The sequence below is a fragment of the Jaculus jaculus genome, chromosome 2 (genome assembly GCF_020740685.1).
Source record: "Jaculus jaculus isolate mJacJac1 chromosome 2, mJacJac1.mat.Y.cur, whole genome shotgun sequence".
Lineage (NCBI taxonomy): Eukaryota > Metazoa > Chordata > Mammalia > Rodentia > Dipodidae > Jaculus > Jaculus jaculus.
Window position 1 is genome coordinate 100,856,200 of NC_059103.1, and position 105,329 is coordinate 100,961,528.

The 105,329-nt window shown below is 40.8% G+C and overlaps 2 protein-coding genes and 1 long non-coding RNA gene across 3 annotated transcripts; all 3 read left to right on the forward strand.

Moving 5' to 3' along the window:
- Positions 1 to 1,755: 1,755 nt before the first annotated feature.
- On the forward strand, positions 1,756 to 69,882 carry LOC101597324 (centromere-associated protein E). Its single transcript, XM_045143527.1, has 44 exons — positions 1,756 to 1,823; positions 3,263 to 3,351; positions 3,901 to 3,990; positions 4,126 to 4,244; positions 5,307 to 5,426; positions 6,308 to 6,389; positions 6,516 to 6,583; positions 6,663 to 6,728; positions 9,720 to 9,771; positions 11,505 to 11,592; positions 12,068 to 12,197; positions 13,608 to 13,727; positions 14,824 to 14,982; positions 18,180 to 18,327; positions 19,300 to 19,388; positions 20,546 to 20,713; positions 22,734 to 22,818; positions 22,986 to 23,095; positions 24,745 to 24,867; positions 25,246 to 25,411; positions 26,153 to 26,307; positions 33,929 to 34,234; positions 34,337 to 34,609; positions 35,136 to 35,266; positions 36,965 to 37,073; positions 38,855 to 39,013; positions 39,184 to 39,465; positions 42,179 to 42,433; positions 42,572 to 42,730; positions 43,458 to 43,646; positions 44,165 to 44,323; positions 44,494 to 44,748; positions 46,888 to 47,148; positions 47,922 to 48,080; positions 48,437 to 48,721; positions 51,413 to 51,508; positions 55,953 to 56,171; positions 57,813 to 58,013; positions 58,911 to 59,114; positions 64,380 to 64,595; positions 64,686 to 64,871; positions 66,648 to 66,760; positions 67,382 to 67,479; positions 69,788 to 69,882. Exons 1-44 carry the CDS (start codon positions 1,756 to 1,758, stop codon positions 69,880 to 69,882), a joined length of 6,705 nt encoding a protein of 2,234 aa, XP_044999462.1.
- A 9,301-nt stretch (positions 69,883 to 79,183) lies between these two features.
- Positions 79,184 to 81,815, forward strand: LOC123458789. The gene is made up of 3 exons (XR_006635784.1): positions 79,184 to 79,274; positions 80,345 to 80,423; positions 81,783 to 81,815. It is a non-coding gene; the product is annotated as an uncharacterized LOC123458789 (long non-coding RNA).
- A 950-nt stretch (positions 81,816 to 82,765) lies between these two features.
- On the forward strand, positions 82,766 to 97,463 carry LOC101597032 (3-hydroxybutyrate dehydrogenase 2). Its single transcript, XM_045143528.1, has 5 exons — positions 82,766 to 82,864; positions 89,750 to 89,810; positions 90,609 to 90,722; positions 96,872 to 96,930; positions 97,392 to 97,463. The coding sequence occupies exons 1-5, from the start codon at positions 82,811 to 82,813 to the stop codon at positions 97,461 to 97,463; spliced, it is 360 nt and encodes a 119-aa protein (XP_044999463.1). The 5' UTR covers positions 82,766 to 82,810.
- Positions 97,464 to 105,329: the final 7,866 nt, after the last annotated feature.

The window sequence follows — 105,329 nt, forward strand, 5'->3', positions numbered from 1 at the left end:
ACTTCATATTGATGCAGAAAATATTGGCTTATGGCGATCAAGTCCATAAGTACAAAGCCAAGTTCTGGAAATGCAGAATGGTATTTTATATTTTATTAATTCTTTTTGTATCACTGTTTTCCACTCTTTCTGTGGACAAATAACAGCTGCTTTACCAAGATGTTTTCTCATCCATTTTGATTGCCCCATGCCCTCCCACTCACAAAAGCTGCACCACAGGGTGAGCCCACCCACCAGAATGTTGGTGGTGATGGGTGAAGGCTTTAGGTTCCTCTTTGTGGAATGTTACTTCCTGCACCAGTGGGCATTTGTGGCATGGGCCAGTAGTGATTAAGAGTAGGGAAAGCTGTCAGAAACTGTTTCTAAAGGTGCAGAACTCCTAGGATTTCTTGAGTCAAATGACTCTTAATTGATTTCGAAATTGGTTTTGTATTTAAGATCAAAATTAGGAGACAAAACAGAAGCACTTGTTCAGATCCATTTTAGTGCTTGACAGAAAAACATCAGGTCTGGGCTCTGCAGCATAGCACTCCATACGGGGGATGCAGTGTGCTTAAGTAAATTTAAAATAGAGTTTTACGTGTGTTAAAAAAAAATGCTTTATTGGGCTGGAGGGATGGCTTAGTGGTTAAGATTAAGGCTAAGGCCTGCAAAGCCAAAAGGACCCAGGTTCACTTCCCCAGGACCCACATAAGCCATATGCCCAAAGTGGCTCATGTGTCTGGAGTTTGTTTGTGGTGGCTGGAGGCCCAGGTGCACTCATTCTCTCTCTCTCTCTCTCTCTCTCACCGTCTATCTGCTCTTTCCCTCTCTCAAATAAATAATTAAATAAATAAAATTTTAAACTGTTTGGTTTATTTATTTATTTGCAAGCAGAAAGAGAGAGTGTGTGTGACAGAAAGAGAGGGGGCGAGCACGTGTGCCAGGACCTCCACCCTTTGCAAATGAACTTCAGATGCATGTGCTACTGTGCATCTGACTTTACGTGGGTAGTGCGGAATTGAACCTTGGTCGTTACGCTTTGTAGGCAAGCAATTTAGCCAGTAACCACCTCTCTATACCTAGTCATAACTCTTTGTATTTTTTTTTTTATTTATTTGAGAGAGAGAGAGAGAGAGAGAGAGGGAGGGAGGGAGAGAATGGGCACCCACTGCAAACCAAATCCAGATGCATGTGCCACCTCGTGCATCTGGATTACATGGGTAATGGGGAATTGAGCCTTGAACCAGGATCCTTAGTGTTCAAGCACAAGTACTTAACTGCTAAGCCATCTCTCCATAATATTTTTAAAAGTATTTTAATATATTTATTTGATAGAGGAAGAAGCTAAGAGAGAGAGAGGGAGAGGGAGAGGGAGAGGGAGAGGGAGAGGGAGAGGGAGAGGGAGAGAGAGAGAGAGAAAGAAAGAAAGAAAGAAAGAAAGAAAGAAAGAAAGAAAGAAAGAAAGAAAGAAAGAAAGGGCATGCCAGGGTCTTTAACAGTTGCAAAGGAACTCCAGACACATGCCCACCTTGTTCGTGTGCCTTACATGGGTCCTGGGGATATCGGACCCGGGTCCTTTGGCTTTGCAGTCTAGTGCCTTAAGCCATGTCTCGAGCCCCCTCCACCGTCGTGACGTCACAATACCACTGCTGAACCAGAGTGGCGTTAGGCAAATTTTAAACTTCCACTCGGGTCGGTGAAAGCCCAGCCGTGCGGAGGCAGCTACGGATTTCATTTTCCTTGTTCACTGGGTCTCGGCCGGGGCCAGGCCGGATGGCGGAGGAGGTGGCGGTGGCCGTGGCCGTGGCCGTGTGCGTGCGGGTGAGGCCCGTCTGTAACAGGTAGGGGCGCCGGGCCTGGCCGCGGGGTCCGCGTTGGGTTGGCGGTTGTCAGCGCCTCCCCGCATCCCCACTCCGGTTCTGGTTCGCGGGGTGGGCGCTCCACACAGCGCCTTCCCGATCCTGTGGACCTGTGGACCTGTGGACGGGAACGGAAAGGAAGCCAGCCCCATCCCGCAGGTTTGAAAAGCCAGAAGGAAAAGGAGGGGAGGAGAATAAGAGGAAGTCTTGGCTGTGCTGGCCTCTGGCTTTAAGTCCAAGTGCTAAAAGGGTGTGGGAAGTGGACATTGGCACACTACTACTGTGTGACTCACAGAATCGGGAATGTCCTAAGTTTAATAAGCTCACTGTAATTTGGGGGAAAATTGTCTCCATAAGGCAAACATGGTGACAGACAGGATGGTTGGAAAAGTAAGTCATTAGACCTGTGGAGAGATGACAGTTTGGGAGGGGCAGGATGGGTGTCAGGAAAATCCTGACACTTTATGAATGGAAGAATAGGTTAGTTGGTTAGTTAATGGAAAGGGAGACCCTAATCAGATTGGTTGGTCAATGTGATTCTTGGCATGTGTGTACGAATTTAGGAGAAAGTGAGATCGAAGAGAGAAGGGAGGAGACTCATGTATCTTGTGGCATATCAGGTATTTCAGAAATTTCAAGAAGGTTTTTGTTGTTTGTTTGCTTGTTTCTTGGTGTTTCGAGGTAGGTCTCGCTCTAGCCCAGGCTGATCCGGAATTTACTATGTAGTCTCGGGGTGGTCTTGAACTCATGGCAATCTTCCTTCTGCCTTGCGAGTGCTGGGAATAAAGGTTTACGCCACTACCCCTGGCTCCAGAAGGCTTTTTTTTTTTTTTTTTTTTTGGTTTTTCAAGGTAGAGTCTCACTCTAGCTCAGGCTGACCTGGAATTAACTATGTAGTCTCAGGGTGGCCTCGAACTCATGGCGATCCTCCTACCTCTGCCTCCCGAGTGCTGGGATTAAAGGCATGCACCACCCACGCCCGGCTCCAGAAGGCTTTTAAGGGTTTAAAGCAAGAAGAACTTAATCAGCCTTGCATTTTGTATCTATTCCTTGCAATTTGGCTGGGAGTGTACACTTCATTCAGAAACTCCTTTGAGAAAGAGGTCACTAAATCCCATGTTAGCAGAGAAGCCTTCCGAAGGACATAATCAGAGTTTCAGTCTGTATCTGTTCCTTCCATTGCAGGTACTTGGGTGGGAGTGAAGCACTTCATTTAGGAACTCCAATGAAAATAGTCAATAAACCCTACTTCAGCACTCAAGCCTTCCAAAGCAGTCTTTCCATCGTTCTCTTATGTATTTTCCCATTGGTTAAAATATCCTCCACCACATGAAATATTTTCACTGAGCTTTACTGTCACGTGATTTCTGTGATCAATTATATTGCCCTAAAGTACAGGTTTTTTTATTATTATATTTTAGGGAAGGACTGGAAGAAGCTACTCATGTTTATTGGAAAAGTGACAATAATGCTATTTATCAGATTGATGGGAGTAAATCCTTCAGTTTTGGTAAGCTTACAACAACATTAAAGTTAGCTTTGAAAAGTCCTAGTAGCCTTTAATCCCTGTAGTAAAGCGGGAACATCAGGAGTTCAAGGTCAACCTCGGCTACAAAAAGCAGTATTGGTACCCAGACAGCTCTGAACCCCATATACAATCACTGCACTCTACTGCCTGTTGAAAATGATAGAGTCGCCAGGCATGGTGGCGCTCGCCTTTAATCTCAGCACTCGGGAGGCAGAGGTAGGAGGATCACCAAGGGGTCAAGGCCACCCTGAGTTTACATAGTTAATTCCAGGTCAGCCTGGACCAGAATGAGATCCTACCTTGAAAAACAAAGCAAACAAACAAAAAAAAGAGGTAGAGTTGAGTAGTTTTTGTTCATGAGAATCAATACATTCAACCTTTGAGAAGGGTATTTTCAGAATAGAAAAGAACTTGATAAAAATACTGTCTTAAATATGACACCATTCAAGATCCTGACAATGTTATATCTTTGGGAAATTAGTCATTCAGTGAGAACACAGTTGATTTGTTTAACTTCTGACTTCTTTTTAGATCGTGTCTTTCATAGTAATGAAACGACTAAAACCGTATATGATGAAATCGCAGTACCCATCATCGATTCTGCCATCCAAGGCTACAATGGTTTGTATTCACCTTGTGCTGCAAAAGCATTTTAAGTCTTTGGGTCCATCCCGCAGCATTGGTAGTCTTACTCACTACAGGCTTATTTCAAACGTACGTTTCTATGCTTTGAGCTCATTTGTTTGTTTGTTACAGGTACTGTATTTGCCTATGGGCAGACAGCATCAGGAAAAACACATACCATGATGGGTTCAGAAAATTGTTTAGGAGTCATCCCGAGAGCTATACACGACATTTTTCAAAAAATTACGAAGGTAATAATTTCGCTGACTTCTTACAAAGATAGGTAAACAGATAATAACTGGATAGAAATTAGTGTCTTCCTCTTATAATCATGGATAAAACAGGCTTGAAACTTCCTCTTGATTTCTGTGCGAAAAGAAGAAAGGGATAGCACTGATTCACTTTTATCACACATACTTTATAAAGCTTAAACTTGTTTCATTCTTCCCATGGAGTCATGCGACAGGAATATTCTCAACAAAAAGTCAACTGAGTTAACTACTAAAGAATTCTTGTCCAAATGGTTAGTTCAGCATTTCCACCAGTGATGACTAAGTAACAGTATCAGCGTAGGTAAAAATAGGAAGGAGCCAGAAGACCAGACTCCCCACGCTCATTAGGTAAGGCCTGGTTTTTGTTTTTTTTTTTTTTTTTTTTTTTTTTTTTTGGTTTTTCGAGGTAGGATCTCACTCTGGTCCAGATTGACCTGGAATTAACTCTGTAGTCTCAGGGTGGCCTTGAACTCTCGGCAATCCTCCTACCTCTGCCTCCCGAGTGCTGGGATTAAAGGCGTGCGCCACCATGCCCAGCTTAAGACCTGGTTTTAAATGAGCATTTTTGTTAAGGTAAAATATTAGGATTTTATTTTGGGCCTACACAGTTGGATTGAGTTCTCTGTTCTTCATGATAGCATACTTTTATTATTTCTGCAATAGCCCTTTTGTATTTTGAGTGTTATTATTAACATATAAACATGGGTTTTGCTTATTTTATAAAAATAACTTTCTTTTCCTCTTTAACATTAGAAAACAGGGCTTGGGAGGGATTGCTTAGTTGTTAAGGCATTTGCCTGCAAAGTCAAAGGACTCATGTTTGCTTCCCCAGGACCCATGTAAGCCAGATGCACAAGGGGGCGCATGCGTCTGGAGTTCATTTGAAGTGGTTGGAGGCCTTAGCACGCCCATTCTCTCTCTCTCTCTTTCTCTGTCAAATAAATAACTAATATATATACGTATAATATTAGAAAACAGACATGCAAGATTATGTTGTATAATTGGGTGCAGTCTAATGTGTTAAACTATTATTTGTCTTAGCTTCCTGAGAGAGAGTTCCTCTTACGGGTATCATACATGGAAATATATAATGAAACCATTACAGATTTACTTTGTAACACTCAGAAAGTGAAACCACTGATAATTCGGGAAGACATCAATGTGAGTAAAAGAATTAAGGTGACTCCAACACATGTGCTTTCGCATTGTTTGGAATCATATAAAAATTTTCCAAATGGGGGGAGGGAGGCATTGCCATGGGATACTTTTTTATAATCATGGAAAATGCTAATAAAATTTAAAAAAATAAGAAAAAATAAAAAATTTCCAATTTCTGGTTTTTTTCTTTCTTTTTCATATTCTAAGTATTTGTGGAGATCCATCTTTGAATCAGTGTGTGTAGTTTCAATGTATTAGCTGGAATATTTGGTTTAAGTGCTGACAATAGTAAAATTGAATCAGGGCTGGAGGTATGGCTTAGCCGTTAAGGCATTTGCCTGCAAAGCCAAAGGACCCCGGATTGATTCCCCAAGTCCTATGTAAGCTAGATGCACACGGTGGCACATGCATCTGGAGTTTGTTTGCAGTGGCTGGAGGTCCTGGCACACCCATTCCCTCTCTGTGTCTCTCTCTCTCTCAAATAAATAAATGAAGTATATTTAAAAAAAACTTTAATCAGTATAGAATCTGGTGTACTGTAACATATGCAGTTTTGTGAATTTTATGGATACATTGCTATTTTCTACAAAACAGTGCTTCCTTTTTATTTATTTGAAGGAGAAAGAGAATCAGCACGCCAGGTTCTCTAGGCATTTTACATGAACTCCAGATGCATGAGCACCTTGTGCATTTGGTTTTATATAGATAATGGGGAATCAAACTCCTTAGGCTTTGCAAACCAGCACCTTAACCACTGAGATATCTTTCTAGCACCTGCTTCCATTTTTTAACACTCACAGATGAATTCTACAATAAGTTGCAACTTCTTTTTGAAAAGCAAACTGACTGTTTCTCTCATCTTTCCATGATTAAACCATTTTAAGAGGAATGTGTATGTTGCTGATCTCACAGAGGAAGTGGTTTCTACATCAGAAATGGCTCTGCAATGGCTCTCCAAGGGAGAAAGTAAGACCATTAAGCTAAAATACAATACACTTGGACTACACTTGTTATCAATAGACTAGGAAAGAGAGTGATGGGTTTTTTTTTAGTTTAATATATATGCAGCAGAAATATAATTCATTTTTACAGAAAACAGACATTGTGGAATAACAAAAATGAATCAAAGAAGCAGTCATTCACATACCATTTTCAGACTGGTAGGTAATTCTTTCTTCTATATGTGATCTTTCTAAATAAGAATTAACTCATTTTTGACAAGTTCCCTTTTCTGTTTAGATTTTAGAAAGTAGAGAAAAAGGTGAATCTTCAAATTGTGATGGCTCTATTAAAGTGTCACATTTGGTGAGTATTAATATACCATAATAAGTTTCATACAGGCTGAAACAAGACAGTTCAGCTGCTGGATGTTTGCTTTAATAAGAGTTGTTAGCTAAATAAATGAGGGAGAAAGACTAGGAAGTTGGCAGCTTAAGTGGCCTTATCAATAGCCTCCAATAACTAGACAAAATGTTTCAGTGAGAATTTAGGAACCTGGGAAAATGGCTCAGTTGATATAGTGCTTACCATACAGGGTGAGGACCAGAGTTCAGGTGCTCAGCACCCATTTATATTATACCAGATGGGATGGTGCCCGAGCTGTAATCCCAGCATGCAGGAGGCAGAGATAAGGAAGTCTCTGGGGCAAGTTGGCTACACTAGGCAGCTTTGGATTCAAGTAGGAGGCTGTACCTCAGTAAATAAAGTGGAGAACAATTGAGGAAAATGACCAATATCAGCCTCCAGCCTCCCTGTGTATATGTATCCACACACACAAGGAATTTTAGTAGAAATGCTTTGGTATGTCAGACTTCTGTGTCCTAATTTAGATGTGAAGTTACCAGTGTTAAGTTTCCTTTTTTTCTCCCCCCCCCCCATCTACTAATGTAATTATTTAATCTTCATAAAGAAACTTTTAAAATATTTATTTGAGAGAGAGAGATAGAGAATGGGTGAGTCAGGGCCTGTTACCACTGAATACAAACTCCAGGTACACACATCATTTTGTGCATCTAGTTGGCTTTGCATGGATACTGGGGGTGGGGCTGCACCCCAAGCTGTCAAGCTTTGCAAATAAACATCGTCAACTACTGAGCCATCTCTCCAGCCCTGTAATGTTCTTTTCTATAAGTATCAGATAGTTCTAGGAATCTTAGAATTAGGAGTTTTTGTTTGCTTTACTTTCAGCTAATAATAATTTAGATTTGTGCAAACAAGAAAAAACTAGGTAGAATGCTTAAGACACATTCTTTTTTTTCTTGGAAACAGAATGGTTATATTATAAATGGTGAGAATTTGGGAGGCTGTTGTTTTGCTCTCTAGGGATCAAGTTTAGAGCCTTGGACATGCTAGGCAAGTGCTTTACCCCTCAGCTAGACCTCACCACACACACACACACACACACACACACACACACACGCTCACCCCCCCACACAATTATGATGAGCATTATACACTATAAATCCCTTCAACTGAAGAGTAGCAGTATCCCATTCATATTTATTAATATCAAAAAAAAAATGGATAGAACCTTTCCTGTTTTATTTCTAACTCTAACTTGTAGTAGTTCACTGTAATTTTGACATTTCTCTTAATTTAGTTTTAATATTCTTAACACATTTGGTTCTCTCCCTTATTCCTCTGACATATCATCTGTGCTTAGATTTTGTCTGGGCCAATCTGGGAGACTTCCTGTAAAAGTTTTCTGGGGAAGAAGTCTTCCCCTCAGAGTGAGCTTTAGCCCTTGGGGGTAGTCTAATTTCTAATTGTGTCCCAGCCCCAGGAAGATGGCAAGATACAAGCTCCCTTAGCTCTGCTCATTCTCCCTGACTGTCTGTATCTTTTCTCCTACTCTCTTATCAAAGTCTTTGGACTTTCTTCAGGTTCTTCCTCTCGTGATTCTGTCAACATTTCTGTGTCATTGGCTGCCCAGTCCTTATCTGGTCTAAAATGTCTGACTTCTAATTCATATCATCGGAAAGACTACTACAATTTGGTATCCATTATCTGAAACTTCAGTGTATCTAGAACTAAATGAATTTCTTCCCACCTTAGTCACTGTTCTTTTTTCCCATTAAAAACAACATTCTGGCCAAGCATGGTGGTGCACATCTTTAATCCCAGCACTCTGGAGGCTGAGGTAGGAGGATCACTGTGAGTTCAAGGCCACCCTGAGACTACATAGTGAATTCCCGGTCAGCGTAACCTAAAGTGAGACCATACCTCGAAAAACCAAAAAAGAAAAACAAAACCAAAAAAAAAAAAAAAATTGTGCACATAAGTAGGAAACTTTTAGTCAAGTTTAACTGATTTTTTTCTGCCTTTCCTTTGTCTGTTGGTCACATGTCTTCATTATTTCATCTTGGTACATTCCTGTGGGTGCTACACTATTTAAGTGATATGTCTCTTGAATCTGACCTTCATGATTCAGTTTTCCTTTCTTCAGTCCGTCAGTCCAACTTCTGAAGCTACTAAATACTGCTTTGTTAGGTCCCAAATCTTAGGAACGATTTGGCCACTTTTATTCACTCTCAGTTTACTTCCTTCCATTACTTTCTCTCTCAAAGCATCTCTGCTTATGACTTCTTGTTTCCTCTCTAATTGCTTCTTTCACTCATGATGCCTTTGTTGCTGCTTTTCTTGTGTTTGCATATCTGAATTGCCTATGGTGCATACTTTGTAAGATCGATAGTTTAGAGGAGAGAGTATATAATTACTCACAAGTTCCTTGAAAATCTCCACAGAGAAATAAAACTCTGACTTATGTAAGACATTCAGAATATATACTGAGCCTTTCTCACATCAAGAGTAGAGTGCTAGACCCGGGCGTGGTGGCGCACGCCTTTAATCCCAGCACTTGGGAGGCAGAGGTAGGAAGATCGCTGTGAGTTCAAGGCCAGCCTGAGACTACAGAGTGAATTCCAGATCAGCCTGGGCTAGAGTGAGACCCTACCTCAGAAAAGGAAAAAAATTTTTAAAATAAAACTAAAACAAAAAGAGTAGAGTGCTAGGCTTTGAGATGAAAAGAAAGACAAGAGCCCTCTCTTAAAGAGAGGTGGGTTCCGCCGCTGCCGGCCTAGGCCGTGCTGCCTCCAGCTGCCTGTGTCCTCTGCTGTGTGCTTCTACTGGCTTTCCTGCTGCCACTCTCGCTCCTCCGTTAAGAAAGCTGAATAACTCAGGCATAAATCTTTCAGTGTCTTGGTGTCCTAAGCCATGTTTTTTAAGTGTTCCTTCAGTAATGTGGATTTTATGACTTCAATTTCCCCTCCTAAAAATTCATTTTCATCTGTCTTACAGAATTTGGTGGATCTTGCAGGCAGTGAAAGAGCTACTCAAACAGGGGGTGAAGGTAAATGAGAACCACTAGGTGTCTTCCTATTCTTTTATGAGTTCATAGTGCTCCTTGACACATTTATAAGCTGATAAAAGTGGCAACAATTTGTATGTTAAGTCTTCAAATGGGCCGAACGTGGTGGCACACACCTTTAATCCCAGCACTCGGGAGGCGGGGGTAGGAGGATGGCCATGAGTTTGAGGCCACCCTGAGACTACATAGTGAATTCCAGGTCAGGTTCGCATCACCTGACCAAGAGCAGCTTGTGGGAAAAAGAGATTTGTTTTGGTTTACAGGCTCTAGGGGAAGCTCCATGATGGCTGGGGAAATAATGGCATGAGCAGAGGGTGGATATTACCCCCTGGCCAACATAAGGTGGACAACAGCAATAGGAGAGTGTGCCAAACACTGGCCAGGGGAAACTGGCTATAACACCCATAAGCCTACCCCCAACAATACACTTCCTCCTGGAAGCATTAATTCCCAATTCTCCATCCGCTGGGAATGTAGCATTCAGAACACCTAAGTTTATGGGCGACACCTGAATCAAACCACCACACTTAGTGTTTAAGGTATTTTCCTGCAAAGCAAAAGGGCCTAGGTTCGATTATCCAGGACCCACGTAAGCCAGATGCACAAGGGGATGCATCCCTCTGGAGTTTGTTTTCAATGGCGAGAGGCCGTGGCAACAACCATTCTCTGTCTCTGTCTCTGAAATAAATAAATACATAAATGAAAAGTCTCTGGAAGAGCAAGAAAAGAAATGGTAGTGGTTTCTTTGTGAAGATCAAAAGCTGTTTAAATGGGAGATGAAGTAGGAGGGAGCTTTCTCACAGGGCACATGTTTTCTTTCTTATAACTTCTTGAATCATGTAAGCATATTAAGTTAAAAACTTAAAAATTCGTGGTTGCAGTTAAGGCACTTAGTGCCTTTAAAGCTGAAGAACCCAGGTTCGATTTCCCAGAACCCACATAAGCCAGATGCACATGGTGGTACATGTGTCTGGAGTTCCTTTGCAGTGGCTAGAGACCCTGGCATGCCCATTCTCTCTGTGCCCCACCCCAGTGAATAAGTCAATAACAATAAATTAAAAATTGAGCTGAGGATATGGCTCAAGGATCCACATAAAACCGGAAACAGTGGCATGCATCTATAGTCCCAGTACTCCTTACCCCAACATTGGGAGGCAGAGACAGATGAATCCCTGGACTCTCATGGGCTAGCTGGCCAGGTGTACACTGGAGCAAACAATGCCTCAAACAAGGTAGAAGGTGAGGATGGATGCCGGAAGCTCGCCTCTGACCTCCACACACATGACACGGCATGCATGCATCCACACACACATAGGCACATCATACACATACACTAAAAAAACAAACAAACAAACAAAAACTAAAATAAAAATGACTAAATTTGTTGGGAGTTCATGATTGCTTTTATTTAAGGTTTATTTAAAAATCAGATTAGAACTGAGGATATAGAGGAGCTCTTTTAGGACATGGGTTTTCCCTAACTCTTTTCTGTCTTCCTTCTCTTTGTCACAGGTGATGATATTTCTGATTGATATATTAGGTGGGCAGAATAGCAAAAGAATGTCTCTCAGCTTTACTAATTTTGGACTTGTGTCCAACTCAGAGCATAAACCAACCTCATGACATTTCATGTCTGATTTCTCACATAACTTCCATAAAAGTCAGTTCATCATTTAGTACAGGGGTTAATTTTTATATTTGTGTAATAAATTCAGGTGTGCGACTCAAGGAAGGCTGCAATATAAATCGAAGTTTATTTATTTTGGGACAAGTGATCAAGAAACTTAGTGATGGGAAAATTGGGTAAGTTTGTCCCATTGTGAACTTATTGGTTGTGTTTTATATTCAATAGAAAAATGCAAAGCCAGGTGTGGTGACACACACCTTCAATCCCAGCACTAGGGAGGCTGAACTAGGAGGATCTGTGAATTCAAGGTCAGCCTGGGGCTACCTAGTGAGCTCCAACCTGGGCTAGAATTAGAACCTCCCTTAAAAAAAAATAGTAATAATACTTCAGTAATAATCACGTATATTGATTTCATCTATATATTCAAAACCTTTGGGGATTCTATGAGAATAGGTTCTTATTCATAGGACTATAACCTATTGAGTTGACCTGCTACTTTAAGTAGTTGTGATTAGTATTTTGATCTGCTGTATACAACCTATAAAAACATTTTTTAATGATTAGTAGATTAAGTGTTTAAAGAAATCTTAAAGAAATGTTACTATATGCATTTTATCAATCTTTTTCTTTCCAAACTTGTTTCTGGTGAAGTGGTTTCATACATTATGGAGATAGCAAATTAACACGAATTCTTCAGAATTCCTTGGGAGGAAATGCTCAAACACGTATTATTTGCACAATTACTCCAATTTCTTTTGATGAAACACTTTCTACTCTCCAGGTGAGCTTGATTTTTATCTAACCTTAATATAAGAAAAGCAGTCAGATTAGCTAGTTTTTCTTTCTGGACATAATTCCTGTTGTAATAATCTCTTTAATAATATCTTCCTGGGTATTACTAATTTAAATCCCTTCTCCATGATTTTTTGATAGATCCAACTTAAATCACTTGGTATTTTGTTTAAATAATTCATTTTTTGTACTTAAAATAGGAGCATAGGAAATGTTATGGAACTAATATAGTTCCACAAATAAAAACTAACTTATGTATGTATATATATGTATATATTAGTATTGAAGTTCCACTACCTAACTATTGCCTGCCTTGATAGAGCTGCAAACTTTCACATTCTATTTAAAAAGATGTAAAGCGGAACATGGTGGTGCATACGTTTAATTCCAGCACTTGGGCGGCAGAGGTAGGAGTTCAAGGCCTCCCTGAGACTACATAGTGATTTCCAGGTCAGCCTGGGCTAGAGTGAAACCCGGGCTCAAAAAAGTAAAAAAATAAAAGTTATTTTTAAACTTTAAAAACAAAACAGAGGAAAACAGAAAGGAAGGGGAAGAAATGAAAAGATTAATAGAATTGTTTTCTTAATGATAGATTCAGTGGTCGTCTTATCTACCCACTTAAGGTTACTTCGAGGATTCATACTCAAGAACCATGGTATTAAGTAGCTGCCAAAGGGGCTGGGGCCATACCTCAATGGTAGAGTGCTTGCACAACATGCACAGGCCCTGGGTTTGATCCCCTCCACAGGCAAAAAGAAAAAGGATGCTTTAAAGTTGGGCATGGTGGTACATGCCATTAATCCCAGCATTTGGGAGGGTGAATCCCTTGAGATCAGCCTGTCATTCCGGTCTTGGAAGGCAGAGGCAGGAAAACTGCCAAGTTCAAGTCCAGTCTGGTCTACATAGGAAATTTCAGTCCAATCTAGGCAACAAATAAAAAAAAAAAAAAATGAAGGGGGGATAAAGCCTTATTTAGCTCTGAGTCAAACTACTGCCAAAATTCATAAAATTTATAGAATAGATAAGACTTGTCTTCCAACATTTTTGCCATGGATTGCTAGTTAAGTAGCCAATAAGTAGAATGGAGTCCAAAGCAAGGGCAGAAAAACTTATGGGGCAGAAATGGAGCTTCAGAATAGAGGAAGCATTCTGCAGGGTAAGTGGGATTCCAAGAAACCAGTGCCTGGAGATTCTATTGGCATCTGTCTTTAGGGTATACTTCCACCTCTCCTTTACCTGACCGAGTTACAAAACTTTAAAAGGCCATGGAATGCTTCCTGTAGTCAGAAGTGTTAAGCCAACTGGAAAGAGTTTATTCCAAAAAAGTTGATGTAAGGAAATAAGATATTCTATCAACTGTTAGAATTAACATTGAACATTTTATACTACTTTGTTGCAGTTTGCCAGCACTGCTAAATATATGAAGAACACTCCTTTTGTGAATGAGGTATCAAGTGATGAAGCACTGCTAAAACGATACAGAAAAGAAATAGTGGATCTGAGTAAACAATTAGAAGAAGTATGTATGAATCATTTACTTTAGTCAATGCAAACCTATTAGAACAATGGAGAATCTGCCCAGAAGACTAAATTCCTGAATATCTCATTGACTCTAACTTAAGTTTCAAACAAAACCGTTTTTAACTAAAATGAACTCATAAAAACTTAAGGAATAAGGTTGAAGCTCATGGTAAACTGCTTCCCTAGCACAGACAAGGTACTGAGTTGTATTCCTGGGACCACTACAAAATGGAAAGAAAAAAAAATAATGTACTATAAAACTGAAAGAAAAAAATTCATATACTATAAATTTAAAGATAACAGTTTCTTGAATTTCTCTTCCTTCTTGAGTATAAGTAGTCCTCTAATAACATAGCACAGACAACCTGTCATTCTAATTGTTCATTTTAGTCATCATGGTCTCATAGTTCACAAAACTCTTCCATTTTAGTGATCTTTTAAGAAATGAGTTGACCTAAAGTAGGCTCATAACACACCCACCAAGGGTCAGGAAACATTGAAGAAGAGGGGGTGGAAAGATTGTAAAAGCCACAAGGTGGGAAGGGTTATCTTGAGGAATTGCTTACCCCATACACACTCAGTGACTGCTGCTTTGTTAACACATACCCCTGAATAACAGCAATCCCACGGAGGAGGGCCCTTATGGGAGAGGAGGGGATATAAAAGAACAGTATGAGAGGAATGGGACCAACATATACTTTGCCCAGATAACAAAGTTCTTAATAAAATTTTTAAATAAAAGGGATGAAATATGTCTGTTGGTGTTTAAATATCAGCTGTTATGATACTTAATATATGTTATACATATATTCACAGGCAAATGTTAGAATTGTTTTCACAATATTATATTTTGCATTATATACATAGTATGATAAGAAGTTAATATGTTATATTTAAGTTTCGTATGTTGGAGAAGTTACTGGTTATGGTAACTGCCTGCTGAAGTTCTACATGTAGGAAATGCCTTATTTCAAAAAATATAAATGCTCATAGAAATTTGATACATTAAATACAAATTAATATTGTTGAAACACTGTTTGAGGATTTAAGATTTTGCTACATGTATGGTTACATAACCTAATATCACATTTTAGGTAAGCGTAAAGACTCGGGTACAAGAAATGGAAAAAGACCAATTGGCCCAACTTTTAGACGAAAAAGACTTGCTTCAAAAAGTACAGGACAAGAAAATTCAGAACTTAAAGTGGATGCTGGTCACCTCGTCTTCTATTGCCTTGCAACAGGAACTAAAGGTACACTGAAAGATGGCCAGGATTATGTCAGTAAAAAATAGAATACACATTTCTGTGTGTTTACTCTAAGGTTATGTGCTAGTTATTCAGTACTACAATATATTTAAGAAACCTAAAATATGGGCTGGAGAGATGGCTTAGCGGTTAAGCGCTCGCCTGTGAAGCCTATGGACCTCGGTTCGAGGCTCAGTTCCCCAGGTCCCATGTTAGCCAGATGCACAAGGGGGCGCACGCGTCTGGAGTTCATTTGCAGTGGCTGGAAGCCCTGGCGCGCCCATTCTCTCTCTCTCTCTCTCTCTCTCTCTCTTTCTCTCTCTCTGTCTTTCTCTCTGTGTCTGTTGCTCTCAAATAAATAAATAAATACTAAAAAAAAGTATATAAAAAAGAAAAGAGAAAAAAAAAAAGAAACCTAAAATAGGCACGGCGTGATAGTGCACACCTTTAATCCCAGCACTTGGGAAGCAGAGGTAGGTAGATCACTGTGAGAGACTACATAGTTAATTCCAGGTCAGCCTGAGATAGAGTGAGACCCTACCTTGAACAACCAAATTTGTGTTTGCCTGTATATCTACTTTAGAAGTATTTCATTAGGAGTTCCTTTCCCCTAGGCTGGAGATATGCCTGAGTGGCTAAGGTACTTGCCTGCAAAGCCTGAGGACCCAGGTCCTACATAAGCCAGACTTACAAGGTGGCACATTCTTCTGGAGTTCAGTTTGCAGTGGCTCGAGGCCCTGGCATGCCCATTACCCCTCCTTCTCTCTCTCTAGTGAATAAATTAAAATAAAAAAAAAACTTTTTAAAAAAGTACCTCTCCCCAATTCTCCCTCAGAGAGAGCCTAATTCAAGAACGCTAGAATACTGTCAAAAGGATCTATGTGAATGATGCTTCTTAATAAATTTGAATGAAATTTATTGCATGATTGGGAACTGTAGGACAGTAGGGTAATGCTGTGTTCAAAATTCTACTTTCTAGTTCATGTCCTTTTTGTTTTAACTGGAGTAGGGCTTTCTTCATCCACAAGATACTTTGAGGGACAGAAGGATGGACTGTAGAGCTATACCAATTTGATCTTAATTCAGTTATCTTGATTACTGACTCTTGCCCTTATTGTTAAGGTAAATTGATATCCCACCTTATGAGATTTCAGTAATACATAGAACATGCTTAACATAATAGTTCAGCACAGCAAATCTTCTGTAAGTGTAAGCCGTAAATATGATTGTTATTATTATTAGACATACTGTATCAGTCAGTGTACTCAGTGTTTCTAAGGTAAAAGTATTGGGTAGCAAGTAGGAAATAGCCTAGTGGAAGGTACAGGAAGAGTGTTTCAGGAAAACCTACATAAACAAAAGCCTGGATTTGTGAACGTGCATGACACATTCTTTGGACTTAAAAAATGTTCTGATGACCAGGGCATATCCAGTCACATTGAGGAATTTGAATGTGATGTGCTAAAGACAAGAAAGAGCTTTATATCAGAATTGCTGTTTAGAAAGATGTGGCTACTGGGTATATCCGATTAGTTGAGCCTATGCAAAAATTATCATTCTGGGAGAAGAGAGGTAGATTCAGCAGCATTTTGTGAATGTTTGGAGGTAGAGATACCCAAAAAGACCTGCAGGCATTGCTTTGCTTGCTGGGGACCTAGAATTAATTAGCGCAATGAGAAACTGAAGAGGTACTTGGAACATCTATATTAAAAAAAGAACACAGGGCTAGAGAGGTGGCTCGGTGGTTAAAGGAACTTGCTTGTAAAGCCTGGCAGCCTGGGTTTTATTCCCCAGCACCCATGTAAAGTCAGATGCACAAAGTGGCCCATACCTCTGGAGTTTGCAGCAGTCCTCGGCCCTATTGTGCCTATGCTTTCCCTGCTCTCCTCTCTCTCCTCTCTGTACTTACAAATAAATAAGTGAAATTTTTAAAAAAAAGGAAAAGAGCACAAAGGAGCAACATGCGACCCACCACAAACCTTAAAGGCAGAGACAAGACGTGAAGAAGCTAGAAAGGAGCTTAAATTCTGCTCTATAGTTAAGAAGAACTAAGGTGACTGTCACAACTGAGAAGAGATTTCAAGTAAGGAATGGATCACATTCTGAAAGAAACTAACTGAAGATAAATGAAATCCCCTTGCATTTAGGAAAAGGGAACTCATATCCAAAAGTAAGTTTGGTTATGTGGTGAAGGTAAAAAGCTGCCTTGCTGTGAGCTAGAATGAACTCCTGAATCTAATAAACGGAGCTGGTCCTAGGTGAAAGAGTGAGACTCTCTTTTGGAAGGACTCGTGGAGGAAAACCATTGCTTTTCTAAATCCAGGCTACTTGTGTGCTGTGGTGGCAGGTAAAGGCCGAATCACAGGTTTCCCAGATAGTCCAAGAATTTGAATATTCTTGTTTTTGTTAGAAGTGGGAAAGAAATCTGACAAGCTAAAAAAGTATTGCCAGGCAGCATTAAAGACTTTAAATGTTGGCACGTGCTTGTCCAGCTATGTGACTCTGGCAGTGTGCAGGAAGCTGGTAGAAACTTAAAGGCAGTGTGATCTAGCCATAAATGTGCTTCATGAGGTAGCTGAGGGACAGAGAAGGAGCCAAATTGTTTGAGGATACTAACCTGAAGTAACAAACATGGTGAAATTGATAATCTATGGAATATGGAATGACTACTGAGAACCAAGAGGAGTTAGCAGGAAGAACATGCTGCAGCAAGGAGCAGACTGTGTTAAGGAAGTAGCCATCATGGGGCTAATAGAACAGATAAACTGAAAGGATAACAACTACATAAGATGAGTAAGTCTAGGTGTATAACTTTCCAATAACGGTTGTCGTCTGGAAAACTAAAAAAAATTTTTTACCAATTGCATTATGTGATTACTGAAATTTTGATTATATTTTCTTTAATGTAGAGGGACCTAAAGTAGAACCAAGAAGAATTCTATGAAATCAGTGGCTTTTTTTCTGGGGGGGTGGGGCGGGGCCTGGTTATGTGCACACAGCGAAGGAAAGAAAGAAAGAAAGAACGCACACAACACACAGGTGGAGGTCAGAGGACAGCTTTCAGGTACAGATCCTCACTTTCATTTCCTTCGCTTTGAACATGGTGTCACACTGCTGCTTTTACATCCAGGAATTAGTTCTTTTGTTCTATTAATGTCTGAGCCCTGATCTGTATGAAGTAATTTTGATTTCTTTCTTTATAGTCCAAAAAGAAGCGAAGAGTTACTTGGTGCTTAGGCAAAGTTACCAAAATGAGTGATTCAACTGATGTAAATGAATTTGAAGTGCCAGCAAATGTAACAACCAGAAGACACAAATCTTCCATAACTGTATCAGGAGAAAGCGATGAATGTGAGTGCCTTAAGTGGAACTGCATTGAATTATAAAAGCTTCTCCATAGATACACACTTACTCAGTCAATATGTTAAACATGGTTAAATACAATGCATTTATGGTAGATCTGATCACAAGATATTTATAAAAGTAATTTTAAGGAAGCAAACAGTTGTAAAATATTCTCTCTTAATTCCAGAACTCTTAATAATCTGGGTATGGTGGCTCAGGCCTATTATCCCAGCACTTGGGAGGCTGAGGTAGGAGGATTACCATGAGGTGAAGACCAGCATGAGCTTGTACTTTCAAGCCAGTCAGGGTTGCACTGTGAGACCCTGTCTCAAAAAGAAAGAAAAGATAACAGAATGTGGAATCATGAGTCATTTGTTTTCTTGCTATTATGTTACTCATTTGGAATGGAACATCTGCCTTAAGCCTTTCCAGTTTTTAAAGAGTGGTATTTATATAGAAATTTGTTTCAGAATTATGTCTCCAGCATTATATTAGAGAGATGTTTAAAGATCTACTGATAATGATCAAATGTTAAATTCAAAAATCTACACTCGGTCAAGGAGATAAAAATATTTATGTGGGGAGGGATGATTGAAGTAGGGTCTCATTCTAGCTCAGGGTGCCATCACTCTACTGTCAGGCTGGCTTCAGACTCACAGCCATCTTTCTATCTTTGCCTCCTGAGTGCTGGGATTAAAGGCCTGTACCACCACACCCGGCTTTCTAGGATATATGTCATCACTGTACTGGTCCCATCCAGCTGTCTAATTCAGTGTTGTAGTTAAGCACCTCTTTTGTTAGTGTATGCTCAGTGTTTATGTTCAGAGTCCCTGGGTTTCTATGGCCTTACCTCTGCTCAGAATGGTTTTCAGTAATCATGCATTTGAATTGGAGCAAAATTATTTATAAATATGTATGCATCTAAATTATATATGTACATGTATAAATGCCTATAGACATGTCTTTTTCTAATTCTAGCTGTGTGTGTTGAGACTGATACCTTTAGTAATACTCTCGAATCACTAACTGAGACAGAATGGAGCTCAGCAACAACGCTACTAAGTCAGGTAACTTAAAATATTTTACAAAATAATTGTCTTTAAATTTGTTACTGGATTTTATTGTTGTAGCATGTTGCTAACTTTGAGAATATCTTAGAAAATTTTGACTGTAATGAAGATTTCTGTCATTTTATACGTCTTTGGTTAATAACTACGAGACATCTAGAGGTAGGCTAAACATTCCATGCAACAGGTGTGTGCTAAGAAGTTACAAATTTACCAGCAAATCTTCCTATATGTGATAGTTTTAGTTTTAAGTTTGATTTTGGAAATGCCAAGAGGATAGAAGGCTGATTTAAAAGTGATAAAATATTCAAACATACAGAATACTTCTATAAATTTTAAAGAAATTGTTATTTTAATTTTGGAATATAATTTAAGTACTTTCTGCATTTATGATTACCATTACTGATGACTATAAGATATTAAAGACAAAGTGTTTTTGTATCCCTAAGACATTAGAAATTAGAGTTTGTTATTTAAAAACAATACAGCAAAGCCAGGCATGTTGGTGCACACCTTTAATCCCAGCACTTGCGAGGCAGTGGTAGGAGGATCAGTGTTAGTTTGAGGCCATCCTGAGACTACATAGTAAATTCCAGGTCAGCCTGAGCTAGAGTGAGACCCTACCTCAGAAAACCAAATAAATAAATAAATAAATAAATGAAAACGATACAGAATATTCTCAAATCCTCAGTTTAACCTTTTTTGCCTCATCATAGCTTTTCTCAAGAAAACATAGAAACAGGCTTCTCTAAGGATATATCATAAAACATAATAACCATTAGAGAATTAGAGGTCAACCAAATATCTCTGTTCTTCCTGAATTCAGAGTCATCTGAGAAATGAGTCAGACAGATGCGCAGCTGAATAATCAGCTTAATTACTGAGTTTAACTTGTACTTAGGTGGGCTTATTTTCTCTGCTTTTGCAATTGGACTTTCCCGTTCTGGCACAGGCAGTGTTATGATTTATTTGTACAATTGTTAGTTTATTATGCTCCTTCCAAAATAAGCTATTCAGAGTTAGCAAATTTGCCCGAGTATTAGAAAGGTTGAAGAAGAGAATGCCCTAGGCCTTCAACTCGTCTAAATATTATTTAAGGAAATAAAAAATTTGTGATTTGAAAAATCTCTTACAAAATTTGGTTTTGTTTATAATAGGAGAACTTAGAAGGCGAGCTGAATTCCCTTCATGCTAAATATGATAATTTGGTATTAGACAATGAACAGCTAAGAAGACAAAATGAATACCTGGAATTGAAATTAACAGAAAAAGATGGTGTAGGTGAATTTGAGACTCTAGAAAGAGAAGGTAAAAAAGATCAAGAGGTAAGAGGAAGAGAAATGGTAGGCTGAAATACAAACCACACTTAGCAGAAGTATCATTCTCTTAAAAGATTCAGAAGTAAGCAGATACACACAACTGGAGGATTTAAGGATGAATGTATTTACCTTGTTTTAACATGGTAACACATATTTGTTTTCATCATGATTACAGGAACATCTTGGGGAAGTGTGGGGCTGTGTCTCTTGGTTATTTGTGTTAAGTAGTTACTGAAGGCACACTAGATGCTGCCCAGAGCACCTCATTTCCTGCTGTGACCAATAGGAATTTTACTATGTGGTTAACTGTTATATATGTTGATGCTTCGTATTAATGATTTTTCACTTTAAAAAGTATATTCGTAAGCTGGGCATGATGGTGCACACCTTTAATTCCAGCACTGGGGAGGCAGAGGTAGGAGGATTACCATGATTTCGAGGCCACCCTGAGACTACACAGTGAATTCCAGGTCAGCCTGGGCTAGAGTCAGACCCTACCTCAAAAAAAAAAAATAAAAATAAAAATAAAGTATGTTCATAAGTAGTTAAAGTAGTCTTAAAAGATATAGAAAGACTTATTATAAAGGAGTTCTTTAGAAATGAACCATGTCACATAAATTTTCTAGCTGCTTAATATTGTGTTACATGTTAAGATGAACTAATCCAGAACATAATTAGACTATTAGCATTCAGAAATAGTGCTAAAATGTTTTTCAGGGGTTCTTTCTTACATTTTTATTGGATAGGACTTAAATAGGAATGTCAGTTATAGCACTAGTCTGGTCTAAAATTCACCAGACTGAGTTAGGCCTCCAAAACCTGTCCTAAGCAGACACCATTGTAGTAAATCCCTTACATTTCCTTAGAATATGCTCTTTCCATTGATACATACTTTTCCATTGAGGAGGTGGCTCAGTTGGTAAAGCACTTTGCCTCATGAACATAAGGACCAAATGGTATGGTGATGCGCACCTATGAATGTGCAAAAACAAGTGGATCCTCAGGGCAAACTGACTAGCTAGAGTAACTAAATGGGTGATCACTGGATTCAGTCAGAAACCCTGTCTTAATCAGTAGGTTGAGAACAATTGAGAAAAAATCTTGACATTGAAATTTGACTTCCACAAGCTCACCACACACACACATGCCAGTGTATGCACATGTACCCAGAAACTTTGCTTTTAGACTTTAAGTGTTCGTCTGAATGTTATTATTAAATGTTTCTTAGGGAAAATTTATTTTTCTTTGATCACTTGTGGCTTACTAGTTTTGAGTACAAGATTTTCCGGTACTCAAAAATTAAGCTACAGATATTTTGATGGAAACAAAACTAAAGATAAACACTTTCATCTCTATTCTCTTAAATAGATAAACAATATAAAGCAATAGCATCATTTTCCCAATATTTCCTATGTAACTCACAGTGTAATAATTAATAATCCCAAACTTGTGCAGCTTGGCTGGGTGAAAATGATATCATAAAGTTCCTATATGAAATGGCACTACTTCAGACATTGATTCCAGATCACACCTATGCAAAAGCATGTTAATATAGAGCCAAGTAAATGGTTACTGGGAAGACCAAAAAAAAAAAAATCATATAGAATGAACATACTCTAAACAAAATCCATTAATGTATATTTTCAAAATTGTGATTACACTGTACTGTCTCCTCTGGTTGGTGATTACTAATTTGCTACTGACATTATTGTAGCTCTATAGGGTCATGGCCAAGGTCTTCTGTGGTTTTTTTTTTTTTTTTTTTTTTTGTCGCATTTCCTTATTTTGTAGGTTTTGTTTTCCTTAGGTGGTGGTGTTTCTTCGAGTGTAAATCACGAGGTGCTCTGTTGCAGTAGGTTTAAGAAGTGATCTCTCAGTCCCACCTGTGTGGGAGATTCTGAAGCTGGGAAAGAATGCCTTCTCTGGTTTTCTTCCCCATACCCTTTGTAAAAAATTGTTATTCATTTATTTATTTTGCTTCACTAACTATTCACTTGCTTTGTTTCCTGTTCACGTGCTCTTACAGGTGGAACTAATTCATGAAATTTCCAACTTAAAGGATTTAGTTAAGTATGCAAAAGCATATAATCAGGATCTGGAGGTAAACGCTAATGTTCTTTCTGTTGATAAGTAACTGCAGCTATGAAATGCGTACTATGCAATTACCCGGGTTTATAGAAAATAAAGGGGATTACATTGTAAATATTACCAACTGAGTTCTGACCAATTCAAATTTTATGTATGTTATTCTTAATCCTTTTAAATTCAAGTTATATACTAAGTTCAAAAGTTGAACTTCTTAAAGATAAAGAAGCCCAGATTAAGAATTTACAGAAACACATATACATACCAAACTCTACTATAAAAATGGACTTGTCATATTCATCGGTAAAATTTGGCTTTTTTAAATGTGATTGCTTTGGCATTTTTAATATGCCATCATAATCATCATGAGAGCAGATGCTTGTATTGAACCAACTATATTCTGGGCTTGATTCTATTCTCTATATATTTAATCTGTCAATCACTCTTTGAAAAATATACTGTCAGTGTCATTACCACTTCATAGAATTTAGAAATAAATTTATGGGCTGGGGAGATGGCTCAGGGGCTAAAAGCACTTACTTTTAAAGCCTGCTAGGCCAGGTTCAACTTCCCAGTACCCACATATAGTCGGATACATAGTCATGTGTCTGGAGAATTTTTTGTAGTGGCAAGAGGCCCTGATCCATCTGTGTTCTCTATCTATCTGTATGTCTGTCTCTGTCTCCCCCTCCCTCCCTCTCAAATAAATAAGTTGAGGGTGTTTTTCATTTGATTAATAGAGATCAACATATTATAATTCAAAATAACTGCTTCCATAGTTTATTAATTAAGTCATTTATTCAGCAGTAACAGATGTCTTAAATTATAATACTTGTAGGATCAAGGAGATGGCTGAGCAATTAAAAGCACTTGTCACTTAAGCATTAGGACCAGAAACTAAACTTCACAGAGCCTACATCAAAAGGCTGGGCATTGCTATACACATGTATGAATCCCAGTCTGCAGGGGCCAGAAACTATAGAATTACTGGGGCTCACTGATGGACAGCATCTCTGGGATGAGGGAGGGAGAGACCATGACTCAAGAAGATATTCAGATGAGCTGTAGAGAGGAACACCACATTGTCCTCTGTCTTCTGCATCCACAAGGTGCACACACGTGCATGCCCTATACATCACACACATACTGTGATCACAAACACACACACAAAAAAATCTCCTTGCATATTACTTTTTTTTGATATGGAACAGTATGGCTAGAATCTCTTAAATGTTTTCATTGTGAAAAACATTTCTTTTCAAGCCAGGCGTGGTGGCGCATACCTTTAATCCCAGCACTTGGGAGGCAGAGGTAGGAGGGTTGCCAGGGATTCAAGGCCACCCTGGGAATACAGAGTGAATTCCAGGTCAGCCTGAGCTAGAATGAGACCCTACCTCAAAAAACCAGGAGAAAAAAAAATCTTTTCATATTGCATAGCATATGTTTCACATTTAAAAATTTTTTATGTATTATTTATTTGAGAGAGTGAGACTTGGCAGACCAGGTCCTCCAGCCTCTGCAAAAGAATTCTAGACACATGCACCACCTTGTGCATGTGGCTTAAATGGGTACTCGGGCATTCAAACATGGGTCCTTAGGCTTGCCAGGCAAACACCTTAACTGCCAAGTCATCTCTTTAGCCCCAAGTTTCACACTTTTTGATTAGCTAGAATCAACATCATTTTTTGTTTTGTTTGACTTGTTGAGACAGAGTCTCTTGTTCTCATGTAGCCAGTGTTGGTCTCCTATTACACATTTGCTGCCACCATAACTGCATTTATGTTGTGCTGAGGATTGAACTCAGACCTTTGTGCATGCTAGGCAAACTGTCTACCAATCGAGCTACGTCCCCAGGAAATCAATATGTACATGTACTATGTACGTGTTTTCCAGAATAATTTCCAAGTCTACCAGAATTGGATCTAACTGAATCCTATGTGTCTTTTCATCAGGAAACCACTGAAGACCTAAAACAAATGAAACAAGATTTGGTTGATACAGAAGCTGTAGTCCTTTATGCCAAGAGAAAATCAACCTTCCTTACACGTGAAAACCTGGAGCTGAAAGAGAAAATAGTGAGTAATTATTCAAAAGTTTTCATGGCTGGGGAGATGGCTCAAGGGATAAAGTACTTGTCATGCAAGTGTGAGGATCTGACCTCAGAACTCACATAAAATTGGAATAGTAGTAGCACAAGTGTCTGTAACCCCAGAGCTCCTACAGTGGGTGGAGGCAGAGTCAGGAGAATCCCCAGAAGCTTGGGAGCTAGCTAGCGTGGTGAGCACAGTAGTGAGCAGCAAGAGACTGTGCCTCAGAATGGAAGGCAAGGATTGTCACCAGGGGCTGCCCTTGGACCTACACACATGCATCATGGTGCACCCACACACACATTTATAATAAGGCAGTTATCATGGTCACTCCTTTTTTGTGAATTTTCAATCTTTCTGCAATAGAAAAAACTTTTAAACTCCTGCAAGGAAATGGAAAATGATATTCAGCTATATCAACGCCAGTTGGAGACGGAAAAGAAAAAGCAAGCTGATCTGGATAAAGAATTGCAATCTTCTTTTAATGAAATAAGAAAACTCAATTCCCTCTTAGATGGCAAAGTTCCAAACGGTATTTTACAATATCAGAAATCTTTTTGCAAATTGGCTTTCTATAGAAATATACCTAAATAATTTGACTATATTCCCATAATTGAAATGTTCTGATTTTTTTTATTTATTTATTTATTTATTTATTTTTGAGGTAGGTTCACACTCTGGCTCAGGCTGACCTGGAATTCACTATGTAGTCTCAGGGTGGCCTCGAACTCTCGGCGATCCTCCAACCTCTGCCTCCCGAGAGCTGGGATTAAAGGCGTGCGCCACCATGCCCAGCTCGAAATGTTCTGACTGTTGTTTTGGTTGTTGTTGGTTTATTTTGTTGTTGTTGTTGTTCACTTATTTATTTGAGAGTGATACAGAGAAAGAAAAAGAGACAGAGAGAAAGAGAGATTGAGAATGGGCGCGCCAGGGCTTCCAGCCACTGCAAATGAACTCCAGATGCGTGCGCCCCCTTGTGCATCTGGCTAACGTGGGTCCTGGGGAACTGAGCCTCGAACCGGTGTCCTTTGGCTTCACAGGCAAGCGCTTACCCACTAAACCATCTCTCCAGCCCATGTTCTGACTTTTAATAACAATATGTGCTTGCAATATCATTCCGTTGCTGGTGCTTATTTTAAAGTTTCCACAGGCTACGGGGTTTAACAATTAGTTTTCAAATACAAGGATCATGTTTTGAGATAAGTGGTTCAGAATCTATTAAAAATTAAAATAAGATTTTTCAACATTGGCTAACTTATCTAAAACTTCCTAGACTTGCTCTGTAATTTGGAATTGGAAAGAAAGATTGATGATCTCCAAAGTGAACTTAATAAAGAAACTAATGAGAATGAAACTTTGCGCAAAGAAGTGAAATTGCTCTCAGAATTAAAACCTTTATCTTTGGAAGTGCAAATACTAAGGACAGAGGTAAGCAGACTTAGGAAAGAGACACTAAACATTTGACTCAACCTGAAAAGAAAATAAATACATCTTCTAGTCTGTGTTTATGCTACTGAATAGAAAGTCTTGTGTGTGTGTGTGTGTGTGTGTGTGTTAGATATATTTGCCAATACAGTAATAGCATAATTCATGTTCCAGCCATTTCAGTAGTCATGTATGTGAAGAGTTCTATTATCTACCCTTGGTATTTACCTTTTTGTTGTCGTCGTTATTGGGTGTGGGGAGAGGGGTGTTACTAATCATATAACTATGTTCAAGAAAAAATTCAAAAAGTAGCTATGCATGATAATTCATGCCTGATGTCCCCAGTATTTGGGAGGCTGAAGCAACCCTTTTGGTGGAAGTTGTGCAGGCCAGCTTGTGCTACCATCCAAAAGAAAAGGAGGAGAAAGTTAGCACCAGTAGTTTTTAGAGTCACTATGAAACTCCAGGCTAATAAATGAGCCTGTAAATCCCTGGCTTGTCAGCGTCTCCTTTCTCTGTATCTTTCCCTGTATAAAAATGAAGAGGGCTGGAGAGATGGCTTAGCGATTAAGCACTTGCCTGTGAAGCCTAAGGACCCCGGTCTGAGGCTCGGTTCCCCAGGTCCCACGTTAGCCAGATGCACAAGGGGGCGCACGCGTCTGGAGTTCGTTTGCAGAGGCTGGAAGCCCTGGCGCGCCCATTCTCTCTCTCCCCCTCTATCTGCCTTTCTCTCTGTGTCTGTCACTCTCAAATAAAAAAAAAAAAAAAATGAAGAGAGAATGGTAGTGCCTACTCTGTGGCAGAGATCTTACTAGTCTCAGGACCATTCAATTCAGCTGTCCTATAAACATAAAATGTAAGTTCTTCAGCTGGGGAGGTGGTTCAGTGGTTAAAAGCACTTGCTTGTGAAGCCTGCTGGCCTGGGTTTGATTCCCCACCACCTATGTTAAACTGGACACACCAATTGGAACATGTATCTGGAGTTCATTTGCAGTAGCAGTAAGCCTTTGGTATTCCTGTACACTGCACTTCCTCTCTCTCTCTCTCTCTCTCAATGACAGCAGCAAAATTTTTAATCTAAATTTTTTACTTCTCAACACTTGAGATGTATGAAAGTCGGTATTGATTTTAGTCTTCCTTCCAAAGGAAAAATACATGTAATAGTTGATTCACCCTGATGTGCCTGTGAAGCTGGTAATTATACCTTCTTCTGTAATATACTCTTTTTTTTTTTTTTTTTGTCTCTTGTTTGCTCTCTCTCTTTGAAATATTTTGTTTATTTGAGAGAGAAAATAGGCAGAGAGAAAATGGGTGTACCAGAGCCTCTAGCCACTGCAAATTAACTCCAGATTCATGTGCCCCCTTGTGTATCTGTCTTTACATGGCTACTGGGGAATAGAACCTGGGTCTTTGGGCATTGAAGGCAAGTGCCTTAACCACTGAAACATCTTTTCAGTCCTGCTTTCTTTTTTGCTCATTTTCCTCCATGTTACTCTTTCACAGTGATGAACTATTCATCAACTATATATGGATTATTTGATTTTTTGCATAATAATTTAAAATATTTTATTTACTTATTTATTTGACAGAGAGAGAGAGAATGGCATGCCAGGGCTTCCAGCCACTGCAAATGAACTCCAGACACGTGTGCCCCCTGTACATCTGGCTAAAGTGGGTCCTGGGGAATAAAACCTGGGTCCTTTGGTTTTGCAGGCAAATGCCTTAAATGCTAAGCCATCCTTCCAGCCCTAAATAATTTAAAGAATTTTTTTTGTTTATTCTTATTTATTTATTTGAAAATTTATGAGAAAGATCAGAGGGAGAGAGAGAGTAGGCGCGCCAGGACCTCCAGCCATTGAAAATGAACTCCAGACGCATGCGCCCCCTTGTGCATCTGACTAATGTAGGTCCTAGGGAATCGAGCCTCAAACTGAGGTCCTTAGGCTTCACAAGCAAGTGCTTAACAGCTAAGCCATCTCTTCAGCCCCATAATGTTTCTTTTTTTTTTTTTTGAGTTTTAAGTCTACTTTATTTTTTTGTTTGTTTGTTTTTAATTTTTATTAACATTTTCCATGATTATAAAATATATCCCATGGTAATTCCCTCACTCCCCACCCCCACACTTTCCCATTTGAAATTCCATTCTCCATCATATTACCTCCCCTTTACAATCATTGTAATTACATATATACAATATCAACCTATTAAGTATCCTCCTCCCTTCCTTTCTCCACCCTTTATGTCTCCTTTTCAAAAAACTGGCCTCTGCTACTAAGTATTTTCATTCTCACGCAGAAGCCCAGTCATCTGTAGCTAGGATCCACATATGAGAGAGAACATGTGGCGCTTGGCTTTCTGGGCCTGGGTTACCTCACTTAGTATAATACTTTCCAGGTCCATCCATTTTTCTGCAAATTTCATAACTTCATTTTTCATTACCGCTGAGTAGAACTCCATTGTATAAATGTGCTACATCTTCATTATCCACTCATCTGTTGAGGGACATCTAGGCTGGTTCCATTTCTCAGCTATTATAAATTGAGCAGCAATAAACATGGTTGAGTATGTACTTCTAAGGAAATGAGATGAGTCCTTTGGATATATGCCTAGGAGTGCTATAGCTGGGTAGATCAATCTCTAGCTGTTTTAGGAACCTCCACACTGTTTTCCACAATGGCTGGACCAGATTGCATTCCCACCAGCAGTGCAGAAGGGTTCCTTTTTTTCCACATCCCTGCCAACATTTATGATCATTTGTTTTCATGATGGTGGCCAATCTGACAGGAGTGAGATGGAATCTCAATGTAGTTTTAATCTGCATTTCCCTGATGACTAGTGACATAGAACATTCTTTTGGATGCTTATATGCCATTCGTATTTCTTCCTTTGAGAACTCTTTATTTAGCTCCATAGCCCATTTTTTGATTGGCTTGTTTGATTCCTTATTATTTAACTTTTTGAGTTCTTTGTATATCTTAGATATTAATCCTCTATCAGATATATAGCTGGCGAAGATTTTTTCCCATTCTGTAGGTTGCCTCTTTGCTTTTTTCACTGTGTCCTTTGCAGTGTAAAACCTTTGTAATTTCATTAGGTCCCAGTGGTTAATCTGTGGTTTTATTGCCTGAGCAATTGGGGTTGTATTCAGAAAGTCTTTGCCAAGACCAATATGTTGAAGGGTTTCCCCTACTTTTTCCTCTAGCAGTTTCAAAGTTTCCGGTCTGATGTTAAGGTCTTTAATCCATTTGGACTTAATTCTTGTGCATGGCAAGAGAGAAGAATCTATTTTCATCCTTCTGCAGATATATATCCAGTTTTCAAAACACCATTTGCTGAAGAGGCTGTCTCTTCTCCAATGAGTATTTTTGGCATTTTTATCGAATATCAGGTTTCTATAGCTACTTGGGCTTACATCTGGGTCCTCTATTCTGTTCCACTGATCTACATGTCTGTTTTTGTGCCAGTACCATGCTGTTTTTGTTACTATGGCTCTGTAGTATAGGTTAAAATCAGGTATGGTGATACCATCAGCCTCTTTTTTGTTGCTCAGTATTATTTTAGATATTCGAGGTTTTTTTGTGATTTCAAATGAATTTTTGGATTGTTTTTTCTATTTCCATGAAGAAAGCCTTTAGAATTTTGAGAGGGATTGCATTAAATGTGTAGATTGCTTTAGGTAAGATTGCCATTTTCATGATATTGATTCTTCCAATCCAGTAACAAGGGATGTTTCTCCACTTTCTTGTGTCTTCTGCAATTTCTCACTTGAGTGTTTTAAAGCATTAGGTCGTTTACTTGCGACCTTTCTAATTTCTTAATATAGGCACTTAAGGCTATAAATTTACCTCTTAGAACTGCCTTCATTGTGTCCCAGAGATTTTGGTATGTTGTGTTCTCATTATCATTTGACTCTATAAATTTTTTGATTTCCTTTTTGATTTCTTCATTGACCCACTCATCATTTAGTAGTGTATTGTTTAGTTTCCATGATTTTGTGTATGCTCTATAGCCTTTCTTGCTACTAATTTGTAGTTTAATTCCATTGTGGTCAGATAGAATGCAAGGAATTATTTCAATTTTCCTGAATTTGTTAAGATTTGCTTTGTGTCCTAATATATGGTCTATTTTAGAGAATGTTCCATGTGCTGCTGAAAAGAATGTATATTCTGCAGCCTTTGGATGAAATGTCCTGTATATATTGGTTAGGTCCATTCCTTCTATGACCTCATTTAGTCCAGATGCCTCTCTGTTTATTCTTTCCCTGGATGACCTGTCAATTGATGAGAGTGGGGTGTTAAAGTCACCCACCACCACTGTGTTTGGTGTTATCTGTGACCTTAGTTCTAATAGTGTTTGTTTGACGAATTTGGGAGCCCCCATGTTAGGTGCATATATGTTTAGGATTGTAATGTCCTCCTGTTGGAGTGTGCCCTTAATCAATATAAAGTGACCTTCCTTATCTTTCTTGACTAACGTCGGACTAAAGTCTACCCTGTCTGATATTAGATTAGCAACCCCTGCTTGTTTTCTAGGCCCATTTGCTTGAAACACCGTCTTCCAACCTTTCACCCTAAGATAATGTCTATCCTTTGTAGAAAGGTGAGTTTCTTGGAGACAACAAATTGTAGGATCCTGCTTTTTAACCCAGTCTGCAAATCTATGTCTTTTCGTTGGGGCATTGAGACCGTTGATATTAAGAGATATTATTGAAAGGTGTGTATTTATGTTTGCCATTTGTGTGTGTGTGTGTGTGTGTTATTTGTTCTACCTGTGCTCTCTTCTGTTAACTGGTATTTGAGTATAGCTGGTTTTTTCTAGGTTCCTTATATGTGTGCTTTTCCTTTTGTTCAGCATGGAGGATTCTATCATGTATTTTCTGTAGAGCTGGTTTTGTCTTCAAATACTCCTTTAACCTGCTTTTGTCATGGAATGTCTTTATTTCTCCATCTATTTGAATGGATAACTTTGCAGGATAAAGTAACCTTGGTTGACAGTTGTTATCTTTCAGAACTTGGAATATATCACTCCAAGCCCTTCTGGCTTTAAAAGTTTGTGTTGAATAATCTGCTGTAATCCTGATGGGCTTGCTTTTGTAGGTAACTTGATTTTTCTCTCTAACTGCTTTCAATATTTTTTCTTTGGTGTGTGTGTTTGGAAGTTTGATTACAATATGGGGAGGAGAGATTCTTTCTGGGTTTTGTCTGGCTGGGGTTCTAAAGGCTTCCTGTATCTGTATTGGTAGCTCTTTCCCAATTTGGGGGAAATTTTCCTCTATGATCCTGTTGAAGATGCCTACTATGCCTCTGGAGTGGAGTTCTTCTCCTTCTACTATGCCCTGAATTCTTATATTGGATCTTTTCATAGTGTCCCGAATATCTTGAAATTCCCACTCATACTTTTCTATAAGTTTGTCTTTCTCTTTGTTGGACTCCATTAGGTCTGCCTCCTGGTCTTCTAGCTTAGATATTCTGTCCTCTCCCTCATCCATCCTACTGGTGAGATTTTCTACAGAGTTTTTTATTTCATTAACTGTGTTCTTCATTGCTAGTAATTCTGACTGGTTTTTCTTTATTATTTCTACTTCCCTATTTATGTCTTGTATTGCCTTCTTTATTTCATTAAATTGGTATCCTGCCTCTTCTTTGATTCCTTTGATTTCCTCTTTGATTTCTTCTTTGATTGTTTTCATGTGTTCTTTGACCTCTTTGAACATATTTATAATTATTCTTTTGAACTCTTTCTCAGGCATTTCCTCTAACTCTTTCTCACTGGAGGACATTTCTGATGCATTAATACTTTTAGGTGGATTTATATCGTCTTGTTTTTTAGTGTTTCTTGTGTTATAATGTATATATTTTTGCATCTTGGATTAAGTTAATGCTTGGATTTTCTAGCTAGCTGTGTATTCTTAGCTGTATCAATTGATTTGATCTAATATATTTTCAGAGTAGGACCTTAAGGTGTTAGGTGTGGCTCTTAAGACTCTCAAGAGTATCTACAAAGATGTTCTTAGGGGTTGAGTTTCCCTGCTATGGGAGTATTCAAGCAGGCTGAGTGGAATAAAATACAGGTAGATTCTAAAATTTAAACACTGTACACATTCAATCAAAAACAGCCCCGATTATGTATGCAAGAGTAGTTATTATAATGACCAGATCCTCTATCAACAAAGAGGTTTAGATTTCTGGTCTGTTGAGGGATCCAAGTCAGCTTGTGACCAAGTGAGACCCTTCCCTGGTGCAATCCCAGTTACCTTGGGTGATTTTGGTCTCAGTCAAGTTGCTGCCTGGGTCATTGGGCTGCTGTTCTGATTTCTGGAGCTGGGCACTTGCTTTTCCTACGGGGCAAACTGAGCCGCTGCTGCTGCCTCTGCTGCTGCTGTAGCTGCCACTGCAGGAGCCACCACTGCTGCTGAAGCTGCTGCTGCCGAGTCTGCCGCTGTTGGGGCCGCTGTTACCGGTGCTGGAGCCGCTGATGTTGCTGCCGTACTCTGCTCCTGCTTGGGTCCCATTGTCAGCCCAAGTTGGCGTGGCTGGGTCCCGGGCCGCTGCTCTGTTTGCTGGAGCTGGGCTCAGGCGGTGGGGGAGGGGAGGGAGCCACGGCTGCTCTGGTTCTCTCGCTGCTCCACGTGTTCTTCTACCTCGTGGTCTGCTCCTCCGCTGCTCGCTGCTGCTCTCCCCTCACGTTTCCCGAGTTGCGGAGAGCGCGCTGTGAGGGGAAAATCCCGCACCTGGCTTTTCCTGCGGCTGGAGCCGAGTCTGGTGGCTTTCTGCTGTGCCGCGGCTGCGGCAGTTGGCCGAGCTGCCGGAGCTGCTTTTCCCGCCTGTGCAGGCTCTGGATGCTCTATAACTCTTCTACTTCTCTTCTGCTGCTTCAATTTCCTATACACCTCACTTTTTAGTAAATGTGTATTTTTCTGAGTTTTTTTGGTCTTTTTCCCCGCTAGGCTGCTTTGGCGTGGTACCTATGCTGCCATCTTAACTGGAAGTCCCCCCCATAATGTTTCTTAAAGAACAATTTTATACAAACATTTATCCATAGATTTTTTTTTTTTTTTTTGTAGTCTATGGCCATACCATCCTAAACATACCCAGTCTCCTTTGATCTTAGAAGCTAAGCAGGGTCAGTCCTGATTACTACTTGGGAGATTAATTTTTTTTAACTCTTGAGCAGCTGCATTCAGTAGATTTAATTTAAAGGAAAAAGAGAGAGAGAGAGAGAGAGAGATTAATTTTGAGGGAAACCACAAAATTCTTGCCATGTGATCGTATTATAAATCCAAAATGATTGCTAAGGAAACCAAGACAGAACTCATTTAAGTGTTTCCACTGGCTCTTTTTTCTCTGTACTCCTCCTTACTAGAGCCCAAAGAGAATAGAAAGACAGCATTGAAGATGAAGTTCAATAGCCCCAGTTAGAGGAGTAGTGGCAAGAATGTGGCCTGAGCTGAGAATGAAGCTGAGTAGGAGAGATGGCCTACTATGCCCGGTGTGCTCGGCTCCAGCAGTGCAAAACTAGTAGTAATTGTCTTTCCTTAATTTAAACAGCTTTTTTTCCTTGAAACTTCTTTCAGGATAGCTGTCATGTGTTGCAAACATTTTTAAATCTTACATCTTTTCCACAGATACATAAGAAGTCTAAAGAGCTCACTATAATAACTTCAGAAAAAGAAAAATTATTTTCTGAAGTAGTTCATAAAGACAATAAAATTCAAAGTTTACTTGAAGAAATGGGGAAAACTAAAAGTGACCTTGCAGCTTCCCAGCTGGATTGCAGGAACATTGATGAAGAATTTCAAAATTTCAAAACTCTTCATATGGAATTTGAGCAAAAATACAAAAATATCCTGGAAGAGAATGAGAAAATGAAACAAGAGGTAGGAAATCTCTCTAAAGATGCAGAAAGCATTAGTGTAAGTTTGACAAGTGAAGTTGGTAGAAAATGTTTTCTAAAAAATAATTGAGTTTTTGTTTTCTTCATTTGTTTGTGTGTGTGTGTTTACTGTATCCCATTACTTTTTGTTACTTTAAAGCTTTCTGGAAAGACTCAGGGGCTCCAGGAGGAAACAGCCAAGGGTCAGGACAGGTTAGATGAGGTGGAACAACTGAAGGAAGAGCTAGAAAACAAGGATTCTGCGCTGCGATCTGTGGAAAAGGAGAACAGCCTGCTAACTGAGATGCTACCACAAATATTCGAAGAAGTAAAAACTTTGACTCAAGAAAAAGATGACCTACAGCAACTCCAAGAGAGCCTGCAAATTGAGAGAGACCAACTTAGAAATGACATTCAGGACACAGTAAATATGGTAAGGTTTGGGCTGATTAAGCATTGAAAAGTCAGAACCTCTCTAATGCTTTTTTTCTTTCCTGAACACTTTTTTGTTGTTGTTTGTTTTTCGAGGTTGGTCTCACTGTTAGCCCAGGCTGACCTGAAATTCACTATGTAGTATCAGGGTAGTCTCGAACTTACAGTGATCCTCCTACCTCTGCCTCCCAAGTGCTGGGATAAAAGGCATGCACCACTACACCTGGCCCTAAGCACTTTTTACTATTATTGGCAAGCAAGGTGAAAGAGAGAATGGTTGCACCAGGGCCTCTAGCCACTGCAGACAAACTCCAGATCCATGTACTCTTTGTGCATCTGGCTTTATGTGGGTACTAGGGGAATAGAACCCAGGTCATTAGGCTGTGCAGGCAAGTGCTTAAACCGCTGAGCCATCTTGCCAGCCCTTCTGAACACTTTTATAGGCATCATTTTTCTGATTAAATAAAAGCTATAAAACCATTGTGCATCACATTGTAATGGAAATTGTTTTATGTTCTCTGACAAAGAACATAGACACTCAAGAACAATTGCGCACTGCACTCAAATCTTTGAAGCACCACAAAGAAACCATTAACACACTGAAAAGGAATACTTCTGAGGACTCTTCTGAGACGCTGCATACAGTGGATGCTAAAGGGTGAACTTCAGCAAGAGGAAAAGGATGAGTTTCACTCTTCCATGTTCTCTTACCGAAGCTTTCTCTGCAGCAGCACATGCTTCATATGTAGTGGTGGTCACACTTTTAGCTGTTATTTAAAGTGGGACTAGCTCACAATTTAATGAGCCCAACTTGAATATCTTTGAAGTGACATGGAGTTAAACTGCTAGCAGGCAGCATAAAAGGAAAGCCAAAAAATGTATTAAACATCGAAGATCAGATGTTTTCTGACACTTGATGTAGTTTAGATATCTTTAAATAGCCATCAAACACAAACTGTTTCTTCTCAGACCTGACAGCCACTCAACTGTGCTGTCTCTGTAACTTAACTACTCTGGTGGAGTCTTTGGCAAAATGGAATAATGCACTGTTTATCTTATTTGGTGGTTTTTCTCCAATTACCATAATGTCCTCAAAGCCTCAATATGTTTTTCCTTCCTTTACATGGCATAATAACATTTGTGTGTGGGTTTGTGTATACACTACACTTACGCCTTCATCATTTCAGGACATAAAGGGTGCTTGTACATTTGACTACCGTGAGTAGTCAAAGTTAACACTGCTGTGAATATGGGTGTGCAAATATCAAGACTTCACTTGCAGTTTGTTGGTGTGCATATCTTTCCGGGTCATATGGCAATTCTGTTTCTAAGCTTTTGAAGAAATACAGCAATATCGTTCATGGTGGCTGTCCCCTTTTGTGTAATTACCAGCTGCGGACATAGTTCCAGCTTCTGCGTCGGGTGTGTTCCTCCGTGTGAACACTGCCTGCCATGAACAGAGCCCTGGGTTTGATGTTAGAACCACACAATGAAGAACAGTTTCTTTTTCTAGATCTTTGCTATTTGATATCTTATTTGCAGGATGCCTGAGTGTTGTTGCTATTGTTTGTTGAGCTTTAATTTTTTAATAAATTCTTAATTATTAATTTTTTTATATTATTAACAAGATGTTTCGTATGGATACATCCTGTGCTGGTACCCTGTTTTCCCTTGTCCCTGCCCCATTCCGTTGGGGATGCTCCTCAGTGTGGTTGCAGATATTCCACATGGGGTTATAGTTTTTGCATTGAAAGAGTAGCAGTCAGTTATCTTTTGGGGGAGGAAATGTCTCTGGACATGATGTCTAAACCTGTGGCTCTTAAAGTCATTCTACCCCCTCTTCTGCAAAATTCCCTGAGCCGTGGTGGGTGAGTTTTAAGTCTACTTCAGTGATGAGCTCTTAGGAGCTTCTGGATCTCTGCTTTGGTAGGTGTTGAGTGTCCTGACCTCCGCGTCTGTTCCTTCACCCTGGTGCTGGTTATCGGGACCAGCATGGAAGCAGCAGTCTTACTCATCTCCCCATTCCTGTGTGGATTCTGCTATGGTTTGGCTCAAGTGCACAGGGTAGTTTATCTCCTCCAGTCTTGCTGCCTTTCTGTGTCTGCTGCACGCACCCTCCAGTGCAGGGCCAGTTATGATTTTTTTTTTTTTTTCGGTTTTTTAAGTTAGGGTCTCACTCTGGTCCAGGCTGACCTGGAATTAACTCTGTCATCTCAGGGTGGCCTTGAACTCATGGCAATCCTCGTACCTCTGCCTCCCGTGTGCTGGGATTAAAGGTGTGTGCCACCAGGCCCGGCAAATTTTTTTTTATGTAGTATTCATTATATAATTCATAGGTACTTTTCCCATTCCGCAGGTTACTTTTATACTTTGATGATGCTGTTTTGTCATGTTCTACTGAGCATCAGACCGAGACCTTCTACATATTAGACAAGTGCTCCACCAGTGACCTCCATCCCTCACTTGTCTTTTAAGATACAAAAGTTTTTTTTCTGTTTTCTCTCATCTCTCAGTACATAGTATATTTCACTTTTGCTGTACAATGTGTAATGATCTGATCAGGGAGTTGGCCTGTCTGTGCCTTCAGTGTAGTCCCTACTCCTGTCCTGTAGAATCTTAGGTTTGGTGTTTGGATTATATAAGAAAGTTCTTGGGCTGGAGAGACGGCTTAGCGGTTAAGGCACTTGCCCACAAAGCCAAAGGTTTGATTCTCCAGGACCCACGTAAATTACACAAAGTGGCACATGTGTTTGGACTTTGTCTACAGCAACTGAAAGCCCTGATGTGCATATTTTCTCTCTCTGTCTCTCCCTTCATCTGGTTCTTTGAAAAAGAAAGCAGTTCTTGCATGCTGTTGTTAAGCTCATTGATATACATACATTTAAACTGAAGGATGCCTCCCAGGTGTGTTGAGAGTCTGGGGGCACCCACAGCACTGAAAAGAGTTCAGAACCTGCGTCCATACTTATGCAGCCTCCTAAATGTTAATTGGCCTGCTGGAGAAATTCAGCTATAATTATGATGTACACCCCAGGACTTCAAAATATTCAGACTCTACGATAGCGTTGCTTCCAGAATCTGTTTCACCCTCTGGCCTCAAGCTCAGTTATTAAATTCTAGGGTAAATCTCACTTGATATGTCCCTCCCCCCCAACACACACACACATGCTTTGCTTCCATACTTTATACTCTGAGCCAGACCGCTCCTGACGTCTAAGCACTGCCCATACCCTGTCCAGCCCTCTTATTCTCCACAGATGCCTGTCTGGACTCTCCCTCACCCCGTAACTGTAGCAGGCCAAACTGAAACCCCCAACCTGTAGATGTTCTTTGGTCTTAGACTGCCAGTGTAGTTCAGTTTTGTTTTGACTTGTTTTGTTTGAATATGTTATTTATTTGAGAGAAAGAGGTGGGGCATGGGGGCACTCCAGAGCTTCTAGCCACTGCAAAGGAACTCCAGCTGTGTGTACCACACTGTAGTCAAGTTCTTATTAATAGATCCTTCTCAAGATAACACTGTCCTTTATGTCTGTAACAAGATGGGATTTTTCTCTGCCACTGCCCACTCAAGACATTACTAAAGTGAGTTGGTTTGTCTTTCCTTAAAAGATCAGAGCCGGGCTGGAGAGATGGCTTAGCGGTTAAGGCTTGCCTGTGAAGCCTAAGGACCCTGGTTCGAGGCTCGGTTCCCCAGGTCCCACGTTAGCCAGATGCACAAGGGGGCGCACACGTCTGGAGTTCGTTTGCAGAGGCTGGAAGCCCTGGCGCACCCATTCTCTCTCTCTCCCTCTATCTGACTTTCTCTCTGTGTCTGTCGCTCTCAAATAAATAAATTAAAAAAAAAAAAAAAGATCAGAGCCACAGAATGACTGGAAGTATAAAATCAGCTCCAGAGAGTCTAGTTGTGGCTAGTTGTACTACACCCATTGCATGATTATGCACAGGTATTTGTAGAAGGATATTCACATGATAAGATGAATAGGAGTCAGTTCAGTGAGTATGTTCAGATCATGGAGTGCTACACCTTGGATAACAAGCGAAGTGGAACCATAATGCGGCATTCTTAAGTATTCTGTTAGGGAAAATGTTAAGTGGGTAGCAGTATATCTAGAATACATGTTCACATGCAAATGTAACTTGGAGGGTAAGGACTAAAAGGCCTCGGGAGGATAAGGAGACCACATGCATTCTTGAGCTATTGGAATAGTATTCCTCTCAGTGTAGTCTTTCTTTCTCTAATGTAAAGGACCTGGAAAAAGAAGATGGACTAAGAATTGCTTATGTGCACCTGAAAGAGCAGCAAGACACTATCGACAAGCTCAGGAGGGCTGTTACCGACAAGACAGATGAACTAGCAGCTGTGCAGAGGGACTTAGGACATGCAAATGCTGCTGCAAAAGCACAGGTATGCATTTTAAACTTACCTAAGTAACTAGGAGACTGAACCAGCTAGCTCTTCTGTGTAGTGAAACAGAATGTGAATTAACCTAAAACTGAAGGCACGTAAAAATTTCTATAGTAAACCTATTTGGCTTTTTGTATTTGTGCCCGAAATTATTTTATGATTATCTTTAGATCCAGGAACTTAAAGAAAAAGAAGATCGACTTAGAAAAGCAAATGATGATCTTGTGGGACTCATGGATCAAAAGGAAGAATTGAAGAAGCGACTCGAAACCCAGAATTCAGTTCTGGAATCCGCAGAAATGGAGAAGTTAAGGCTGACTAAGGAACTTCATGAAAACCTTGAAGAAATAAGATTTCTTACTGATGAAAATGATAGCCTAAAACTTGAGGAGGAAACCCTCAGAGCAGAGCGAGACCAACTGAGGGAAAGCCTTACAAGAGCAGAAGCCAATGTAAGTTATGTACAACCAGAGAGATGTTGTTTTCTGGCAATAATGCATCCTTCTTTGCAACAAGTGATATTGTTGGCAAAGAGCCAATAATACATTCTGTCAGTATCTTTGAACTTTTAAAATTCTGTAACCAGTGTTTCTTATGAATTTTTTCCCTACATATATATTGACTCAGATGTCAATACACACTCAATCAAATAAAGAAGATGTCAAATAATCATAAATGCTGTGTAGAAACGGACAGATTCTAATAAAACCTCTGTGTGCTAAGCATTGAGTCTATGCTATAAGGAAAAGTGTCCTTTTCCCCAGTGCACACATATTTTTTGAATCCCTCAATTTCTATGCAAAAATAGGTATGCAAAATGACATGGTCCCACTAAGTTCAGGAGAAAAGGGGATTCAGTTTGTCCCAATAAAACATGGGAAGTAGGGCTGGAGAGATGGCTTAGTGGCTCAAGGCTGCACATGTGCACATGTCGGGAATTCCTTTGCAGTGGCTCGAAGCCTTGGTGCACTCATTCTCTTCTCCCTCCTTCCCCCCCTTTTCTCCCTCTCTCCCCCCCCCCATCTGCCTCTCTCTCTCTCTCTGTCACTCTCAAATAAATAAATAATAATGAACAAAAAAAAATTTTAAGGGAGGAGTTTGGGAACTAGTCTCAAACACTAACAGAATTAAGACATTGATGATAGAATATAAGGGTTGCTTTTCTTTGTATCTAAGCGGGAGTGAAGTAAGTTATAGCAGAAAGGCACTCAGAGAAAAGCATCAGTGGGAATTAAAGAAAATTAGTAAACAAATGTTTATGATCTAAGGTAGACCCTGAAGGTCACTTTATTGCTGTTAAATTCCCTGATATTTTCTTTTTAATCTTTTCTTTTTAATCTCTACATAGTAGCCTGGGTACTTCATTAATATCAGAAGATTATAGTGCCTTGATGGTAACCTTTATACTTTTAATAATTATAAGATCCTAGTGCCAAGATACTAACCATTGTACTTTATTAATATTACAAGATCCCAGTGCTACTTCCTAATGTGAAAGAAGTCAGTGAATGTCCAGAAACAGTGAATAAAATAGAGCCACTGGAAGAACAATCCAAACCCACTGATTCAACATCAGTAGAAAACTTAGCTATGGAAAAGCTTAGGCTAACGGAGAAACTTCAAGGAGGAAAGAAAGAGATGAAATATCTAACTAAACAAAGCGATGACTGGCAAATCTTAGAGGCATTTCAACGTGTACATACCCACTTCAAAGAAGACCATAAAGAAATTTTTGCTAAAGTGAAGGTTTGGGATTTTTGTTTTGTTTTTGGTTGGTTGGTTGGTCAGTGGGTCTGTTGGTTGGCTGGTTGGTTTTTGTTTGATGTGGTTTTTTTTTTTTTTTTTTTTGAGACATGGTTTCATGTATCCAACGCTGGTCTTGAGCCCCTTGATCCTCCCATCTCCACCTCCCTAGTGCTGAGATTTCAGGCATGCACATTGTTCTCAGCTGAAGTGAGCTCCTTGTTCTTCCAGAATTAAGTCTTTATAAAAAGTCTGTTCTGTTTTACTAAAAATCACACTGCCAGCCAATATTCTTCAAATGTTTCTTAATCATTAAGTGACGGGAACTGGAAAATTACTACAAACTGCTCATGAGTGTTAAGAAACTCTTGAACTTGAAAAAGAATTGGTTCAGAAGCAACTGTTTCTTAAATACTCAAAACTGATTTAGAAGAAGCAGTGGTGAACTAAAGTAAAGGATAAAGCCAACAATAAATTATTTGCTCTGGTATGTTGGCAGAGAACTATACTCCTAGCTCCTGGAAGGCTGACAGGGAATTGCAAGTTCCAGGCCATCCTGAGACATATAAGTGACATATTTCCCATTCTGATCCCAAGGACACTTTTCTTCACTGATTGGTTGCTATCTTACTGTCACACTTGAAATAAAGACCAGAATCTTACTTGTAGCCTAGGAACCTTGCTGCTACTGGGCCTCGCGACAGCCCTGCAGTGCTCTCCTACAAACCTCTTCTTGGGATTTTGGGGTGTTCTGGTATCATCTCACTGCCCACACTATTCACACACACTCTCTCCATTGTGGAACTTGTGCTTCCTTCCTACAGCTTTCAGCTTTTAGTTTTCTATGACCCAGGGAACCTCCCCCAACCCTCCCCACCACCACCAGGAAACCCTGTCTATTCACCCATAAGTGGGTTTGATATTAATGCCCTGCTTTAGGAGCGCAGCACCTCTGTGTACTGATGTTTAGGGTAATATCTGTCTTTTTCCTTAACGTTCATGATAGAAATAATATGAAATCTTGTATTTTTTAATTTCCAGTCTCTTAATAAGATACCTGACAATACAGTTAGTCCTTTGAAAAGACATGAACTACTTGAATAATGGAAGAATAGGGGGAAAGAAAGATCATTCTGGCTGGGCATGGTGGCACACACCTTTAATCACAGCACTTGGAGGCAGAGGTTGGAATACTCCTCTGAGTTCAAGGCTACCCTGAGACTACATAGTGAACTCCAGGTCAGCCTGGACTAGAGCCAGATCCTACCTTGAAAAACCAAAGAAAAAGAAAAAGAAAAAAGAAAGAAAGATTGTATAATGAGCCACTGGATACTGCTTTAGTTGTTCAAAAAATTTCTGGATTTCTTTCTCCCTAAATTAAAATATTTCTGAGTAACAACTGTATTCTATGATTCTCTTAAGATCCAAGAAGCTCAAGGCGGAGAATGTTCCTTTACTGTGGGGGAAAAGGATGGTGATACTACGAAGATAAGTAAGAAAGGACCACTGAAGAGGCGGTTCAAAGCCAGTTATTCAGCACCACCAAGAATAGACATAGAAAAGTTGCCTGGGAGCCTTGAAGGCCATGGGAAAGTGGGTGCCCTACACCAACTACAGCGGAGTCTTCCCTCACAGCAGGACCGCTTCACAGGCCACATAAGAGAAGTCACAGCCAAAGTAGGTTTCATCTTTGCACAGAGAATTTCGTAAAATATTTTGTAAGCAAATGTTGTAAAGCTGCTTGGCAAAAGAAGTTGGTTATATTGTAATGGTTATGTTTCTATAAATTTCTTGGAATTGTCTCTAATACTCCAGCTTCTGGAAGCCGAGGAAGAACTTAAAATTGCTCGTTGTTGTCTGAAAGAGCAACACGAAAAGATTAATAGATTGACAGTGAACCTATCAGAGAAGGAGTATGAAATATCTACCTTTCAGATGCAGCTGGAATCAGCCAAGCATGAATTACAGAGAAAGGTAAATTGAGGGTGAGGAACAGAGGGAGGAGCCTTGAGAAGGCGACAGCTGTCTGTAATACTACTGTTTATAAACAAAGTATTTTGGAACTTATCTTTTATTTTTCCTTAAAATAAACGTATGTATACACATGCATGAATATTTTGGGGCAGTAACTTCTTTTATTGTTATTTTGAAGATCCAGGAGCTTTAAGAGAAACAGGAAGAACTTAATGGAATGGAAGCTCAGAAATCTCATGAAAATATGTATGAAGTTAAACAAGTTAAGGAGCTGCTTGTAACAAGAGATCTTAATTATTACCCAGAAATCATAGTGCAAGGAATATTTTAAGAAAGAGATTAAGTAGCAAATATTCTAAGGGATATGGGAAACTCAGATGCAGGGTTACAGGAAAACACAGGTCTTGTTTTGTTTTATTCAGTTAGAAAATGACATCTCCACTTGGGAGACAGAGGTAGGAGGATCACGGTGAGTTCAAGGCCACCTTGAGACTACATAGTGAATTCCAGGTCAGCCTGAGCTAGAGTGAGACTCTACCTTGAAAAACCAAAAAAAAAAAAAAAAGGAAAGAAAATGACATCTCATTATTGTCTTCATGTCCCTGATCAAAGACAGCTGCATACATTAGACTAAAATGTAAGGTTTTTTGTGTTAATTTAAAATGCATCATCCTTTTTCTTAATAACAAAATGTTCTGCTTGTGTCCTTCTCTTGCTCTCTGAGCAGCAAGAGCTTGAGGAGAAAGAGAAAAACTTTCTTAAGACAGATTCTATTGATGGCACCGCAGAAAATGCATGTCTAACAGAACACTTGAAAGAGCAACTTGAGGCCAAGAGGTCAGCTCTGGAAAATGTGGAAATGCAGAATGTGAACTTGACTCAAAGACTAAATGAGAAAATTGAAGCAATGAGATGTGTAATAAAAGAAAGGGATGTCCTGGAGAGTGTAAAGAAGACTCAAAACTGAGAGAGACCAGCTCAAGGGAAACCTTCAGCTAACTATTGCTAAAATGAGTTGATCTGTCTTCCTTAAAAGATCAGTGCGACAGGATGACTGGAAGTATAAAATCAGCTCCAGAGTCTAGTTGTGGCTAGTTGTACCACACCCATTGCATGATTATGCACAGATATTTGTAGAAGGATATTCATATGATAAAATGAATAGGAGTCAGTTCAGTAAGTATGTTCAGATCATGGAGTACTGCACCTTGGATAACAAGTGAATTGGAACCATAATGCAGCATTCTTAAGTATTCTGTTAGGGAAAATGTTAAGTGGGTAGCAGTATATCTAGAATACATGTTCACATGCAAAAGTAACTTGGAGGGTTAAAAGTAACTTGAAGGCCTCAGGGAGGATAAGGAGACCACATGCATTCCTGTGCTACTGGAATAGTATTCCTCTCAGTGTAGTCTTTCTTTCTCTAATATAAAGGACCTGGAAAAAGAAGATGAACTAAGAATTGCTCACATGCACCTGAAAGAGCAGCAAGACACTATCGACAAGCTCAGGAGGGCTGTTACCGACAAGACAGATGAACTAGCAGCTGTGCAGAGGGACTTAGGACATGCAAATGCTGCTGCAAAAGCACAGGTATGCATTTTAAACTTACCTAAGTAACTAGGAGACTGAACCAGCTAGCTCTTCTGTGTAGTGAAACAGAATGTGAATTAACCTAAAACTGAAGGCATGTAAAAATTTCCATAGTAATCCTATTTGGCTTTTTGTGTGCATGCCCAAATTTATTGTATGATTATCTTAAGGTCCAGGACCTTAAAGAAAAAGAAGATCAACTTATTAAAGCAAAAGATGGTCTGGTGGAATTCATGTGTCAAATGGAAGAATTGAAGAAGCGACTCGAAACCCAGAATTCAGTTCTGGAATGTGCAGAAACAGAGAAGTTCAGGGTGACTAAGAAACTTCATGAAAACCTTGAAGTAATAGGATTCATTACTGAGGAAAATGCTAACCTAAAACGGGAGGAGAAAACCCTCAGAGCAGAGCAAGACCAACTGAGGGTAAGCCTTACAAAAGCAGAAGCCAATGTAAGTTATGCACATCCCATTGGCAACAAGGGAAATGTTGTTTTCTGGCAATAATGAATCCTTCTTTGCAACAAGTGATACTGTTGGCAAGTGAGAAATAATACAATCTGTCAGTATGCTTGCACTTTTTTAAATTCTATAACCAATATTTTTTTATGAAATTTGTTCTACACCTATATATTGACTCAGTTGTCAAAATAAAGAAATGTGTATTTATGTGCATATATATGTATATATGTGTATGTGTATAAACATGCACCCAAATATATATATATATTTATACACCATAAATATATATATATATATATATATATATATATATATATATATATATATATACCATAAAGTTGTTTATTGGGGTGGCTTGTAATTAGCATGGGAAACAATCTTAGTGTACCTTACAAAGAAACTTAGTAATGTGGAAAAATCTTATATAAGCCTGAAAAAAAGAAACCAACTTGAAAATCTTATTGGAAGCTCAAAAACTGAACCACTAACAGTGAAGCATGCTGTTAAATTTTACATATGTGTGTGTGTGTGTGTGTGTATGTCTTTGTTTCCTTTTATGTTTTTGTTATGCTGCATTAATTATGTATAATAGTGAGTTTCACAATGACATGTTCTTTATTTTTTGCTTGTATGCACGTTTGTATAGTGTATGTGTGTACGTGGTTTGTGTGCTGTAGGCATGATTATGTGCCCTTGCAGCACCCCATTTGCTCACCTGGTTGTGATGGCCACAGTGGAACATTGGATGTCCTGCTCCATCAGTTTTCCCCCTGGTCTTCTTTGGGCAGGAGTCTTTACTGATTCCGGAGCTTGCAGGGCTCTGAAGATTCTCAAGTCTCTGCTCCCCTGTAAGACTGAGTTGACAGTGGCCACACCCAGCTGTTTTTCATGTGACCTGGAGATTTGAAGTCTTAACAGTCTCAGGCTCTCACACTGGCACAGGAAGCATACTTTACTCCTGAGTCTTCTCTCCAGTGCTTGTGATGTTTTCAAACATGTGTTTTAATTCACCCCTAATTTTTTTCCTTTTGTCCCCCTCCTTCTTTCCTCTTCCCAACTTTTTTGCCCCCTTTTCTACTTTTTGTTTTTCTTTCTGGTAAGGTTGTTTCCAGGAGCAGGTGTGAGAATTTGTTTACAAGACCATTGTGTACCTTACCAGTGCTGGGATTAAAGGCCTGCACCACCATGCAGGGAAGAGTTTTCTAACAATAGAGAAGTATAAGCAGGCTGGCAGTGTTGCTCTTGCCTAGCCTTCACTGGCTTCAGGTTCAAGCTCTAGTTTCGCAGTAATGAGCAAGTTAAAACGTAATTAATTTAATTGTGTAATAATCAGATGAGTCGCTGTTCTCTTAAGGGTCTCTTAACGCAAGAGGAACTAAGAATTGCTTGTGTGGCTCAGAAAGAGCACCAAGAAACTATCAACATGCTCGGGGGGGATTGTTTCTAAGAATCCACATGAAAGTGGATTTAGAATATTCAGAGACTAACTTTCAAAAGAGAAAAAAAAGTATTTTGGGAAAGGAAAGGGCACTCCCTTGATCTGGCATCTGGTTTGTTCATGTCTAAAACCTTTGGGGATATAAACAGTTCAGCCATGCTGAGAAACAACTTGGCACTTTCCTGCTGGTGAATATACCCCTACAGTAAGGCCTAGCATTTCCACTCATTGGGTATGTACCTAAAAAACCTACAAGAATGTTCATAGCAACTTTATTCAAAATAATGGGAAAATGAAACCAATCAAAGTATTTATCAATGAGTAAATAGATAATATATTATCATCCATACATTCAAAAGTAAACAACAGACCCAAATTGATAAAAATGGAATAGGGTTACTTCTAGGAAGGGGAAGATAGAAGTGCTAGAGATGTCCTTTAGTTTGATCTGGGTTATACTGTTATACATGCATGCATACATCAAGGGCAATTGAGCTACACACTGAAGATGAGTAGACTTTCTATTATACCTCTAAAGAAAAGGGTGTGAATTTATGTAGCATGGGAATAACATGGAAAACCTAACATCTGAAGATGTTTAGAAAGTATTCTTTAGCCTTTCTTTTAAACATCTGTGTTTTAACAGAGTTACATGGTATTTTCAGATTCAAGAACTGAAGGAAAATGAACTTGAACTTCTTAAATTAGAAGGAGAACTCAGTGAAGCACAGAAACAACTCAAGGAACAAGGCATGACTCTGAGTAAGATAGAGATGGAGAATTTAACTTTGGCTCAGAAACTTCATGAAAACTTTGAAGAAATAAAGACTCTTGTAACAGAAAGAGATAACCTAAGGAATGCAGAGGAGATACTCAAACTGGAAAGAGACCAACTTAAGGAGAAATTAGAGAAAATCACAGCTAAAGTGAGCGGCGTGCTTCCTACCCAGTGCACACTATTCTTTTTTGTGGGGGGTGGGAAGTTCAAGGTAGGGTCTCACTCTAGCCCAGGCTGACCTGGAACTCACTATGGAGTCTTAGGGTATCCTCGAACTCAAGACAGTTCTCCTATCTCTGCCTCCCGAGTGCTGGGATAAAAGGCGTGTACCACCATGTCCCGCAGTACACACTATTCTTAATGCAAAATTATTCTTCCTAGAAAACAAGATATATTAGAGGTAGAAAGGTAAATGTTATAACCTTTTAAGAGGCAGCTCAGCAATGCCTTTTCTTTTTAATTATAAGTACATGTATTTGGTGACATGGAAGTACCACTTCTAAGAATTTATCCTACCAATATGTTCTTTAGTCATCGCACAAAAATATAACATTCTTCAGTAAGTTGTGATTTGTGGTGATGAAAATCTAGAAGTAACCTAGGTATCTACCCACAGGGCACTAGGTTGGTGAAGTTTCTCCTATAAAGGAATTCTGAGCCTAGGAATAGGGTGCTTTTTTTCAAAAGATGGGTGTAGGAAAGGAAAAGAGCGGGTGACAGAGTTCATCAGGGAGCAGGGCTGGAAGGAAAGACTAGGGGTGGGAGTTTGTACCTCATATCCTGCAGCCCTTTTCTAATCTGTGACCTGAGATAGGACTTGTTTCTAGCTGAGCATACACTTTTCTTAAATTATGCTGAAAGCCATTAATCATTACAAACAATAATGTTCCTTTATATTATCACGTTTTTCTTCTAATAAAGGATCTAGACACAAAACAAGAACTAACAATTGCTCACATGCATTTGAAAGAACAAGAAGAAAATATTAATAAACTAAGAGAGGAACTTGGTGAAAAGACAACTCAAATTTCAGACATCCAGAAGGATTTAGATAAATCAAAAGATGAATTACCAAAGAAGGTATATATCTTGTTGTTTTTAAGATAGTAACTATGTCCATAATCATTTGTAGAATGAGAAAGGATATTGCTATGTCTAAGTAAAGACAAGTTGAGCACTCCTAATCTGATAACTGAAGTGGAAGGTTTCTGAGTACCTGTGAAACTCAAAACCTTGGTCTTGAAAGCATTTCAGATCAAGGGTGTTGAACCTGTGATGTTAGCACAGACACTCTAAAATCTGAAGTACTTGTGCTATCAAGCATTTCAGATAAGGAAGCTCAGTTTTTTATATATGCATAGATAAGAAATAAATACTATTTTCCTCCCTTGAAGAAATTATATTTGCATTCTAATTTATTTTATAATTAACTCAAGATCCAAGAACTTCTGATGAAAGAGCTTCAGCTTTTTAAAGAAGATTTCAGTAAAACTTATGCCAAAGTGAATGAAATAGAACAATTGAAGAAAAAATATGAGGCCCAACATACATCTGTGCATAGTATGGCTACAAACAATTTTCACTTTATTAAAAGCATTTATGAAAACCTTGAAGAAATAAAAAATGTAGCTAAGGAATGCAGTGAGCTGAGGAAGATAAAAGAGTCTCTCAAAATGGAAAGAGACCAATTCCAAGAATCCATAAGAAAAACAAAAACTAGAGTGAGTTCAGAATCTTTCCCTATTTATAAGAATTTAGTTTGTTTTTTAAAAATAGGTTATTTAAGTTTTATTTTCTTCTGCTTTTGATCTTATTTTTCTGGAAACTTCTGAGAACAGTAAAGGTGGGTAAGAAAACAACATAATTTTTAGATGAAAAGGAAGTATAGAAGCATTTTATTTAAATGTTGGTATCTTTAATAATTTAAAACATATATTATATATATATACACACACACACACACACACACACACAATTTTTGTTTTTGAGGTAGGTTCTCATTCTAGCTCAGGCTGACCTAGAATTCACTATGTAGTCTCAGGGTGGCCTCGGATTCTTGGCAGTCCTCCTAACTCTGCCTCCCAAGTGTTGGGACTAAAGAAATGCACCATCTCCAGTAAGTTAAAAAGGAGACATAAAGGGTAGAGAAAGGAAGGGGGGGAGGATACTTAATAGGTTGATATTGTATATATGTAATTACAATGATTGTAATGGGGAGGTAATATGATGGAGAATGGAATTTCAAATGGGAAAGTGTGGGGGTGGGGAGGGAGGGAATTACCATGGGATATATTTTATAATCATGGAAAATGTTAATAAAAATTAAAAAAAAAAGAAATGTGCCATCATGCCCAGCAAATCTGTGTATATTTTGATCATATTTACTCCCACATTGCTGTCTTAGTCCCTTCCCACTGAACCATTTTCTTCCCAACTAGTCCCTTTCCTACTTTCAGTGTCTTTTTGTGGTTATTGTTGTTTGCCACCCACTGAACGTCATGAAAGTGATTGTATGAGCATGGGTTGGGGTTATTCATGTGTGTGGGCAACTGATTACTACACCACTAAAGAAAGTAATTGTCAGCCAGTTGTGGTGGTGCATGCCTTTAATCCCAGCACTCAGGAGGCAGAGGTAGGAGGATTGCCATACAACAAGTTCAAGGCCATACTGAGACTACATAGTGAATTCCAGGTCAGCTAGAGTGAAACCCTCACTCCAAAAAATAAAAATCATATAAAAGAAGTGATTGTTGGGCTGGAGAGATGGCTTAGTGGTTAAGGCAGTTTCCTGCAAAGACGAAGGATCCAGGTTCATTTACTTAGTACCCACATAAGCCAAATGCCCAATGTAGCACATGAGTCTGGAGTTCATTTGCAGTAGCTAGAGGCCCTGGCATGCCCATTCTCTCTGTGTCTGTCTCTTTTCTCTCTCTCTCTCTGCTTGCAAATAAATAAATAATTTTTTTAAAAGAAAGTGATTGTCCCTCCCTAACAAAGAGTCTCATTTTTAAAGAGGCTGAATATTTGTTAGAAAACGCTATTTAATTCTTCATTTTTAAGAAAAGATTTGGGCTAAAGAGATGGCTGAGCAGTTAAGGCATTTGCCAGCAAAGCCTAAGGAGTTCCAGTTAGACTCTCCAGTACCCATGTAAGCCAGATGCGCAAGGTGGTGCATGTATCTGGAGTTTGCAGTGGCTAGAGGCCCTGATGTACCCATTTTCTCTTTCACTCTCCTCTCTCTCTCTCAAATCAATAAATTAAATATATTTTAAAAAGATTGATTGGGGAAAGGAAATGACTCCTCCCTGGGTAAAATTTTTTCATGTAAACATGAGAACCTGTGTTTGGGTCCCCAGAACCCTTGTAAAGGCCAGGTGTGGTGGCATGTATCTACAATCCCAGCACTGGGGCATCAGAGACAGGAGGATTCCTCAAGCTGGCTGGCTGGCCAGCTGGTCTCACTGAATTGGTGAGGTGAAGTTTCATTGAGACCATGTCTCAAAGAATCAAATGAAGAGTGATTGAAGAAGAGACACAATGTCATCTTTTAGCTTCCACATATGTACACGCATACACACGCACTCACACATGTACACACCCATACGAATACTCACACAGGTGCAGTCAGGGAAACAACAAAGATTTCATTTTCTGAAGCAAATAACATTCTACATGGAAAAATACTGGAAGGATTAAATTTGAAAAAGTCTATCCATTTCTCTACCTCTATGATAGAATTCTAGATATGGCTTTTTATTGGTAAAGTTAGAAGGAAAAAAGTAAGATAAGAGTTTTGTTTTGTTTTTTAAAAGGAGGGAGGTTCTTGACTTTTTATATTTGAAACATTTATTTTTTTATTTTTATTTTTTAATTTGACAGGGAGAAAGAGACAGAAGGTCATGCCAGGGCCTCCAGCCACTGCAAATAAACACCAGATGCCTGTGCCCCCTTGTGCAACTGGCTAATGTGGGTCCTGGGGAATTGAACCTGGGTCCTTTGGCTTTGTAGGCAACTGCCTTAGCTGCTAAGCCATCCCTCCAGCCCTGAAACATTTCTTTTTAAGCCCAGTCAGATCCTCTTAGAAACAACAAAGTTCAGACAAAAACTTGAATGAAATGAATCTAAATGTTGTCTTTTCATATTTGAAGATTAATGTGGGAAATATCATATCAGTATCAACAAAAACACTAGGTGCTTAGTAAATTGTCTTTATATGGGTCCTAAGTAAATTCATAGACAGGTTTATCCATTGGACCAGCCTAATTAGCAAACATTCTTCTAGGCACTAAGGTGACCAAGTCACACATATTGGAGAAGCTGTGGAAAAGGGGAGGGATTCTTATTTTATTTCCTACTTTATGAAATGTAAAATACAAATATATCATTGTGGCATTTTTTTTTCTTTGTATCAGAACCACAAAGGGGAGGAAAAACACAAAAGAAAATTGCTATATGATGCAGAACAACACCCTACAGAAAGCCTGAAAGAAAAATGCCTGAAGATAAAAGTAAGTGTCCTCTATAAATACTCATGTGCATGTTACTCCTATTCCAAAGGCATCCCAAAGCCTCCGTTGAGTAAAGGGAGCCTCTGTGAAGTGAACAGGTAATTACCAGGGTTGTTCTAAGTCTTGTTATCAGGTACAGTATACATGAGTATACTTATACATAGGTGCACAGAAAGCTTCCACTTTGGGTATCAGATTAGGAGTGCTCAACCCATTTACATGTCAAATGTGTTCTTTTGCATTCCCCCTACATCCTGTTCCTTATCATGTTACTACCCTGTCTTGGTCATTTTAACCTAAGATTCTGGAAAGGCAAGTTTGTGATTGTTTTTAGGCCTCACTGATGCTTAGCAATCCTTGAAACCACTAGAGGGTTTAGCCAGTCAGACATGGAGTTGAGGGAAGAGCTGTCTAGATGGAAGACACAATGGTACTGGGCTCCTGGGGCACAGGCCTGCCCAGTGTCCAAGGGGCATCAAGACTAAGAAGGGTTAATGAGGAGGAGAGTCAGTGCTAATGGAAAGGAGCAGACCAAGAGGCCACAAAAGGTCTCTGAGTTCACGCTGGAGAGTTTGGACCATCTGAGAGATAACCTAGTGTGACTTTGTTTGTTTGTTTGTTTTTGTGTTTTTCAAGGTAGGGTCTAACTGTAGCTTAGAGTGACCTGGAATTCACTATTTACTCTCAGGGTGGCCTCAAACTCTCAGCAGTCCTCCCCCCTTGCCTCCTGAGTGCTAGGATTAAAGGTGGCCTCAAACACTCATGAATCTTCCTACCTGTGCCTCCTGAGTACTGGGATTAAAGGCGTGCACCACACCTGGCTTCTGATTTACATTTTGAAGGATAAATTCTGAATGCTGTCTTGAAAACTGTGTGAAAGCCCAAAGACTCATTTCAGTAATCTAGCCAGAGGTGGTAGAGTGGTAGCAAATTTGCTGGTAAGAAGTGTTTCTATTCTGAACACATAATTGAAATAGTGCTTTAAGAACTTTTCTGTTATTTGTGTAGGCTATCTCGTTCGTGGCTGATGTATTTCATGTGTTGTTCCATATGGTTAGGTAGTTCATCATGACACAAAGGCTGGAATCCCCTCTCAAACCTCCCAGATTGAGGAACAGATGGTGAGAAGCTGTGCTCTTTTCCCCTCCTTTTCCCTTGTTTCGTCCTTCCCCTGTGCTCTGGCCAGTTTGTCACCTGCCTAGTATTTAGTTACCTGAGCATATGAGCTCAGGCTTATTACATGTATCCCCTGCACCAGGTACCGTACTAGGTCCTTGACCTTAGGAAATAGGTTTTATTACTCCACTTATTAAAAAGGAAGTTAAGGGAAGAAGTTTAGCATTTGCTCAGTGTTACACAAAAAGTAAATTAGTAAAGTCAGAATTTGATTCTGCCAGGCCCAAGTTTAAATCCTGGATGTAGAAATACTTTGCAGTTTTGGGTTTTTTGTTGTTGTTGTTGTTGTTGCTTTTACAAAGGTTATTGTATAATGTGCACCAGAACCCACGACAACACGTCATTCTGGTTATAGGTGGCAAAATATGTTATGACAGGAAATGTAGATGTTTAAGTAAGAATGGGTAAGGGCCACGATCTTCTCAGGTCTGTGGAAGAGCTTCCTTTTTGTCAGATTTCTTTCTCTTTCATTCTTTCTTTCTTACTTTCTTTCCTTCTTTTTTCATTTTTTTTTTGTTTCTTTGGTTATGTATTGCTAATTTTTTTATTGACAACTTCCATAACTGTAAACAATGTTCCTTGACAACCTCCATAATTATAAACAATATCCCATGGTAATTCCCTCCTTACCCACCCCCCCCCCCGACTTTAACCTTTGAAACTCTACTCTCCAGCAATTCCCTCCCCGTCTCTTTTTAAAAGTATTTTTATTTATTTATTTGACAGAGAAAGATGGAGAGAGAGAGAGAGAATTTGCATGCCAGGACCTCCAACCACTGCAAACTCCAGACGCATGCACCCCCTTGTATACCTGGCTAATGTGGGTTCTGGGAAATTGAACCTGGGTCATTTGGCTTTGTGCAAATGCCTTAACCACTAAGCAATCCCTCCACCCCTTCCCTCTATTTTATTTTGATGTCATCATCTTTTCCTCCTATTATGTTGGTCTTGTGTAGGTAGTATCACGCATTGTGAGGTCATGGATATCTAGGCCATTTTGTGTCTGGGGCAGCACATTGTAAGGAGTCCTACCTTCCTTTCGCTCTTACATTCTTTCCGCCACCTCTTCTGCAATTGACCCTGCATCTTGGGAGGTGTGATAGAGATATTTCACTGCTGAGAATTCCTCTATTACTTCTTCTCAGCACCATGGTGCCTTCTGAATCATCCCAAGGTCACTGCCATCTGAAAAGACATGCTTCTCTAACCAAAAGTGAGAATAGTTTTAATATATGGGTATGGACATTAAGAGAAGTGGTTACTGGGCAGTTTGGTGAGCATAGTAGATACATTTAGCCAGACAGCAGCAGACATTTTACCCCTAGGGCTCATGACTACCCCTGATGTAGGTTTTTAGTATCAGGGATGTTTTCTCTCCCATGGAGCAGGCCTCCAGTCCCATTAGAGGGCAGCTGGTTTCCCCCATAGTAGACATGTCACTATTGCACCTGTTGGCTCATTTGGCTTGGTGGCCAAATATAAGGCTTGCAGTGTCCACTGTTGAGTATCTTCATTGGTGATTTCTCTCTCCCATTGAGCTGTATGCAGTGGGGTTTTCCAGCTTTCTGTCAGCTGGTCTACATGGAAGAGGTTTTCAGCTCAGTTCTAGCAGGATTTCTCAGTGACCTTATAGCCCAAGTATGTGGAGTCTTCAGCAATAGGGTCTTACCATGCATCTATTCCTGGTGGGAAACCAAGGGCCTCGGCAATGGCCTGTAATGTTTTGGGGGCATCAGGGACTCCTGGGCCAACAACTCCCTGGAAGGTATCCTATCCCTGGCACTGAAAATTTTCTAGTAACAATCTATGGCTCCTGAGTGTTCCATTGTCCAAAAAAGTAGGTTTTGATATGATTTATTTATAGCCTCTTAGATTTTGATTAGCCCTTCCTCCACCTTTCCTTTACTCAATCTCTTCCCCTGACCTCATTTGGGCCTATTCAGCCCCACTAATCTGTTCTACACACACACACACACACACACACACACACACACACACACACACACACACGTACCATCCTATGAAGTATCCTCCTCCCTTTCTTTCTCTTCCCTTTACATCTCTGTTCTAGCTTATTGGCCTCTGCTACTGAGTTTTCTTTCTACTCACATAGAAGTCCAATCATTTGTAGCTATGACTTACATATGAGAAACATGTAACATTTGGCTTTCTGGGCCTGGGTTACCTCACTTAGTATAGTCCTTTTCAGAGCCATCCATATTACTACAAATTTCATAACTTCATTTTTCTTTACTGCTGAGTAGAACTTCATTGTGTAAATGTGCCCCAATTTCATTATCCACTCATCAGTTGAGGGACATCTAGGCTGGTTCCATGTTCTAGCTATTGTGAATCGAGCAGCAATAGACATAGTTGAACAAGTATCTCTAAAGTAGTGAGACAAGTCCTTAGGAAATATGCCTAGGAGTGGCAGAAATATTTTTAAATTTTTTATTTTATTTCCTTCAAGATATGTTTGTATCTATTCCATGCCTTATACATGTGTGTGTACATGTTCGTACCTGTATTTTACTTGACCCCCAGGAAAACTTTCCGACAATTGTGGATATCATAGTTTGTTGAAAAATGACTCAATGACTTCCCCAATTCAACCGGAGTCTGAACTCCAACGATGATACAGGCTTAGAAAGCAGTGCCGGCAAGTCATAAAATGTGTGAACTGGCTATGCCAACCTGGCTTTACCTGCAAACACTTATGTTTTATAAACATAAGCCAACATTCATCCTGAATGTGATGCACTCTGAAGTGAATTCACATTTTTCTTCATACTTTACCACTGCTTGTTCAAATTATGCATGATTAATAAAACTTAGAAAATACTTCCAAATGATAATATTTTCTGCTTTTGTTGTATTTGCCAATATCCGTTTTAATTTCCATGTGATATGTCATTTGTATAATCCACAACTGGGGCAATTGCTTACAGACCCTCACAGCAGAATTGGCCCATTTCTCCGAGTTCTAACTCAGCATAATTTTTTTCTTTCTCTTTTCCTTTTTCCCTTACGTTTTCTTCTTTGGATACCAGCTGAAAGCCTAGGTATGTTTGTCCTGATACACTGGGACTTTTTCACCACTTATCAATAAATCTCCTTTGCCTCACTCAAAAATTAATCAATATTAATTTCTTTCACATACAGAAATCTTAATTTCCTTCCAAAAGAAAGTTTTAAAGTATGAGGTTTGTTTAAATTCTAACTTTGGATCTACATTGTGTTAAGTGGGATGAATTCTGGTTTCCTTTAGGAGCTTCTGAAGAAGTACTCAGAAATGGATGCTGATTATGAGTGTTTGGATAGATTGTCTCTTGATTTGGAGAAAGAAATTGAAACCCAAAAAGAGCTTTCACTTAGAGTAAAAGGAAACCTGTACCTTCCATACTCACAAACCAAACAGATTGAAAAACTTCTTGCAGAAAACCAAAGGTGTTCCATAGAATCCTACAGAGTCATGAAGAAACTTAAGGTACCACCTGTTTTAATATCACGTGAAATTTTAGCTACACATTTCATTGTACTTAAGCACTTCTTTAGAAGGTAACATATGCACTATTTATATCACCAAATTAAAGATTATTTCATTCTGAAAATAGAATTCATTAAACAAAACCTGAACTCTGTCTAAGGGTTTGAACAGTGTAAGGGTGCTCAGGAGACAGATATGAGTCACATCTCAAACATGTCATAATCTGGCAGGGCAGATGTATCACAGGTAATGAGTGCAGTGATGGAGAGGTGCACGCATCCCATGTGTAAGAAGTTGCAGAAAAGGAGGCTGTAGTAGAAACCAGACTCAAGCAATAAAGCTTGGAGTTCATTTTGTAAGTGACACAGCGCCTATGGACAGTCATTTTAAGTAGTGGTAGGAACACGCTGAGATTACCATTCCAATGGCCAGGGGGGATACAAGAAGAGATAAGAGGGAGTTACAGTGGTCCAGATGGGGTATGGTTTGTAACTAACTGTACATCTAGGTAAAGTTCTTTAGGGGTGAAGTGAACACAGGGATTAAAGGAAATGCTTAGCATCTGCAAGTGTAGTCAGTAGTAGAAGTAAGGGGGAGAAGTTTGAATGGAGTCCCAACATGACTTCTTAGCTAGATTTGTAGATAGAAATGGGGGTGGCATCAGGAGTTTGATTTGAACTAGTTGGAATTGCAGCACCCTTGTGGTTCCATTCAAGAAGAGAATCGAGAAAGCACTTAGTATGTGCCTAGGCTTTGTCAGGAGAAGAGTCAAGGCTAAAATTTGGAAATCATCACCATGTAGGTAATAGATAATATAACACGAGTAAGATCATCTAGAAAGCATAAGAAGACAACAGCAAAGAATATAAATCTCTAGGATAGTACCCCCCAAAAAGGAACAAAACATGGGATAAAAGCTAGATAAATTCAAGAGACAAAAGAGAACTAAGCAGAAGCACTGTCACTCAGATACATGAGTGAGAGGATGTCAGAGATGAAGTTACCTAGGGCGGAAATGCTTCAGAGAGCAGGACGATGGTGTGGAGATATTACCTTGGTTTCTGATCATAGATGCAGTGAAAGTTGTTGTCTGGTCAGATTATAAGAAGTTAAGGAATGGTTGAGGAAATGAGTACCTGACCTACCTTGATTCCTTAGATTCTGTTGATCATTCTGCAAACCCTGACAGTCAGATATCCAGTACTTACATCTGACTGTGCTGGCAACAAAAACTAGAAGCATATGACACTGTTTTGGTTATCCAGTCAAAGTTGGTAGGACACTGCATTGGATATTTCAAATGCTTGATCCAGGTGGCTGCCAATTTAACAAAAAGTGAAATAACATGAAAGGGAGAAAGGACCATGTAGTACTTGAAACGTACTGAATATGAGATCCTGCTAAGACATCCAGGAGGTATATCCAATAGGAAGTCATGTATGGAAGTAGTAGATGGCAAGGGGAGACATTTAAGGATGAAGAGTAGCTGCTTCCTTCTTCCCCACTTGGTTCCTTACCATTTCAAGGGCACAAAGTACTCTAAATGCAGTAAGAGTTTCATTTTCCAGCTTGCAGTCAAATGCTCTACCCCTGAGCTATACCCCCAATCATTTTCCAGCTTGTTTATTCTTTCTCTTCAAGTATGTGTTAAGCCATGTTACAAGGATAAAGGAAGAACAGCATGATACCATCAATAAATTTGAATTGGCTTTTGTTGAAGAAGTAGAGAAGCAAAATGAATTGCAAAATACAATTCAGTGTATTGATATGGCTTACAATGCGCCAGCATCCAGAGAATTAAAGGATCTCAAATTGAACACAAATATCGACCTACATATTGAGGTATATTTGATTTCAAATGGATTTAATGCTTTTAGCCTTTATCACACAAAAAAGTACCTTTCCATATGTCTAAATCAATTTTAGTTTGAGCAAGACTTCCTCAAAAAAGACAAAATAAATACATGTTAAAAGTAAGGGCTGGAGAAAACACTTAATGGTTAAGGTGCTTGTCTGCAAAGCCTAGGGGCCAAGGCTCGATTCCCCATTACCCACATAAGCCAGATGGAAAAATTGGTGCATGCATTTGGAGTTTGTTTGCAGTGGCTAGAGGCCCTGGCACCCATAATCTTTCTCTCTGTCTCTCATAAATAATTTTTTTAATTAAAAATAGCTTGCTGAGGGACATTTGACCAGACATAGGGTTACCAAGTGATGTCTTAGACTCCTGTCATAGACACAGGAATTGACAACATCAGCAAATGAGGAGTCATAGGCCACTGCAATAGGTTTTCTAATGCCTCCGGAAATCCCTACATTTGTGACTAAAAGAAGTCTTATCACTGTCACAGCCCCACAAAGACTCCTCTCTCCCCAGCAGTACAATGCTGACAGCCAATTCCTAACATGCATAATAGGCCTGCTGGAGACAAAAAAAAAAAAAAAGCAGCTTCTAGAAGCACTGTATGAATTGGGATATTGAGGCCCAAATTAGAATTTATAGATGTCCCTCTGTCACATTAGACTATATTGCCACATTAGACTATATTGCCACATTTTGTAATGCCAATAACTAGAATAAAGTTTAAGTTAGAATTATAATTCTAATTTGCGTTGCAATATGAAGGATTAGCGTGCACTAGGTATTTTCTCCTTTTTATGGCAATTTTATTTCTCGTATGACGTTTGAGTCTCAACTTTGCTAATCTTCAAGCAATTTGATACTTACTTTTCACACAGGAAATTCTCAAAGATTTCTCAGAATATGACTTCCAAAGTATAAGGACTGAATTTCAACAACTATTAAATGATCAAAAAGAAAGGCGTCAGTTCTTGGAAGAATGGTTGAGTGCTCCTTTTGATGTAGAAAAACTTAAACTTGCTATCCAGAGAGAAAACAGTAGCTTATTCCAAGTGAATAATTTCTATAATGATAAGATAACTGTAAGTACAATGTTCCATTATTCTACCTCATTCTTTCTGTTGTTGGCTTTTGTTTTTCTACTGCATTCCTAAAAGGGCTTAGATTGACTTGATTTTGAGTACATTTTCTTAATATATTTACATAGGCTTTATAAAACGTTTTGATTTTGAACAGCTTCTAATGTATTCTGCTTCCTTAACTGTGTCTGTACTTGTTATACTAGCAACTGCTGTGTGTGATACTCAGTTTCCACTTATGGAATCCTGAATTTGCTGGCTACTTACTTTCCCTTTTCCTTCTCTTTCCTGAAGAATGGAGCTTTACCCTCAGGTCATTTCAGATGAGGTGAGAGTTGAGTCTGTGTCAGCAGGCTCTGAGCAGGAGCTACTTGGGGGAAAGCCATAAGCATTGCTGGCGTTCTCTGGCAGCCCTCATGCCTTTTACCTCAGCATTCTCACTACCATATGTGCTAATCCTGGACTTCGTGGGGTTAGTATTAGTTGTTGGTTTTTTTTTTTCCAAAGTGACATGCTTATTTTTTTTTTAATTTAATTTATTAGTTTTCTTTTCAGCAAACACAGGCAGTTTGGTACCATTGTTTAGGCTCATCTATGATCTACCCCCTCCCATTGGACCCTCCTTGTTGATGTAAATGGGTCGTGCATTGTGGAGTTAGCCCACAGTTATTGGTACGATAAATGTCTCTGCATATCATGACCCCACATGTGACTCTGACATTCTTTCCGCCCCCTCTTCCGCAAAATTTCCCTGAGCCATGTTGGGTTCATTTTTGGTCTGCTTCAGTGCTGAGGTGTTGGGGGCCTCTGAGGCTCTGGCTCTCTGATTTGGTAGGAGTTGATTTCTCTCTGGGTTGGTCTCCTTCCCCTTTGTGCTGGTATCCGGTTCACGGAAAAACATCACCCTTGCTTGTTTCGCCAATTGCCCTTAGTTTCAGTCGGGCCCCTCTTGAGGTATGTTGGGGCGGCTCTCTCCTTAGGATCTGCAGCGCAGCTAGGCGGTCGCCATCTTGGCCGGAAGTTGACGTACTTATTTTTTAAAATATTTTATTTATTCACTTGCAGACAGAGAGGCACAGAGAATGCATGCCAGGTACTCTAGCTACTGCAAACAAACTCCAGGCACATGCAGCACTCTGTGATCCAGTTTTATGTGGGCACTGGGGAAATCATCCCAGGTCATTAGGCTTTTGAGACAAGCTCCTTAACTGCTGTGCCATCTCTCCAGACCAACATACTTATTTCTAAGTAGACAGAAAAGACATTCCCCTACCTATGTGCACAGCATGCCTGTCCTACTCACAGCAAGCGGGAGAAAGCAACATAAATCTGTCAGAGCACATCCCTCTGCTTGGGGATCACCCAGCAAAAAGAAAAGAAAAAAAAATTACCCCTAAATTTCTAAAACACAATGTAAGTAATCACTTTCTTTTTTATTTCTTAAAAAAAAAAAAAAAAAAAGCTTATTTTTATTTGAGAGAGGGGGGAGGGAGGGAGGGGAGGGGAGGGAGGGAGGAAGAGAATGGGCACACTAGGGCCTTTAGCCTCTCTCCAGATGCATGTGCCACCTTGTTCTTCTGACTTATGTAGGTCCTGGGGAATAGAACCTGAGTCCTTTGGCTTTGCAGGCCAAGCACCTTAACTGCTAAGCCATCTCTCCACCCCATCATTTTCTTTTCTATCCATGTGAACAGGTTTGGACACAAACTCACTTCCTGTAACAAAACTGATCACCAAGCTTATATTATGACACTTATCTGGTTGTTTACAAAAATAAATTCAAGGGGCTGGAGAGATGGTTTAGTGGTTAAGTGTTTGCTTGTGAAGCCTAAGGACCTTGGTTCAAGGCTCAATTCCCCAGTACCCATGTAAGCCAGATACACAAGGTGGCTTATGCATCTGGAGTTCGTTTCCAGTGGATGGAGGCCGTGGTGAGCCCATTCTGTCTGTCTCTCTGCTTCTTTCTCTGTCACTCTCAAATAAATAAAAATAAACAAGAAAAATTTAAAAAAAAAAATAAATTCAAGCTGTCCCAGGTCTGCTTGCACATTTATTTTCCAAAGAATGTTTTGTTAATATTTTTATTTATTTGAGAGAGAAATACAGAAATAGGTAGGGGGTGGGGTAGAGGGAGAGAGAATGGGCGCATCAGGGCCTCTAGCCACTGCAAACGATTCCAGATGCATGTGCCCCTTGTGCATCTGGCTTACGTGGTTCCTGGGGAGTCAAACCTAGGTCCTTTGGCTTTGTAGGCAAGCACCTTAACAGCTAAGCCATTTATCCAGCCTATGTTTTATTTTATTATTTTTTAAAAAGAGTTTAGCCAAGCATGCCTTTAATCCAAGTACTGTGAGTCTGAGGCCAGCCTGGAGCTATATAGTTCCAGGTTAGCCTGTTTTAGAGTGAGACCCATCTCCAAGCAAACAAAAAGAGTTGGGCAAAGATCTGGAGATAGAGAACATTGACAGAAAATAGACTGTGAACCTACTACAGAAGTCATTAGACACCAAGAAAGATTAGACATTTTATTTTAATATCAGAAAATGGTATGTTCCAACATTTAAAAAGTAGGCTCCAACAGGGTCCTCACCCAGATTGTGCCAATGATAAATTGTTTAAATACAGAAAATGAGACTGGAGAGATGGCTCAACGGTTAAGGTGTTTGCCTGCAATGCCTAAGAACCCGGGTTTGATTTCCCCAGTATCCACATATGCCAGATGCATAAAGTGGCACAAATGTCTAGAGCTCATTTTCAGGGCCTAGAGGCCCTGGTGCATCACATTCACATTCTCTCTCTCTCTCTCTCTCTCTGGCTCTTTCTCTTTCAAATAAATAAAAAATTTAAATATGGATCAACTTTGTACCTACAGAACATCAGTGAATTGCTGGGCACGGTGGTACATGACATTAACCCCAGCACTCAGGAGGCAGAGGTAGGAGGATCCCTGTGCGTTCAAGGCCAGTCTGAGACTACATAATGAATTCCAGGTCAGCCAGGGCTAGAATAAGACCCTACCTCAAGAAACAAAAAAAAGAAAACCAGTGATTTGCATCTTTTCTATGTTTTTATCACTCTACAATTTATTTCCACATTGTGATTTTTTTAAAGAGGAATGAGACAAAGAGGAAAAGAGAACACAAGGGGTAAAGTTGTGACAGTAGAGAAGAATATAAAAACCAGGCCAAGTTGTCAGTCTTACTAACCTGCAGAGTGTAGTGCTTGAACTCTCTCTAGATACTCATTTATTTTTTCTTGGATATGTTCGAGGTTTGATCCTGCCATTTCAGCATAAATTAAGGCTTGTGCAGCTTCCTTGTAGTAAAACACAGCCTCGCAGTAGCGGCCTTCGTGGTCGCGCTGCACCGCCAGCCACGCGAACTGCACTGCGTCCCTCTCCAGCGCCGAGGCATCCATGGCAGGACAGAGCCCAGTCCTGATGCGAGGACGCGAGACCGCACGCCCTGCGGAGCGGCCGGCGGAGGGGAATGGAGGGCGACACAGAGCTCCGCGGCCGAGCCCTACCCCGACGCCCACCCTAAGTCCCCAGCGGGTTCGCCCAGACAGCGTCCCACCTCGCTCAGCCCTCCCCCACCCCCGTAGTATTAGTTTTAAAACAGAGAAATAGAGTGATTTTAGGTTCACAGCAAAACAGCTAAAACTCGAGGATTCTCACATACCCATCCTCCTTCAGAAACTTGCTTTCTCTCATTACCAACATTCTGCACCAAAATCGCAACAGTCTGTGAGCCTAGACTAATACTTCATTCTCACCCAAAGGCCATAGTTTACATTAGAGTTTCACTTGGTACTGAACATCCTGTTTCATAATGTGTAATGACATCACCTATCATCCCATTATCATGAAGGGTCATTTTAATGCCATAAAAAGTCCCTGTGTTCCTGGGCTGGAGAGAAGGCTTAGTGGTTAAGGTGCTTGCCTGCAAAATCAAAGGACCTCAGTTTGGTTCCCCAGTACCCATGTAAGCCAGATGCACTACATGGCACATGCATCTGGAGTTTGTTTGCAGTGGCTGAAAGCCCTAGCGCACCCATTCTGTCTCTCTGTCTCTCTCTCTCTCTCTTTCCCTCTCTCCCTCCCTCCCCTTCTCCCTCTGTCAAATCAATAAATTAATATTAAATTTTAAAAAAACCTATGTTCTTATTTTCCTTTACGTATTCATCCACCAATTGGAAGTCTTATGTTTGCTTGTCTATAATTCTTTACCAGATGTTGTGTCTTATAACACTGCTTCATAAAAGCCAGTATTGCTTGAATCAGTTTTAACAGTGATGAGTGTATTCATTCTGCTTTCTGATATATTTCCTTTCTTGCATAGTTAATAAAATATGCATTGTCAAAGTGTTTGTTATTTATGAAATCAGCAAAACTAGATTCATACTATAGTTTCCAAGTTTGTTTTATATTTTATATTTGAAATGCTTATAGAAAACAGTTTTCTCATGGACAGTTCATCAAATATGTTAAGTAATCATAAATAGTAAGTAAATGGCTGTTGTCCACACATAAGTCTACAGTCCACAGAGAAGAAAGGCTATAACTTCTGGATAAGCAGTAATTTAATTATAATATTGAGGGCACATTTGTGATTCAACTAGGAAATAGGAGTTTCTCCTGTGTGGATCTGCCCACCAGGAGTAAGAATTGTGTGAAGTAAGAAGTCTAAAGATAGTCCAAGAAGCCAGCAGGAGCACAACTAACTTAGATGCAGACCTGGAGAATGACGATAAAACCACACAGATATGGATGAGACAAGTAAAACATTCATGGTGAGAGTGAAAAGTGCATTCCTTAGGAATTAGGAAGTAAAAAGGTATGGCAGGTTCATAGCCATCAGTGTAAAAGAGAAACTGATAGTTGATCTCTGCACAGAAGCCAAGATTTATAGACGAATTCCAAGTGAGTTAGATCTATGTGAGCACTGACGTTTGGAGTGAGGCAGGAAAAAGAGCTAGCTCTTGTCCACTAGGAGTGCTCTGCTCTCAGATACAGCTAGTATTTCCTTATCAGGCATGACAGAGATGATGACTCTAACTGCACAGGTCTGCCATCTCTTTGCATACAAAGTGAGATTGTCCTACAGATCAATTTGAATCCTTTCCAGCCATCATGTCCTAAGCACTGTTCCAAAATGTCCTAAATAATAAGTTTCAATGTATACTCTGTTCTGGGAGCCTATTGTTCTTCCTCATGTTTCTAGATTTTTAAAATATTTTAGAGCCTCAGTGACCTTTCACTGTTCACAGGCCATAATAAATGAATCCACAGAGTTTGAGGAAAGAAGTGCTATCAGATCAAAAGACTGGAAATGCGACCTAAACGTCATGAAAGAAAAAACTAAAAAACTAGTTGAAGACTACCAATCTTTGACAGCTTCTCAATCTACTGTCCAGATTTGTTCTACGACACCAAGCAGGAAGACTCAGCATGTTGCCTCAGGACGCATACAGACGACTGCAGAAGTATGTACTAACAATACCAAAATGCCGTTTGTCTCAAATAAATGTACTGTCTTTAAGATACACATCAGGGATATATGTTTTCTCTAACAGAAAATTCAGGAGCTAGAAACTTCCCTACATGAAGCTAAAGAAAGTGCTGTACGTAAAGAAGACAAGATTGTAAAGTTGCAGGAAGAATTAAAAGTGACTAATGACATAATAGCAAAACTTGAGAACAAAGTTAATGAATCAAACAAATGTCTTGAAAAAGCAAAAGAAACCATTCAGTTACTTCAGGTAAGCTAAAATCAAAAATAAAAGTTTTGAGCCAGGCATGGTGGTGCATGCCTTTAATCCTAGCACTCGGGAGGCAGAGGTAGGAGGATCAGTGTGAGTTCGAGGCTTCCCAGAGAATACACAGTGAAATTCAGGTTAGCCTGAGCTAGCTTGAGACCTTACCTCGAAAAAGCAAACCAAAAAACATGCAGATAATATTTTTATGACTGAACCGTCTTTTGATACAAAAGGACTCCCAGTAATGTTTTGTGATGTGCAGCCACTGCTGCTCATACTGTCTTATAGTCAGTTCCATGTTGCTAGAATTGCATGTGTTAGTTTTCTCTTTAAAAAATAACTTACTGGGCTTGAGAGATAGCTTAGCAATTTAAGCACTTGCCTACAAAACCTAACAACCTTGGTTCAATTCCCCAGTACCCACATAAAGCCAGATGCACAAAGTGGTATGTGTCTGAAGTTTGTTTGCAACACCTGGAGGTCCTGGCACTCCTATTCTCTCTGTGTGTGTTCTCTCCCTCCCTCTCCCCCCCCCCTTTCCTCTTACAGATAAATTAATCACTTAAAAGTAACTGGGCTGGAGAGATATCTAAGTGGTTAAGGTGCTTGTCTGCAAAACCTCAGGAGCCAATTTTGATTCCCTAGTACCCACTTAAAGCCAGATGTACAAGGTGGCTTATACATCTGGAGTTTGTTTCCAGTGGCTGGAGACCTTGATGTACCCATTTTCTCTCCTCCTCCCTCCTTCCCTCCCTCTCTTCTTTCCTCCCTTTCTTCTTTCCTCCCTCTCTTCCTTCCTCCCTCCCTTTCTCTCATTCACAAGGAAATATTTTTTTAAAACATACTTCTGAGGCTATGGGGCCCTACATTCACATTCAAACTACCACACATTGCTTTGTAGCCTGAAGTGACTGCTCACCCTCCTTTGTGGCATGCAAGTCAGGGCTGCTCATACTGCTTTGTGGTGTGAAGTCACTGATGTTCACACTGCTTTGTTGTGGGAAGTGTCACTACTGCTATTTTTCCTTTTCCGTATCTGCCTGTGTCCACTCATAATTTTTATCCTGTTTCATTTTGTAAATTATAATACTATTTTCCTTGGGAAAAAAATGTACATGTTATAGGGATTGGAGAGATGGCTCAGCAGTTAAGGGTACTTCCTTATACAGCACAATCTTCGGGATCGGATTCCCCAGTACCCATGCCAAGCCAGATGCACAGAGTGGTACATGGATCTGGAGTTCATTTGCAGTGACAAGAGGCCCTGGCATGCCCATATTTATTCATTCTCATCCTCTGTCTCTCTGTTTCTATCTCTGGCTTCTTAAAAGTAAAAAACTAGAAAAGAAGTAAAAATCAAATATTGACTTATTACCTTCAGATATACTTTATATCAGATACTTAGCTGTCCAATTAAAGTTAGTGACTACCATTATGTTTCATATATTGAAAATTACTGGATATTCCTAACAAAGGTAGCTAAACGCTCTTCAAAACTGGAGAAATTAGGGGCTGAAGAGATGGCTGAGTGGTGAAGAGCTTGCCTATGAAACCTAAGGACTCCAGTTCGAGGTTCAATTCCCCAGGAGCCTTGTAAGCCAGATACACCAGGTGGCTCTTGCATCTGGAGTTCATTTGCAGTGGCTAGAGGCCCTGATTTACCCATTTTTTCTCTCGCTCTCACTCTCTCTCTTTCTTCTCTCAAATAAATTTTTAAAAAAATACTGGAGAAATTAAAACTAATCATTATTTTTCTTTCCTTTTTCCTATAACAATTAGGACGAAGTTGCTGTAAGAGCTAAACTTCATAAAGAAGAAATTGAATACCTAGATACAAAACTGGTGAAAGCATACCTAGAAAAGATGAAAAATGGCAGAGAACATGAAAAAGAGTATGTCTTTGCCTCTCTTGAACATGGCTTTAGTCATACAACATTTCTTTCTTAACTACATGAATATCTTAGCATTAGTTTGCTCTTGCTCTTTTTTTTTTTTTTTTGCTCTTACTCTTTAAAAAGCAACTTATGAAAATAATTGTTACTGCTGTATGAAAATTCAAATGCCCACAGACTTTAAACTCATTCAGTTGTCACCTGATATGTACAATTTTGAACTGGGGTGAAGCTAGTCGTAGAGTACTTGCCTAGCAAGCACAAGGCCTCCCTGGTTTCAACAGCCAGTCTGAAAAGGAAAATAATAGTGAGCCCAGCTCTGGTCACTGTGTCTCTGAATGTCTTCCTGAATCATCTATCAATAAAAACTTAAAAGTTGTCTTGTATACTTCAAAGTGAACATTAAGGACTTTTGCATGCCTTAGTTTCCGTGTGGCTGGCTTTTATTGTCAAGGGCATCATGATAGCAGTGTGCTGTCTAGGAGGCTGACTACTACTGCTACTTGTGGAGACTGTGTCAGTATGGTATATCGATTAGAAAATCCATAACAATAGCTCTACTTACTCTTCCACATAACATTATATACTGGGTTTTGACATTTTGGTTATTGTTCTCATTAGAATGAATTCTATAAAAGCTACTATTGAATATCAAAAAGAAACGATAAGGGCACTAAGAGAAAATCTCAGAAGAAATCAACAGCCCCAAGATACTTCACGTAAGTAGAAAACTTCAGGTATTTTCCAATCCTTTTCATTTAACTTTTCCACACATAGACTCTTTTTGCAAATGTATGCAAGCAAGTAATAAATAACAACTGCTACCGAGTAGAGGTTAATGTTAGCTTGCTTGCTCTTAAAAACTGAAACCATTGGTAATTTCTTAAAAACCTGAAATTTATCTTAAACACAGTTTTAAGGTTGAATGATCAATTCTGCAGATACATTCCTCATACTGCCTTTGATGTGTTTCTTGTTTTGTGTTTCCTTTGAGAAAATATTGACTGCACTGACTAGTATTGGTGCACCACTGAGCTAAGCTCAGAACAAGTCTACAGGCTGCCAATTCTGCCCTCAAAGACTATGGCACACCATAGGTGGAGTTCAGAACCATATCAGTCACACACACACTTGTTAGAATCACATCAAAAGATATGTGAAAGCACAATGAGAATTCTAAAGGCCAAACAAGCTAGTCATGGTGGCGCACACCTTTAATCCTAGCACTTGGGATGCAGAGGTAGGATGGTGACTGTGAGCTCAAGGCCACCCTGAGACTACATAGTGGATTCCAGCTCAGCCTGGGCTAGAGCAAGACATGCCTTGAAAAACCAAAATAGAAAAAAGTGGTACTAAATGCCAAACAAAATATAGAATTGTATGTATTATTACTTAGTTTTTAAAAACAAAATAGAGAAAGCCATGTAAAAGATGTTGCCTGATACCTACTCTTGCTTGAACTTCCTGAGTATCTATTACAAAATGATTCCTGTATGCTTCTTAGACACGTAAATGCAAAGCCTGAAGGTAATTTGATACAGTGTTTCTAACAGGTTTTTGCATGAAACGAAAATGTTTTTACACCAAACCATTAGAAAGTAAATTTGTCACTTTCTCAGCGACCGTTGGAACAGTGTAAATTTCCTCCTGAAGTATCATTTTAATGTTTAAATTTATTATATTTTATTTTTGTTTATTTATTCGAGACAGAGGGAGGAAGAGAGAATAGGTGCACCAGGGCCTCTAGCCACTGCATTTGAATTCCAGGTGGATGCAGCCCCTTGTAAATCTGAATGCTCAAATTTTTTTTGTTGTTGTTTTTAATTAGTTATGGACACAGTGTATACAGTCATGTCCTCCACCCTCTACAGGGACCCTCCACATTAGGGAATATGGGTCATACATGGTAGGTGGTAGCCATCAATTATGGGTAAGAGGCAATGTCTCTGTGCATAATGACCCAATGTGTGGCTGTAACATTCTTTCTACCCTGTTCCGCAGATCTCCCTGAGCCATGTTGGGTTCATTTTAGGTCTGCTTCAGTGATGAGGTCTTGGGAGCCTGTCTCTGGATATGTGATTTTGTAGGAGTTGAGTATTCTGTGTGTCTACCTCCTTCACCCTTGTGCTGGTACCAGGTTCACCAAAGCAGCCGCACTCTTGCTCATTTCCCCAATTATTCTTTATTTCAGCTGGGGCCCTTGTGAGGTGTAATGGGGTGGTTTACAGCTTCTTTGGCATTTCCACACCTCAGGCCTCATTACTCTTATGCTTTAGGGGATTATCACTGTAAGGATTCCTTTGACAACAGGCACCACCATCAGTGACAGTCCATCTGATCACTGGGATGATTGCTGATGGATGGGCACACACAGTGGATACTGTGGAATGGACACATGACTGATATCCAGGATGAGAGGGACAGCATGAGATTTCATTACTGCCCAGAATAGCTCACAGTTGACTTTTTTTTTTTTTTCACTATGTGTCCAGGCAGCACATTTCTAACTCACAGCCATATTCCTGGCTGCCTGCCTCAACCTCCCAAGTGCTAGGATTATAGACATGCACCACCATGCCCAGAATACAACTGAAAGATGTGTGACATGCTTCTTTTTCAGTTTTCCATTTCATTTTGTGGAATGAGGTTGACCACAGGTATGTGAAACCAGGCAGAGCTAACTGTGGACAAGGAAAGACTACTTCATTTGATTCGCATTCCTTTTTTTAACTAGATTTTTTTAAAAGACAACTAGTTCATATTTGATACACTTTAGATATCCAGCTAATTAATTCTAAATAAAATTTTATCACTTCTTTGATATGTAATACCATTTCCTAGCAGTTCATCTTCTGACTGAGCGTGAATTAAGTTCCTAACAGGGTGACAGATCTTCCTTGTTACCAAACACATGAACCACACTGCTGTTTTTCATTCCTTAAATATTCTGTTTTAACACCCTTTCTGCTTCCTGCTGTTCTGGGTTTAAGTAGTAGGATTAATTTTGACTTGTATTTTCTTTCTCAGAGGAACGAATAATGGAAACAAATAGTCTGGATGCTACGCCAGATCTGTGGCCCTCCTCCTCAAGAAAAGAAACAGATGACTGCAAAGTGCAGTAGACTTCCCACACTAACCTGGAATGTTTGCAATAACTTTCTTCATGCATATACCCATTAATGTTATAGTCCAACTTAATTTCAGTTTAATTTTTACTTTGTCTTTAAACTGAGACAATGAAGGAACGAGAAATTCCTTTTCCAATAACTTAAAATAACAGTATAACAGTACTCTGTGCTCATGTTTAACATTTAAAAAATTGGACTATTTTTTATATTGTAAAGTATAAACTTATTAAAAAAACATTTCCAGTCTTTCTATATAGACACAAATGGTATACATTTTTGTTTGTTATGGTTTTGGTTTTTCAAGTTAGGATCTTTCTCTAGCCCAGGCTGACCTGGAATTCACTCTATATTCTTGACTGGTCTTGAACTCACAGCAATCCTCCTACCTCTGCCTCCCAAGTACTGGGATTAAAGGTGTGTGCCACTATGTCCAGCAAAATTTGTGCAATTCTATTTGTTAAGGTTATTCACATATGACTTACATGACAGTTGTAAAGCACTGTATATAAGTTAACAAAAACCTTGCATTAACAAAATGATGAGCTTTCTTTAAAACTTGAGTTCAAGGCTACCCTGAGAATACAGAGTGAGTTCCAGGTCAGCCTGTACTAGATGAGACTCTACCTCAAAACAACAAAAATAAATAAAATCAGACTAGGCTAGAGGGAGACCCTACTTCAAAAAAGCCCAGTGTGGTGGTGTATGCCTTTAATCTCAGTACTCAGGAGGCAGACATAAGAGGATCACCATGATGAGTTCAAGGCCACCCTGAGACTACATAATGAACTTCAGGTCAGCCTGGGCTAGAGTACAACCCTACCTCAGAAACAAAACAAAAACCTTTGGTTTTAGAAATTAGCTAACATTACTTTTATGTTATAGTGCCTTGAAAATCCATTTAAAAGAACATGTTGCAGAAGGTTATAGATCAGAGTTGACATGATTCCCCTTACACATTGCCTTTGCTAGCTAGGCCTTACAGACAATGAAGCCTGTTTGTCTCTTCTCCTGAGTCCTGTCCCTTGGTAGACTGGCTTCCCTTTCTACCTTGGCCAACACAACATGTTAACTACTGTAGACCTGATGTTCCTCCACTGAACAAAAGTAACCTGGAGTTAACCTGCATAGTAGAACTCCTTTAATGCCATTAAAAATGTAATGAAATGTCAATATCCAGGCCAGTAGAATGTTGCAGAATTCTTGAATTAAGATGCCCATTTCCTTCCTCAGATTTAGGGAACTTGAGGCTGCTGCTCCCAGTGCAGCCTGCACTGTTCTCTTCCTTCTGTTGGAGTTTCCCATAATGCGTATATCCTGATGCCTGAGACAGTGCGTGTTACTCCCTTGCTCTGTTTGCACATTCACAAGCTCTTACTTGCTCTTTGCTTGTCAGATTCAGTAGTTTCAAATTAGTGCTTTCAAATTTACTAATTTTCCTACTTGATCAACTCTACTCATTAACCCATTAAACATTTCATTTCCTTTACTTGGTTGAAAAATTTGTTTGATTCTCTTAATATAGCCTTTCTAGGTTGATCTTACTTTGTGTATTGGTCCCTGAATATATATTTAATATGTTTTCTTACAGACTGCTATGTTTATATAAGGTGATTATCTTGATTTCTTTTTTAGATAATTCAAAAATACCCATTTATTTGGGATTATTTTCTGATAAATTATTTTTATCCTTTGTACAGTGTTACCCTGGTTCTTCATGAACTTTCTCTGTGTTTTTGTTTTGTTTTGTCTTTTGTTTTTGCTTTTTCTCTCCGAGTTTTATGAACTGCAACCATTAATCCTAGCACAGTGACATACATCTATAGTACCACCTTCTTGGGAAGCTGTTACGTTCATCAGGACAATTAGATATTATGGGGGCTTTGAAACCAGTTTGGATCATACAACTACTATAGGCTTATACTGGTATTTCCCAGTTAGAGAAGTTCACTTGTCTCCCTAAGGCTATAGATTGTTGCTATAGGTTCTTTGTTTCTATAACCACAGCGCTCCTCAGGCTCCTTCATCTAGAGAATCACAGCGCTCCTCACTCTCCTCCACCTTAGTGAATCATGATGCTCCTCACTCTCCTCTGTTTTCAGTGAGCCCCAGTGCTTCTCACTCTCAGAGAATTCCTGGTCAACCTGGGTTAGTGTGAGACCCTACCACAAGAAAAAATATTTCAGCAAAGGATTCTCTTACCATCCTGTCAGTGTGGAAGGGTTAAGGGCTTCATGTTATGTACAATGTCTCAAGCCAAGTCTGTAGTTCTTAGATCTATCCAGGTATCTCATTCCCTCCATTCTCTGTAACCATTATTCTAATTATGTTCTGTCCATGTCCTTGACCATCCAGCCAAAGCATTGTCCACAGCCTATGAAAAAGTGTATGATAGGACTATTATTCCTACTCCCAATGTGCACACAGATTCCCTGACCTAAGTTCCACCCACAGAGTTTACACCACTGTCTAGGAATAGTGCTATAAGCTTGTACTGGTCCACTTTGGGGTGGTGCCTACAAATCATGCATAGCTGGCTGTACACAGGGTGCAGCCTTGTCTTCCTCTGTCAGGTGACAACAGGGTGCTTCTCATTAGCCATACGTACAGACAAGGATGTAGAAAGTGATACAGCAGGGTTCAAATCATGCCTATTGAGGCCATTTCTTCATATAAGTGTACTGGTGCCTTCAGAACCTGCTCAGGCCCAATCATGTAGATAGTACTTCCATTTGATAAGGGACTACTGCTTGCATACCGAACTTCATGGTCTATGCCACACAATTTATGGTACACATACACTTCTCACCCAGTTCATGTCAGGCAGCTCAGGTCACATGGTAACTTGGTGGCTCATAGTCAAGTATTCAGTCTAGATAAACGTCAAGAGCTATTTTGCTGCAAATGATGGCATGATCTTATCCAGAAGTCTTAAAGCTCTTGCCTACAGGAGCCTGTCAATGGCTCCACAAAGGTGCCTGCTCTGCTACAGACACTTCAGGTACTATTGGATCTGCTGAGTCATATGACCCAAGTGGCAGAGAAACGTACACAGTAGACTGGAACTACTGCAGAGCCACCTTTTGTTCTGGACCATAACCAACACTAGCAGCTTTTCTAATCACTCGTGAATGGGGTGGAGAAACAGGTCTAAGTGAAAACTGCTTGTTTCCAAAATCCAAAGGGGTAGTGTTCCTCTTTGAAAAAAGAACTGTCCTAGGGGCCAGGTGTAACCACTTAACCTTCAACCAGAAGAAATATCTGCATGTACTTCATACCACTAGACCCCTAGCAATTGCACTGAGGTAGAAAATATGAATTTTAGTTGGATTCACTTCCTACCCTTTATGCCACAATGTCATCAAAAAAGTCTAGAGTATGCTACTTCTTGTACATCGGGTCCATTCAACATGATATCATCAATGTAATAAATGGCCCAGTATAATGTGTTGTGGAAGAGAAAAGTAATCAAGATTCCTGCAAACTAAATGACAAGTTGTTGGAGAGTTGATACATTCTCAGGGTAAGACAGTAAAAGTGTATGGTTCACAACTACTGCCAAATTCTTGCTGGGGGAAGGAAAAGCTACATTGAATTTCACTCTTAATTCGTCTGTCTTGAATTTGCCCATTAAGGATAAAGTGCTTGCCTGGAAAGCCTAATGGCCCAGGTTTGATTCCTCCGTATTTACCTTCAGCCAGATGCATAGTGGCGCATGCATCCATCTGGTGTTTTTCTGCAGTGGCTAGAGGCACTGCTGTGCCCATTTCTCTCTCTCTCCCTCCCTTTCTCTCTCTCTCTCTTTCTCTCTCTCCGTGTGTGTGTTTTATCTGCTTGCAAATATTTTTTTAATTTTTTGTTTATATTTATTTGAGAACGACAGACAGAGAAAGAGGCAGAAGAGAATGGGCACGCCAGGGCCTCCAGCCACTGGAAATGAACTCCAAACCCATGCACCCCCTTGTGCATCTGACTAACGTGGGTCCTGGGGAATCAAGCTCGATCCAGGGTCCTTAGGCTTCACAGGCTAGCGCTTAACCGGTAAGCCATCTCTCCAGCCCACAAATAAATATTTTTAAGGGCCCAAACTCTTGAGTCTAACAATGCTGGTTACACTTTTAGTAAAATGTGTTTCTCTTCCAAAGGCCTCCAAAGTCAAAGGTAGGTATGTTTAAGTATGCAGCTGGATGTGACTGCAGATCACAGGAAGCTTCAGTAAAGCAGGGACAAGTGATGTCAGAGAAGACCTCACAGGACACATGCAGAAACTACAGGGATTGAAAAGGGCAGCTTTATTACCAATTATAATAAAACTCCGCTGACAATGTTTGAGGGCTGAAATGACTTGCTCACTCAGCTAGTGAGGAAAACTCTTGGCATTTGCCCTAGGGAATTAGTCTTTAATTAGCCTTCCTTCTCCAGATCTAGCCTCTTGTAGCCCAGATTGGCCTCAAACTCAATATGTAGCTGAAGATAACCTTGAATCTCTGACCTTCCTGCCTCCACCTCCTAAATGCTAGGATTACAGGCACCTATAATCTCACCACACTCAGAACCCAGAGCCTTGTAACAATAATGACAACAAATAAAACAGAAACAGTGATCAGAAGTTTATACAACCCACTAAGGAGAGAGTCACCCTGAACTGTCTTCATGGGACCAGGCGGCTTTTTCCTGCTCTGCTCTGTCCTTGTGCATCAGATCCTGGGAGCAGCACCACAGTGGTTGTGCTCATATCAAAAGCCTCATAACCTCATCACAGAGAAAAGAAGGGGAGGGACAAGAGCCTGTAGACAGGCATCACATTTCTCTTTCAGAAAGAAGCCCTCAGAAAATTCAGCCTACATTTCAATAGCTAGATCTGGGTGGCATGGCAACAAAAAAGACTGGGAATTTGATCGCTTTGTTTTCTTGCCTTCAAAAGGAAAAAGCAATGGGAAAGTGAGGTGAACTGAGAAGTTTATGTAGGACATTTACAGATGACCTACATAATTACTCAGCTTCCTCACAACAATTTGATAAAGCATCGCTAGCCTCATCCTTTCTGTATCTATTGTGTTCTTCAGCCACACTTGTCTTTTTGCTGTTAACCAAGATGTTCTTCCTTTCAGATCTTCACACTTCCACTGGAGCTTGGTGTGCTTCACTCCCTCACCCCAGAGTGACCCAGCTGTCTGCCCCTATGCATGCCTTAGTATAAGAATACAGTACAGTATGCATGGCTGCTTGACAACCCAAAGTGTACTTGAACCTCAGGGAAGGTTCCTTCTCCCTCACAACAATCTAGAGTAAAGCTCTAAGAATGACCAGAAATCTTCAGTGAGCTGAATTCTTTTTATGTGTGTGTACACTCATATGTACATGGGTACATGTGTATGTAAATGTGCACATGTGTTGCATGTGGGCGCGGAGGCCAGAGGTTGGCATTAAGTGTCTTCCTCAAAGTGTCTTCCTCAATCACTTCCCACCTTATTATTTTGGGTCAGGTTTGCCCTTTGGACCTGAAGCTCACAGATTCAGCTTGTGAGGAATGTGAGAAATAGACATGCTGTCTTTTCTGTCAAAGGGTTAAGGACATCTTGACTGTGAGGAAGAACAGCTTTCTGGAAGTTCCTGCTGAGTCATAAGTCTTTGGGGACCTAAGAAGTAAGCAAACCTCAGTACCCAGACAGTCAGGCAGGAGAAATGGTTTACCTGTTAAGGGACATGCCTGCAAAGCCTAAGGACCCAGGTCCCATTCCACAGAACCCACCTAAATCAGATGCACAAGGTGGCTCTTACCTCTGGAGTTTACTTGCAATGGCTGAAAGCCCTGGTGTACTCATTCTCTCTGTATCTGCCTGTTCTTTTTTTATTTTTGAGAGAGAGGAAGACCCACAGAAATAAAGAACGGCATGCCAGGGCCTTTCAGCCACTGTGAACAAACTCCAGTCCTGTGCGCCCCCTTGTGCGCATATGTGACATTGCACACTTAGTCACTTTTGCGTTTGGAGTTCTTAGGCTTCTCAGGCAAGCACCTTTACTGCTAAGCCAGCTCTCCAGCTCTCCTCTGTCTCTCTAATAAAAAATAAAACCTTTTTTTAAAACCCAAAGTCTGCAGTCTCTGAAACCAAAAATGATCAACAATACCCCCCCCCCAAAGAGACTTCTCCTTAGATTTCCCCCAGCAACACTTGCCATTTCATATTTTAGACAATTGGGTAAGAGTGTGAGGCCAACCTTTGACCAATAAATTAAAATGAGGCTCAGGGACTCTAGCAAACTGCCTGGGGTGTGGTTGCTTGCCTAAACCCTTTCTGACAGCACACTCTTCTGCAGAAGTAAATTAACTAGCATCCAACGTCTGGAATCCTCCTGTCTCTATCTCCCCTGGGCAGGGTTTACAGCCTACATCACCATGCCCAGCTACTCATGTGACTGCTAGGACTCAAAACTCACCCCTTTCACTAGTGGGGCCAGCACTTTAACCAATGGGTCATCTCCTCAGTCCCACATTTTTTTTACTGCTCCAGATAAGTGCATACTAACACAAACTAAATAGAGATTTAACAAAAGCTAGAGATTTAAGAAGTGAAGGAAAAAAGGATTCATTCAACTTAAATAATCTGTAACGTGGCCTGGAGAGATGGCTCAGCGGTTAAGGTGCTTGCTTGTAAGGCCAAAGGACTCAGGTTGGATCCCCTAGGATCCACTTAAGCCAGATGCACAAGGTGGCGCATACATGTAGAGTTTGTTTGTTTTGGCTGGAGGTCATGGTGCACCCTCCCCCCCCTTCTCATAAATAAATAGATAATAAAATCAGCAACATGACTTTCTAAGGTTCACCTGCTTAGAGTTAACAGTTCCATGTATTTTCCACTAGATGGAAGCACATAGTCATATAAGGTACATATTTGTTGCAACTCATTTTAAACAGTAACTGCACTGGCTAGTGCTCCACAAAGAATTGGAACTACATATCCCAGCACACATTCCTGAGCATGTGATTCAGCTCTGCACGAACTTCTCAGCTTGTGGAGCGGAGGTCTGCATCAACTCACTACACTATTCTAAAGTAAGATTTTCTAAAAGTTTTAAAAGAAAACATTAGGGGATTTAATTTTTAGATGTTATTTATTTTGTACACGCCTATTTCAAGATGAATGCTAGAAGTTGGAAGGATAAAGATTTTAAAAGGTCAGAATTTGCCAGATCTTTCAAAATAACCAAAAAAGAACAGCTTTCACGTTATCGATCCTAAGTCAACTTTTTTTTTTTTTCTGGTTTATGAAGATAGAAGGAATTCCTGAAAATGTTCTGAGCCCCCGCTAATCAAAAGTTAATGATGGGCTGGAGAGATGGCTTAGCGGTTAAGCGCTTGCCTGTGAAGCCTAAGGACCCCAGTTTGAGGCTCGGTTCCCCAGGTCCCACGTTAGCCAGATGCACAAGGGGGCGCACGCGTCTGGAGTTCGTTTGCAGAGGCTGGAAGCCCTGGCGCGCCCATTCTCTCTCTCTCTCCCTCTATCTGTCTTTCTGTGTCTGTCTCTAAAATAAAATAAAGTTAATGATGTTGTTTACAATAAAAGTGCTCAACTTTCACATTGGATTTGTTAAGAATTGGCTTGTCTTATGATTTCCAGTTAAATTTGCTCTGTTTTTCCAAAAGAAATCCATTTTAGTAAGAACACAGCTTATCTATTGTTAGGGTTCCAGTACCAAAATCTAGTCCCAGAACAACCTGGAGACCAGCTGGAGGGAGGCTCACAAAGTGAGCAGACAGGGAGCGGCTGCCTCTGGTGCTTCTGGGGGCAGAGAGACCCCTAAGGAAACATTGGCATGTCTTATCACAAGGCCTTGTGCCTAGCATCACCAATGACCATGCTGGGAAGTAAGTTTTGTGCGAGAAGAAAAAGAAAAGGCATTGTATCAGAGTAGGTGAGGCATGGGGGGGAAAAGTTTCTGTCCCCTAACACTTGTAAACATACCTGGAGCACAGCCAGAAGCTAGTTGTTATAAAATGATTGTGCTGGGCTGGTTCTCCAAAAATTAACCTCCAAGATGGACTTACCCAGACATGCATCTTGTTAGAGGTAATGAGGAAGGAGTTAGGTAAGACTGGGAGAATGTTCTACCATAGTGCCAGAGAGGGAGGGAGCAAAGCAGGTGGTGTGGACGAGCCCTGACCGCTGTGCCATCGTGATGGCCTTCAGCAAGGTGGTAGATGGGGTGGGAGATGTGGAGAAGGAGATCCGGGCAGCAGGGAAATCAGGGCTGCCTTCATGTGGAGAATGGCCTCTGGCGAGGGGACCTCATGACCACTTCTCTACCAAAGTCCCTGGTATACAAAGCTCGGGTTCCTGGCCCAGCCCTGGAGACTTAGAAGCCTACTGGAGACAGGAGAACCAGGAGGCCTTTTCTTCACCCTGTAATTGGAAGGCAAAACGTGTAATCCTCAATTTACCAGGCCTTGTACTGACCCAGGAATATTTCTAAAATGTGAATTTGAAAAAAATTAACTGTCTTCTCATGAATTCCCCAATGCCAGCTGCCTACAAGCACTTGAACTTATATAGCTTAGACCAAACTGTAGAGGATTGGAAAAAAAGAGTACATGGGTAAAACATCAAAGAATAAATAAATAAAAAGCAAAGCTTAGCTGGCTCAAGTGAAAAGTTCCAAAGACAGGAGGAAATGTGAGCGTTCAAGGCTTCCTGTACTTTATCAAGCCAGCAGCTGAGCAGAGGAATATGAAGGTTATTTTGACCAGTTTCATTCAACACCCACCAAGTGCAGTTCTCCCTCCTGCTTTTCACTGATGGCTAGACAAACTGCTCCAATGCTCTCCTTTCTCATCACCTCTGCAAGCTTGCACACATGTGGTCAATGAAACAAAGGTGGGCATCCCTGAGGACTTCCTAACTGCAGAAAAGATAAGGCCTCTGAAAGCCATTGGCTTGTTCTCCCTTTCTCCCCCCTTGTAAATTAGAGTACAGAAAACAGATTAGGTTCAGCAATGGATGTATGTCAGCAAAGAGCTGCTTGAGGATAGGTTGTCTTCACAGAAACAATGAGAAAACCTCGATGTTCAGGGCATACATAGTTAGAGTTTTGGTCAGGATCCAAAGAAGAGATAGAAAAGGGAAGAAGGGAAAGTTACGCCTTTCGAGTCGGACCTGAGAAAAGCAGGTACGCATGGCTGGGGAGGCTTGCAGCAGCTGTGCTCATGTGCGTCACAAAGCATGCCGAAGACTGACTCCGGGTGTTTCTGCCTGCACGACGCCTTTGCTGCAGTGAAAGCATTATCTGCTCGTGTCGCTAGGTTCCACTGCAGGCTCCTAATGGGATGACTTGAAGGGAAAGTCATTGTCCTGACAGCCGCTGCCCAGGGGATCGGCCGGGCTTCTGCCCTAGTGAGTTGATACTGTTTTTGTTTACGTTCTCACTTTTACTAAGTACTGAGTTGTATGGACCAATGCCATGGTTATTTGATTCTTCTGTACTATTTTCTTTTTCTTTGCCCAGTTCTTTTCAGTTTTCTTCTCTCTGGTGGGGAAGGGGCTGGGTATTGAACCCCAGGCCGAGCAGGTTAAGTATAAACTCTTGCCATTGAGCTTCATTCCCGGACACTTTCCATTTTCTAACTTTTATGCTTCTACTTAAGTTAGAAGAAAAATTAAAGTTCATGGAGCAGTGAGGCAAAAGGAAGTGGGAAAGGGTGGAGCTCAGAAAAAATCCCTAATCCTGACATGGATGAAGGAATGAGTATGCTCTGCTTGTTATGTGACATCTCTGATAATCTTTGACTTGGAAATTTTCTGCAGGTGTCCCACAGGGGTACATAGCTTCCAGAACTCCAGAGTTATAAAACTCCCATCCAAATACCACAGGGGTGGGGGAAGGAGGCAACACTGCTTAGCATCGGGATCAAATGAAATCTGACAAATCCAAGACCCAGGACCATGTGGCCATAGTCCAGATATGACACCCTAAGGTCCATTTTGATATTTCTCCTCAACTTCTCCCTCACTGTACTGCCTTCCCCCAGCTAGTAATGCACTGGAAGTATAGTGCTGGGTGTGGGTTGACGTTATGCATGGACTCCTGTACTCCTGGGAGGGAAAATCACTTGTGCTTCTCTCATTCAGAGTTTAGTCATCACTCGGAAATGGCATAAAGGCTCTTGTCACAGTAATAACATTATAAACAAAAGTAGAGCTTAAAAACTCCACTATTTTGTTTGATAATAAAGAGACAAATGAAGATGACAAGCATAGTGTATATCATGTTGGACCAATAAATGAAAAAGAATAAATAATAATTACAACAGGGAGAAGGGGAAGATGAGGCAAGACTTACATTCCACATATTTTATATGAAAAACAACAAAAATGTGATAGGCATAAAAAAGAGTAAATGACTTCTCTTTAAAGAGCAATTTAGTCAAGTAAACATGGATCGGTTCATACTTTGTGTCCACCAGGCTTTTGCAAGAGAAGGTGCTAAGGTCATAGCCACGGATATCAATGAGTATAAACTTCAAGACCTGGAAGAGTACCCAGGTGAGCTACTCAGCAGCTGGGCCGTGGCACTCAGTCAGCCAGGCATTAGAGAACAAGGGTACTCACATGTTGGAAGAAAACTCTATGTCTCAGCCTGACTCTTTGATACCATGTCTATAGTCTGTGAACCAACAAACAAGATCTGAGTCCTTAAGGAGAAATCTGAAGGTGTATACTTAAGATGTTATATCATGCATCATGTTAAGGGCTTTAGTTCCCAGTTACACAATTGTGTATGAAAATTAACAGCGTTAACCATAAATGGTAATGTTTCGCTTCTGCTCCTGCCCAATAGTAACATGGCAAGACCCCCACATAATTGCAAATTCAGGTTTGAAAAAAGTAGAAAATAATTTAATAAACAGGAGAATATTATACTCTCCTTCTGAAGACAAAGTTCTACCATATAGGCCAGGCTGGCCTTCAACTTGCAATCTCCCTGCCTCAGCCTCCTGAGTGCTGGGATGTTACTGGTCACAGGCATACATCTTCACACTCGCCTCCATCTTTTGTTGGTGTTATTGCTGGGTGTTTTTGTTTGTTTGTTTTTTTAAAAAAATATTTATTTATTTATTTGAGAGTGAAAGGGAGAGAAAGAGAGAGAGAGAGAGAGAGAGAGAACGGGCACACCAGGGCCTCCAGCCACTGCAAATGGACTCCAGATGTGTGCACCCCCTTGTGGATCTGGCTTACTGGGTCCTGGGGAATCAAGCCTTGAAACAGGGTCCTTAGGCTTCATAGGCAAGTGTTTAATCGCTAAGCCATCTCTCCAGCTCCTGTGTTTTAGTGTTTTGAAATAGGGTCTAGCTCTAGCTCAGGCCGACCTGGAATTCACTATGCAGTCTCATGGTGGCCAAGAACTCAGAAGTGGTCCTCCTACCTCTGCCTCCCAAGTGCTAGGATTAAAGGTGTGCACCACCACACCTGGCAGAAAGAGTGAGAAAATGGATGTGGCGGAGTTTCTAGCTGCTGCAAACAAGCTCCAGATGCATGTGCCACTTTATGTATCCGGTTCTGTGTGGGTACTGAGAAATCAAACTAGGGTCAATTAGGTTTTGCAAGTAAGTGCCTTAACCACTAAGCCATCTCTCCAGCCCTGTTGTTATTTTTTATTTGGTCTTTACCTAGATACAATTGACAACTAAAAACTAAGCACACTAAAGGTGTAGAAAATGATGGTGTGAGGTTTTGTTGTTCTGAGACGGGGACTCACTAGTTGGTCCAGGCTGACCTGTAACTGGCTATATCCTGGCTGGACTACATTCCCCACACCACAAAACAGAAAAACCATCAAGACTGTACATTTTTTCACAGATACAGATAGTTTTATAGCTAAATGCCTTTTACTTTATCCTTCAGGTATTCAAACATGAGTCCTTGATGTCACAAAGACATCAAATTGATCAGTTTGCCAAAGTTGAGAGTCAATGTTCTCTTTAACATTGCTGGGTAATTTAAACCATTTAATTTCAGTTTCAGAACGTTTTTTATGAATTTATTAGATGCATATTGGTAATATGAAAACATGATTCACTATGGGCCTTGAAATTCCTTGAGAAGTCTGGCCACATTTCAGAAAGCATTGGCATTACAAGTAAGATACAGCAAGTGAAATAGAAATGGTGCCTTATGGGGACTTGTGGCCTGGAAGATGGTTAAAGTCTATGGAAGACACTTGATGCAAAGTGTGTCTCAGCTCTATGTCTTAGACTATAGAAGTTTAAGCAAAGCAGTGGATCCTGGTTACCTATTTTATGATTAGTCTGCTTATCCTTCTATATCTTGAGATACAGCAAATTTGCAGCTGGTTTTTCAGCATCTGGTCAATTTGAACTGTTGCTGCAGGAAGCTGACAGAGTAGCTAAACTGGAAGTCCTGCTTTCCATGGAAACCACATGCTCTATAGTTAACATGTAATCATGGACCAGAGGACCAAATCAGTAAGGATGCCAGTGTTAAAAGCTTCCTTGGGGGAAGTGAGGCTTACAAAGGAGAGGGGGTTATTTTAAGGACTTTCTCTTGTTCTGTTTTCATGACTAGCAGCAACAGAACCAGTGTTATTTTGCTATCCTGAGAAATTAAAAGACTTTTTTTTCCTTCAAATGTAGACTTCCCTGAAGAATGTTATACCTCTGCCACCTGAGGGCACTGCTGCTCTTGAAATGGGAGTCAAACAGGACAGACTTCCTGTTCTGTTCATCTCTTGTTTGGTCATCTGGTGCTAAAGATTGAGTCCTTGAGCCTCAAACATGCTAAGCAAGTGCTATACCACAGAGCCTAATTTACAGACCTTTAACAGTGTATTTTTCCCTCTGTTTAATTACTCCTTTAGTTTTATCTACCATGGAACCATCCTAGACTGTGAAGAAAAAGACTGGGACTTCTCAATGAATCTTAATGTCCGCAGCATGTACCTGATGATCAAGGCATTTCTTCCCAAAGTAAGAGGACTGCCACGATAAGAAATGAGCAAAGTCTCCTCCTGGGATTCAGGATGGAAACACAAATGTACTAGAGTGATGATAGCTAACAGAATGGCAAATATTCTCTGGACATTTCATATAAATTGATTCATTTACCTTTCCAGATCTTCCATTCAAGAAGTATATTTTAGCCACATTCTACTCACCAGACTCCATTCTACACAAAGGAACTGCAGTAACAAGCTTAAGTTCTTCACAAGATAGTTTCCATTATGAATTAGTGACACAGGTTAACAAGTAATCCAAATGACATATAAAATGTGGAGTATTTGTGAGTCTGATGGAGCCAAAGGAGCCAGGATACCAGTGAGAGCCTCCAGTACATCACTGACAAGGTGGGATGCTCAGAGCCATGGAAATGAAGGGAGGGAGTGAATGTCGTAAGTATCTGGGGAGAGGTCTCCAGACAGAAGAGCCAACAAGAAGGCATGCAGGACCTGAAGGGTCATGTGAAGCATGTGGTATTTTATCATATCTACTGATTATAGAGAAGGTGAAACTTGAGGAGATAGGGAATTTGCTTTGAGTTACATGACCAGCAAATGATTGGGGGCAAAATATGAAGCCTGGTAGCTCATCCCTTCACAATTCCAGCTTCTGGTGCACACTGTCAAGGTGCATGAGCCCCAGTGCTATTCTCCACTCTGAAGTCTCCTGCTTCTATTTTGAATTGAGCCACAAGGGATTGGAGAGGAGAGAGTGAGTGGAGTGTTGTTGTAGTTACCTTCTTATTGCTGGGACACAGGACCCGACCAAAAGCAGTTGATGGAAGGAAAGATTTTTATTCTGGTTGCTTACAATCTTAATGGGAAAGCTTCATGATGGCAGGGGAAAGCACAGCATGAGCAGATGGGCATCTCCTTTGCCACAGCAGGACACTGAACAGAGCTCTAGCAAGAGGGAACTGGCTATAACACCCCTAAGCCCACCCCCAACAACACTCCTTCAGCAAAGCTCCACTTCCCAAATTACCACCAGCTGGGGACCAAGCATTCAGAACACATAGGTTTATGGAGGACATCTGATTCAAACTACCACAGGCCTCTAAGTTCAGTCTCCCCTGAATTCTCTAGTCTTCACCCACCTCATCAGGATTTTAAGTTTCACTTTCAAGCAACACTGACACATCTCTGAGTACAAAGTACTGTTCTGGATGCTCTGTGTGGTGTCAATGTGGGATGTGCACAGCCCTGGCTTTGAATGAGCACCTGAACCAGTAGCAGACAATGTGGAAGAGACTGAGCCAGAGCCAGCCTGGCTCCAGGTTGTCAGATAACGGGTGAAATATACAGGAGCCACATTCCCTTTGCCTCAGCTGCACTGGATGATTGACCAAAGATCCTGAATGGATGCTGCCCAACCCATGGCAGGCACACAGCTTTGCTAGTGGAAAGATGAGGCTGCCACTTTGCTCTGGATAGTCAAACAAATGTTAAGAAAAATCCATGTGAACACTGACAGGATAGTTAGTCACTGACTTGGTAATAAAGGATTTTTAAAGTCCTTATTTGGTGCCTAAAAGGACATTGGGTAGGCTCACAAAATATTGAATAAGCCAGTGTGTGACTCACACTTTTCATCCCAGCACTCAGGAGGCTGAGTTAAGAGGATTGTTCTTAGTTTGAGGCCAGCCTAGACTACAGTGAGACCATGCATATATACATGCATACATACATTTATTATATCCTTTAAAATATGTTCCCTTCTTGTCTATTTAGAGTTTATGAGAATCTGTGCTTTTTGGGATTTCAAAGTATTTTTGAAAACAAAAATAGGTCACTCAGGGAGAGAAAAGTAGGTCTCAGAGGGCAAGACATGAGCACAACACATTTTCCAATCCAGCCTTCTATAAGCTTGAAGTCCTGCAAAAGCAGTGGCTCGGAGAGACATTAGGAGCACAGCTGAGTAAGAACAAAACCAGTCATCCACGTTAACTTTTAAAATATACTTAAGCCACCTCATAAATTAGTGAGTTTGCCCACAATAAAGCATCCTAACAATGATCTAGGTGAGGCAGACTCACTCTTTTTTTTAACAGAAAAATATATTGGCTGGGTTATGGAATTAGAGGGATTCCTTGTCACTTGCTTGAAGTGACTGAGCCAGGTGCACTGCACACATCAGTAATATTTGCATTCTGGAGGCTGAGGCAGGGGGATTAGAAGTTTGAAACCAGTCCAGGCTGTGCAAGATCTAGTCATGTGGGGGAAATGACCCTGAGAAGCTTGACTCTTGGTCTCACACACTGATGTCGGAAGTCCCTGGGCACACTCTGACCTCCTAGGCTTTGTGCTGTAGAAGATGCACTTGTGTCCTGCCAGCGTCTGCCTGTCACCCACACTGCACGTCGTTTCCAGTCCTAACTAAGATTTTTTCTCTCACTGGCTCTGGCACACAAACACCAGAGTAGAAATTTCCACAGAATGTCAGAATTTGGAACCCACATATATATAAAAGTTACTTGGTCAGCACATGGTGATACCTGTGGACAACATCTGTTCATGGAAAGATGTACAACAAACCATCATAGATGGGAGGATCAGTCAAGGGCCAAGACCAGGATGAAGGTTCTATTAGGAGAGGTAAACATGGGCTCAAGGTCCAGTATAAGAGAACAGCCACTAAGGCACAGGCTTGGGGATGTCTTTGTTCTTTGGGTTTGTTCATTTCTTTGTGTTGTTTTCTTCTTGTTTTATTTCAGGGGAGTCGCTAGCACATAGAGTTAGTCAGCCAGCATTTATTGAATGAATAAATCAATCAAAGTTGTTAGTCCAGATGGGGGTCAGCTCTGAACTCAGAGACTTAAGTGGCCAAGACTTGCCAATGATAGGAGCTGAGGTCTTTCCAATGGGGACAGAAGGACTGGGTCTGAGAAGACTAACTTGATACAGACAAAAGGACCCTTCAGAGGGCTCTGTAGGCTGCACTGGAGTTTCTTGGAGGTGAATTGTGCTTCACTTTCCATACCCATAAGAGTGCTGTCACATGGGGAGCTGGGTGATTGAATTATGTCATAGCAGCAGCAACTGAGCTGGCATTGGGACCATCGGGATGGAGACAAGGACAAGAACTGCAGATGAACCTGGGCGGAATGGACAGTACAAGTGTTAAGGGCATCATGAGCATCTCCAAGGTGACTGAATTCTAAGAGTTTTGTCCAGGGAGTTACTTCATTTCAAAAGAATGGAAACTGAGCCAATCTTTACTTGTAAAAATGAACTGTGCATATTCTCTATGTATTAAAAGCAGGGGGCAAGGGTGATGGTTCATGGATAAATTGCTTGCTGCTCAAGCCTGAGGACCCAAATTTGATCCTCAGACGTCATGTACAAAGCACGAAGCTGCATCTAGGCTTCTGTATTCATAGCACGCTGATGTGATGGTAAGATGACAGGTGGAAACAGGAGCCTGTCCCAGAAGCTCTTGGTGGTGAGCTAAGCAAAGAAACATGGAGCAAGATTCAGAGAGGGAAGCCTTCCCTCAAATGAGGTGGAAAGGTGGGGACTGACCTAGAAATTGTCCTGTGACCTCTACGCACATGGTGTGTGTGTACTCACACACACACACACACACACACACACACACACACACACACACACACAAAGATGCACACACCAAAGGTAGGTCATGTCAGTTAAAATGGACAAGAAAGAACAATTGTAAGACTTGGTTTTCACCATATTTATATCCTACTAACATCCCAGGTCTTTTGATGAAAAAGGACACTGTTTGGTTACAATTTCCAATATCAGGTAGAAAGCACACTGAAGTTCATTGCTGCATTTCCTGTGCTGTGTTCCTTGACCTGGCCTGATCACCTCTGCCTCTCCTTGCATCCTGTTAGTCCTTGCCATGCAAAGCCTTGGAGTTACTTTACATGACTTAACCCTGGGTACAACTAGCTAGGAATATAATAGAACATAAGAAAAATACCATACAGAAGTATATCATCATGTCCTCCTCAGCCCTGTGTCCATCTGTCACCACACATCTCCTCTCCTCCAGTTCTGTTCCTGAATGCTGGTGTGTGCTCCCAAGAGGACAGATCCTTTCCAGCACCTGTAGAGATCGTTCATTGCATGGAGACATCACTTGTTCAGTGTGACACAAGTTGGGTCTCACATTCTTAACTTTGTGACCTGCATTCCCCAGCAGTTATTTGAACACTTTCTCTCTCTCTCGTGTCCTCCACCATCTTGGCCTTGTTTTCTGGTAGTCTGCCTCATCAATGACTTCACAGAAAATTTGGGACCAAATAACTGGTAATTCCACTAACTTCCCACTTCTCTCCCAGAATAATCATGGATGCCTATGCCCTTGCCTGTCTGTTGTCTTAAAAACATACATTGGAGTTGTGGATAATAAAGGAGAAATTAATTTTAAAACTTTATTTATTTATTTATTTATTTGAGAGAGAGAAAGCAAAAGAGAGAATGGGCTTACCAGGGCCCCCAGCCCCTGCAAACAAACTCCAGACTCATGCATCTGACTTATGTGGGTCCTGGGGAATTGAACCTGGATCCTTTAGCTTTGCAGGCAAGTGCCTAAGCCACTAAGCCATCTCTCTAGCCCACATTTTTAAAATTTATAGCAACTTTTTTTGAAGCTTTTATTTTATTTTATTTTTCTCAATTTTTATTAACATTTTCCATGATTATAAAAAGTATCCCATGGTGATACCCTCCCTCCCCCCCCCCCACTTTCCCCTTTGAAATTCCATTCTCTATCATATCCCCTCCTCATCTCAATCAGTCTCTCTTTTATTTTAATGTCATGGTCTTTTCCTCCTCTTATGGTCTTGTTTAGGTCGTGTCAGGCACTATGAGGTCATGGATATCCGGGCCATTTTGTGTCTGGAGGGAGCACGTTGTAAGGAGTCCTGCCCTTCCTTTGGCTCTTACATTCTTTCTGCCACCTCTTCCGCATTAGACCCTGAGCCTTGGAAGGTGTGATCGAGATGTTACTCAGTACTCCAGTCACTTCTTTCCAGCACTATGATACTTTCTGAGTCATCCCAAAGTCACTGCCATCTAAAAAGAGAAGATTCTCTACCCAAAGTGAGAGTAACATTAATATAAGGGTATAAATATTAAGAGAAGTGCTTACTGGGCAACTTTGTTAATTATACATTTCTTTAGATCTAGGACAGGGTGTAGCATCTGCAGTTTGGGGTAGCAGCAGGAGAACCTGACTCACCCAAATATGTTGACTGCCTACAGGGTACACTATAAGGAAGACAAAGACCTCTCTTGATAATGTCACATCCTAGTGAGGAAATTCTCAAAGAGGCATCTTAGGAATCACAGTCCCGAGTGGGCGGCACCTGCTTTCACGGGGATAGCCCTTTACCAAGGCCTGCCCATCCCACTTCAGCACTCCCACTCTGTCCTAAGTAATTTTGCAACTCTGCTTTACCATGCTGTCCCAAGTCCCTGCACATGATTCCACTACTTTCTGCTTGGCTCCAGAGTCATCCTAATAACCCCCAAATCTGGATGTGCCACCATACTTCCGCTGTAAGCCCTTCAGTATTACTGCACTGCTTCCAAGGTCAGCATGGGCTCCTCTCTGCAGCCTTGCTCCTCCCTGGGCCTGCATTCAACCAGCCCCATCGCTCCTCCCCTCTCTCTCTTTTGAGCCTTTATACCTGTGGTAGCCTCCCCATGGTGCACCTCTGCTTTTGTCTGTTATTTTTTTCTGATTCAGTCTAGTTTTCAAGATTCAGTGCTGATCCCCCCTCCTCCTCAGGAGTTCCTCTCTGAATGCCCTGAGCCCAGAGCAGCCTCCTACCCTCTTCTGTCACCACTGAGGCTAATTATGTCAGCCTCTTCAGTTAGGCTGGCTGCCCACCAAGGGAGGAACCATGTCCATTTATCTTTGAACCCCTGTGTAGTACCTGAGCAGAGTAGATATTTGCTAAATACATGCCAAATAGAGTAAAAGTCTGACAATATCAGGAATGCTTTATTCATATTCTGTTTAACTCAGAATTCATTCTTGGTCTTGCTGCTAATGCTCTGGTACCACAAGAAGGTAGTAACATCCTTCAGAAATGTCAGTAAGTGTTTACCAGTTCCCATCATGTGCTAAGTGTTTCAGTTTTACTTGTAAAAGTGTTTCATAGTTGGGCTGGACAGATGGCTTAAGTTAAGTGGTTAAGCACTTGCCTGTGAAGCCTAAGGACCCTGGTTTGAGGCTGGATTCCCCATGACCCACGTTAGCCAGATGCACAAGGGGACACACGCGTCTGGAGTTTGTTTGCAGTGGCTGGAGGCCCTGGCGCAACCATTCTCTCTCTCTCTTTCTCTCTCTCTCTGCCTCTTTCTCTCTCTGTTGTTCTCAAATAAGTAAATGAGCTTAAGGTTAAGTTGAGCTGACAGAGTACTACATGATGCAATCTTAGTTCTCTTAGGCTACAGTAGAAATATTTTGAGTTCTAGACCAGTTCAGGCTACAATATGAGACCATGTCTCAAAAACAAAAGAAAGGCTGGAGAGATGGCTTAGCAGTTAAGACACTTGCCTGAAAAGCCAAAGGACCCAGGTTTGACTCCCCATAACCCACATAAAGCCAAATGCACAAGGTAACAGATGTGTCTGTAGTTTGTTTGCAGTGGCTGGAGGCTGCGATACACTTATTCTCTCTCTGTCTGTCTCTCTCTGTCTTTCATAAATGAATAAATAAAATTCAAAAACTACAAAGGGATGGAAGGAAAGAGGGAAGGAAGCAGGAAAATGAAAAAAGTCAAATTGGTTACATAAAAAAGTAAGTGGATTTTTTTTTTTTTTTTTAACAGTAGTGTTTTGGGCCTGCAGAGTAGAGCTCCTTGTTTTGTCTTGGCAGATGCTTGCTCAGAAATCTGGCAACATTACCAACATGTCCTCTGTGGCCTCCAGCATCAAAGGTAGGGATGCCTTTCTCTAGGGTTTGTAATGCCCGCACACATACACATTTCTCAGCTTAGGACTTTGGAAATAAGCATAGAGGAAGTCATAAAACATGTATATAAGTTCAAATGTCCTTTTAATTTTTAGTTATTTTACAATGACTATTATTGTCTTTTTAAAACTTTTTAAAATTTATTTGCAAAGAGAAAGAGAGAACTGGGTGTGCCAGGGCCTCCAGCCACTGCAAACAAACTCCAGATGCATGTGCTTGTTTGTGTATCTGGCTTTACATGGGTACTGGGGTCATTGGGCTTTGCAGACAAGCCCACTAACCACTGAGCCATCTCTCTAGCCCCTATTATAACCCACAACCCCATGGTGAATAACAGCAATACCACTGAGGATCATACTCCATGGAATGGGGGTGGGGAGGAGGGAAATGATGGTGCCAACACATGGTGTGTTGCCCATGCAGTCCTGAACTCACTATGTAGACCAGGTTGGCCTTAAAACTCATGTCAGCCTGCCTGCCTCAGCCTCCCATATTCTGGGATTATAGACATGAGTCTCATGTGTATCCCTGGGACCAGAGTGAGGAGAGGCAGAGCAAGGGGATGCTGGGAGAGAGAGAAAGAGAGGGACAAGGCTGGGAACAGCTTTTTTAGATGATTGAAAATGTGTTCTTTTGTCAGAGTCAGGTCTGCACGGGGAAGACCCGATTGGTTTATAGATTTGAAGGGCAGGCTCCAGGGCCAGCCCACCTGGGCATACTGCCTATACTTCCTCCAAATATTGACCTTGGCCTTCTCCCCCAGGAGTGGAGAATAGATGTGTGTACAGCGCCACCAAGGCAGCTGTGATAGGCCTCACAAAGTCCGTGGCTGCAGATTTCATCCAGCAGGGAATCAGGTGCAACTGTGTGTGCCCAGGTAAGTCAGGAGAACACAGCCTTTGGGACATCCTATCTCCATGTGAGCAACATCTCATATGCTGGTTTACCATGTGCCGTCTGGGGAGATGTGTGGCCTTGCTAAGGTACCATCCCAGCTCTATGCTGAGAAGCAGATCCCATGCCTCCTGTGAGAAGCAGCAGATGTGAAGGAGTTAACACCTTGTCCCACCCCTCCCCACAGGACCCCTTAGAATCAAGTGGCAGAGGCTGCCAGAGCCTTGTGTTGTGGAAGCACACCAGGGGAGCTCGGCAGCACAGAGATGCAGAGTGGACCATTCCCACCGGACAGGAGGGAGAGTCCAGGAGCCTCTCTGAATACATGAGTCACCAGAGCCATGAACTCACTTGGCTCATATGGAAGGAAGACTTAACCTTAGCTTCTGCTGAGAAAAAGGGACCAGCAATCTCCAGCCCGTTTTCTAACTGCAGTTTTACTGCTGCACATTCTCACCTCACTTGCTCATACTTTGGAGGTGGATGATTCCCACCACAAAGGCAGAGTTAGAAGGTTACAACAGGCTGGGTGTGATGGCGCACGGCTTTAATCCCAGCCCTTGGGAAGCAGAGGTAGGAGGATTGCTATTAGTTCGAGGCCACCCTGAGACTAAATAGTGAGTTCCAGGTCAGCCTGGGCTAGAGTGAAGCCCTACCTCAAAAAACAAAACAAAACAAAACAAAACAAAACAAAAAGCTGCAACAGCTCAACAACTCGCAAAGCCAAAAATATGCTATCTTTATACTTTACAAAAAGGTGAAGACCCCTCTAGAAGGAAAAGTAGAACCCTGCCTTTTTTTTTTTTTTTTTTCTGAGGTAGAGTCTCACTCTAGCCCAGGCTGACCTGGAATTCACACTGTAGTCTCAGGGTGGCCTGAATTTACAGTGATCCTCCTACCTCTGCCTCCTGAGTGCTGGGATTAAAGGCATGCACCACCACACCCGGTGTCTTTTTTTTTTTTTTAAAGCAAGGTCTCACTCTAACCCATGCTGGCCTTGAACTTACAGTGATCCTCCTACCTCAGCTTCCCAAGTACAGGGGTTAAAGGTTTGCACCACCACATTCATCTCAGAACTTTTCTTAATAACTGTGATTATGTTTTTCAGTAACTGTGAGTGGCCTTTAACCTGGTTCTACCAATCCAAACTGAATGAAGTGTGGCAAAGAAGAATTATGGCTAGGGAGGGAGCTGGAGAGATGGCTTAGTGGTTAACACATTAGAGTGCAAAGCCAAAGGACCCAGGTTTGATTCCCCAGGACCCACATAAACCAGTTGCACTAGGTGGTGCATGTGTCTGCAGTTCCTTTGCAACAGTTAAAGGCCCTGGCATGCCTATCCTTCCCCCCCCCCCTCTCTCTCTGCCTCTTTCTCTCTCAAATAAATAAATTAAAAAGTATTAAAAATACTTGTTTAAAAATTATGGGTTGGAGAGATGGCTTAGCAGTTAAGTACTTGCCCTTGAAGCCTAAGGATCCTGGTTCAAGGCTTGATTCCCCAGGACCCATGTAAGCCAGATGCACAAGGTGGCATATGCATCTGGAGTTCATTTGCAGTGGGCGTCCATTCTCTCTCTCTCTCTCTCTCTCTCTCTCTCTCTCTCTAAAATAAATAAATAAAAATAAAAAGAAATATGACTAGGGCTAGAGAGGTGGCTTAGTGGTTAAACTGCTTGCCTACAAAGCCTAACGACCAAGGTTCAATTCCCCAGTACCCACATAAAGCCAGATGCACAGTGGCACATGCATCTGAAGTTCATTTGCAAAGGGTGGAGACCCTGGCACATGTGCTCCCTCTCTCTCTCTCTCTCTTTCTGTTTCTGCTTGCAAATAAATAAATAAAACTGTTTAAAACTTCTTTTTATTTATTTATTTATTTATTTGAGAGAGTGAGGGAGGGAAAGAGCAGACAGAGAGAGAGAGAGAGAATGAGCGCACCAAGGCCTCCAGCCACCACAAACAAACTCCAGACACATGCACCACTTTGTGCATCTGGCTTATGTGGGTCCTGGGGAATTCAACCTGTGTCCTTTTGGCTTTGCAGGCCTTAACCTTAACCTTAACCCGTAAGCCATCCCTCCAACTCAATAAAACATTTTTAAAGAAAGAATTATGAGTGTCCTCTGAAGAGAAATATTGTTTATCCAGGATTAAGGTTTTCAAAATTTCACAGCCAGCATGGGGTGGTTTGGAGAACTATTTTTAAAAATATTTTATTGATTTATTTATTTGCAAGCAGAAAGAGAGAGAGAATGGGTGTACCAGGGCCTCTAGCCTCTGCAAATGAACTCCAGATGCATAAGCCCCCTGTGTCCTGACCCGCGGGACCTTGTTATTTGTGGGGGCGAGGAGGACCCCAACCTGAAATAAGATGGGCGAGAGAGAGGAAGAGACTCAAGCAAATGTACACTTGTCAAGAGTCCAATTTTATTGAGCCACAGCGGCCTTTTTAAGGGTTAGGGTTAGGGTCTTGGGTGGGGTGGGGGGGCTGGAGGAGGCAGGTGGTGGAAAGTTACAGAATCTTCTTGGCCTTTGGCCTAGGACAGTTTGCAGTTATTCCAAGAATTCACGGTATAGTTCTCACATCTCTGCAGTCACCAGGCAGGATGTTAATTAGTTAGGTGTGGCGGGGTGGGGGGATAGAATCAGTTAGGTATGGCAGGGTGGGGGGATGAGGAAAGGTGGGAAGTTGCTCAGGGCAGAAGTTATCTCAGGGCAGAGGTTATTTCAGGGCAAAGATCTGTTCAGGGCTCATCTCCTCGTCTCCAACACCCCTGCATCTCGTTTACTTGGGTACTGGAAAATTGAACCTGGGTCCTTAGGCTTTGCAGGCAAGCACCTTAACCACTAAGCCATCTCTCCAGCCCTATGGAGAAGTATTTTTAAATTACTCATGGACCATTTCAACACTTAAAGGGCATGGCAAGCTTTGGAGAATGAGTTGATGCTTCTCAGGATTAAAACCACTGACTGGCCAGGCATGGTGGCACATGCCTTTAATCCCAGCACTCAGGAGGCAGAGGTAGGAGTATCACTATGAGTTCAAGGCCACCCTGAGACTACATAGTGAATTCCAGGTCAGCCTGGGCTAGAGTGAGACCCTACCTCAAAAAAAAGAAAAAAAGAAAGAAAGAAAAGAAAAGAAAGGAAGGAAGGAAAGAAAGAAAGAAAACCACTGACTGACAGAAGAGAAGGTATTAAAATCTGGAGACTGGTTCCACTGACTTTGATATACACACTGGTGGGTGACACATAGCTAACCTTGGTGCCACTGGCCATTCGAAGCAAATGGTAAAGTGACTTGGAAAACATGGCTGTTTACACAGCTGAATTTTTCCTAAGATTTGGAAAATGTGTTACAAAGTGCTGTGGAAAGAGGAACTCTCGGTGATTCACGGAGCCATCACAGAAGAATCCTAAAGAGGAGTGAGTGTCCAGGATGGTGCTTATGACTGTGAATCATTAATTTCCAGCCAGACATGTACAGACATGTCAGTTTCTCCTTTTGGGCCAGGGACACAGTGGCAATGCCGTCAGTCTGCAGACAGGCTTGTTCTATGGGTTTTCTTTAGAAGGTAGTGATACCAGATGAGTGTAAAGTGTGGTGCCCATTCACCTCTGTGGGAGGAAGATCAGAACTGTAAGGATCTTGAGGCCAGTGACAGTGTACAGAGAGCTTAAGGTCAACACTGGTAGCTAACATTTTGGACTTTTAAACAATTGACAAAGGTAGTGAAAAAAAAAAATACAAGAAACTGAGTGATCTAACATGGTTTCCACCAAGAGCAGTGACAGCGCTACATGCTTTGAGTAAAATGAGACAGGCGGGGAATCTAAAGAAAGAGCTCCAAGCAGGAGTCAGGATATCTGATATAAACAATTCTCCATGTCTCCACTACAATGGCAAAAGATGCTAAAATTAAGAAACATCAGCTGGGGCGCACCCATTCTCTCTCTCTCTCTCTCTCTCTCTCTCTCTCTCTCACTTTCCCTCTCTGTCTGTAATTAATTAATAAATAAATAAATAAATAAATAAAATATGTTTTAAAAGAAAAAAAAAGAAATTAAGCTGAACACCAGCATTCATTATTCTGTTTCCTCACTGTAGACTGAATGTGACCAGCTGCCTCCGTCATTCCACCATGCCTTCCCCACCATGCTGAACTGTAATGTCAAACTGTGTCTCAAAATAAACCCTTTCTTCTTAAAAACAAAAAGAAAAGAAAAGAAACATCAACTGGGCATGGTGGTGCATGCCTTTAATCCCAGCGCTCAGGAGGCAGAGGTAGGACGATCACTTTCACTTTAAATTCAAGGCCACCCTGAGAATACAGAGTGAATTCCAGGCCAGCCTGGGCTAGAATAAGATCCTACCTCAAAAAAAAAAAAAAAAAAAAAAAGGAAACATCTCCAGGGCTGGAGAGATGACTTGGCAGTTAAAGCACTTTGCGTGTAAAGCCTAAGGACCCAGGTTCAACTCCCCAGAACCTATGTAAGCCAGAAACACATGGTGGTGCGTGCATCTGGAGATCCTTTGCAGTGGTTACAGACCCTTGTGCGCCCATCCTATTTCTCTCTCCCTCCTGCTCTCTGTAAAAATAAATAAATAAAATTTAAAAAGCAAACATCTCCAGAGCAAAGACTAAATCTTGGGCATTCTCAGGAGTGTGGTCTAGAGATAAAGCTGAGGTGTGACTATAAAATTGTTTCTTTTAACTTCAGAAAAATCAAATGGTTCCCTAGGGTACCGTCCATTCTGAAAAAGGGTTCTCTAAGAGAATTTAAAGATCAAATTAAGAACAAACTCTAGAGACGTGTCAACTAAGTGAGATTTTACTTTTATTTTTTTATTTTTTATTTTATTATTTTTCTTTTTAAAAGAAAAATGAATTATATATTTTTATTTATTTTTGTGTGTGGTATGGGGCAGACATGCCATTGTGCTGCTGTAGAGGTCAGAGAAGCACTTTGGGTTGTCTGTGATCCACCTTCTTTGAGAAGGGTCTCTTGCCACTGCAAGCAAGCTGCCAGACTGTGGACATACCGACTAGATGGCCCTTAAGCTTTGGATTCTCCTTTGGACTCCACCTGCCATTGGGTTCATAGGTGAATGCAACACTTTGCATCCAGCTTTATATGGGTAGTGAGGATTTGAACTCAGGTCATCAGGCTTTGAAAACTAGTGCCTATAACCTCTAAACCACCTCCCCAGACTCCCCTCGCCCCAATTATATTTGTATGAGAAACTTAAAACAGTAGTTAAAAACAGGAATTTGAGGGCTGGAGCAGAATGGTTTTGAGATCATTGAGACAAACTGGTAAAGTGCTTATGGGCCATGTGGGGATAACTGAAATAATTCATATAAAAGTATTGAAGGGCTGGAGAGATGGCTTAGCACTTAAGACACTTGCCTGCAAAGCCAAAGGACCCAGGTTTCATTCTTCAGGACCCACCTAGGCCAGATACACAAGGGGGCACATGCATCTGGAATTTGTTTGCAATGGCTAGAGACCCTAGCATGCCCATTTTCTCCCCCCCCCCATATATATATGCTCTTTCTTCCCACCCTCCCTCCCTCAATTAAATAAATAAATAGAGTATTTTAAAAGTAAATGAAAGTATTTAATATCAATAAAACATCATATAAATATAATGTGACTAAATTATATGTCATTGATGGTGCTAGGTCATTCATTCAGAGTCCCTGCCTGGTGTCACAAAGAATCATGGGGTGTGTTTTTAAAATTCATAGTAATGTTTGTTATTAAAGATGTTATAATCCAGCTGGGCGTGGTGGCACACGCCTTTATCCCTAGCACTCAGGAGGCAGAGGTAGGAGGATCGCCATGAGTTCGAGGCCACCCTGAGACTACATAGTTAATTCCAGGTCAGCCTGGACCAGAGTGAGACCCTACCTCGAAAAATCAAACAAAAGAAAACAACAAACAAACAAACAAACAAAAGATGTTATAATCCTAATAAATAAGTGATCAGGCAAGTGGAGGGAATGGAACATTTTTAAGTGAAAAGGCAAGGATTTTGCTGATTGTTGTAGTGTATAGGAAAGAAAGTTTAGAGTTTAATTTCTTTCTCAATTTAAGAAACCATGCTGAATGTGCCTCTTCAGTCTAGGAATGGTTGATACCCCCTCTCTGCAAGAAAGAATTCAAGCCAGAGAAAACCCTGAAGAGGTATGTCTAGTTTGAATGTGTTCAAACATTTTGGCCCATGAAATGTTTTCTTCCTTGCATGAGAAAGATTCACAGGGATACAAAGTCCAGTGGAGGTTGTCAGGGCCTGGGGGAAGGATGGAAAGATATGGCTTAGTAGATTTGCAGTTTTGTGAGGTGAAACCAGGTCTATGGAGAGTGGGTGACAGCAGCACATAAGATGAGTGGACTTACTGCTCTGGAACTGTGCACGAGAAGTGGCTACACGATAAATTTTATCTTTTTTGTGAATACCACATTTGTTTTTGGGCTAGGGTCTCGATATATAGCTTAGGTAGGCCTTGAACTTGAATCCTCCTGCTTCAACCTCCCAAGAATTGGGCTTGCCAGCATGCACCATCATGGATCATACCTGTTTTAGGAAACAACACTTGATTAGTTGTTCATTGCCATTATCCTTCTCAACTGTCCCGTATGTACAGGGTTTAGTGCGTCATGAACAATTTGAATGCCGGTGTGAAAATGTCATGGTAACCTCAGTAATCCCTCTGTAGATTCCTTTTGCTTTTAACACCTTAAGGAGTTATGGGGGAGCCTCTATGCCAATCGATATCACTCACATCTGCAATGGCCTCATCACAGGCACTGAGTTCTTTCCAAAACAGACAAAAGACAGGGAGATTTGCGACCGCTGAAGAAGTAGCCCTGCTCTGCGTGTTCTTGGCCTCTGATGAAGTAAGCACTCTTCTTCCCAGAACTCATCACTCTCAACCACAGGATACTATTTGCTCTTTAAGACAATGACATTTTAAAGAGTCTGTGGCATAACCTGCTTCACTTCCATGGTAGGAATAAGTTTTGATTTAATTTTCTCAAAGAAAAGCCACTTTATTTGAAAACAACTTTTCCTCATTCACATTTATATGTCTCGAAGCATGTCACAAATGAAATGAAGGGTGGGGAAAAATTAAAAGTGCTCCATTTTCTCAGAAATTTACTTTCAAAAGTTACAATTGGTAAACAACCAATTAAATGTTAGCCAAACAAAGAAACCTTTGGGGACTGTGAGTACTCGAGATGAAATGGTAAGTGGGTTAGCCAATTTGTGTTCAGGGGCCGCAGACTGGCGTGTGGCAGTTAGTATTACTGGGGACTTGTTCGGGAGAGGTCCACTGGCTATTTTTCCTAGTCCTACTTGTCTGACATCTGGGTAAAATTTCCCAACCCTCTCTCTTCCATGTTGCATCTGTCCAGTGATTGTTTCTTCCCTGGTGGTCACTGTATACTTTGTAATGGCATATAGCTGGCAAAGTAAAAGCCATGTTAGAAGATGCAGAGGAAAAGTACTTCCTCTTCTGCTCTATATGCTTGCATGTTGTGAGCATAAGCAGGGAGAGGTGGGAGTGGCAAGGATACTTTTGAGTTAGCACTGGCCGCTCTATGGTGACTTGGTGCTGAGCAGATGATTGGTGAATGGCAAATACAAGAGCTGAAATATTCTGGCCCAGCAGTCTCCACTTCTCAGTGGGGCTAGCAGCAGCTGTGAGCAGCTGGGGGAACTGCTATGATTACTAGAGAAATGATGACTAGAGCCAGTGTTTTAGTCTGTGATTACTTCAAAGCCAACTCTTTAGGAAGCTCTTTTGAGTTATAAGCTCAGCTGATAACTAGAAAGCCCTTGGGTTGTACATATTCTGACTTGAAATGTTAAGCAAAAGGACTTTTGGCCATTTAGAGAGGCAAGGCACAGTTCACATATAAAACAGACAGCTGGAAAGTCAGAGAAGTTGGACTTTCTTGGGTAAAGTGACTAATAGCCCCTAGTTATTAGAACCCCAAGTTCTTCTAATTTATATTAACAGGCTTTTTGTTTTTGCTTTTGTTTGTTGTTGTTCTTTATTTATTTTTGTTTTGTTTTGTTTTTCATTTGTTTGTTTTCCACTTAAGGTCTCTCTCTAACCATGACTGTCCTGGAATTCACTATGTAGTCTCAGGCTGACCTCAAACTCACAGCAATTCTGCTACTTCTGCCTCCCAAGTGCTGGGATAAAAGGCATACACCACAACACCTGGCCCAATAATGAATCTTTTTAATTCTTTCATTTTATATAGATTTGGATAGATATAAAACTGGCACAGAACATTATTTCATAACTAAATACCTTGCAACAATTATTGCTCATATAAAATTTTAAAAGCATTTAGTGCACTTCATGTATTAATCAACTAATATCCACTTTGTTTTTGTTTGTTTGATCATTGGCATGGTCAGTTTATGACTAAAAAGCTTATATTTAAAAAATTAGGTCTCAGGAGATAGCTTAGTAGTTAAAGGTACTTGCTTGCAAAGCCTGGCACCCCAGGTTCAGTTCCCCAGTTTCCATGTAAAGCCAGACTCACAAAGTAATATGCATCTAGAGCTCGTTTACAGCAGCAAGAGGCCTGGCACTTCCACCTCTCTGTCTTTCTCTCTCTCTCTCTCTCCCTCTCTCTTTCTTTTTCTCTCTCTGCTTACAAAATAAAATAGTAAGGGAGAGTTTAAAAAAAGAATTAGTGGGCTAGAGATTAGCTAGTTTTGGATGGTTCTGAGTTTCACAATGAATATTAGGTATCAGCTGGAGAGATAGCTTAGTGGTTAAGGCGTTAGCCTGCAAAGCCAAAGGATCCTGGTACAACTCTGCACGACCCACGTAAGCCAGATACACAAAGAAGCATATGCATCTTGAGTTCATTTGCAGTGGCTGGAGGCCCTGGTGTGCCCATTCTGTCCTCTTTCTTTCTCTCTCTCTCTTACTCTCTAATAAAAAAATAATTAAAATATATTTAAAAATAAATTTAAAGAAAGAAAAGAAGTAATCATAGCCTACACTTTATATAGCCACTCCTTAATTTTGTTATTCTGAACCCAAACACCTGACTTACCCTGTGTGGAATGTAACATACTGGAGCAATAGCCACAGGCCAGTCGCTTCAGATGAACAGGAACACTCAGTAGTTCTAAATCATCCAAACTTTGTTTTGCTCCAAATTCAGTTCATAAGTTGAAGTTCGTGTTGGCATGAGAGTCAATGTTTAATCCTCCCAGTCATAGAAAATGGCTTCAATACTGCCCTTGGTTAACTGTTGGGTCTTCTGCACTTGTCACTGCAGTCGGCCTATGTAACAGGCAACCCTGTCATCATTGACGGAGGCTGGAGCCTGTGACCACCACGGTTGATTCTCCTTGCCGGGAAGGAAGGCAGGCCCTTCTTATGCACAGCGCACCTGTTTCTCAAGAAAACTACCACTGGCCATCTCTCTTCTGAATGATATTTATGAAAAAAAGCCCCTTATAATGATTGTTCCACACGTTTGATTTTTTAAGTATTATGTCTTTCTAATCTCTTTCGAAATGACCATAAATAAATTCAGCTTTTGCAAAGTGAACTGCTTCATAAACTTCTTATTGGTATAATAAATTATCATAGTTTGGGGCTTAAGGAACAAATATTTATTAGTCTGAAGTCTAGAAAATGCTAGGTCAAGGTGCTGCAAGGTTTGTGTCCAGTGACAGTCCAGTTCCAAGTGGTCACCTCATTGTGTCTACATATAACCAAAGCAAAGAGTAACAAAACAAGTTCTTTCTTATTTGTTAGTTTGTTTTTATGTGGACACTCATCTCGATCATGAGAAGTCCTTCCTTGTTACCTAATTACTTCCCCATAGCCCTACTTCTGACTAACATCATATTGGAGGTTAAGATTTCAACATATGACTGTTGGAAGGACATAGTCCATAGCAACATATAATATTAAAATATGAATATAAAAATGAAATTATAAAGAACAATATTGGGTTTTTTTGGCTTTTGTTTTTCAAGGTAGCGTCTCACTCTAGCCGAGGCTGACCTGGAATTCACTACAGAGTCTCAGTCTGGCCTCAAACTCACAATGATCCTCCTACCTCAGCCTCCCAAGTGCTGGGATTAAAGACATGTGCCACCACACCCAGCATTGATTTCTATTTTAATGTACGTTCTAGCACTTAAATGTTTTTGTGCAATCCTGTATTGTTCTATATGTGTATCCTAACTTAAAATTTTTATATAATCATGAATGCACACTAAGGGTAAGAAGGAGTTTGGCTCTAATAACAGAGTGAAGGTAGTTCAGATTCAGAACTACATTTTTGTCCTGTCACATAAAAGAAAAAATAACCAAGCATTTAAATGTTATGCATGTCACTTCTTACTAAGTACTATTTTTTCAGTCTAAATGATCTTTGTTGCAGTCAAGTTCACATTGCTGGTAGAGATCACCCAACCAAAAGCAGCTTGTGGGGAAAAAAAGAGGTTTATTTTGGCTAACAGGTTTAAGGTGGAAGTTTCATGATGTCAGGGAAAACGATGGCATGAGGAGAGGGTGGACATCATCTCTGGCCAACATAAGGTAGACAATAGCAACAGGAGAGTGTGCCAAACACTTGTAAGGGGACATTGGCTATAATACCCATAAGCCCGCCCCCAACAATATACTCCCTCCAGGAGGCATTAATTCCCAAATCTCCATCAGCTGGGAACCTAGCATTCAGAACACCTAAGTTTATGGGGGACACCTGAATCAAACTACCACAATCTTTATTAACATTATCAATAATATCTAACATGGCAACAAGAATACAGTTAATTGACTTTAAATATTGTCAATTTGAGTTTTTAAGATTAAATTCAGATTTTTTCAACCATTATTCAGTCTAACAGATAAGAGGACATGAAGTTTAAAAATGGTCTCTAGATAAATACAAATAAATTATTAACATGTATCAAATGAAATTATAGAAAATAAAATTTGCGCCGGGTGTGGTGGCACACGCCTTTAATCCCAGCACTCGGGAGGCAGAGGTAGGAGGATCGCCATGAGTTCAAGGCCACCCTGAGACTACAGAGTTAATTTCAGGTCAGCCTGGACAAGAGTGAGACCCTACCTCGAAAAACCAAAAAAAAAAAAAAAAAAAAAAAAAACAATTTGCAAGAAAATGTTTAAATAAATTTATGAATGAATTTTTAAAATTTTTTTAAATTATTTATTTATTTATTTGAGAGCGACAGACACAGAGAGAAAGACAGATAGAGGGAGAGAGAGAGAGAGAATGGGCGCGCCAGGGCTTCCAGCCTCTGCAAACGAACTCCAGACGCATGCGCCCCCTTGTGCATCTGGCTAACGTGGGACCTGGGGAACCGAGCCTCGAACCGGGGTCCTTAGGCTTCACAGGCAAGCGCTTAACCGCTAAACCATCTCGCCAGCCCTTAAATTTTTTTAATTTATTTGAGAGAGAGAAGTATGGAGAAATAGTCAGGTAAAGAGAGAGAGGGAGAATGGGCATGCCAGGGTCTCCAGTCACTGCAAACAAACTCCAGATGTGTGCACCCCCTTGTGCATCTGGCTTATGTGGGTCCTGGGGAGTCGAACCTGGGTCCTTTGGCTTTTGCAGGCAAGCACTTTAAGCGCTAAGCCATCTCTCTAGCCCATGAATGAATTTTTTTTTAACTGTGAGAAGTTTCTAGTTTTAGGGATGCATATTTGTTTCCATATGGTACTACTCAATAAATGAGTTTGTTCTTGGCCTTGTTTCCTAGAGCCTTAATTAACCATGAACATTTAGAAAAGGGAAGTGAACGAATTACATTTGGGGAACAAAGAAGATTATGGAGTTGATGACTACAAGCTTAAGTATACATTAAAGGACATCATGAAGAACATTGCTGATGGCTCAGCTGGTTATAAAATTTGCTCTAGGGTTCTGGATCAGGTATTCTACAACCAGATGGTAAGCTGGTTTGGCTGTGAGCTATACCAGCTCAATGTACTTACACTGGATTTTCATTTTCTATGTAGTTCATACTGGCCTTGAACTCATAGTTCTCTACTTTAGCCTGAAGAGTGCTGGGATTCTAGTAGTAGTGTGCCACCAGACCTGTTTTCTGATTTATGAAATTAGAGAATTGGGTGAAATGACTTGTCTTTATGGTGTAGCATGATCAAAATACTGTGGTTTCTTCTGATGAATTAGTAGAAAAGTGAAGGTTATAAGAATACTGAAATTGGCTGGGTGTGGTGGTGCATGTCTTTAATCCCAGGACTTGGGAGGCAGAGGTAGGAGAGCACTGTGAGTTTGAGGCCAGCCTGAGACTGCATAGCAAATTCCAGCTCAGCCTGGGCTGGAGCAAGACCCTACCTATACTGAAATTGGGCTGGGGAGATGATATATCTGATAAAGGTGCTTCCTCACAAAGCTTGCCCTGGGCTTGATCCCAGTACTCCACCAGGCTGAGAAGGGGAGAGCACTTCTCTCAGCTTGTGTATTTCTTGCTCACAGTTGTTCTTTCACCTCTGAGTCCTTCATGATTTCTTCTTGATCTTTGCTTTATGTGAAGGGGATCTTTTAGTTCATATTCTTTGCCTTCCACATGCGAGTTTATGTGCCTCCTCCAGAGCCCACTGACCTCCCCAGAGCTCTCTATGATGGAGATTCTCTGACTGCACTCTCCCTTTCCAGCCAGGGGAGGAGAGGAGTTCTCCTCTGGCTTGAGTCTCTCTGCTAGCCTCCTCCCTAGATCTTGATTCCCCTACAATAAATCTCATAATTCATGATTTCTTCCTAAATCAAATTAGTAATTCATAACTTACCCCTTTCAAAGTCTGTTTTGTTAATTCTTTGCTAAAATAGGACAAGGACCAAAAATTTGGGGTTCATAAGCCTAAGGACCCCTCCTGACCCCAAAGTCTTACATCATAATGACTGAAAGAAAAGGAAACCTGTATTTCAGTCTGGTAGTAAAGAGAAACGATGTGACTGGAAATTTTTGCAATAAAAAAGTGGCTTTGTTTAGGAAAACAATCTCTTAATGGCCTCCAAGGAGGGTTACTAAATGGACCCAGGTTCATCACAAGAAAAGACTGTGAGGTTCTGAATTTAGACAACCATGGAGACAGTTTCTTTTCGGATCTATGGTTTTTATTAAGCCAACAAAAGGGCTGGCGAGGTCCAGAGCGCTGAAGGCAGGGAAAGAGCACTCTGGTTTGCCTAGAAAGGGCAAAAGAGAGGATTTAAGGTCTGCTAGGGAGGGGAGGGTCTTACACTGCCTTAGGGGGGGCATTCCCAGGGTTGCCCATTTCACATGGAAGTGGGAAATGATGCTGGATCATAGCATCCCAAAAGTAGGTGGACTTTGATCACTGTTTTGGTTTCCATGTGTTAGCTTCCCAGGGAGGAGCTGTTTCCTCCCATCTATGGCCTGTAATCTCCCATAGTAGGTGTTGATTCCAAGATCCCAGGCCTGAGTTTGCTTATGGGGAGGGGTAGAAACAACTCTGAAACCTCCATTTTCCATATCCTGGTTTGGGAGGAGGACAAGTGCTCTGAGACTGACAAAGACAGGAGAAGCAATGAGCAACTTCTGTCTGGTGAAGATATTTACTTGAAGAGAAGACTGAAGTTAGCACTTGTTTCAAGGAAAGGGGTGAGTGCGTGCATACACACACACACACACACACACACACACACACACACACACACACACACATACACACACCTCTTGGGGGATTAGAATGAAATGAAGACACAAAACTGGAAGTGAGAATTCAATGAAAAATAAACTGTTAATGGAAGGGTTACAATCTAAAACGATACAGCGGAGGGCTGGAGAGATGGCTTTGCGTTTGGAGACACTTACTTGCCAAGCCTGACAGCCTGGGTTCCATTCCCCATCATCCATGTAGAGCCACAGGCACAGGGTGGCACATGTGTCTGGAGTTCTTTTGCAGTGGCAGGAGGTCTGGCACGCCCATTCTCATATTCATCTTCTCCTCTCCTGCCCTGCCTCCGTCCCTCCCTCCATCTCCTTTCAAATAGACAAATAAAATTTAAAATAATAATAATAATAAAACAACACAGCAGGAAAGCACAGTGAACAGTAATAAAGGCCACCTGGCATTTGTCAGTGTTTCTCCGTTGGCTTGGGTAGGGAAGACCTAAGACCTGGGTGTAGACCCAGGCCAGGGAACCAGACAGCTTGCCACCGCAGAGCCGCCAGGCTGGCGCTGCGTCTCAGGGGCAGGTCTGGGGAGCCCGCTGCCCCCTGGAGCCCGGCGAGCCTGGCGCGAACCGAAGCCCGGCGGGGCGCGGGGACGGCCTCGGAACCAGGGCCCGCCCAGGCTTGCTTGCTACTCGGCGGGGGCCTGACCTCCCCGCGGGAGACCTTGCCACTCCCGCCCGGGCATCTGCAGTTACCGGAGTCTGGCTCTGTGGGTGGATGCCCGAGGCCCCCACGCCGCCCCCGCGCACCCGGGGCTCCGCGGAAGCAGCCGAAGCCGCGTCATCAGCTCCGGGGACCGCTGGGTGAGTAGCCCCGGAGCGGGAGAGCGCGCTGGCACCGGCAGGCC

Coding starts and splice junctions, on each gene's coding strand:
- LOC101597032 (XM_045143528.1), top strand. CDS start 82,811: ATGAATCTTAATGTCCGCAGCATGTACCTGATGATCAAGGCATTTCTT. Junction 89,811..90,608: donor TGTGGCCTCCAGCATCAAAG/GTAGGGATGCCT, acceptor CTTCTCCCCCAG/GAGTGGAGAATAGATGTGTG. Junction 96,931..97,391: donor CCAGAGAAAACCCTGAAGAG/GTATGTCTAGTT, acceptor CCGTATGTACAG/GGTTTAGTGCGTCATGAACA.
- LOC101597324 (XM_045143527.1), top strand. CDS start 1,756: ATGGCGGAGGAGGTGGCGGTGGCCGTGGCCGTGGCCGTGTGCGTGCGG. Junction 44,324..44,493: donor ATGCTGCTGCAAAAGCACAG/GTATGCATTTTA, acceptor GATTATCTTAAG/GTCCAGGACCTTAAAGAAAA. Junction 64,872..66,647: donor AAACCATTCAGTTACTTCAG/GTAAGCTAAAAT, acceptor TATAACAATTAG/GACGAAGTTGCTGTAAGAGC.